This window comes from Vitis riparia, chromosome 6, assembly GCF_004353265.1.
Source record: "Vitis riparia cultivar Riparia Gloire de Montpellier isolate 1030 chromosome 6, EGFV_Vit.rip_1.0, whole genome shotgun sequence".
NCBI classification, from domain to species: domain Eukaryota; kingdom Viridiplantae; phylum Streptophyta; class Magnoliopsida; order Vitales; family Vitaceae; genus Vitis; species Vitis riparia.
In genome coordinates this window covers 20,433,920-20,578,098 of record NC_048436.1, presented here as the reverse complement: position 1 = coordinate 20,578,098, position 144,179 = coordinate 20,433,920, and the positions used below count along the sequence as shown (strand labels likewise).

Below are 144,179 nucleotides of genomic sequence, written 5' to 3'. Positions count from 1 at the left end.
TAAAAAATTAAACTGAAATAATCTCAAATGACAAAAATTAAAAAGATTCTATAGATACGGAAATAAAAGCAATAAAGAAAAATAACACATTGAAATTAAATCCCTTCCAAAAGGGAAAAAGGCAATTGGAGGAAAATGGGTAAACAATGAGTCAAATCCTATTTTTCGAAAACAACCAAATGTTTAGAAAACAATAATAAATAAAATGAAATAAAATAAAATAAATAAGATCTCCTTTAAGACTAAATGATTCCATTGAATTGAGTATGATTGTATGTGTGATAGCATCAATTGTACTAAGAATATCAATGACCTTTTGGCAACCAACCTTCAAAATATAAAGGGGAAAGATGTGCAAAGAAGAATGTAAAAGGAGAAATAGAGAGACACAAAGTAAGATTAGTGGTTAAGGGTTACAAGCATCAACTTGTAAACAACAAATTAGCAATTGCACAATCAAAAAATCCAATTTTATATGTTTGAAACAAGATATCGATACAAAATATCATTTTATTAGAGAGTGCATAATGAAGAAGAAAGTATAATTAAATTTGCAAAATCTCAAGATTAAATTACAAATATTTTCACCAAACCTCTCAAGTTTAAAAATTTTAGAAAGTTAAGTATGTTACTTGGAGTTACAAATAAAGTTTAAGGGGGATATGGAAAGTTAAACTTGATTTAGAAAGTTTCCAAAAATTAGAACTAGATTTAGTCTCCACAATTCAAAGATAATATTTTATTTTCAATGGTTGTTTATATTTGAGTAGTCAAATTCTAGAAGGTTAATTTCTATATTTTGTTATTAGAATTTTCTATTTTGTTAAGTGTAAATATCTATAAATAAGATTTTATGTAATATTTGAATAAGAAAGTGTGAAGATGAATCTCACCTATGGATAATAGCTAGAGGGGGCTAAATAGATGTTTTTTAAGACATCTTAAGAGGGTATTTCACAAATGCTTACAAATCCCTTATTTTTCTCAAATGTTTTGGTTTGTTTTTTTATCTTATTAACAAAAAAAACAAATCATAAGTAATAATGGATGCATCAACACTCTTTCATTAAGTGAGTCAATGCAAATCATGTACAAATGAATCAACACTCCTCAACTATAATGTATAAGACATTATATGCATCAACACAAATCCCATTTTCGCATGTCCCTTGATTTGACATTATATCAAAAACTGAAATATACCATATTCTATCAAAGCTTCAATGGTTTAATTTAAGCTCATATCTCAATTAAACAACAAAATAATTCAATAGAAATATCATAAGCTAATGAAAAACTAATTAAAAGATGAGGTAGAATAGAGAAACAATGGCACCAATATTTTACAATGGAAAACCTACAAAGGGAGAAAAAACCATAGACCTCATGAAGAAAATTAAATAAGTACAAGGATTTACCTAACCCAAACCTTCAATCCTCTCCCGGTCCACTTGCCTAAAATCTTCAAACTTTAGCAACCCACTTTCTTCTTCTAGAACACACTTCAAATACATACCAAATTTGATCTTGACCTCTTCTTAAATCCACATAAGAAGATATTTGAGTTTTTACCCCAAATAAGATGAATACAAGCGTAGAGATGAAACTCACACTGAATCAACCTATTTTGAAAGAAATTTTCTCACTCAAAAATGATTTTCAACTCAAACCCATAAAATTTTCAGTCAAACCAAACACCCCAAAAACAGGTAATAGAATATGAAGCTCAAGGGAGGCCACCTATCTCTCTCAGCCCACCCTTCCTCTTATAGAAATAGAGCTTACATATTAGGGTTTTAAAACCCATTAAACGGCTGAGATTTGTTTGGAAAATAATGAAGATTCGTAGTGTGATCGAAGTCTGATCACAAGACTGAAAAAATCTGGGTTCAACAAAAACTGTTACCCTTCAGTTTTATGTTGTGGTTGAGTACTACTTGATAATAGTGAGTGGTAGCATTTATGGAGGACCATCACATGATGGTCCAAATGAGAAGTAGCTAGATATGATACTAAAAATTGATGTAAGGTAATCAAGTAAAAGTTAGCGAGTTGGATCGAAACAGGTTCTGACTTTCTGTACGTAGCTGCATTTAGAAATGAAGGTTTTACAGGCAAAGATGTTTCAGACACTTCTTCACCAAACCCATGTATAAAAGGAACAGATTGAACCGAAAGCTACTTCATTATGGTTTTGTCGAGAGTTTCTTTTCTTGAGAAGTTCTATATAGGCTTTCTGTTACTTGTGACCTAAGTGCTTCAAATCAATCAATTTGCTTTTCGTGCCAGAATGAAAGCATTGATTATACTAGAAGTTCATGTTCAAGTTTAAAGTAAAGTAATTATGTGAAGACTGCTAAATTGTTTAAGGCATTTTTTTGTTATCAAATCTAATTCCCTTTATTTCCCTCCATTTTTTTTTCTCAGATTCTGAGTTCATGAAATTACAGTTACATGGAATTTGGCCCACAGGAAATCTCTTTTAGAAAATCTTATCTGGTTTACTTCACAATTTTTGTTTAGATGTGAAAATTAAGAACAATTGCATGCTGTTGATCAAGACATCCATGTTTAGCAATTCATCCTCTCATTGAATAAATGTAAATGTTCCATTTATTTAAAAGTTTGCGAATCTTAAGTAGATGGCAAACAGATCAATAAGGTCCAATAACAGAACAAATTAATTGCTAGTATATACTGAAAGAGAACTCAAGGGTATAAAATAAAAACAAAATGATCCAAACTGCAAAGCATCATGGCCATGGCAAGGTCCTTATTGTTGAACTGGCTGTCTTTCTTTGATATTAGTAGTCGTTGTACCCCCAAAAGATCTTCCTGTTCCTTCTGATATCAATTATTCATTCTATCTATCCTATAATCTGCACGGAAAACAGAGGAATGTTAAATACTGTATGAATGATGAAAATGGGAAATGTGGTCTGTATTATATATACTTACATGAAACTAGAAGATGCAATTCATTTAGTAATATGGTGGAGGAGGTGAAGGAGAGGAAGGGGGTGGTGACTTGTGGTAGTAGACTGGTGGTTGGGGTGATGGCGAAGGTAGTGGTGGGGATTTGTAGAGGTATGGTGGAAGAGGAGATGGAGATGGAGGAGGTGAGGACTTGTAATAGGATGGAGAAGGTGGTGGTGGTGATTTGTAGTAGTAAGGAGGAGGTGGGGAAGGAGATGGTAGAGGTGGGGACTTATAGTAATAAGGAGGTTGAGGAGATGTTGATGGAGGAGGAGGTAATTTATAGTCGTAGTGAGGAGGGGGTGATGGTGAAGGTAGTGGTGGTGACTTGTAGTAATACCACGGAGGAAGAGATGGAGATGGAGCCAGAGGTGACAGCGGTGGTAGTGATTTATAGTAATAAGGAGGCAGTGATGATGGAAAAGGTGGGAGCGGTGGCAGTGATTTATAGTAATAAGGAGGTAGTGATGATGGAAAAGGTGGGAGCGGTGGCTGTGATTTATAGTAATAAGGAGGTAGTGATGATGGAAAAGGTGGGGATGCAAAAGTATTAGGATTGTGAGGAGTGTGAGGCTCGTCTTCAGCAGCTACATTAGCAGCAATCAAGCACAAAGCCAAGGCACAAATCAGGCGAGGCCAAAAATTGGCCATTTCCGGAACACCAGACTACAACTCAAGAACTTCTGTTTCTTAGAAATCAGAAGGGATTTTGTGAATGATGCTTCAAGCTAGAGGCTCAGAGTTTATATAGTCATCCTTTCCATAATTCTTTCATTTGTTTAATTAATAGTCGTTGAAGCCTCCAATCTTTAACAAGTCTACAACTAAATGGTATTCCCCTATTTTCTATGTGTTACCTGCACATCTGTCCATGAAAAGTCAAGAAGAATAGTAAGCATATATACAAGAGTGCATTTCAGTTTTGGTAGTTGGGAGCCTAGAAGCTTCCCCATATATTATGTCAAATGTGACTGCCATCTTTAAGAATTTACAATGGAAAACTCAACATAAAATATTACTATGAAGCATAAATATTTTATGATCATTTCATGTCTACCAAGCAAAAAGCTAGGGCTATTAGATCTTCTACCATAACTTCCTGTTTTTCGAAAATTTGTCATACATTGAAACCTTTTTCAAAACAACAAAAAGATTTAATATTACAAATAATTTACGGGTATTAATTAGGAAGGTAATGCACTAATAAACCTAAAAGCAATGCCAATTGTTCTAGAAATGCATCGTTGTCTTTCAATAACTTCTTAAGCTATCTATTTAATATTATAGGATGACTAGGTCCATGAATGAGATCATCATATGCATTTTCAATAACAAGTAATGGACCCTTTTTTTTCCATTGGATCTGAGTAACGATGAAAGTTCTTTAGCAAAAGGAAAGAAACATCATTAATCTCTTAAATTTCTTCTTCATGCATGTTGCTAGATAAAGGATTGATGGGGCATGCAATAAAGGGAGACTATTTAAAGAGATTTTGTAATAACTACTTTGGAATTGGGAGTTGTAGAAAGTGGAAGAGAAAATGTTCAAGGAATAATTCATTCCTCAAATCTTCATCCATTCCTTTGTATAGGGTTTTGCCTTTAAATATCAACAAAACTGCTCAAGGTGTCTTTGATAGTTATTTTAGAAAGTATTTTTAACCTTTATAATACTTAAAATAAAATAAAAACTGTTAAGTGTCAAAAATATTAAAAAACACATTCTAAAATCACTACTAAACGGACTCTTAAAAGTTCATATGAAATTAATCAAATTAGATAAGGACACGTTCTAACCTGTGGACATATATGTAGAACTAAGGTCTTAGAACCGGTGATGATGAGATTGCAATCACAACTCACAACCAAATATCATACATGCTTGAAAGAAACAAATTGGAAGGAAATTTATTTCAATATGAATTATAAAGTGTTTTTGTGGTTAATATAAAAAATAATGACACTACATGCAACTTACATACGTACTTGCTTTATATGCTAACGACATTATTTATATGCTAGATATTAGCTAGACACCATCAATCAGGTTTATATATATATATACCTACATTTTATTTTTTGTGCCCTAGTTTATTTATTTATATCATTATACTTTGATCTCATTTATTTATTTCTTCATTCAACAACATAAATTTCATTATGCACGTTCGATGATCCGGATTTAGAGTTCAATAGATATCACTAGGGTAGCTTAGGATTTTCTTACCTAAAATTACTATAAGAAGTACTCAAAGAAAAAGAAAATGAATGATCTAAAAGTGGATCCCTTGCAACACTTCAAGGAGTCGAGATTTGTACTTGGTTGGGCTTGGAATTCTAATAATCCTAGTTGGCTGGGCACTTGGCTTTCTAATAATTCTAGTTGTCGCATTAACGGAAACTGTATGTAACTCAACAGTATGGACAATTGAAATGTTTATGGAGTATTGTTAATCAAAGCTGCCATGGGAAAATCTTTTGTTTGAAGCCCTTCACTGAAATATTCAATAAATATAGCTAGCGCCACTTTCCTTAGAAATAATTCCCCCCAATACCTTAAATGGTATGCTTAATTTCTTATTCACTTTACACACCTATTCATCTTAATTACGAAATGCACCCACTTTCTTTTTTTATTTTTATTTTTTCTTTTAACTCATTTTTTTTAAATTTTGGTATTAATCAAATATTAATTTTAATTTTTTTTAATTATTTTAAAAAATTATCATATCAGTTAAGGAATTTAATGCATTAGCTCTCACTTGATTTGAAATATGTTTGTCTAATGATAGAACTTGAAAATTATATAGTTATACGCACTTAAAAAAATTGGCCAAGCCATTGTTGACCGGTTTTGTTCCAACAAATTCTAGTATTAATTGGCTTGAATCAAGTTCGAAATGATTTTTAAAATTTATTAAACTTATTAAGGAATCCAATGCATCAAATTGGATTTAGAAGACGATACATCTCAAAGCAAAATAATAGGGAAAGGTATAATAAATCACAAATTCAATGTTATAAATATAAAAAATTAAACTGAAATAATCTCAAATGACAAAAATTAAAAAGATTCTATAGATAAGGAAATAAAAGCAATAATGAAACATAATACATTGAAATTGAAATCCTTTCCAAAAGGGAAAAAGGCAATTGAAGGAAAATGGGTAAACAATGAGTCAAATCCTATTTTCCGAAAACAACCAAAGGTTTAGAAAACAATAATAAATAAATAAATAAAATAAAATAAATAAGATCTCCTTTAAGACTAAATGATTCCATCGAATTGAGTATGATTGTATGTGTGATAGCATCAATTGTACTAAGAATATCAATGGCCTTTTGGCAACCACCTTCAAAATATAAAGGGGAAAAATGTGCAAAGAAGAATGTAAAAGGAGAAATATTAGAGAGACACAAAGCAAGATTAGTGGTTAAGGGTTACAAGCATCAACTTGTAAACAACAAATTAGCAATTGCACAATCAAAAAATCCAATTTTATATGTTTGAAACAAGATATCAATACAAAATATCATTTTATTAGAGAGTGCATAATGAAGAAGAAAGTATAATTAAATTTGCAAAATCTCAAGATTAAATTGCAAATATTTTTACCAAACCTCTCAAGTTTAAAAATTTTAGAAAGTTAAGTATGTTATTTGGAGTTACAAATAAATTTGAAGGGGGATATTGGAAAGTTAAACTTGATTTAGAAAGTTTCCAAAAAATAGAACTAGATTTAGTCTCCACAATTCAAAGATAATATTTTATTTTCAATGGTTGTTTATATTTGAGTAGTCAAGTTCTAGAAGGTTAATTTCTATATTTTGTCATTAGAATTTTCTATTTTGTTAAGTGTAAATATCTATAAATAAGATTTTATGTAATATTTGAATAAGAAAGTGTGAAGATGAATCTCACCTATGGACAACAGCTAAAGGGGGCTAAATAGATGTTTTTTAAAACAACTTAAGATGGTATCTCACAAATGCTTACAAATCCCTTATTTTTCTAAAATGTTTTGGTTTGTTTTTTTAATCTTATTAACAAAAAAACAAATCATAAGTAATAATGGATGCATCAACACTCTCTCAATAAGTGAGTCAATGCAAATCACGTACAAATGAATCAACACTTCTCAGCTATAATGTATAAGACATTATATGCATCAACACAAATCCCATTTTCGTATGTCCCTTTACTTTAATATCAAAAACTGAAATATACCATATTCTATCAAAGCTTCAATGGTTTAATTTAAGCTCATATCTCAATTAAACAACAAAATAATTCAATAGAAATATCATAAGCTAATGAAAAACTAATTAAAAGATAAGGTAGAATAGAGATATAAGGGAAGCAGCCTAAAATCATGCCTATCATTCAATTCTATATTCTGTCATATAGTTGTATATTGTAATAGTAGCATAGATTTAGCCTTACAGTTTCTAAATTTGAATCATATAGTTGTATATTGTAACAGTAGCATCCTTATCGTGTATATGTTTCCTAAACTAGCTTCTCAATCACTCTATAAAACAGAGTTTCCATCAATAAAATGAGTTGGAAATTCTTCATTTAAACTACGACAATATTTGTTTCTCTATATGGTATCAGAGCACTGATATTAAACGAGCCATCGATCCAAGTTATCACCATGCCTTCCTCCTCTGATCAAACTCCAAACTTTAATCTCAATACTCAACCTCCATCTACAGCCGATAAACCCCTAATTGCTCTCAATATCATAACCCAAATCAATGAAAAATTAACTCCTTCCACATTTTCTCAATGGTGTGCTCAATTTGAAGCACTCCTTATTGGTTACGATTTACTCGACTGTGTCGAAGGCACCCTTTTGTGCCCCTCCTCTATTGCTACTCCTACTGATGAGCTGCACAAAACCCACTGGGTCCGACAGGATAAACTTATCTTGAGTGCTATTCTAGCCTCCACATCTTCTTCAATCACACCACTCATTGCTACATCATAGACTTCCCATGAAGCTTGGAAAAAATTAAAAACTCTATATGCTACCTGATCAAGAACACATGTTATGCAGTTAAAGGAGGAACTCACCTTAATCCAGTGAGGAGATCGGTCGATTATAGAATACCTCCATGCTCTGAAGTCTCTGGCTGATGAAATAACCATTATTGATCATTCAATTTCGGATGATGACCTAACCCTTTATGTGTTGAATGGCTTAGATCTAGATTTTTGGGAGATTGTTGTGCCTATTCGAGCTCAAGAATCATCACTGGCTTTTGAGGAGTTGCATGATCTTTTGGTTGGACACAAGGCATACTTACGGTGCATAGGACCTACGATGCAGAACCTGGTTGCTTCTGCAAATTTCACTAAGACGACGAAACAGTCTTAGCAATGAGGGAGTCACCCGTGGTCTTTCAAGCAAACTGGCTCTCACCGTGGGCCTCGAGGTTCTCAACTAGGCCGCAGCTCAAATGGAGCCCAACGTGATGGACGTCGCTCCAACAATAACTCTGGGCGACCCAACAACTCCAATTGGTGTTACCAACCCAAATGTCAAATTTATGACCAATTGGGCCACACTGCAAAGTTCTGTCCTCAACTCTAATCACAGAATGCCTCCATCAATTGTGTTGCAACCTCTACTAGCAAAGACAAAAACTGGTTACTTGATTCAGCCGTTTCTCATAATATCACGGGTGATCTTTCCAACTTATCTATTCACTCCGAATATGATGGAACTGACAAAGTAATTCGTGGTAATGGTTCAGGTTTGGCTGTCTCACACATTGATTTTTTGGATTTGTACTCCCTTCATCGAACTTTTACATTGCATGATACTCTTTGTGTTCCAAATCTTTGCAGAAATTTAATTTCCGTTCATCATCTCACCAAACAAAACAATGTCTTTGTTGAATTTCACCATTTTCATTTTCTTGTGAAGGACAAGATCACGAGGGCGATCTTACTAAGAGAAGCATGTAACAATGGCATCTACACTTTTCCGACATCAATGGTGGCATAAAAAAATATTGCTAATGTGCATGAACACAGATGGATGGCACAAGCGTCTTAGGATTCCTTCTACTAAAATTGCCCATCATCTTGTCAAGAAATTTTCTCTTCCTATGTCCTTGAACAAAAAGTTAATCTTCATTATGTTCTTCATGTTCTATTAATAAAGCACATCAAGAACCATTTTGTGTCACTAGTCTCCAAAGTCATGAGCCACTTGACCTTATTTACACGGATGTGTGGGGTCCCCCTAGTTATACTGGAATTGATGGATCACGATATTACCTTATTTTTGTTGATCATTATACAAAATATATATGATTTTATCCAATGGTCACAAAATCGAATGTTTCTAATATTTTCCCGCATTTCAAAAAGTTTGTTGAAACTCGTTTTTAAAAATCTATTAAAACACTTTACTTCGAAAATGGTGGTGAGTTTATCGCTTTAAAATCTTATTTATTACTTCATGGCATAACTCACTACACCACTGCTCCACACACTCAACAACAAAATGGTGTTTCTGAATGTCGTCACTGTCATCTCGTTGAAATGAACCTTACACTTCTTCATGATACAAATCTTGCTTTCTCATATTGGCCCTATGCTTTTCAAACAGTTTCTTATCTCATAAACAGACAACTAATGCCTCTCCTCCAAGAAAAAAAAAAACCTTTTGAAGCCCTTTTTGGTCAACCACCCAATTACTTGAAATTAAAAAAATTTGGATGCATTTGTTAGCCCATCACACGGGCCTATAATTCAAATAAAATGCAGCCCAAATCCAAAGTCTGCATTTTTCTCGGGTATTCACCAACCCAAAACGCATACAAGTGTTTTGAACCTCAAACAAAAAAATTCTTTCTCTCACGGCATGTGTTATTTGATGAAAATCTAACACATTCTAGTCTATCCCAAACTACACCTTCCATAAGAACCCAACCCACTCGAGAATCTCACAACTTTTTTCCTTTTTTCTTCTTCGATTCTCAGCAGATTGTCGTGTCTCCATCACAGTTTTCCGGTGCACTCATCTCATCGTTGTCTCCGGAAGGTCTGCCTACCATTGTTGCGTCATCCTCAGGTGATTTCAGACCCTCTGCTCATTCTTTGATGATTGCTTGCAAACCCTAGATCACAACACCACCCACTCGAATTTTCCTTTACATGACACTCGGACTGGTTCTTCTTTAAATTTGCAATCACGCTCTCATGATCAGCATCTAGGTCTAGCTAATACTTCCAATTTTCCAACCCCTACCGAAACCAATAATCTTCCCTAACGCACTCATACCATGACCATAAGATCAATGAACCAAATCTTCAAACCCAAACAACTCCACACCGTGTCAAAATATCCTCTCTCCTTGACCATTGAACCAACTAGTGTGAGCCAAGCCATTTCTCAACCTCACTGGCGTGAGGTCATGTCTAATGAGCTTACTGCTCTAATGAAACATGGGACTTGGGACATAGTTTTACCACCTTCAAATTGTAAACCCGTGGGTTGTAAGTGGGTATTTTGAGTAAAACGAAAAGCTGATGGGTCAGTGGACAGATTCAAAGCCTGTCTAATTGCTAAGGGCTATAATCAACGTCTTGGTGTTGATTACAAAGACACTTTTAGTCTTGTCATCAAACCAACAACTATTAGATTTGTCCTATCTATTGTAGTCATGAATGGATGGGTTTTGAGGCAACTGGATATCAACAATGCTTTTCTAAATGGTGAATTATCTGAAACTATGTTTATGGCACAACCCCCAGGGTTCAAAGATTTGTCCAAACCTAATCATGTTTGCAAGTTAAAAAAAAATGCCATCTATGGGCTTAAATAAGCCCCGCGAGCTTGGTACACAACGCTCAAAAACGCCATTCTTCAGTTGGGTTTTCATAATTCCAAAGCGGATTCCTCTCTCTTCATTTACAACCATAGTTCCAATCTTTATTATTTCCTGGTTTATGTTGATGATCTTGTCATTACAGGGAATGATTTCATACTTATGGCCACTATTATTAAGCAGCTGGGTGACATGTTTTCTTTCAAAGATATGGGTTCTCTTCATTTTTTCTTAGGAATTGAAGTAATTCCTACTCGTGCAGGATTATTCCTCTCACAACATAAATATGTTCATGAACTTTTTGCCCACACCAATATGAGTAGTGCAAAAGATGTCTCCATACCTCTCTCTACCACTCAATCTCTTCAACTGGTTGATGGCATTGTTGCTGTGGACAGCTCAGAGTTCCGTAGAATCATTGGCAGCCTTCAATACCTTTCTTTGACGCATCTAGATATCTCATTTATAGTCAACAAACTCTCGCAATTTATGCACAAGCCAACTACAAATCATTAGACAGCAACCAAATGACTCCTTCGATACTTAAAACAAACCATTTTTTTATGGTATTCAGATCAACAGAGCTGGAACTCCAGTATTAAGAACATACTCAGATGTAGATTGGGTTAGAAATGTGGACGACTGCATGTCCACCTTTGCTTATATCAGTTTTTTGGGATCTAACCAAATTTCTTGGAGCTTAAAGAAGCAAAGAGCAGTTGCAAGATCCTCAACAGAAGTTGAATACTGGGACTAGCAACTGCAGCTTCCGAGACAATGTGGATGTCTACTCTCTTCAAATAACTAGCATTTCCAATCAAAGAATCTCCTCAGTTGTTATGTGACAACCTTGGAGCCACACATCTCAATTTTAACTCGGTCAATCATTTGCGCATGAAACACATTCAAATTGACCTTCACTTTGTGCGTGACTTAGTGCAAAAAGGAAGCATCCAAGTCAACCATGTACATACTCAAGACCAATTAGCTTATCTGTTAACAAAGTCGTTGTCCAAACAACACACAGAATTGTTATGCAACAACATTGTCCTTGCCGATGGAAGCCCTATCTTACAGGGACGTATAAGGGAAGCATCCTAAAATCATGCCTATCATTCAATTCTATATTCTGTCATATAGTTGCATATTGTAACAGTAGCATAGATTTAGCCTTACCATTTCTAAATTTGAATCATATAGTTGTATATTGTAACAGTAGCATCCTTACCATGTATAGGTTTCCTAAACTAGCTTCTCAATCACTCTATATAACAGAGTTTCCATCAATAAAATGAGTGGGAAATTCTTCATTGAAACTACGACAATATTTGTTTCTCTATAAGAGAAACGATGACACCAATATTTTAGCATGGAAACCTAAAAAGGGAGAAAAAACCATAGACCTCGAGCAATCAAATCATTCACCATGAAGAAAATTAACTAAGTACAAGGATTTACCAAACCCAAACCTTCAATCCTCTCTTGGTCCACTTGCCTAAAATCTTAAGACTTTAGCAACCCACTTTCTTCTTCTAGAACACACTTCAAATCCATACCAAGTTTGATCTTAACCTCTTCTTAAATCCACATAAGAAGATATTTGAGTTTTTACCCCAAATAAGATGAATATAAGCGTAGAGATGAAACTCACACTGAATCAACCTATTTTGAAAGAAATTTTTTCACTTAAAAATGAATTTCAACTCAAACCCATAAAATTTTCATTCAAACCAAACACCTCAAAAACAAGTAAAAGAATATGAAGCTCAAGAGAGGCCACCTATCTCTTTCAGCCCACCCTTCCTCTTATAGAAATAGAGCTTAAATATTAGGGTTTTAAAACCCATTAAACGGATGAGATTTGTTTGGAAAATAATGAAGATTCATAGGGTGATCGAAACCTGATCACAAGACTGAAAAAATCTGGGTTCAACAAAAACTGTTACCCTTCAGTTTTATGTTGCGGTTATGTTGTGGTTGAGTACTACTCGATAATAGTGAGTGGTATCATTTATGGAGGACCATCACATGATGGTCCAAATGAGAAGTATATATGATACTAAAAATTGATGTGAGGTAATGTCACGTCCCAAGACCCATTCCAAGGGCGTGAAGGTCATTTCACACCTCAAACCCGAAGGCTTAAAGTGTAACCTGACCCAAACAATTACCTTGTAACTGGAAGTTACCAATTACCAAATACCTGTTTAGAGTAGCGGAACAAAATTCTAAAATCTTCAAAACTTAACTTTAAAACTAAGCATCCATCAACCAAAATCCATTTTCCAAATAGATTGCAAACTTAAACAATTCAAGTGCTAACAAAAAATTTCATAATCTCCAAATCTCAACTTCAAACTATCAAAAAAAATTTAAAAGTTCAATATCTAAATAGCTTCCAAAAACCAAATATTTTGAATTTACCTATTTTCAACATATTTATGAAAAGTTCAAAAATTTTCATAATCCCTTAAGCCACATATAACAATATATTTCAATATATTTATTTACTCATTTATTTATTTTTTTTCAAAAAAAATCATTACTTAGATCTATTCATCTAAGAAATTTTGAATTTACCTATTTTCAACAATAGAACAATCTATATTCCTAATTTCAATATTTTGACCTAAAAGTTTTAAATAGGTTAACCCTAGCCTAAATCAAAATCTTCTAGATAATTTTTTTTTTTCTTCAAAAACTTAAGATTTCCCAATTTTTAACAATAAAAACATCAATAATCCTAAATTTCCAATATTTTGATATTAAAATGAATTAAAAAAATAAACAAACCCTAATCTAAATTTAAAAAAATTCAAAGAATAGCTAGCGTGTTCAGAACTAACTAATGAATATAATATATTAATTTAGTTTAGAATCTTACCTAGAAAAAAAAAACCCAAATTTCAACTCTAAATCTCTAACCCTTGAGCCCTACGAACTCCAATTCTCTACTTCTGGTTGATATGGTTTTTTGAATGAAGAAGATAAGAGGAAAAATCCAATTTGAATGAAGAAGATAAGAACCATTTTGTGTCACTAGTCTCCAAAGTCATGAGCCACTTGACCTTATTTACACGGATGTGTGGGGTCCCCCTAGTTATACTGGAATTGATGGATCACGATATTACCTTATTTTTGTTGATCATTATACAAAATATATATGATTTTATCCAATGGTCACAAAATCGAATGTTTCTAATATTTTCCCGCATTTCAAAAAGTTTGTTGAAACTCGTTTTTAAAAATCTATTAAAACACTTTACTTCGAAAATGGTGGTGAGTTTATCGCTTTAAAATCTTATTTATTACTTCATGGCATAACTCACTACACCACTGCTCCACACACTCAACAACAAAATGGTGTCTCTAAACGTCGTCACTGTCATTTCGTTGAAACGAACCTTACACTTCTTCATGATGCAAATCTTGCTTTCTCATATTGGCCCTATGCTTTTCAAACAGCTTCTTATCTCATAAACAAACAACCAATGCCTCTCCTCCAAGAAAAAAAATACCTTTTGAAACCCTTTTTGGTCAACCACCCAATTACTTGCAATTAAAAAAAAAAAAAAATTGGGTGCATTTGTTACCCCCTCACACGGGCCTATAATTTAAATAAAATGCAGCTCAAATCCAAAGTCTGCATTTTTCTCGATTATTCACCAACGCATACAAGTGTTTTGAACCTCAAACAAAAAAATTCTTTCTCTCACGACATGTGTTATTTGATGAAAATCTAACACATTCCAGTCTATCACAAATTACGCCTTCTATAACAACCCAGCCCACTCAAGAATCTCATAGCTCTTTTCATCTTTTCTTCTTCAATGCTCAGCAGATTGTCGTGTCTCCATCGCAGTTGTCCGGCGCACCTATCTCATCGCTGTTTCTGGAAGGTCCACCTACCATTATTGCATCCTCCTTAGGTGATTTCGGACCTTCTGCTCATTTCCTTCATGATTTCTTGCAAACCCTAGATCGCAACACCACTCACTCGAATTTTCCTTTACATGACACTCAGACTGGTTCTTCTTTAAATTTGCAATCACAATCTCATGATTCTTCTCATGATCAACATCTAAGTCTAGCTAATACTCCCAATTTTCCAACCCCTACCGAAACCAATAATCCTCCCCAACGCACTCATACCATAACCACAAGATCAATGAACCAAATCTTTAAACCCAAACAACTCCACACTGTGTCAAAATATCCTCTTTCCTCGACCATTGAACTAACCAATGTGAGCCAAGCCATTTCTCAACCTCACTGGCGTGAGGCCATGTCTAATGAGCTTACTGCTCTAATGAAATATGAGACTTGGGACCTAGTTTTAGCACCTTCAAACTGTAAACTCGTGGGTATTTTGAGTAAAAAGAAAAGTTGATGGGTCAGTGGACAAATTCAAAGCCCGTCTAGTTGCTAAGGGTTATAATCAACATCCTGGTGTTGATTACAAAGACACTTTTAGCCCTGACAGCAAACCAACAACTATTAGAGTTGTCCTATCTATTATAGTCATGAATGGATGGGTTTTGAGGCAACTGGATATCAACAATGCTTTTCTAAATGGTGAATTATCTGAGACTGTGTTTATGGCACAACCCCCAAGGTTCGAAGATTTGTCCAAACCTAATCATGTTTGCAAGTTAAAAAATGCCATCTATGGGCTTAAATAAGCCCTACGAGCTTGGTACACAGCGCTAAAAAATGTCATTCTTCAACTGGGTTTTCACAATTCCAAAGCGGATTCCTCTTTCTTCATTTATAGCCATGGTTCCAATCTTTGTTATTTCCTGGTTTATGTTGATGATCTTGTTATTACAGGGAATAATTCCATACTTATGGCCACTATTATTAAGCAGCTAGGTGATATGTTTTCTCTCAAGGATATGGGTTCTCTTCATTTTTTCTTAGGAATTGAAGTAATTCCTACTCGGGCAGGATTATTCATCTCACAACATAAATATATTCATGAACTTTTAGCCCACACCAGTATGAGTAGTGCAAAAGATGTCTCCACACCTCTCTCTACCACTCAATCTCTTCAACCGATTGATGGCACTACTATTGTGGACAGCTCAGAGTTCTGTATAATCATTGTCATCCTTCAATACCTTTCTTTGACGCATCCAGATATCTCATTTGCAGTCAACAAACTCTCTCAATTTATGCATAAGTCGACTACAAATCACTAGATAGCAACCAAACGACTCATTCGATACTTAAAACAAACCATTTTTTATGGTACTCAGATCAACAAAGTTGGAACTCCAGAATAAGAACATACTCATATGCGGATTGGGCTGGGAATGTGGATGACTGCACGTCCACCTCTGCTTATATCAGTTTTTTGGGATCTAACCCCATTTCTTGGAGCTCAAAGAAGCAAAGAGCAGTTGCAAGATCCTCAACAGAAGTTGAATACTGGGTACTAGCAACTGCGGCTTTCGAGACAATGTGGATGTCTACTCTCTTCAAAGAACTAGCATTTCTAGTCAAAGAATCTCCCCAGTTGTTATGTGACAACCTTGGAGCCACACATCTCAGTTTTAACCCGGTCAATCATTCGGGCATGAAACACATTCAAATTGACCTTCACTTTGTGCGTGACTTAGTGCAAAAAAGAAGCATCCAAGTCGGCCATGTACATACTCAAGACTAATTACATGATCTGTTAATAAAGTCGTTGTCCAAACAACGCACAGAATTGTTACGCAACAACATTGTCCTTGCCGATGGAAGCCCTATCTTGTAGGGGTGTATAAGGAAAGCAACCTAAACTCATGCCTATCATTCAATTCTATATTTTGTCATATAGTTATATATTGTAATAGTAGCATAGATTTAGTTTTACCATTTCTAAATTTGAATCATATAGTTGTAACAGTAGCATCCTTACCGTGTATAAGTTTCCTAAACTAGCTTCTCAATCACTCTATATAACAGAGTTTCCATCAATAAAATGAGTGGGAAATTCTTCATTGAAACTACGGAAATATTTGCTTTTCTATAAGAGAAACGATGACACCAATATTTTAGCATGGAAAACCTACAAAGGGAGAAAAAACCATAGACCTCGAGCGATCAAATCATTCACCATGAAGAAAATTAACTAAGTACAAGGATTTACCTAACCCAAACCTTCAATCCTCTCCCAGTCCACTTGCCTAAAATCTTCAAACTTTAGCAACCCACTTTCTTCTTCTAGAACACACTTCAAATCCATACCAAGTTTGATTTTAACCTCTTCTTAAATCCACATAAGAAGATATTTGAGTTTTTACCCCAAATAAGATGAATACAAGCGTAGAAATGAAACTCACACTGAATCAACCTATTTTGAAAGAAATTTTCTCACTCAAAAATGATTTTCAACTCAAACCCATAAAATTTTCATTCAAACCAAATACCCCAAAAACAGGTAATAGAATATGAAGCTCAAGGGAGGCCACCTATCTCTCTCAACCCACCCTTCCTCTTATAGAAATAGAGCTTAAATATTAGGGTTTTAAAACCCATTAAACAGATGAGATTTGTTTGGAAAATAATGAAGATTCATAGTGTGATCGAAGCCTGATCACAAGACTGAAAAAATCTAGGTTCAACAAAAATTGTTACCCTTCAGTTTTATGTTGTGGTTGAGTACTACTCGATAATAGTGAGTGGTATCATTTATGGAGGACCATCACATGATGGTCCAAATGAGAAGTATATATGATACTAAAAATTGATGTGAGGTAATGTCACGCCCTAAGACCCACTCCAAGGGCATGACGGTCATTTCACACCTCAAACTTGAAAGCTTAAAGTGTAACTTGACCCAAACAATTATCTTGTAACTGGAAGTTACCAATTACCAAATACCTGTTCAGAGTAGCGGAACAAAATTCTAAAATCTTCAAAACTTAACTTTAAAACTAAGCATCCATCAACCAAAATCCATTTTCCAAAAAGATTGTAAACTCAAACAATTCAAGTGCTAACAAAAAATTTCATAATCTCCAAATCTCAACTTCAAACTATCAAAAAAAATTTTAAAGTTCAATATCTAAATAGCTTCCAAAAACCAAATAATCCAAATGAACATAAACTTATAAGCTAACATGTCTAAAAATAACATCCTAAGCAAAATCCTAATGATGACCATTGCCCAACCTAGCCATCACTCCTCGCCCAAACTAAAGGTACCTGAAAATTATCAACAAAAGGGAATGAGCTCAAAGCCCAATAAGGAACATTATTACAGTCCATGGATCAAATATTTCAAGTCACTAGCAAAATAGGAGATATTATAACTAATAATTTTCATAAACCTTTGAGTCAGTTTTGTCAATACATTCAAAACTTTTAATTGTACACTTTAATTTCTTATTTAAACATTTTCATATCAAATTCAGTCAAAACATTCAAATCATTTGTTTACTCTGGTCATCAAACATCAAATGGTGCCCAGTTAGGTGGGACTTTTCAAATAGGTGGCTAGCCTCAAATTGTTCCTTTAAGGTGGACGGAACCAAACACTACTAGTACTATTATATTCCGTTGACAAGGGCCAAACAAACCAGAGTCAAACACTTATTTCAATTATTCAAATTTGCAAAACATAATATCTCCACATTTCTCTGTTGTAAACAAAATATAAAGTTCTAACATACTTTTCGTGCAAAACATATTTGATCCATGCATAAAACGAATAATAACTCAAAAAGTTTTCAAATGATGTATATAAAAATTTGTTTCTATAAAAGAAAAAAAAAAACACAACTACATTAATTTCCCTTACCTCAAAAGAAGTCTTCAAAAACTTGGGAGAAAATAATTCTAGAAAATCTACTCTTCACCTAACAAAGTATAAGAAAAATAACCATTACTATTTATCTAAAATTATAGGTTTGACAATCCTAAAATTTTAGGTATTCAAATTAATGTTTTTAATTATGAAAGATAATTTAATCTATTTCTATTTTAGAAAAATTAATAAATTTCTAATTCATATAAAACTTAAATTTTATTTTCAATTTATTTCTTAGGACACAACATAATTTAATTAAACTACAATTTATTCTACTAATTAAATTTTATGTCACTTATTGACTTACACTCATCATTAGTATAATAATATTGATAACTTCTATTCTTTCACTTTCAATTTTTTTTTTTTCACTAAACATAAACTGTATCCCCAACAATTCTCCATTATTGCTAACATAATAATGTATATATATATATATATATATATATATATATATATATATATATTAACCACCAAACATCATCCATACACATCTTCTTTTATTATTAATATTACTATTTTTTTTTCTTTTCACCATTCTCCATCTTCCACAAGCACACATTCTTCTTTTTTTTTCTTTTCTTTTTTTTTAAATAAAAAAAAAAAAAAAAACTTCCTCCATTGCAAGTGTGTTCTTTTTTTTTCCCTAATATTTTCTAATCCCTTAAGCCACATATAACAATATATTTATTTACTCATTTATTTATTTTTTTTCAAAAAAAATCATTATTTAGATCTATTCATCTAAGAAATTTTGAATTTCCCTATTTTCAACAATAGAACAATCTATATTCCTAATTTCAATATTTTGACCTAAAAGTTTTAAATAGCTTAACCCTAGCCTAAATCAAAATCTTCTAGATAATTTTTTTTTTTCTTCAAAAACTTAAGATTTCCCAATTTTTAACAATAAAAACATCAATAATCCTAAATTTCCAATATTTTGATATTAAAATGAATTAAAAAAATAAACAAACCCTAATCTAAATTTAAAAAAATTCAAAGAATAGCTAGCGTGTTCAGAACTAACTAATGAATATAATATATTAATTTAGGTTTAGAATCTTACCTAGAAAAAAAAAACCCGAATTTCAACTCTGAATCTCTAACCCTTGAGCCCTACGAACTCCAATTCTCTACTTCTGGTTGATAGGGTTTTCTGAATGAAGAAGACAAGAGGAAAAATCCAATTTATGCCTAGGATTTTTAATTGTAAAAAGACTCTTTCACCCTTAATGGATTTAATTAATTAATTACTTAATTACTTTGTAAATTACTAGTTTGCCCCTAGATTAAATTTTGGGGTGTTACAGGTAATCTAGTAAAAGTTAACGAGTTGGATCGAAACAGGTTCTGACTTTCTGTAGCTGCATTTAGAAATGAAGGTTTTACAGGCAAAGATGTTTCAGACACTTCTTCACCAAAACCCATGTATAAAAGGAACAGATTGAACCGAAAGCTACTTCATTATGGTTTTGTGGAGAGTTGCTTTTCTTGAGAAGTTCTATATAGGCTTTCTGTTACGTGTGACCTATTGTGCTTCAAATCAATCAATTTGATTTTCGTGTCAGAATGAAAGCATTGATTATACTAGAAGTTCATGTTCAAGTTTAAAGTAAAGTAAATATGTGAAGACTGTTTTTTGTTATCAAATCTAATTCCCTTTTTTTCATCCATTTTTTTTTCTCAGCTTCTGAGTTCATGAAATTACAGTTACATGGAATTTGGCCCACAGGAAATCTCTTTTAGAAAATCTTATCTGGTTTACTTCACAATTTTTTTTTTAGATGTGAAAATTAAGAACAATTGCATGCTGTTGATCAAGACATCCATGTTTAGCAATTCATCCTCTCATTGAAATAAATGTAAATGTTCCATTTATTTAAAAGTTTGCGAATCTTAAGTAGATGGCAAACAGATCAATAAGGTCCAATAACAGAACAAATTAATTGCTAGTATATACTGAAAGAGAACTCAAGGGTATAAAATAAAAACAAAATGATCCGAACTGCAAAGCATCATGGCCATGGCAAGGTCCTTATTGTTGAACTGGCTGTCTTTCTTTGATGTTAATAGTCGTTGTACCCCCAAAAGATCTTCCTGTTCCTTCTGATATCAATTATTCATTCTATCTATCCTATAATCTGCACGGAAAACAGAGGAATGTTAAATACTGTATAAATGATGAAAATGAGAAATGTGGTCTGTATTATATATACTTACATGAAACTAGAAGAGGCAATTCATTTAGTAATATGGTGGAGGAGGTGAAGGAGAGGAAGGGGGTGGTGACTTGTGGTGGTAGACTGGTGGTTGGGGTGATGGAGAAGGTAGTGGTGGGGACTTATAGTAATAAGGAGGTTGAGGAGATGGTGATGGAGGAGGAGGTAATTTATAGTCGTAGTGAGGAGGGGGTGATGGTGAAGGTAGTGGCGGTGACTTGTAGTAATACCACGGAGGAAGAGATGGAGATGGAGCCAGAGGTGACAGCGGTGGTAGTGATTTATAGTAATAAGGAGGCAGTGATGATGGAAAAGGTGGGAGCGGTGGCAGTGATGATGGAAAAGGTGGGAGCGGTGGCAGTGATTTATAGTAATAAGGAGGTAGTGATGATGGAAAAGGTGGGGATGCAAAAGTATTAGGATTGTAAGGCTCGTCTTCAGCAGCTACATTAGCAGCAATCAAGCACAAAGCCAAGGCACAAATCAGGTGAGGCCAAAAATTGGCCATTTCCAGAACACGAGAAAATTTCACTCCTACAACTCAAGAACTTCTATATCTTAGAACAGAAGGGATTTTGTGAATGATGCTTCAAGGTAGAGGGCTCAGAGTTTATATAGTCATCCTTTCCATAATTCTTTCATTTGTTTAATTAGTAGTCGTTGAAGCCTCCAATCTTTAACAAGTCTACAACTAAATGGTATTCCCCTATTTTCTATGTGTTACCTGCACATCTGTCCATGAAAAGTCAAGAAGAATAGTAAACATAAATACAAGAGTGCATTTCAGTTTTGGTTGTCGGGAGCCTAGAAGCTTCTCCATATATTATGTCAAATGTGACTGCCATTTTTAAGAATTTTCCATGGAAAACTCAACATAAAATATTACTATGAAGCATAAATATTTTATGATCATTTCATGTCTATCAAGCAAAAAGCTAGGGTTATTAGATCTGCTTTCTACCATAACTTCCTGTTTTTCAAAAATTTGTCATACATTGAAACCTTTTTCAAAACAACAAAAAGTTTAAATATTATAAATAATTTACGGGTATTAATTAGGAAGGTAATGCACTAATAAACCTAAAATCAATGCTGATTTTTCTAGAAAGGAATCGTCGTCTTTCGATAACTTCTTAAGCTAGCTATTTAATATTATAGGATGACCAGGTCCATGAATGAGATCATCATATGCATTTTCAATAACAATTCATTTTTTTCCTTCCTTCTCTTGTTGTGAAAGTAATTTCCAAAGAAGAAAATTGTGAGATTAGGTATGAAACATCCAAAGGCATTTGCATTAGTTTAATGCCACTCTGCGTAAATATTTGAATATGCACTTATAATATTATTTTAAGAATATATTGTATTTTTTATGTTAATTTGGATATATAAAAGATTCTTTGCATGTACCACCGGCAAGACAATTGGTATCAATTTGAATACGCTTTTTTTAAAAATAAAAAATAAAGAACTTCTGTATAAAAATATAACATCTTAAACAAAAAAATATAAATTTATTTTACATATTTAAAAAACACTTTTTAAAATTTTAAATAGTAAAAAAATTGTACTATTTTTCTCAAGAAAATCTTTTAGTATTTTCTCTCACATCTTTTTCTTAATATTTCTTTTTACCTCCAAATATTTTTAAACAAAAAAAATCTTTTCCTTAACTTGTTTTTCTTGGTATTTTACTTTTCACTAACCAAACCTAACCTATATGTTATGTGTGGTACAATAATTTCTTTTATTGAAAAGCAAATTTTTATTTTACATGAGTTAAAAAATAAAAATAAATTAAATTAAATTATTTTTCAAAATTAATTATATATATAGTCAAGGTGGGAAAAGCAATACCCAAACCTACCCCAAACCTATCTAGGTTTGAAAAAAGTCTCAAACTTATCTCTAGCCCATTTATTTTAATTACAAACATGTCCCGTTTATAAGGCAAGTATCCAAAAAAGTTCATCTCATTTTCATCCATACTAATATCTAATAACCTATATGGTTTGTGTGTTACGACACTATAAAGCATTGCAAACATATTTTGTTAACTTAATATGTATTAATATTGAAGGAAAAATAAAGTTAAGAAAAATGATGTTCTTATGTTTGGATAGCATAGAAAAAGGTTTGAGATGGAGAAGGTAGTGGTGGTGAGATATAAGGAAGATGGGTGATGGAAATGGAGGAGGCGGGGATTTTTTGAGGTAAGGAGGACACGGTGATGGAGAAGGTAGTGGCGGGGATTTGTAGAGGTATGGTGGAAGAGGAGATGGAGATGGAGGAGGTGAGGACTTGTAATAGGATGGAGAAGGTGGTGGTGGTGATTTGTAGTAGTAAGGAGGAGGTGGGGAAGGAGATGGTAGAGGTGGGGACTTATAGTAATAAGGAGGTTGAGGAGATGGTGATGGAGGAGGAGGTAATTTATAGTCGTAGTGAGGAGGGGGTGATGGTGAAGGTAGTGGTGGTGACTTGTAGTAATACCACGGAGGAAGAGATGGAGATGGAGCCAGAGGTAGTAATAAGGAGGCAGTGGTGATGGAAAAGGTGGGAGCGGTGGCAGTGATTTATAGTAATAAGGAGGTAGTGATGATGGAAAAGGTGGGAGCGGTGGCCGTGATTTATAGTAATAAGGAGGTAGTGATGATGGAAAAGGTGGGAGCGGTGGCCTGTAAGGTGGATATTTATGGTGGTAATAAGGCGGTAGAGGTGGGGATGCGTAAACATTAGGATTGTAAGGAGTGTAAGGCTCGTCCTCAGCAGCTACATTAGCAGCAATCAAGCACAAAGCCAAGGCACAAATCAGGTGAGGCCAAAAATTGGCCATTTCCGGAACACCAGAAAATTTCACTCCTACAACTCAGGAACTTCTATTTCTTAGAAATCGGAAGGGATTTTGTGAATGATGCTTCAAGCTAGAGGCTCAGAGTTTATATAGTCATCCTTTCCATAATTCTTGCATTTGTTTAATTAATAGTCGTTTGAAGCCTCCAATCTTTAACAAGTCTACAACTAAATGGTATTCCCCTATTTTCTATGTGTTACCTGCACATCTGTCCATAAAAAGTCAAGAAGAATAGTAAACATATATACAAGAGTGCATTTCAGTTTTGGTTGTTGGGAGCCTAGAAGCTTCCCGTATATTATGTCAAATGTGACTGCCATCTTTAAGAATTTACCATGGAAAACTCAACATAAAATAATACTAGAAGCATAAATATTTTATGATCATTTCATGTCTTCCAAGCAAAAAGATAGGGCTATTAGATCTCCTTCTACCATAACTTCCTGTTTTTCGAAAATTTGTCATACATTAAAACCTTTTTCAAAACAACAAAAAAATTTAATATTACAAATAATTTACAGGTATTAATTAGAAAGGTAATGCACTAATAAACCTAAAAGCAATGCCAATTTTTCTAGAAAGGCATCGTTGTCTTTCAATAACTTCTTAAGCTAGCTATTTAATATTATAGGATGGCTAGGTCCATGAATGAGATCATCATATGCAGTTTCAATAACAAGTAATGGACCCTTTTTTTTCCATTGGATCTGACTAACGATGAAAGTTCTTTAGCAAAAGGAAAGAAACATCATTAATCTCTTAAATTTCTTCTTCATGCATGTTGCTAGATAAAGGATTGATGGGACAGGCAACAAAGGGAGATTATTTAAAGAGATTTTGTAATAACTACTTTGGAATTGGGAGTTGTAGAAAGTGGAAGAGAAAATGTTCAAGGAATAATTCATTCCTCAAATCTTCATCCATTCCTTTGTATAGGGTTTGCCTTTAAAGATCAACAAAACTGCTCAAAGTGTCTTTCATAGTAATTTTAGAAATTATTTTTAACCTTTGTAATACTTAAAAAAAAATTGTTGAGTGTTAAAAATATTAAAAACACATCCTAAAATCACTACTAAACGGATTTTAAAAGTTCATATGAAATTAATCAAGTTAGATAAGGACAGGTTCTAACATGTGGACATATATGTAGAACTAAGGTCTTAGAACTGGTGATGATGCTAGAGATTGCAATCACAACTCACAACCAAAGATCATACATGCTTGAAAGAAACAAATTGAAAGGAAATCTATTTCGATATGGATTATAAAGTGTTTTTGTGGTTAATATAAAAAATAATGACACTACATGCAACTTACATATGTACTTGCTTTATATGCTAACGACATTATTTATATGCTAGATATTAACTAGACGCTAAAAGGATGTTGGTGCAGCCTGGAGGGATGTAATGCTCATGCACGTTCGATGATCCGGATTTAGAGTTCAATAGATATCACTAGGGTAGCTTAGGATTTTCTTACCTAAAATTACTATAAGAAGTACTCAAAGAAAAAGAAAATGAATGATCTAAAAGTGGATCCCTTGCAGCACTTCAAGGAGTCGAGATTTGTACTTGGTTGGGCTTGGAATTCTAATAATCCTAGTTGGCTGGGCACTTGGCTTTCTAATAATTCTAGTTGTCGCATTAACGGAAACTGTATGTAACTCAACAGTATGGACAATTGAAATGTTTATGGAGTATTGTTAATCAAAGCTGCCATGGGAAAATCTTTTGTTTGAAGCCCCTTCACTGAAATATTCAATAAATATAGCTAGCGCCACTTTCCCTTGGAAATAATTCCCCCCAATACCTTAAATGGTATGCATAATTTCTTATTCACTTTACACACCTATTCATCTTAATTATCAAATGCACCCACTTTCTTTTTTTTTCTTTTTTCTTTTTTTCTTTTAACTCATTAATTTTTTTAAAAAAAATTGGTATTAATCAAATATTAATTTTAAAATTTTTAATTATTTAAAAAAATACCATATCAATTAATGAATTTAATGCATTAGCTCTAACTTGATTTGAAATATGTTTGTCTAATGGTAAAACTTGAAAATTATATAGTTATAGGCACTTGGATCCAACAAATTCTACTATTAATTGGCTTGAATCGAGTTCTAAATGATTTTTAAAATTTATTAAACTTATTAAGGAATCCAATGCATCAAATTGGATTTAGAAGATGACACATCTCAAAGCAAAACAATAGGGAAAGGTATAACAAATCACAAATTCAATGTTATAAATATCAAAAATTAAACTAAAATAATCTCAAATGACAAAAATTAAAAAGATTCTATAGATAGGGAAATAAAAGCAATAAAAAAAAAACAAATTGAAACTTAAATCCCTTCCAAAAGGGAAAAAGGCAATTGGAGGAAAATGGGTAAACAATGAGTCAAATCCTATTTTTCGAAAACAACCAAAGGTTTATAAAAGAATAATAAATAAATAAATAAATAAAATGAAATATAATAAAATAAATAAGATCTCCTTTAAGACTAAATGATTCCATTGAATTGAGTATGATTGTATGTGTGATAGCATCAACAGTACTAAGAATATCAATGACCTTTTGGCAACCAACCTTCAAAATATAAAGGGGAAAGATGTGCAAAGAAGAATGTAAAAGGAGAAATATTAGAGAGACACAAAGTAAGATTAGTGGTTAAGGGTTACAAGCATCAACAAGGCATCAACTTGTAAACAACAAATTAGCAATTGCACTATCAAAAAATCTAATTTTATATGTTTGAAACAAGATATCGATACAAAATATCATTTTATTAGAGAGTGCATAATGAAGAAGAAAGTATAATTAAATTTGCAAAATCTCAAGATTAAATTGCAAATATTTTTACCAAACCTCTCAAGTTTAAAAATTTTAGAAAGTTAATTATGTTACTTGGAGTTACAAATAAAGTTTAAGGGGGATATTGGAAAGTTAAACTTGATTTGGAAAGTTTCCAAAAATTAGAACTAGATTTAGTCTTCACAATTCAAAGATAATATTTTATTTTCAATGGTTGTTTATATTTGAGTAGTCAAGTTCTAGAAGGTTTCTATATTTTGTTATTAGAATTTTCTATTTTGTTAAGTGTAAATATCTATAAATAAGATTTTATGTAATATTTGAATAAGAAAGTGTGAAGATGAATCTCACCTATGGATAACAGCTAGAAGGGGCCAAATAGATGTTTTTTAAAACATCTTAAGATGGTATTTCACAAATGCCTACAAATCCCTTGTTTTTCTCAAATGTTTTGGTTTGTTTTTTTTAACTTATTAACAAAAAAAAAAACAAATCATAAATAATAATGGATGCATCAACACTCTCTCATTAAGTGAGTCAATGTAAATCACGTACAAATGAATCAACACTCCTCAACTATAATGTATAAGACATTATATGCATCAACACAAATGCCATTTTTGCATGTCCCTTGACATTAATATAAAAAACTGAAATATACCATATTCTACCAAAGTTTCAATGGTTTAATTTAAGCTCATATCTCAATTAAACAACAAAATAATTCAATAGAAATATTATAAGCTAATGAAAAACTAATTAAAAGATGAGGTAGAATAAAGATATAAGGGAAGCAGCCTAAAATCATGCCTATTGTTCAATTCTATATTATGTCATATAGTTGTATATTGTAACAATAGCATAGATTTAGCCTTACCATTTCTAAATTTGAATCATATAGCTGTATATTGTAACAGTAGCATCCTTATTGTGTATATGTTTCCTAAACTAGCTTCTCAATCACTCTATATAACAGAGTTTCCATCAATAAAATGAGTGGGAAATTCTTCATTGAAACTACGACAATATTTGTTTCTCTATATGGTATTAGACAATGATCTCAAACGAGCCATTGATCCAAGTTATCACCATGTCTTCCTCCTCTGATCAAACTCTAAACTTTAATCTCAATACTCAATCTCCATCTGCAGCCGATAAACCCCTAATTGCTCTCAATATCACAACCCAAATCAATGAAAAATTAACTCCCTCCACATTTCCTCAATGGCGTGCTCAATTTGAAGCACTCCTTATTGGTTACGATTTACTTGATTATGTCGAAGGCACCATTCGGTGCCCCTGCTCTACTGCTACTCCTACTGATGAGCTGCACAAAACCCACTAGGTTCGATAGGATAAACTTATCTTGAGTGCTATTCTAGCCTCCACATCTCCTTCAATCACACCACTCATTGCTATGACAAAAACCTCCTATGAAGCTTGGAAAAAAATTAAAAACTCTATATGCTAGCCGATCAAGAACATATGCTATGCAATTAAAGGAGGAACTCACCTTAATCCAGCGAAGAGATCGATCGATTATAGAATACCTCCATCCTGTGAAGGCCCTAGCTGATGAAATAACCATTATTGATCATTTAATTTCGGATGATGACCTAACCCTTTATGTGTTGAATGGCTTAGGTCTAGATTTTCGGGAGTTGTTGTGCCTATTCGAGCTCAAGAATCATCACTGGCTTTTGAGGAGTTACATGATCTTTTGGTTGGACACGAGGCATACTTATGGCGCATGGAAGTTACGACACAGAACCTGGTTGCTTCTGCAAATTTCACTAAGACGACAAAGTAGTCTCCGCAATGAGGGAGTCACCTGTGGTCTTTCAAGCAAACTGGCTCTCATCGTGGGCCTCGAGGTTCTCAACTAGGCCACAACTCAAATGGAGCCCAACGTGATAGACGTCGCTCCAACAACAACTTTGGGCGACCCAACAACTCCAATCGGCTTTACTAACCCAAATGTCAAATTTGTGACCAATTGGGCCACACTACAAAGTTATGTCCTCAACTCTATTCACAAAATGCCTCCATCAATTGTGCTGCAACCTCTACTGGCAAGGACAAAAATTGGTTATTTGATTCGACCGTTTCTCATAATATCACGGGTGATCTTTCCAACTTATCTATTCACTCCGAATATAATGGAACTAACAAAGTAAGTCTCGGTGATGGTTCAGGTTTGGCAGTCTCACACATTGGTTTTTTGGCTTTGCACTCCCCTCATCAAACTTTTACATTGCATGATACTCTTTGTGTTCCAAATCTTTGCAGAAATTTAATTTTCGTTCATCGTCTCACCAAACAAAACAATGTCTTTGTTGAATTTCACCCTTTTCATTTTCTTGTGAAGAACAAGATCACGGGGGGGATCCTACTAAGAGGAGCATGTAATAATGGCATCTACACTTTTCCGACATCAATGGTGGCATAAAAAAATATTGCTAATGTGCATGAACACAGATGGATGGCACAAGCATCTTGGGCATCCTTCTACTAAAATTGTCTATCATCTTGTCAAGAAATTTTCTCTTCCTATTTCCTTGAACAAAAAGTTTATCTTCATTATGTTCTTCATGTTCTATTAATAAAGCACATCGACAACCATTTTGTGCCACTAGTCTCCAAAGTCATGAGCCACTTGACCTTATTTGCATGGATGTGTGGGGTCCCGCTAGTTATACTGGAATTGATGGATCACAATATTACCTTATTTTTGTTGATCATTATACAAAATATATATGGTTTTATCCAATGGTCACAAAATCCAATGTTTCTAATATTTTCATGCATTTCAAAAAGTTTGTTGAAACTCGTTTTTAAAAATCTATTAAAACACTTTACTTCGAAAATGGTGGTGAGTTTATCGCTTTAAAATCTTATTTATTACTTCATGGCATAACTCACTACACCACTGCTCCACACACTCAACAACAAAATGGTGTCTCTAAACGTCGTCACTGTCATTTCGTTGAAACGAACCTTACACTTCTTCATGATGCAAATCTTGCTTTCTCATATTGGCCCTATGCTTTTCAAACAGCTTCTTATCTCATAAACAAACAACCAATGCCTCTCCTCCAAGAAAAAAAATACCTTTTGAAACCCTTTTTGGTCAACCACCCAATTACTTGCAATTAAAAAAAAAAAAAAAATTGGGTGCATTTGTTACCCCCTCACACGGGCCTATAATTTAAATAAAATGCAGCTCAAATCCAAAGTCTGCATTTTTCTCGATTATTCACCAACGCATACAAGTGTTTTGAACCTCAAACAAAAAAATTCTTTCTCTCACGACATGTGTTATTTGATGAAAATCTAACACATTCCAGTCTATCACAAATTACGCCTTCTATAACAACCCAGCCCACTCAAGAATCTCATAGCTCTTTTCATCTTTTCTTCTTCAATGCTCAGCAGATTGTCGTGTCTCCATCGCAGTTGTCCGGCGCACCTATCTCATCGCTGTTTCTGGAAGGTCCACCTACCATTATTGCATCCTCCTTAGGTGATTTCGGACCTTCTGCTCATTTCCTTCATGATTTCTTGCAAACCCTAGATCGCAACACCACTCACTCGAATTTTCCTTTACATGACACTCAGACTGGTTCTTCTTTAAATTTGCAATCACAATCTCATGATTCTTCTCATGATCAACATCTAAGTCTAGCTAATACTCCCAATTTTCCAACCCCTACCGAAACCAATAATCCTCCCCAACGCACTCATACCATAACCACAAGATCAATGAACCAAATCTTTAAACCCAAACAACTCCACACTGTGTCAAAATATCCTCTTTCCTCGACCATTGAACTAACCAATGTGAGCCAAGCCATTTCTCAACCTCACTGGCGTGAGGCCATGTCTAATGAGCTTACTGCTCTAATGAAATATGAGACTTGGGACCTAGTTTTAGCACCTTCAAACTGTAAACTCGTGGGTATTTTGAGTAAAAAGAAAAGTTGATGGGTCAGTGGACAAATTCAAAGCCCGTCTAGTTGCTAAGGGTTATAATCAACATCCTGGTGTTGATTACAAAGACACTTTTAGCCCTGACAGCAAACCAACAACTATTAGAGTTGTCCTATCTATTATAGTCATGAATGGATGGGTTTTGAGGCAACTGGATATCAACAATGCTTTTCTAAATGGTGAATTATCTGAGACTGTGTTTATGGCACAACCCCCAAGGTTCGAAGATTTGTCCAAACCTAATCATGTTTGCAAGTTAAAAAATGCCATCTATGGGCTTAAATAAGCCCTACGAGCTTGGTACACAGCGCTAAAAAATGTCATTCTTCAACTGGGTTTTCACAATTCCAAAGCGGATTCCTCTTTCTTCATTTATAGCCATGGTTCCAATCTTTGTTATTTCCTGGTTTATGTTGATGATCTTGTTATTACAGGGAATAATTCCATACTTATGGCCACTATTATTAAGCAGCTAGGTGATATGTTTTCTCTCAAGGATATGGGTTCTCTTCATTTTTTCTTAGGAATTGAAGTAATTCCTACTCGGGCAGGATTATTCATCTCACAACATAAATATATTCATGAACTTTTAGCCCACACCAGTATGAGTAGTGCAAAAGATGTCTCCACACCTCTCTCTACCACTCAATCTCTTCAACCGATTGATGGCACTACTATTGTGGACAGCTCAGAGTTCTGTATAATCATTGTCATCCTTCAATACCTTTCTTTGACGCATCCAGATATCTCATTTGCAGTCAACAAACTCTCTCAATTTATGCATAAGTCGACTACAAATCACTAGATAGCAACCAAACGACTCATTCGATACTTAAAACAAACCATTTTTTATGGTACTCAGATCAACAAAGTTGGAACTCCAGAATAAGAACATACTCATATGCGGATTGGGCTGGGAATGTGGATGACTGCACGTCCACCTCTGCTTATATCAGTTTTTTGGGATCTAACCCCATTTCTTGGAGCTCAAAGAAGCAAAGAGCAGTTGCAAGATCCTCAACAGAAGTTGAATACTGGGTACTAGCAACTGCGGCTTTCGAGACAATGTGGATGTCTACTCTCTTCAAAGAACTAGCATTTCTAGTCAAAGAATCTCCCCAGTTGTTATGTGACAACCTTGGAGCCACACATCTCAGTTTTAACCCGGTCAATCATTCGGGCATGAAACACATTCAAATTGACCTTCACTTTGTGCGTGACTTAGTGCAAAAAAGAAGCATCCAAGTCGGCCATGTACATACTCAAGACTAATTACATGATCTGTTAATAAAGTCGTTGTCCAAACAACGCACAGAATTGTTACGCAACAACATTGTCCTTGCCGATGGAAGCCCTATCTTGTAGGGGTGTATAAGGAAAGCAACCTAAACTCATGCCTATCATTCAATTCTATATTTTGTCATATAGTTATATATTGTAATAGTAGCATAGATTTAGTTTTACCATTTCTAAATTTGAATCATATAGTTGTAACAGTAGCATCCTTACCGTGTATAAGTTTCCTAAACTAGCTTCTCAATCACTCTATATAACAGAGTTTCCATCAATAAAATGAGTGGGAAATTCTTCATTGAAACTACGGAAATATTTGCTTTTCTATAAGAGAAACGATGACACCAATATTTTAGCATGGAAAACCTACAAAGGGAGAAAAAACCATAGACCTCGAGCGATCAAATCATTCACCATGAAGAAAATTAACTAAGTACAAGGATTTACCTAACCCAAACCTTCAATCCTCTCCCAGTCCACTTGCCTAAAATCTTCAAACTTTAGCAACCCACTTTCTTCTTCTAGAACACACTTCAAATCCATACCAAGTTTGATTTTAACCTCTTCTTAAATCCACATAAGAAGATATTTGAGTTTTTACCCCAAATAAGATGAATACAAGCGTAGAAATGAAACTCACACTGAATCAACCTATTTTGAAAGAAATTTTCTCACTCAAAAATGATTTTCAACTCAAACCCATAAAATTTTCATTCAAACCAAATACCCCAAAAACAGGTAATAGAATATGAAGCTCAAGGGAGGCCACCTATCTCTCTCAACCCACCCTTCCTCTTATAGAAATAGAGCTTAAATATTAGGGTTTTAAAACCCATTAAACAGATGAGATTTGTTTGGAAAATAATGAAGATTCATAGTGTGATCGAAGCCTGATCACAAGACTGAAAAAATCTAGGTTCAACAAAAATTGTTACCCTTCAGTTTTATGTTGTGGTTGAGTACTACTCGATAATAGTGAGTGGTATCATTTATGGAGGACCATCACATGATGGTCCAAATGAGAAGTATATATGATACTAAAAATTGATGTGAGGTAATGTCACGCCCTAAGACCCACTCCAAGGGCATGACGGTCATTTCACACCTCAAACTTGAAAGCTTAAAGTGTAACTTGACCCAAACAATTATCTTGTAACTGGAAGTTACCAATTACCAAATACCTGTTCAGAGTAGCGGAACAAAATTCTAAAATCTTCAAAACTTAACTTTAAAACTAAGCATCCATCAACCAAAATCCATTTTCCAAAAAGATTGTAAACTCAAACAATTCAAGTGCTAACAAAAAATTTCATAATCTCCAAATCTCAACTTCAAACTATCAAAAAAAATTTTAAAGTTCAATATCTAAATAGCTTCCAAAAACCAAATAATCCAAATGAACATAAACTTATAAGCTAACATGTCTAAAAATAACATCCTAAGCAAAATCCTAATGATGACCATTGCCCAACCTAGCCATCACTCCTCGCCCAAACTAAAGGTACCTGAAAATTATCAACAAAAGGGAATGAGCTCAAAGCCCAATAAGGAACATTATTACAGTCCATGGATCAAATATTTCAAGTCACTAGCAAAATAGGAGATATTATAACTAATAATTTTCATAAACCTTTGAGTCAGTTTTGTCAATACATTCAAAACTTTTAATTGTACACTTTAATTTCTTATTTAAACATTTTCATATCAAATTCAGTCAAAACATTCAAATCATTTGTTTACTCTGGTCATCAAACATCAAATGGTGCCCAGTTAGGTGGGACTTTTCAAATAGGTGGCTAGCCTCAAATTGTTCCTTTAAGGTGGACGGAACCAAACACTACTAGTACTATTATATTCCGTTGACAAGGGCCAAACAAACCAGAGTCAAACACTTATTTCAATTATTCAAATTTGCAAAACATAATATCTCCACATTTCTCTGTTGTAAACAAAATATAAAGTTCTAACATACTTTTCGTGCAAAACATATTTGATCCATGCATAAAACGAATAATAACTCAAAAAGTTTTCAAATGATGTATATAAAAATTTGTTTCTATAAAAGAAAAAAAAAAACACAACTACATTAATTTCCCTTACCTCAAAAGAAGTCTTCAAAAACTTGGGAGAAAATAATTCTAGAAAATCTACTCTTCACCTAACAAAGTATAAGAAAAATAACCATTACTATTTATCTAAAATTATAGGTTTGACAATCCTAAAATTTTAGGTATTCAAATTAATGTTTTTAATTATGAAAGATAATTTAATCTATTTCTATTTTAGAAAAATTAATAAATTTCTAATTCATATAAAACTTAAATTTTATTTTCAATTTATTTCTTAGGACACAACATAATTTAATTAAACTACAATTTATTCTACTAATTAAATTTTATGTCACTTATTGACTTACACTCATCATTAGTATAATAATATTGATAACTTCTATTCTTTCACTTTCAATTTTTTTTTTTTTCACTAAACATAAACTGTATCCCCAACAATTCTCCATTATTGCTAACATAATAATGTATATATATATATATATATATATATATATATATATTAACCACCAAACATCATCCATACACATCTTCTTTTATTATTAATATTACTATTTTTTTTTTCTTTTCACCATTCTCCATCTTCCACAAGCACACATTCTTCTTTTTTTTTCTTTTCTTTTTTTTTAAATAAAAAAAAAAAAAAAAACTTCCTCCATTGCAAGTGTGTTCTTTTTTTTTCCCTAATATTTTCTAATCCCTTAAGCCACATATAACAATATATTTATTTACTCATTTATTTATTTTTTTTCAAAAAAAATCATTATTTAGATCTATTCATCTAAGAAATTTTGAATTTCCCTATTTTCAACAATAGAACAATCTATATTCCTAATTTCAATATTTTGACCTAAAAGTTTTAAATAGCTTAACCCTAGCCTAAATCAAAATCTTCTAGATAATTTTTTTTTTTCTTCAAAAACTTAAGATTTCCCAATTTTTAACAATAAAAACATCAATAATCCTAAATTTCCAATATTTTGATATTAAAATGAATTAAAAAAATAAACAAACCCTAATCTAAATTTAAAAAAATTCAAAGAATAGCTAGCGTGTTCAGAACTAACTAATGAATATAATATATTAATTTAGGTTTAGAATCTTACCTAGAAAAAAAAACCCGAATTTCAACTCTGAATCTCTAACCCTTGAGCCCTACGAACTCCAATTCTCTACTTCTGGTTGATAGGGTTTTCTGAATGAAGAAGACAAGAGGAAAAATCCAATTTATGCCTAGGATTTTTAATTGTAAAAAGACTCTTTCACCCTTAATGGATTTAATTAATTAATTACTTAATTACTTTGTAAATTACTAGTTTGCCCCTAGATTAAATTTTGGGGTGTTACAGGTAATCTAGTAAAAGTTAACGAGTTGGATCGAAACAGGTTCTGACTTTCTGTAGCTGCATTTAGAAATGAAGGTTTTACAGGCAAAGATGTTTCAGACACTTCTTCACCAAAACCCATGTATAAAAGGAACAGATTGAACCGAAAGCTACTTCATTATGGTTTTGTGGAGAGTTGCTTTTCTTGAGAAGTTCTATATAGGCTTTCTGTTACGTGTGACCTATTGTGCTTCAAATCAATCAATTTGATTTTCGTGTCAGAATGAAAGCATTGATTATACTAGAAGTTCATGTTCAAGTTTAAAGTAAAGTAAATATGTGAAGACTGTTTTTTGTTATCAAATCTAATTCCCTTTTTTTCATCCATTTTTTTTTCTCAGCTTCTGAGTTCATGAAATTACAGTTACATGGAATTTGGCCCACAGGAAATCTCTTTTAGAAAATCTTATCTGGTTTACTTCACAATTTTTTTTTTAGATGTGAAAATTAAGAACAATTGCATGCTGTTGATCAAGACATCCATGTTTAGCAATTCATCCTCTCATTGAAATAAATGTAAATGTTCCATTTATTTAAAAGTTTGCGAATCTTAAGTAGATGGCAAACAGATCAATAAGGTCCAATAACAGAACAAATTAATGGCTAGTATATACTGAAAGAGAACTCAAGGGTATAAAATAAAAACAAAATGATCCGAACTGCAAAGCATCATGGCCATGGCAAGGTCCTTATTGTTGAACTGGCTGTCTTTCTTTGATGTTAATAGTCGTTGTACCCCCAAAAGATCTTCCTGTTCCTTCTGATATCAATTATTCATTCTATCTATCCTATAATCTGCACGGAAAACAGAGGAATGTTAAATACTGTATAAATGATGAAAATGAGAAATGTGGTCTGTATTATATATACTTACATGAAACTAGAAGAGGCAATTCATTTAGTAATATGGTGGAGGAGGTGAAGGAGAGGAAGGGGGTGGTGACTTGTGGTGGTAGACTGGTGGTTGGGGTGATGGAGAAGGTAGTGGTGGGGACTTATAGTAATAAGGAGGTTGAGGAGATGGTGATGGAGGAGGAGGTAATTTATAGTCGTAGTGAGGAGGGGGTGATGGTGAAGGTAGTGGCGGTGACTTGTAGTAATACCACGGAGGAAGAGATGGAGATGGAGCCAGAGGTGACAGCGGTGGTAGTGATTTATAGTAATAAGGAGGCAGTGATGATGGAAAAGGTGGGAGCGGTGGCAGTGATGATGGAAAAGGTGGGAGCGGTGGCAGTGATTTATAGTAATAAGGAGGTAGTGATGATGGAAAAGGTGGGAGCGGTGGCTGTGATTTATAGTAATAAGGAGGTAGTGATGATGGAAAAGGTGGGAGCGGTGGCCGTGATTTATAGTAATAAGGAGGTAGTGATGATGGAAAAGGAGGGGATGCAAAAGTATTAGGATTGTGAGGAGTGTGAGGCTCGTCTTCAGCAGCTACATTAGCAGCAATCAAGCACAAAGCCAAGGCACAAATCAGGTGAGGCCAAAAATTGGCCATTTCCGGAACTCCAGAAAATTTCACTCCTACAACTCAAGAACTTCTATATCTTAGAACAGAAGGGATTTTGTGAATGATGCTTCAAGGTAGAGGGCTCAGAGTTTATATAGTCATCCTTTCCATAATTCTTTCATTTGTTTAATTAGTAGTCGTTGAAGCCTCCAATCTTTAACAAGTCTACAACTAAATGGTATTCCCCTATTTTCTATGTGTTACCTGCACATCTGTCCATGAAAAGTCAAGAAGAATAGTAAACATAAATACAAGAGTGCATTTCAGTTTTGGTTGTCGGGAGCCTAGAAGCTTCTCCATATATTATGTCAAATGTGACTGCCATTTTTAAGAATTTTCCATGGAAAACTCAACATAAAATATTACTATGAAGCATAAATATTTTATGATCATTTCATGTCTATCAAGCAAAAAGCTAGGGTTATTAGATCTGCTTTCTACATAACTTCCTGTTTTTCAAAAATTTGTCATACATTGAAACCTTTTTCAAAACAACAAAACGGTTTAATATTACAAATAATTTACGGGTATTAATTAGGAAGGTAATGCACTAATAAACCTAAATTCAATGCCGATTTTTCTAGAAAGGAATCGTCGTCTTTCAATAACTTCTTAAGCTAGCTATTTAATATTATAGGATGACCAGGTCTATGAATGAGATCATCATATGCATTTTCAATAACAATTCATTTTTTTCCTTCCTTCTCTTGTTGTGAAAGTAATTTTCAAAGAAGAAAATTGTGAGATTAGGTATGAAACATTCAAAGGCATTTGCATTAGTTTAATGCCACTCTGCGTAAATATTTGAATATGCACTTATAATATTATTTTAAGAATATATTGTATTTTTTATGTTAATTTGGATATATAAAAGCTTCTTTGCATGTACCACCGGCAAGACAATTGGTATCAATTTGAATACGACTTTTTAAAAAAATAAAAAATAAAGAACTTCTGTATAAAAATATAACATTTTAAACAAAAAAAATATAAATTTATTTTACATATTTAAAAATCACTTTTTAAAATTTTAAATAGGAAAAAAAATTGTACTATTTTTCTCAAGAAAATCTTTTAGTATTTTCTCTCACATCTTTTTCTTAATATTTCTTTTTACCTCCAAATATTTTTAAACAAAAAAAATCTTTTCCTTAACTTTTTTTTCTTGGTATTTTACTTTTCACTAACCAAACCTAACCTATATGTTATGTGTGGTACAATAATTTATTTTATTGAAAAGCAAATTTTTATTTTACATGAGTTAAAAAATAAAAGAAATTAAATTAAATTATTTTTCAAAATTAATTATATATATATAGTCAAGGTGGGAAAGCAATACCCAAACCTACCCCAAACCTATCTAGGTTTGAAAAAAGTCTCAAACTTATCTCTAACCCATTTATTTTAATTACAAACATGTCCCATTTATAAGGCAAGTACCCAAAAAAGTTCATGTCATTGTCCTCCATACTAATATCTAATAACCTATATGGTTTGTGTGTTACGACACTATAAAGCATTGCAAACATATTTTGTTAACTTAATATGTGTTAATATTGAAGGAAAAATAAAGTTAAGAAAAATGATGTTTTTATGTTTGGATAGCATAGAAAAAGGTTTGAAAGATATATACATGGAGAAAAGAGGGAGAAAATTGCTAAAAGAGTTTCTCTTCATTTTCCTTAAAAACAATGGGGAAAGTTTGAGGATAACATGGTGTCTCAATAATTTAATTTTCTTTCCTCTTGCCTCTATTTCTATGTGGATGCATGTGAACAAGATTTTAAAAATATCTCCTATTTGTAGCATATGATTTTTTGAAGCTTTATAATAGTCGTAACTTTTTAATAATGTCAACTGCAACAAGGTTGTCACAATTTTGATTCATTCAGAAACTATTTCTATTACTACCATTTGGAAGTCTTGAACTTGTTCTATAAAAACCAACTAGTTGTGAAAGGTGAATCTCAATGATAGAACACACCTAGCAAGGAGTGAATAGGTGTTTTTGTCCAATTTAAAGGTCTCCCAACACAAGTTAACTAACCTTAACAATTTTTACAATCTTTCCTTCTCTTTACAAACACTTAAAAACACAAATTAGAAATCACATGCAAATATGAATGCAACAACACTACTCAACAAGAATAAAATGCAATTCACATGTAGATGTTCCAACACTCCCCAAACCAAAACCTTAAAACAATTTTTTGATTAATAACAAGAGTAAAAAAATCTCAAATATGCATATGAACAATATGCAAAAACAATATTAAAAGTAACTCATATCTATTTTTCCTCAACATTCAACCAAAAATTAGATGTCCAAATTATCAAAGATAGCTAAAACTGAAAATGAAATAAAAAGGAGAATGAGAGACAATGAGACAACACCAAAATTTACATGGAAAACCTCCTAGGAGGTAAAAAACTATAGGCCTACAACCGATCAAAAATTCCATTATGAAGAGCAGTCAAGGTGTACAAGGATTTATCTTGCTCAAGATCTCCAATCCCTCATGAACTACTTGACAAGCACCTTCTCATCTCTCAACCCCGCCTTCATCTTCAGGAACATGCTCGGAGTCCTTCCTAAGCTTGAATTCGACCTTCTCCTTGAAGTTCCATTAAGAAGAAAATGGGTTTTCACCCAAACCAAAATGAATGAGAGATGAATGTTCAAAGAACTCAACCCATTTTTCTTTTCAAAAATCCATTAAATTTTATTATTTTTTTTTTTGAAGATTTGAACAAGATTTTCATGAAAAGCAAACAACCTTTAAAAAGGGAAGGGAATGAAGAGCTCATTCACAATTGTTGCTCTCTCTGCTTTCCGGAAATGGGAGAATTTTGATTTTAAAGGGAAATGAAACCCTTAATCTAATGGTTGAAAAAAAATCTCAAAAAGAAATAATTTTGATCAATCTGCCCTTGCACTTGGATGGATCCAGAAACAAGGGAACATAAACCTTTTAGCAAAGATATTTTTCCCATGCTTCTCTAACTCTTTTAAAATGATTCAATACAATCAACATTTTGAAAATGGGGTTGATTCAAATTCATTTAACCACAAACTCGGCTACTTACCTTGGCCTCTTAGCAAATCTAAAGTCTTGATCTTCAAAGTCAAATAGTCCAACAACGGATTTAGAGAACCATAGCTAGTAGACACTTAGGTATATTATTCAAAATTGCCAACCTAACTACAACACTCACAAGTTGCATACTTCTCTGCACTTGCTTCCTCAATATCATATCAATAATGTCAATTGTATTCTCTTTAAGTATATTCAAGCCCTTCTAAGCTTGACAACCTAAGAACTAATGTAGCAGACTTCTCTTGAGTTGTCACCTCCATGATAGAATAGTTCAATGGATTCTCAAATAGCTATCTTATACCAATCTACACAAATGGAAGAGTTCAAAACTACTCTATAAGATAACAATCTTCTTTTGGCAAAAAAGAAACTAAGAAAGAAGAAAGAAGAAAATTAACAAATAAAAAAATATATGATACAGGAGTACTCTACTAACTATAGGTAAGTTATATATGTAAGGATTAAAATATTAGGAAGGAGTTTTATAAATGCATCCACCTAAACGGCTAAACTCTCTTAACATTCAACCTTTTGATGTAATTTTTTAAGACATGAATGTCCCTTGGTGAAATCCCCAAAGTACCCTTTAGTACAAAAAAAAAATGAAACCCATGGCGTATGTCCAATACTCAAGGATCGAACATAGCTGAGATGTTTGGAATTGAAATATTAGACATTTCAGTTATATTTGACCTTCTGGGACTGAACACCATGGGTTTGAATTTTAATTTTTTTTATTTCTTCATTTACATTACAATTTTTCACAATTTCTCACTTCTAAATCATACTCATATTCTTCCTAATTGTTTTTCAACCATTTTTACAAGAAGTTTTTTTGTCAAAAATTATATATAAGTAAGTTTTAAAAGATTTTCATGTTCTATGTTATATGAATTCAAATAAAAACGAAATGAAATGAGTTATGAACATAGCTATGATAATCTTCTGATATCAAATAAACTTCAAACAAGATGATTTGTAACTAGGGTTTCTGGTTGGGAAGAAATGGGTTTAGAAATGAAGGAAGAAGAAAATGGATTTAGGGAGAAAATAATAAGAAGAGTGTTTTTGGTTTTTTAAATTTGTAGGATGGATGTATTTAAAAGTTTTTAAATTTTTAGGTGAATGTATGAATAAGGTGGATGCAAAGAGAGTTTAGACGAATGTATTTATAATTTCTCTATTATGAATTAGAAAAATACGAGGTTGTATTTTACGAAAATATTAAAAATATTGGAGAGGAAAATTTGGAAAAAAAATGATGAAACATAAATAAATTAATCAAAACTCAAAAATGTTAGGGAAAATATACAATGAGGAATATATATACACATATATATAATAAGGGGATTCCAGTAACCTCCATCTACATGACTGACATCCATATATATGTCCAAGAAGAAGTCAAGATGACCAATGCCAGATATGAAGAGAAACCTTCTCATCTATCCATGAAAAGGAATGCTAACTAGGATCTGCTGCCCTTCATTTTAAAATAGGAAGAAGATTAGTTGGAAGCAAAAGTATCAGCGACCGCATTAACAATGAGATTCACTTCATAGTCAATGACCATCAATCCGTTTATTAATTAATTTACTTCAACCAATATGTTTAATTATGTTATTTTGATTAGTTAAGCAATACAATTTGATTATTCCCATTTCCTCCCACTTTTCCTTTTTATATATATTTTCCATAGACTTTTCCATTAATACGAAATAACTTTCTAGAACATCAGCCAATTTTCCTTTTTTATATATTTTCCATAGACTTTCCCATTAACACGAAAAACCTTTCTAGAACATCAGCCAATTACTAGAAGTTCCGTTTTGTCAGTCAATGTTATCGGTACGACCAGTTGGAACTTGAAAAATATGCAATGCAGAACCCAATTTGAACACGTATAGCTTATTATTATATTTTTAGTGAAAAGTCTTGTGATAATGATTTTAAAAAATATTTTTGACTTTTATAACACTTAAAAAATTTTATCTTTTTAGAGTGCATTTAGGAGTGATTTTAGAAAACATTTCTAACATTTTTAACACTTAAATAATAAAAAAATTTAAGTGTTAGAAAGATTAAAAGCATTCTCTAAAATCATTATCAAACTGGTTCTAAGATTTAGAAAAGTTAAAAACGTTTCTTAAAATCAATGACAAACATACTCTTATTTAAAAAAAAAAAATAGTTTTCAAACCAAGACCCAATATATAAATGCCTTTAAAATGTTACTTGTGGAAATGGTGTGGTTAGGTATGTACATTCAAAGACAGAATAGTTTTTCTGTTTTACTTTTGTCCTCTAGGAAGGAATTAAGGCACCATTTTTGTCTTAATAATATAATTCTATTATATGTATATATACACCATACGTCGAGTGACTCAGTCACTCAGCCACACACTATGAGTGAGTTGGGCAACTCGACCTTCAAACATACGAGGATTGTCCAACATCACAACTAGGTCTTCTACCTCAAACTTCCATTCTTAAATAATTGGAAACCTTTGGCCTTCAAACGTATAAGCTAGCTAGACTTTTGTTAATTATAGTATGTAGTTTGTTAGACTACTTATTGTACTACTTCATGAATAAGTTAAAAATTGTTTTCGGAATCTAAAAATTTTCTATAGGAAAGCATTAGTAAGGTTGCTTAGAAATGTTTGCATTTAGGAGTCTGAAATATTGTTATAGGTATGTCATCATTATGTGACTGTAGAGATTAGAAAGATAATATAATTAAATTGAAGGTGTATTTTTCTCTGTATTTTCTTTCAAAGATCTGCATTCCTTTCTTATAAAACAAAAGTGTTGTTTGTTTTTGGAAAGGGAATAATTAATTTTCTTCTCTGTGAGTGTTCAAAAATTGTATATAGAAACAAAACTCAGAACATGCATGCATGTCCCTTCCATTCAGTCTTAAATTCTTAAAAGTATATTCCAGCCAACAATTGTCTATTATTGAATTCATTGATATGATGGTATCTAGCTATTTTGGGAAAGTACCAAACTCATTGAATGAATAAGTAGTCAATCCCTAAAATGAACTATGTAATGTATTTTATCTATTGGATTAAGAGCAGGTATTTTACCAAAGGTTTATATCCCTTGCATGATTTCTATTAAAGCATATACTCAAGAGCTGAGTGCAGAGCAGGACGATCTCAAAGTGGACTCCCCATTCATTAGACAGAGAAAAACACCAAGATTTCATGATCGAAAATCTTGGATCAAATATATATATATGACTGGGAGGTGGAGGGGGTGGAGAGATTACTTCTGACAATCCGGGGTAGGAGGCTTAGTCCTCTTTTGGAAGATAGAATGCTGTGGAAAGAGACTAAAGATGGGATTTTCTCAGTTAAGTCCCTTTATAGTTCGCTAGCTTCAAGAAGAGATGTTCAGTTCCCTTATAGTAATATTTGGAGTATTTGTGTGCCTACCAAAGTGAGCTTCTTTGCTTGAGAAGCTTATTGGGGTAAGGTGCTAACCTTGGATCAACTTAAAAAGAGGGGCCGGTCTCTAGCTAACAGATGCTTCCTTTGCGATATGGAAGAAGAGTCAATTGATCATATTCTTATTCAGTGCTCTAAGGCAAGAGGGTTATGGGAGTTATTGTTTGCTTTGTTTGGTGTTACTTGGGTCTTCCCTTCTTCGGTTAGAGATACTCTTAGTGGTTGGTGTGGCTTTAAGATGGGCAAGAAGCGTAGGAAGGTGTGGAACGCAGCCCCTTTGTGCATTTTTTGGGCGGTTTGGAAGGAAAGAAACATGATAGCTTTTGATAATGAAGAGTTATCAATTCATAGGTTGAAGAATTCTTTTGTTTGTAATCTTTGGCTATGGACTAAATCGGTTGTAAATGAGAGTCATCTTCCTTTTATTAATTTTTTTGATTGGCTAGGCGCTAGTTGAGGGCTGGTATTGTATTTCTATCTCTTTTTGTGCCATTTGGCGCCTCTTGTATACATCCTGTATGCTTGGGTCAGCCTTAAGGCGCCCTTTTCTAATATATTTTTGTTGTGTGTTTGCCTATCAAAAAATAAATAAATTTTATCGGATATAACCCATTTCTCTCTAAATTTGGATGTTGGTTCAATACATTTTATATTTTTTGGTATTAGAAAAACTATTTAAAAAAAATTGAGGACTAATCCCGTTAAATTTTATTGGATTGAACCAAGATAACTGAAAAAATTAATTTGGAGTTGTATCTGGGAAAGTTTTAGCTAAAGAAAGGCACTGAATGCATATGAGCTGGTGAAGGTTAAGAGCTTAAGAAACCTTCCCCACGTTAGACACTCCAATTATAAAAAGAAGCACATTCTAGATTAAGAAGTGTAGTTGGAAAAGGTTACTGAGGAAGGCACTCAAGAGGTGAAAGCGACTGTTTTAAGGAAGAACATCATACTTCTTATTTTAACTATGAGTTACTTGACTCCAAAGAATGAGACGAGAAAGTGAATGAGGATTAAAAGGAAAGTTAACTTCACTAGTATCTATATTAATAATTTTGTTCCTGGATGCTGCTGCTTCATGTCCAAAGTTTGATCATCTCTCTCAAACAACATGCAGTTTCTCTTAATTAATCCGGTCTACATATGCCCATCGAATGGGTTCATTTTATTTCCAAATCTGAGGCAAATGGACGAGTATATGTTCTAACCAACAGTAAACAAATGGAATATTGTAGACATTATGAACATAGAATTGAAAGCACACAAAACAGGCTGCAGGAGAAGCACCATCCCTCCATGTCATGCCCCCTTATTCTTAAACCAGTTGTCTTCTTTGAGGTGAAGTAGCCGAGGATGGGACTCCAGGAAAACAACTGATTCCCCTTTTTGTACCATTTATTCTTTCTAATAAAGCATGAACTGCAAAACAGAATAAGATTGGTTAATCATACAAATGACATTAATGAAAAGTAAATAAGCTGCAATCAGTACAATGTATTTCGTACTTACATACAACTAGTAGAGATAGCGTCTTGTTTAGTAGTATGTGGGAGGAGGTGGTGGTGATGAGTAGTAGTACATTGGAGGTGGAGGTGATGGTGGAGGAGGGGACTTGTAATAATACGGTGGAGGAGGCGATGGGGATGGTGGAGGCGGGGACTTGTAGTAGTAGGGAGGCGGGGGAGCAGGTGATGGAGGTGGTGGTGATTTGTAGTAATAAGGTGGAGGAGGTGATGGAGAAGGGGGAGGGGGTGACTTGTAGATGTAAGGAGGAGGAGGTGGGGATTTGTAGTAATAAGGTGGAGGAGGTGATGGAGAAGGGGGAGGGGGTGACTTGTAGATGTAAGGAGGAGGAGGTGGGGATTTGTAGATATAAGGAGGAGGTGGTGGGGATGTGTAGACATAAGGAGGTGGCGGTGATGGAGAAGGAGGTGGTGGGGATTTGTAAATATATGGAGGAGGCGGAGATGGGGATGGTGGTGGTGGAGATTTGTAAATGTAGGGAGGTGGCGGAGATTTATAGACATATGGAGGAGGTGGAGATGGGGATGGTGGTGGTGGAGATTTGTAAATGTAGGGAGGAGGCGGAGATGGAGATGGTGGAGGTGGGGACTTGTAGATGTATGGTGGAGGAGGAGATGGAGATGGCGGTGGTGGAGACTTGTAAATATAAGGTGGGGGAGGTGGTGACTGGTAGTAGTAAGGAGGCGGAGGTGGGGAAAGGTAGTAATAAGGAGGTGGAGGTGGGGATTTGTAAATATAGGGAGAAGGAGGTGGTGACTGATAGTAGTAAGGAGATGGTGGTGGTGGAGATTTATAATAGTAAGGAGGAGGCGGTGAGGGAGATGGAGGAGGTGGGGATTTGTAATAATATGGAGGAGGTGGTGGTGGTGACTTGTAATACGGGGAAGGAGGTGGTGGAGACTTATAGTAGTAAGGATATGGAGACTTGTAAGCATAAGCTGGAGGTGGCAGGGGAGGAGATGCATAATTGTAAGGCTTGTAAGGTTCATAAGGACTGTCATCATCAGCCACTACATTAGTGGCTACCAAGCAAAATGCCAAGGCATAAACCAAGCACTGTGGCCAAAACTTGGCCATTTCTGGCAACCCTAAAACCAAGTCACCAGAAAACTACACTCCAACTCAAGACTCCCTACTCCTTCAAAGATCTAACAGACACTTTGTGAATGACTGCAATGGAGGGACTCAAAAGCTTATATACTAATCCCATCAGTAAGCCCAACATTTATTTAGTACATAGTTATTGAAGCCTTCCTACCTTCAACAACTCTTATCACTTAAAAAACATATCTACTCTTCTTAACAACTTCGTATGGTATCCCACTAATTTCTTTATGAGCTACACTCTCAGATATCTCCAAGAATGAGTCAAAACACCAATTATTTTAACAGCATTTCAGCGTTTTAGAGGGCAGATATGATCTTGGGGAGTCTGGGAAATGATCCAACTTCCTATCTAGATATTCATAATAAGTGGCACATCATATTCACTCAACAGCTATTTCCCTATTTCCCTTATAAGAATGGACGTTGATCATGTATTACCCGTATTAAGTCAATGAACTTAACATAATGATATTCATTTCATGATTTCCAACGCGCTTATTCTAGAAATGCAAAGCGATTATGTGTCTTCGTCACGGACCTTTTCTTTGTAGAATTTAAAAAAAAAAAATTGCAAACATCAGCAGGTTTTTACCAATTCCATGCAGAAGCCGGAACCAGTTTTACACAAGTTGTCCTTTCACAGCTCTATAGCCTCTTTTTCACATTAAAGATTGACCCAGCAACAGAAGCTACTACAGCTTGTTCATGCCTAATTATGAAAACGCTTGCAAACTAGTAACCATTAAAATAAAGGAAGTAGAAGTCAAAAAGTAAACTATGATGGAAAAAACACCCGATTAGGTACGGAACTTTCAAAAATTTACATTTTTCTTCTTAATCAAACCTGGTTGTCCCGCATTTTCTACATTAATCTAGTCCTGGATCCTCCGGTTGAGCTGGTCAACTAGCTTGCTAGGCATGTTACAATGTTTTAGGCCTTTTCCTGACCTGCACTTCAGTTTCACGGCACATCATTCACTACCATATTCACATCAGACAGCAGCATGACGCTTCATCGAAGACAATAGCTCTGCAACTAACAGACAATTAATAGCTGAGAAAATGGAATCAAATGCAACAACCAATATTGTATTAAATCAGTTCTTGTCAATTCTTACACAATCACCTGTTGCAGCAGCGGTTCTAGTTCTAATGGGTGTAAGAATGTAAAGAAAGTACAGTTTGTGGTACTTGAAATGGGTGAATTCATTATTGACTATTTCACATGTTGCGATATGGTAAGTTGAGCATCAACCCTTTTTGTATAATTACAGATGCAGATTCACTGCGTAAGTACAGCAGCAACCAGTGGATTAAACACTAAGCTTTGGGCGGAAATCAGAGCTGACAAATTGCATGGTAAATTCATCTAGACAAGCCATCCGGACCCGCTCAGGTGTTGCTGGATTATCAAGAGGAAACCAGTCTTTGTTCCCCACTTCTCTTCGTGCAGCCACAATTGCATCTTTGATGGCGAAGAAGACAGAGGAAGCCAGAAAAAATGGAGGCTCACCCACAGCCTTGGATGAATGGATGGCCTTTGGATTTGGAGCACCCTGTCAGATAACATAAAAACGCATGAGCAAGAGAAATCACGATGTAAAATATTTTAGATTTAAATGAACAACTGCAACATTCTGTTTAATATGATTGATCTGCGAAGTAAAACCGTATCAGATGATGAGCCACCATTGATGCTAACATCAGAAAATTTCCAATGTTGATGATCCTTTTCTAAGGCATACATGATGTAATTTTACTGGTTAACTGACTCTTTTTATGATGAAAACACACTGCAATTTATTGTCATTGCTAAACTTTATTTGGTGGGTGGATGTCAATGAGTGGGAAATGTATGTTGGATAGTCAAATCCAACAGAAATAAGTTTACGAAGTTGCTGCAGGTTTTCATAGTGTTTACCACTAGTTTATTGATGGGGAAGAGAACAAACAAGATGCTTGAACATCAAGAATGTTGATGTCCAATTCTTGTTCTCCATGCAGACCTATCCTCTCACATAATGTATCATGTGATTTTATCCCACATGAATCTGAAATTTTCTGCATTCATGTGAAGGTACGCTCATCCCCTAGTGTGTGCCATACAATAATTTCTAAATTGATTCTCAATGCTCACATCAATCAAGTCATTGCCCTATCACACTGCCTGCCTATTGGGTGGATGCCCAAGCACCTCGTACACCCAATGTGCATGTCCACCCTAATGGATGTCTAGGTCTGAAACTACTGCAAGCACATATTTCAACATGCATTTTAGTGACCATGGTGACACTACTGTTTCTACAAAAACAAATGCCATGCGTAACATAATGGAGTACTCTCAGGAGGGTTGTCCAAACACCCATTAAGTATTGATGTGAGATTGGTAGTTTCTCTACCTTCAGAAGTGAAACATCAAATTTTAAGGGGACATCATTGATAGAAGGAATTTTGTAACTTCCAGGCCCACATGTGTACAGGCAACCAGGTGGAATCCATTTGTGAGCTGCATCTCCCCATTTTAGCTCTTCTAAGGCAACCCAACCCAGACCTTGCACAAATGCTCCTTCAATCTGCATTAGAATTAGAATAACACAAGGTCATCAGCAGATAGAACTTTCCCATTGTACTATGTGTGAAGAAGCGGAAAAATCTCTGTAATGCAACACATTGTTTTAAAATTGATTTAACCACCACTCAAAGGACAGGAATTGGCAGTTTAAATTTCAAGTTTGTAGCATCTTTATGTAGGCAAAATCCCATATTTCATAGCTCTTTCCATTATTTTAAATACACAATTACCATCTGAATTTGTGCAATCCAAGATGGTGGAATTTCATGAAGAATAATATTTTCATTGAAACAGCATATAATACAGGTTGAACATTCTAAATAAATTTGAAAACAATGTCCAGAAAAAAGAGTAGAATAGAAAGAAAAAGCACCTGTCCAACATCAATGGCTGGATTTATGGAATGTCCAAGATCCAAGAAAACATTTGCCACCCTAGTGTGAAAATCTCCTGTCAATGTATCAATTTCAACCTCAGCAAATGAAGCTCCATAGGTGAAGTAACTGAATGGGCTCCCTTTGCCAGTCTTCCAATCAAAATGAATATCAGGTGTAATATAAAATCCATGAGCCGAAAGGTCTATTCGCTCCAAATAGCATGCAGTAACCAGCTGAAAATAATTGGGAGAAAAAAAAAAAAAAAACTTTTTACCATAAAGAACACAACATATCTCTCAGCCATCACAAATTTGCAGTACAATGATGCTCATTATAATAGAAGATTCCATCACCAAATTAAGCATATTAAATTACAAGTCAATTAAAATGCTCTGCCATGTGAACTATTATATATCGAAACAATATGATAGTTTTCATCCAATTATACAATTAGGTCAAGTCTTTGTGATTTCGTTCCAAACAAACCAAACCCCCACATAGTCAGGAAGATGCATCCAAAGAATGACCTATCCAAGCATCAAATTTATTAAAACACCATTTGCACAAAAGCTTAAGCTCTTCAGAAATGAGCCAAATGATGCATATCAAACAAATGTGTGCACCTCCCTCAACTTGAGGCCCTCTGATGGGGGAAAACCTTTTAAAGTTTATTCAAGGAGGAAAGGGAAAACCTAAGTAAACTTCAAATAGGATTAATATTAATTAGAATTGAATTAGGATTGGTATTTGTTGGAGTCTAATTACGATTAGCTAGTTGAGTTATAATATAATTAGAATTTGAGTCATGATAGGTTATTAAAGTCCTAGTGGACTTTGGATGTTATAATTAGAATTAGAATTAGAATCCTAATAGATTATTAGAGTCCTAGTAGACTTTGGGTTTCTTAAAGAAGCCTATAAATAGGTTAATCAATGTAAATCAAGGGGATGAATTGACATTAATAATATTGTATTTTCTTTTATTGCAAAGTTGCAACCTTCGATGGTGAGACTCCATTGATTTTCTTCTAGGTGAGACTCCTAGAAGACCTTAGTGAGACTCTAAGGTTTTTCATCTTTTCTTCATTGTTTCTTCTTTTTCTCTATTTCTTATCTTATAAGTTTCTCTACCATAAAATTTATTCCTTGTTCCTCTCCTTACACCCTAAAAATAAAACCCTAGTCCACCTACCCTTGAGTGTAGGCAACCATCCTAAGGTTGTCCTACATCACCCTCAGTTAACAAAAGCATAAGCTTTAGGAAAACATTTATTTATCAAGATTATTTTCAACCATTTCTTGCATAATTGTGCTTGAAAAGCACCTTTATTACCATATTTAAATTTCTCTCATATTTAGCTTTCAGTCTAGAAATTAGTTAATGAGAGTCTACTCTTGGTTAAGGTGGTTGCACTCTACCCTATCCACAAACCTGAGCCCAGCCTATCCAATGGAGCTGAACAGAATGCTTGTCCCATGATCCATCATCTTACGCTATTAATTTTATCAATGACTCTTCCCATAGATCATGAAAAGCTAAATAAAAACTCAGGGATAATGATAGGGAAGAATACTTAAAATACAGGAGTATTCTGATTAAACCTTTATTTATTTGCTCCTAGAAGATTGAGAAGATATGAAGCATTTTTCATCTAAGAAAAGGAAGCATGCATCTCTAGAGTGTATCACTCAAAGGAATAATATGCTACATGTACATGCAGAAACTACAATGAGCACTACCCAGCTCAGCGAAAGAGCTAAAATTACGTTTTGAAGCTATCGGCTCCATCCGTGCTTTTATTTGCTCGCAAGCATCTAAAACTGCAGCTCCATACATATCAGAACTTGCAGAAGCTGCTGTTGGTGTTGAATTAGGAACCTGATTTAGCAAGCAACACAAGTACAAGTAAATACGAGAATCAGTGTCAGCAACTAGGTTCATTAATAATCCACAAAAGGATAGTAAAATAATGAATAATCAGGATTAGCTGATGCGAATTTAAAAATTCAAGACCAATACTAGATTGACAAGAAGAATTGTAGCACATTTTCAATTGATGCAAAAGACTGAAACTGGATTGAAAAGAACTGTAGCACATTTTCTATTGCAGCAATGGTTGACAGATTGTTTGCCTTTTTTTCAATTATATATTTTATCATGAACATCTGATTCCCATGGTTCCCCTGGAAAGACTGGAGAGACACATTGACTGTGAAAACATATTAAGAATCTATTAGAAATGACTCAGAAATTTCTCAAGTATTTCAAGAAAGTGATGTAATGGTTAAATCCCTTGCTTAACCCAAGAGAGGATATCCAAATTAATGTGAAGACATATTGCTGTCCCCCTATCTAAGATGAAACCTGTAATTTTTTGGGTAAAACCACTCTTTCTGATTTTCATTTCCAATCTTCTTAATAGAGGATAAAATGCTCAGTTAGTTCCTATATTCTATTCTTATTATATTTCACATTTAAGCCTATATAGAACTTCTCTCCTAATGTCAGGGCAATTCTTTTAAGGCTTCCTCTGCCTAACAAGTGGAAACCATGACAACACCCCACCAGTGACACTGAGGTGGCTTCTCCAACGAGTTTGTAACAAATTTATCACAGCATATCAATATCTGAGAACCAGAAAGTAGACAAAATAGAGATGTTAATGGGACTCTGACATTGTCCCATTACCTTGTCGGTACTTGTCTCTGATATAAATACAGAACTGAGTGGAATATTGAAGGAAGAAGCAGCAACTTGAGCAACTTTTGTGTGTAAACCTTGCCCCATCTCAACACCCCCATGTGTCACTAAAACAGTGCCATCTGTATAGACATGAACTAAAGCACCTGCCTGCATAAAAAAAATATATAGACAACCAAAATTATTATAAATATAACATGATTAAAAAATAAAGCCTAAATCACAAAGAGAATTCACTCACTCATAGAACAGGAAAAGTGACAACTTGATTATCAGTTCAAGAATAAAGTTAAAATGCATTATCAGGGCAGTATTCAATATAAAATGATATGCTTTATCAAAGTAATTGTTGAACCACTACAACATACAAAATTAATCAGTTAAAGTATTTATGGATTTAGACACACCTCCTCTAGGGAGCTCAAGGGGGCAAGAAATCTAAATTCTTAAAGAAATAAATTAGAGTATTTGAGTTTTAAAAAATATAAAAACAATGTATCTGGCAACACGACCAAGAATTTTATACCAAAAGCTAAGCCTGAATAATCACGATTTAAAGAGGTGACAAATCCTGTTCCTTGATGTCAGGCATCATCTCCACCACCCCAAAGCTAGCAAAAAGCGTTCCCCAAAGAGACACCATGCTCAGCCTTGGAAGATCTGGCTGGTGTATATTATGGTCCTACACTGTAAATTATAAAAGCACCAACCTGACAGTAGAACCAATTGTACCAATAGTTTCAAATATTACCTGGTTCATAAACTTTGTTGTAAAGGAAATGCCAAACTTTGTTGGAACCATAGCAACTCCACGTTTCTTCCACCGATTTTGAAGATTAAACTGGTCAACTTCGCCCCGAGCCTTTAAAAACTCACACGATGACTTCAGTTCATTCCAAACCCGGGGCAGTGTGAAGTGTTGGAGTTGTTGACCATAGTGTGTAACACATCCTTCACTTTGAAAATTAATCTCCTGAGAAAGTGTCATTTCATAAAAGTCAATGATTGAAGAAAAATAAGAGAATGATGAGTAGAAAAATAGAAATGAACATAGGTATGGCAACAACAAAAAGAAAAAAAAATTAACAAGAACATATGGCTTACCCTTATCTCTTCTGGGCTTTTCTTAAGTTCTGTGGCAATTCTTTGAATCCAATTTTCAGTGATGAGCATACCCTGAGGACCACCAAATCCTCGGAAAGCAGTGTGACTAGGAAAATTAGTTAAGCAAACCTTTCCATTGATCCTGACATTTGGTATATCATAAACATTATCTGAATGGAACATAGCACGTTCAAGGACAGCACCAGACAGGTCCAGCGAGTTTCCACCATTGTTGTAGATTTCAAGATCCAAAGCCTGAACCTTCCCATCATTTGTAAATCCGACCTACATCAAGTAACATTGTTTCATGATAATTTCATCCCAAAACATTCAACAGAAAACCTGTAAAAAGAAACATCAAGCTGCTAAGGATATTACCATGAAAAAATTCAAGTAAAGAAAATGTTACCTTGTACTTTCCAAGAAAGGTATGGCGCTGCCCAGATATCATCATGTCTATGTCTCTATCTAATGTGAGTTTCACTGGCCGATTCAACAGATATGATGGAACACAAGCCACAGCAGCAAAGCTAGCTGACCTAGTCTCTTTCCCCCCAAATCCACCACCGATTCGCTTGGTTTTACAAACTACTTTTGACATTGGAAGACCAAGAACATGAGAAACATATTTCTGATGCTTCTGGGGACACTGCACATAAAGATCAAATCTGTCAAAATTCTAAATAAGGCTGTGACCACCAGAGAGCAGTTGAACTGGCATCCATTGCTAATAAATTTCTAGGCAAATAAAATTGCAACACTGGTGAAGGAAAATACTTTAATACACATGCATAGCCAGTACCCAAGGCAATCAGTTTCATTAACCATTCTTATCAATGCATTAGAAAGCATAAATTGAAAAGTCAGTGCACAGGTGATCCCATAGTCCCTTTTGAAGAAGGGTACTAAGCAGGGATATGCAATTAAGCAATGATTATGAACCAAAATGTATAAAATGTCATCAATAACATTCTGCACAAGATTTAGACCTGACAAATATACACAAAAATACAATACAGAAATTCAAACATATAAAGCATGATTCTTTAGTCTCCACACTGTAAGGATGTATACACAGGAAAATGTGGACAGGCACAAATGTGCAGGAAACCAGAGTCCCAAAGCAGCCCAATGGCAAAGTTTCCTGGACCCTTAGTGTTTTCTAAGCTTAGAATATTCTTGGAGAGTTAGCCTGCTGGCATTCCAAAGATGCCATTTTGAATCTTTGTGCTTCATGGATTCAAAACGTTTTCTCTTAATGAGAATTATAACCAGTACCTCATGGGCAATAAATTTTGCATTACCTATAACATGTAAAGGGCTAGGAGTAAATCTATCCGGTCGAATTATCCCCAGGTTCTGAATTTTTTCAAAATTCACTAATACAAAACTTTGTTTCAATAGAAGATAGACAGTAGTGAAGTCTGCAGGTGTGATTCTGATGGGAAATTTTTTCCTTGAACTCCTAGACTTGATGGCCTTGCCCTAAAATTGGTTGAGAGGAGGTTATTTCCCTTTTTGGTGATACTTGAACACTAACTTGTATTAGTGTTTCCGCCTATTTATTAGGCATCTGTTAATATATTATTAATATCATTTGCCTATCAAATATCAAATACTCAAATAAAAATTTTATGAAATGTTTTGTTGGATAACAACTAATTCGTAAAATATCTTATTGTTTCTGTACCAATTTCAGTCTAGCTAGGCCACTTCTTTGGAATTTGAGGGATTCCAACAAACGTAAAGGTTGGATGAGTTCATGAAATAGAGGTCAAATATGTCAAGTTGAAGGGTCTACAGCTTACTTGAGTGGATGATATCATGTGAACCTCATTCCCGCTATCTGTTGTCCACACTAAACTGCTGTTTGTCTCCAAATAGAAGTGTTCCTGGCCTCCTACATGGACTTCACCCTCTAAGATCTTATCACAACAGCCTGATTGAAAACAGAGGTCAACGTCCCCTTTCTCTATATGCCTCTCTGTATTAGGAAGGAAACTTTTAGCTTTGAGGGCATCCTCTATTGATAAGATCACTGGGAGCTCTTCATATTTAACATGAACTTTTCTTGCTGCTAGTTTTGCATTTTCTTGTGTATCAGCAACAACTACTCCTATTACCTGCATAAAATAAACGCACAATACAACAGATTAAAAAGGGAAATTTTAAGCATGCATTTGGAACATGCATGGGAATGAAATCATTGCAATGAGTTGACATAGGATTTTTATTAGTTTGAATTAATTCCTAAAAAAGTTGTATGTGTCTGCTTTCATTGAATTTGTAGGATCAGTTTTAGGATTTTATAAAATAGTCTCAATTTTTTTTCATGATCATATGTTGGATAGGAGCTCCATTTTCTGTGACAACTCCATTCTTGAAGATGGCATATGCCATCAACTGCTGTATAAAACATAATGGAATAATGCCATTCCATAAAATTCCTGAGTGCGGCCAATAATATAAACAGATGAAATAGCTCAAGTTAGAAACTTTTGTACCTGTCCCACAAAAGTGACAAATTCTGAAGCAAATATTTCCTCATCGTTAACAACTGGTCCAATAGTATTACCACCTGGCACATCTTTATGAAAAAATATTCCTGCAAACCCAGGTGAAGACTTCGCTCCTGAATCATCTATTGAAAGGATACGAGCATGAGGCTTTCTACTTAATACTAAAGCAGCATGTAGACCATTTGGAGGCATTGGCATGTCATCAGCATATTCTGCCTCCCCTGTAACCTGAAAGGAGTTACAATTTTTGCACAAGTCATTTAGTTCAGTAGCATTACTCTTAAGAACAACTGCAAGAAACCTTTTAAAAGAAAAGGCACAAACAAATAACATGTTTGAAGGATCCTGATGCGTTATGAACTTGTCTAGGAGTGCCAAATGGAGTTTAAATTACTGACCATAATTTGGAGAATCATAAGTGTTAAAGAGTTATTAGCAATTATTTGGTAAGGAGTAGTTTAGTCATTTGCATATTTTACAAAATTCTATATATATGCTCTGTACTCTTTCCTTGAGAAATAAGACACTCTTTTCTTTCTCTCACTCAACATGGTATCAGAGCAGGTATGATTCGGAACCCTAACCCAAAAAAGAAAAAAAACACTATGATGTTGCTCTACAATATCCACTACAGTGCCATGCTACAGTACCCACTACGATGTTGTGCTACACTAATTACTACAATGCCTGCTACAATGTTTTTGCTACAGTAATCTCCAGTACTGGCACATATGTGATTGATTGTATTCGTGATGCAAGTATGTGTTAGTACTAAAGGTATCATAATATCCCTTTGTTTCCATTTTAAGTGCAATAGTCCCTATTTTAAGTGCAAGTAAGACATCAAGTCATGATCATAAATCTAGAGATGGTGTTAATATTCAAATTACTTCAATATAGCTAAAGGGGCCTAATTATTTATCAAAAGCTAAAGTCATGTGGGTGTATATTGGGGTACTGCCCATATCATCCTTTTAAACTTAATTTTTGTTCTATATGTATCTAAATTTCATATTAATTTATTATCTATTACTCAGCTTACTAAACAATTTAATTGTGTTGCTATTTTTTTTTCCTTTTCATTGTGTTTTTCAAGACCTCCATACAAAGAGGATGATTAGTGAAGGACTTGAGCAAGATGGGCTTTATTATCTTATAGTCAATCTATGTTCCAATCTCATGGTAGAAAGATGTCAAATGTTGTTGCTCTCTCTTTATCTATTACTCTTCTTTCGTGGTATTATAGATTGAGCCATGCTTCTTTTGAGCAATTACATTCCTTAGGATTGTCTCCAAAGTTGTCCAATAAGCCTAAGTGTGAGCCATGTGAACTTGCCAAACATCATAGGAGTCTTGAGTCCTTTTGCTTTAATTCATTCAGACACGAGGTTCGTGTTGCATCCCTAATGCTCAAGTGTTTAGGTACTTTGCTAGTTTTATTGATGATTGTTCTCAAGTCACTTGGATATCTTTGTTGAAAGTAAGGAATCAAGTACCTCATGTATTCAAACCTTTTAATCAAGAAATAAAAAATCGGTTTGGTATTCAAATGGTATTCTTAGATCTAATAATGACTTGAATATAATGATCATTTTCTTTCCTCTGTTTGTACTGAAAATGGAGCTATCCACCAGTTTTTGTGCGTTTATACACCACAACAAAATGGAGTCACTAAAAGGAAAAACCATCACTTATTAGATATTGCTCGTTCTATTATGTTTCGCATGAAAGTCCCAAAATCTTATTAGGGGGATGTTATTCTAATTGCATGTTATTTGATAAATTGGTTACCCTCCTCTTTATTGGATCAAAAGACTCAATATTCTATGTTATTTCCTAATCATCCATTATGTTTTCTCCCTCCTAGAGTTTTTGGATGTATTTGCTTTGTTCATAATTTTTGTCCAAATAATGATAAGCTTGATCCTTGATCAATCAAATGGGTATTTTTTGGATATTCTAAAACTCAAAAAGGATTAAATGTTTTGATCTTGTGTTTCATAAATACTTTATTATTACTAATGTAACATTCTTTGAGACTATTTTTCTTCTTTTTTTTTTAATCATGGTTTACGGTTGGAAAATGACTTATTTCAAATAGATTTTGTTCCTCTTCCTGTTGTTATTGATACTTTTCTATCTAAGATGACAAACCATTACAAGTGAATCAACAGAAAAGACTAGCTAGAGACAAAGAAGCAAATCAAACTCAATCTCTACTTCCTCCATATTCGTCATTAGATGATCCTATACCACCACCTATTTCCGCTCCCTCGATTCCCAATGAGTCCCTTCCTATTGAACTCAAGAATGGAAAATATGGTTATACTCACTATCCTCTTACTCATTATGTATCTTTTGATAACCTTTCCCCCACTTTTCCGTGTTTTGCCTATACCTTGTCTTCTATGTCCATTCTAAGTCTTATCAAGAGGATTTAAATCTTTTTTTTTTTTTTCTAATAGGTCAAGAAGCTCTAAATCATACATACCGCATGGAAGAAATCCATGGAAGAAGAGATGCATGCTCTCCTAGATAAAGGTACATGGGAACTCATTGATTTGCCTTGAGGAAAGAATGTTGTAGGTTGTCACTAAGTTTTCACTATTCAGTATCATCCAAATGGGACTATACAACGGTTGAAGGCTCGATTAGTTGCTAAGGGATATACTAAAACTTATGGTGTGGACTATTTTGAGACTTTCTCCAATTGCTCGTTTTAACTCAATACGTATTTTGATTTCCTTAGCTGTTAATTTTAGGCGGCGTCTAAATCAGTTAGACATGAATAATGCATTCTTATATGGTGACTTGAGCAAGGAAGTCTATATGGAGCAACCACTTGGGTTTGTTACTTAGGGGGACTCAACAATTAGAGTTTACAAACTAAATAAGGTTATTTATGAATTAAAGCAATCTCCTCGAGCTTGTTTTGATAAATTAAGTTCTATTCTCCTATCATTTGGTTCTAGAAAATATTTGACTACTTGGTATTTATTCTCAAGAGGGAAACTAGCATAGTAATACTCATTGTAAATGTGGATGATATTATTGTTTCTGTTAGTAGTGTTATAGGTATTGAAGAAGTGAAAGATTATTTGATTTATTGTGTTACTCCTTGGGCATTGAAGTTGCACATGATAGAGGTAAGATTGTTTTGTCCCAACAAAAGTATGGACTAGATTTGCTAAATGAAACTGGCATGTTAATAGTAAAGCCAGCTGGCACTCCTATGGAGCAACATGTAAAATCTTAAGGGAAATGAGATCCTTGTGATTTTATTTTTTTTTATGATTAGATTGACCTTCAACAACGATCCTTGTGCTTTTAGATAAAAGAAGATTATCGGAGTGTAGTGGACAAACTCATTTATTTAACAGTCACCATACCTTACATTACTTTTCCAGTTATTACAATGAGTTGGTTCATGGAAGCGCCTAAGCAGATTCATTGAGAAGCAGTGTATAGAACCCTAAGGTATCTCATAGGTACTATAAGTATGGGAGTACTCTACAGAAGAAGTTACAACTCCAACCTTGATGTTGTAAGTTTTCGAAGTCAGACTAGACAGGATCTTCAACTGACAGGAGATCCACTGGTGGGTACTGTACCTTTGTTTGTAGTAATCTAAGTACTTGGAGGAGTAAAAAGCATAATAGTAACCAGATCTAGAGTTGAAACACAATATAGGGCTATGGAACACATAGTGTGAGTGCTAATGTGGATTCATAAGTTGTTACAAGAGCTTGGGTTTTCTCTTGAAAAACCTATGATTATGTGCTATGATAATCAAGTTGCTATTCACATTGTCACTAATCTGATGTTTCATGAAAGAACTAAGCATATTGAAGTGGACTATCATTTTATCAGAGAAATTGTCATGAGCAAGAAAGTGATAACTTCTTACATCAAATCTAAAGATCAATTAGGTGATATGTTAACCAAAGCTTTATGGAGAAATATTTTTTTTTTGTTATGTGTTCCAAGCTAGATCTTAGTAATATATATACCTCAACTTGAGGGAAAGTGTTAATTTTTTTTTTGATCAGTAACTTGAGGGAAAGTGTTAAAGAGTTGCTATTAGTCATTTTGTTTGAGGTAGTTTAGTAAAAGTCTATGTATATGCTCTGTACTCTTTCCTTGAGGAATAAGACAGTCTTTTCTCTCTCACTCAACAATAAGTCTTCAAAAGGAAAAAAAAAAAAAGAAAAAATGAAGATACTACACAAGTGCCTTGAGAAACTATGTGGAGGACCTTTCCCAAATCAACATACACCATATTATATAATTATGTCACTGAAAGAAATACCATAGGAAAACAATTAAATTAAAAATCGCCAAGCAAAAAGGAAGCATTTTCCAAGTACTCAAAAATATAAAAACCTATGTCAGTCAGAAAATTATAGAAGCATTATTTTTTTAGAAGTACATACTTGAAGTTTTGATGAAAGATGAATCTCGGGAGACCCCACAGCTGTCCCATGTTTTACAACTTCATAGTCCTGCATTCCTGTAACTGATGGCCGGTGGAATGGCTGTACAGCTGACAGATGTGATATTGGTACAGTTTCCAGGAAGAATCTCTGCCCATCCATTTGATGAGAAACCCATAGGAAAAATTTAAAGAAGAAACTTAGAGTTAAAGATTTTCGAAACTCCACCATCCCACCTGGTGCATCATCCTTGATTAAAATGTTCTTTTGCAAAATTTTCAAAGCATCCTGCAATAGTTCCCGGTTCCAAATCTTACCAATAAGAAAATCTTTTGTTTTTGATGCAGAAAGAGACAGGGGAGCTACCCCTCCATAAGCAATTGATGCATCTGAAACCACCCACTTTTCTTCCTTTTCTTGAAGATAAACCCGCATTCCAGCATTTACAATTGCAATATCGTCATCCCTTCGATGAGCCTGCTTGAATTCTTTCACAAACTCGAAAGGCCGAGTCCATGGTAAAAAAATTGAGAGTAAAATTTCATCATGCGCCAGATCCACCTTACGGTAACCCAGGAAGAAATTTTCTGCCAGGACTGTTCTGATATTCCCTTTACAATTTATCACTCTGAACTTTGCTCCTGCAGCCATCCAGAGCGGATTCAAATCTGAGATTGGACTGGCAGTACAAATATTTCCACCAACTGATGCAACATTTTTTATCTGTGTCCCGGCAAACCATTTTATCTGTTCAATAAAGGCCTTACAAGCTGATGTTTCATAAGCAACACGGTCTGCCAAAACCTTTCTCAAAAGGTTCTGGAGTGCTGACAATCGTACTGCAGCACCAATCTCCAAGCCATCATCCTTCACGCTCAACATATTAAGTTCAGGTATATTTATGACAGAGATCAAAACTCGATACTGGATTCTCTTCAACCTCATTTCAATTCCTACCTCAGAATTACCTACCACTAACTTTGCATCTGAGTATCTTGCTTTTAACTCCAACAAATGTTTTAGTCCTAAGGGCCGATACCACTTAAGCCCACCAAATCCATTCAAATTCAAAGGAGTTAATTTCCTCAATAACAGCTCAGGGGGGAAAATAAGCTCTTTTTCGGTGTATGTGCTTCCCTGTATCTCACTGTAAGAAATGGGTTCATACCTATCAACACAACTCATATTTGATTTGGCAGCATCCTTATCATTTGAACTCCCTGATTTACATGAACAGGGCTTACCAGTTGAAGGGCAAATAAACTCACCTTCTTGAAGGCTCAGTGAAGATCTATCAGTATATAAAACATCATCAGTTTTGGCAAATACTCGAAATGCATCAATAATCGGTCTGTAACCTGTGCATCTACACAAATTTCCTGCAAGGCTTTCTTCGATCTGCTCTTCACTGGGTGGTGTCTGACTTGACCTTAATAACGCATACATGGACATAATGAAACCTGGAGTACAAAATCCGCATTGTGACCCATGAGAGCGGGCCAATGATTCCTGCAGAACATTATGAGATTTCAGACAGCTGAGAATTTTACTACCAGAAAGCTTTCAATAGTAGGGATGACTTTAGGAAAATAAAATCATTGTAGATACCCTTTTTCTTTGTAGGCAAGCAAAAAGTACAAGTAGAAGGTATAATAATTCCACTACAATTTTCACAGAGAGAGAGAAAATCATAATAGTTACTGGAATAAAGCTAAAACAATCTCTAATTCGTAGCACGACAAGGAAGAATTCGATAGCTTTTTAAATTAATTCCTACTGCCAAAGGATTGAAGATTGAAAACATGGCAGTAAGAGAAGAAGCAGTACCAGTTACCAATAAGGACAGTTAACATTATAATCTAAGGAAAAATGTGAAAGTTGGTATAATACCTGAATTGGATGCAATCCATTTCTGCGGTTTCCAATCCCCTCCACTGTAATTACATGCATCCCTTCGACAGAATACAGAGGGGCTAAGCATGCATTGACAGCATAATGCCTAGAAAAAATCATGATTTATAGGATTACATTTTCAATTGATGCCAATAAACAATGGAATGAAGCTCAGATAACTGGTACATGCAAACCATGTAGCAATATTGTAAGAGTAACACATGGAAGATTTGAGTGCTAAAGGACATAGTACGTATAAGACAGCATGGAAACTCCACTTACAAAAGTTAAATGGTAAGAAAAAGTACATGAGTCAAGACCAAATAATTCCAGGTTAAATTTGACCTCAACATAGGTTTAGTTAGCTTGATGTGATAGCCAGAAGGAAATGCTACAAAACACTATGAGCTTACTCTCATAGATGTTTCCATTTTTCTAAAGTCGTGTTCCTTGAACTGTGGCACAACTTTCCTAAGTTCATCAAATGCTATTATGTCAGGTAGTTGATAAGTGCAATGTAAGTTAAGCTGTTCAAATTATATCCATCAATATGACTTATGTGTGTTCTAGAAGAATCAATAGAGAAATGGCAAATAAAGAACTTTAAAGTAAGTTATTTAGACGACACAAGAGTACTCTCCTGGGAGAAAGGTAGGATTATGGAAAATAAAGGACTTTACAGTAAGTTATTTAGACTGCACAAGAGGACTCTCTTGGGAGAAACATAGAATTAAGGGATAAAAAGGATAAGAACATCATCGATGCATAACCAGAATCCTAAGAATGTGATGAAAATGAATGCACTAAAAAAAGGGTTGGGAAACCATCCAATCAAGCAGTTTACCCAATTCATATCATAAGCGCTCATCGTAGTCAAGAATTAACTCTAAACCATTACCTGTGGAGGAACAAGATATAGTTCTTCAAGAAGGGAGGGAGAGAAATGGAGAAAGATACTCACACACATTTCTTCGAATTTTCATCAAAATAAGAAACCATCACAGTGCAAGCCCCACAACCACCTTCGCCACAGCCCAACTTTGTCCCCGTCAGACCTATGTCTTTATTACCAAAAAAGGGAAATGATAATCAGATGCTACCACATGAAGAAAAATAAGAACTAAAAGAACAAAACAATACTAGAAAGAGTTACACAAATAGGCAGTATAAAGAATAACAGAAAAACAACAAATCTCGGAAGACAAAAAACCAAAAGGACCAAAAAAAGAAAATTTTGAATAAACAAACTTGACAAATTCAATCCCATCAGTAGAATATCCCATTTGATTTCCAAGATACTGTAGGAAAATAACAGAAAGAAAAAGTTTGAGGGCTTAACTTTTCACTGTTGCCACTTGATTGACCTAAGACTACTACTCCACTTAGTTGAGGCTAGTTTGTCACCAGGAAACGAAAACACCATAAATATAAGATTTAAAAACCTAAATTTCTTTAATTTTCCCTGGTTTTCTCAGCAACCAAACAAACTTCCCAAGTTCAATCCACTTTGCAAAAAATCAAAAAACAAAAGACATGATTAAACTGCATGTTATTCTTCAAATAATGAAAAGACCATAGAACTCAAAATCCGAAGTATACAACATTAGCCCACTGTTTGTTTGCTTAGAGAATTAGAAAAATAAAAATAAAGTTAATCTTCAAACACCCAAAACTGAGGATAATTCAATTCTAAATAAAATAAATAAATTAATAAATCAAATTTTTCTTTTATTTTCTTTTCTTCTAAAAGCTTCTTTCTTTTCTTTTCTCTTCTCCCAAACGCACCAGCCACCTGGCAATCAAAACTACCTGCAATTCAATATATAGATCAAAGGAATCAAATTTCTGTTTTCTTTCCTTTTCTCCGAAAACAGGTAAAAAAAAACCGATCCAGTTAGCAATCAAAACAAACTGTCACATAAAACATAAAAACCATTTTTTCCTTTGCTTTTCTAAGCATACCCAAAAGTAAAAATGAATTAAAGCGAAGCGGCAATCATAACTGCCTTTTGACATAAAGCAAAAGAATCAAAAATTCTCTATATTTTCTTTTCTTCAAAAGCCAGAAAAGAAAAAAAGAAATCAGCAATCATAACAAGCAGTTATTTAACATAGAACACAAGCATCAAGACTGTTTTCTAATCATTTCTCAGCAAATCCCAAAAAACCCATTCAGCAATCAACATTGCCTGTAATCAGAGAATAGGTATTTAAAATAAATCAGAAGAATCAACAAAACAATCCATGTCAGAATCAAACCAAACTACTAATTCACACAAAACCCAAGTTCTAAAATTTTCATTTCTACAATATTTTCCCACCAACCAAACAAAGCACGTCATCAGAATCATTACCTCTAAGATACTCGAGAAGAGTCAAATGAGCCAACCCATCAGGCAACACCTTGCGAACCCCATTAACATACAAGATTGCTTCCTTTGACCCTTCCTCAACTCCCTCCAATTCCTCTTCATTTTTCAACGACCCCATTCGCCTATTGCTTGATACAACCCCAACTATGACTCCCAGATCGTTCCACAGCTGATAAACCGACACAGGTTCAGTATATCATATATGAAGCCTTGAAGAGCCTCTGCTTGAGGCTGAGTCACAGATAAGTGACAAAGCTCCGAAATTATTTGTCTGTGGAAGGAAATTAAAGGTGAAAAAAAAATGGCAATACTTTGTTCTTTTGTTGTAGCTGCATAGACAAAATCATATAAAATCACATCAGATCTATAATTGGCTGCAAAATTTTTATGAGGGAATATTCATCCGATCTGATCCGACAGAGGGTATTGATTTTTTCTTAATATGAATGAAAACAACGTGGTTTTGATATAAAAAAGTTACAAAAATGGATGATAAAAATGATTAAAAAAAATACTAATTAAATTAATCAGTAATTAATGTTTAATTGGGTATAACAAAATCCAAAAATATGGAACTTGTAAGACTTTGGATAACTAGATTGGTGTTCACTCTTCTTCTTTATAGTTGTAATTTTTCTCTAGATTTTTTAATGTTACTACCATTTTTGCTCTATCCCCCACATTGAATTGAGGTTTTTCATGTCCCTCATCTATTATCTTGCCTCCTGTATAACCCTCCTGTCTCTTAAAGCACTTAGGTGGTGTTTGTTTTTTTGGTTTTTTGCTGAAAGTAATTTAGTTTTAAAATTTAGGTTGTTTGTTTTTCTACTTTTTCATGACTTATTATAAACTTTTTACTAAATAGAAAAAACCAAAATATGTAGCTTTTTCTAAATAGAAAAAATGACATATTGGTTTTTTTTACTTTTTAATACTTAATAGAAATAAAATACTACAAAAACAAACAATTTAATATTTAACACTATTAAACATTAAGGTTCTATTTAGAATTAAGTAAAAAAACAAACACCACATACTTGACTAATTTTGATTTAATTTTGATCGGATTTTATTTTTAAGGATTAAATATTATACCCTACTCATTTTAAAGATGGTATTAGATTTTTGAATTTGCACTATTTAATAAATAAATAAATTTTAAATATACTCAACAGTAATTATCTTTATTTTTATTTAATCATTTTGCTCTTCATAGAAAAGAAAAAAAGAAAAAAAATATCTTAAGGGTTTTCAAAAATAATAAATCTTTAATTTTCTAAAAATAAAAAACTATTGAGAATTAAAAAAAAAAGTTATTTTTTAAGTATTTTAAGAATTTTTTAAGAATTAAAAAATATATATCTTTTAAGAATTTTTATTATTTATGGTATAATAAAGATAATTATATCATTTTATATATTTATATATTATCTTAATCAAATTTAAAATATCTTAAAATTATATACTTTAAATATTTTTTAAACACACTACTTTTTTAATATTATATATATATTATTCTATTAAATTCAAATCTTCCTAATTATCTTTAAAACCTTCATAATTACTTTTGAAATATATCTTTAAAAAGCTCTCCCTTATTGTTACAAGGTTTGTTTATTTGGATTATTTTTTGTTTTTTGTTTTAAAGAAAACAAAAATCAAATTTAAAAATATGTTTGGATGATATTTTTTTCACTTTAAGCTTCTAGAAAACTTGGGCTCAAAAAATGGAAAAAAAAAAAAAAAAAAAAAAAAAAAAAAAAAAAAAGGTAAAAACATCATTTGGTATTTTAAAATTTTTCTTAAAAAAACAAAAAGAAAAAACAAATTCTAAAAAAGTTGAAACCAATATAGAAGTATTTGTGGGACGAATATAAAAAGGAATATATTTTTATATTAAAATATTTAACTTGATTAATTATAAATATATTATAAAATTTTATTTTATTTTAAAATAAAAGAATAATACAAAATGCAATATATAATAATAATAATAATAATAATAATAATAATAATAATAGAATGACTATAATGGATGATAGTTTGCATCTTGATTATTTCTTTTTAAAATTTTAATTATATTAAAATTAAATTAAATTAATTAATAAATAAATATTTTAAATTTGTATAATTTATTTTTTAAAAAAACTAGTTATCCATACTCCCTATTTTATATTTTTAAAATCTAAAAATAATATTAATTTTTATATAAAGTACACACTTACATTAAAAAAAATTTTAAAAATTGACTAAAATTTTATATATTAAACAAATTTTACCACCTCAAGTTTAAAAAAAAAAAATTAGCGATTTTAAAGACATGAGGTAAAATTTTAATTTTTTTTATGAAATATTTTATGTTTATATAAAAGTTTTCGTTTTAAAATATGGAAAATAGGAAAAGAAAAATAAACAAATTATATTATTTTTTATTTAATTATATATATAATCAAGGGACAAAATAAGACATTATGACTTAAAACCCAAATTAGAAAATAATAATAATAATAATAATAATAAAGGAATCAAATAGAAATTATCTCAATAGAATAGTCAATGATGGTGATTATAAGGGTTAGAAAAAGGTTGAAAGAGATGTGATGGAATGCAGTTCATGGCTCCTCTAGCCAATTTTGACTCGCGATCTTCTAATCTTCCGTCCAAACCCCTTTTTGGAAAAAGGCAATTGAAGAGATCAATTTAACTTCTTTATAATAATAATATAATAAGCACATTATTACCAATTTCAACCTTATCTTGTGTGGTTGGTAGGATGGTGACTTAATTTTTAAAATTTTTTAATTATGGTAAAGTAAATATATTTTATAAGTAAATAAATATTTGTATAATTTATTTTGGTGAAAAGTGGTTTTTTATTATTTTTATGTGTTAAAAATATGAATAATTAAATTATAATCGGATAAGACAAGACAAAGTAACATTCGGAATCATCCACGTTTTAAAAGAAATTCTTAAATCCATCTCTAACTTATTTATTTTAATTTTAAACTTATTTCATTAAGGGGGTGTTTGGTACGATTGGAATAGGCGATGGAAATGAATATTTGTTTCCATTCTTATTTCTTAGTGGATAGAAATGAATTTGATGATATCATTTATAACATTTTGATGAACTTAGGAATGCAAGAATTGAATAATTATTTGTTTCCATTTCAATATTTGATAATAATAGAAATGAAAATGAAAAAAAAATTTACAATAATATCCTTCCATATAATTTAAAATATTTTAAAAAAATAAATAAATAAATTTTGAGAGTTTTTTTGTTATTAAATAATAAGACTAAAAATATATATATACTCAATAAATAAAAAATTAACCATAAAAAATCATATAATCCTAATGTACAAATATTCAATTATTATTTTTATTAAAAATTTGAATAATTTGTCATGCTTAAGTAGTTATAAAATTATATTTTACCAAATATATATATATATATATATTATAATATTTAAATTCTCAGAACTAGCAAATGTTTTTCCTATTTCCAAAAGAGGAAATAAAAGAATTCAAATTTCATTCTAATTTTCAACAAGTATGATAAAATCCATAACCTTAAAAAATTTTAAATATTCGTTTTTTTTAATAAAAAAAAATCATGGTCTTGAAATTTTTTTTTCTAAATGTCGTGGAAGGTTTGATTGATTCAATCTAGGAGAATCACTTGTTGCATAGAAGTGGATGATGAATGGGTCTCCAGCTTTGCACAGAAGATAAGCATCGGATTTGAAGAATGAGATAAGATGGTAAAATAGTAAATTTAGGTTATTTTATATTATCAAATGGGTTTAATTAATCAAAATACCACCTACTTTTGATGAATTCAAATCTGACTTATAAGTTGGATTTGATTTCTGTCTGAATAATTTTTTATTCAATTTCTATCTTCTTAACATTTATTCAAATATAGGAATAAGGAAGAAAATAAATGAGATGTTTATTCCTACTCCCTATGTATCAAACACCCTCTAAGTGTCATTGTGTAAGATAAGATACGTACTGGAAAAAGGAAAATATATATTCTTACCATTAAAAAATAATTATTAAAATAAATAAAATAGTAAATTGTTTAAAAAAAACAAGTTGAATAGTATCAAATATAGTTTTTTAAATATCCTCAAATATTATTTTAAATTAAAAAATAATATTTCAAATTGTTAAGACCACTAAATATATTCTTTCAAATCTCTTTAAATATTAATTTTAATAAGAAATAACATTTTTAAGATAATGAAAAACATCATATGAGGACATTTTTTGTATTAAAAATTTTGTTCCTTTTCATTCATTATGATATAGGAACCTTTTTATAAATGGCTTACTTTTTATTAAAGACTTGAGGTTGTCAATCATTCCACCAAACTGTCACAGGTAAATTTGGAAAGGTGTGTTTGAGGCAAGTTAGGGTATGAAAGGATATGAATTCGATCAGTTTTTAAAATTGGTTTAAATAGGTGTTATTTTCACTTTCGATAAAATAGAACCGCTCAAGCATTGGCCAAAGTGCTCGAGGTGCTCGAGCTATGGGTAAGTCCACTTGAGTGGTAGTCCCATTTTTGCCATGTTTTGACAGTGTTTATTTTTTGAAATTCATGATTATTTTTTTAATTAAAAATCTTATTATGGTTCTTTAGGTTTTAAAACCTTTATATACCTTTTCTAAACCCATTTTAGGGTGGGATTCTTCCAAAGGGAAAAAAATATCCTAGCTTACTCCATCATTCCCAAAACTCTCAAGGTTCGTTGATTCAATATTCGAGTTATTGAAAGGACTTGCATCATCTCAGAGGCTGAGGTAAATCCATTAGAGCGAGAAGTGTTGTGTCGTAGATGTGGATCATATATATGCACTAGAGAGCAAGTCTTTAGGATAAACAATAAGATAATTCTATGTATCTCATATAGTGGATTAATAGATTAGAGGTCTTAAACCTAATGGTTTTTTTATCTCCATAGTTGATATGGAGGTCTTTCATGTAAAATCTCATGTGATTGTCTTCTTTTGCTTATTCATTACATCCTATAGGACTAAATTGATTCAATAAGGTTTAATTCTCTCTCTCGGTTATAAATTGGGTTAAAAGTTTATTCAATCCTTTTATTATAATCTTTAAAAGACATTAATTCACCCCCCTCTACGTATTACCTATTAGACATAATTTTTTCAATTGGTATCAGACTCGACTTTTAGTTAAAAATTCTAATTTTTCTCTTGATCCTACTTGTACGACCAAAGGTAAGTGCTTCCATTAATGATTCACCTTATTTTGATGGGAGTAACTATTCCACTAGAAGGTTTGAATGAACTTTTTTTTTTAATTATTATTATTATAATGCAAGGTAAAAATATTTGGAATTCAGTAGCATTTAGATAGGGACCCAATTGAAATTAAATGTCTCATAAAGATTTACGAGGGAACTTAAACTCAAGCTTAAGTGGGACAAATTGGATAAGGTAGTGAGCTAATACTTGGGCCATATATAGCATATTTAAATCGGGTTAGTCTTGATGAGTGCAGAGGATAATCATATGCAAATGTGCTAAAAAGGCCTAAGACATCCTTGAAGTAACCCATGATGGGACTTCAATTGTGAAATTGTCAAAAATCTAAATGCTCACTTCTAGATCTCAAGCCTTAAGAATGTAAGAGGATCTGACCCTATTTGCATTTTATTTTAAGTTTAGTGACATAGTTAATTCTTCATTTAACCTAGGAGAGAGAGGGTTCCATACTCTAAAATTATTATAAAAAAAAATGAGATCTCTCTCTAAAAGGTTTAGACCTAAGGTCACTAATACAGAAGAAGACAAGGATGTCTACTTTATAAGAGTTGATGAACTTGTTAGTTCTCTTCAAACTTATGAGATGACCTTTTCAATCTCTCAAAAGCCTAAAGAATCAGCTTTTAAGGCTTCTAAGAATGAGGGAAAAAAAAATCTGAAAATTCTAAAAAAGTAGGAAAAGAAGAATTTATGCATATGACAAAACTTGTAAAAGAGGCCTTAAATTTCAAAGAAGATCTAATAGAAAACAAAAAGTAGGGAAAAGGAAATTTTTTTGAAAAGTTTGGTAAAGAAAAAGGCAAGAGGTCCTCGAAAGGGAAAAAAATTGAATTTGTCATTGTGAAGGTTTGGGACGTGCTTCTATTGATTATCCTTATCCCAACGATATTAAAAAAATCTATGCAAGCTACTTGGAGGGACACGAACTCCAAAGAAAGTGACTCCATAGCTCGAGAGGATGCTAGGTATGAGTCCACTTTTTTTGTCAAGGGCTTAAAAGATTTCCATGTCCCCAATGTTTAGGTATTTCATTAATAATAATTAATTTTATCAAGTGTGTATCAAACACATATACACTCTGAAACCCACTACTAAGGTGAGCATTAGTGAAGAATATAAATTGTATGCCTAACCACTGGCAATACAACACAACCACTCACAATCTGATTTCCATAATATCAGTTGTTCTACCACTAATTACTACTCCAATACTCTTCAAATCTTGCAATATGATTTCAAGTTAAATACTTGGAATCATGTTTGTTATCCTTTAAGCAAGTATCAGTATCAGTTACAAAGGCAAACCTCCATGTGTAATTCCACTAGAAAAGTCAAACAATGGAAGGTGGAAATTTCTGCATCTCCTTTGGTTTCTTGACAGGGATATGATGCCATTTCCATTCCTAGTAAAACAAAAACTACAAAAGTAAAATGGGATGGAATGTGTAATACAAAGAAACTAGCAATCTTTTCAAAGGCTAAAGGGTCAGGGAAAACAAACATGTCGTTTGGCAACATTTTATGAAGCACCAGAAAACTTAAATGACATTTGACAAAGAAATAGATATCATTCAAACTAGAGATGCACCATTTCTTAGATATCATGGAGGTGTGTAGGCAAGATTTGTGCTATAACTTTTCGCGTCCCTACTATTTTTCATCAAGCCAAAAACATGAGAGTTGTGGTCACTGTCCTATAAAGTTGGATCAAAATATTAGAGTTTGTTTGATAGTTGTTTTCAAAAGTAGTTTTGAAAACTAGTTTTTGATAACAGTTTTTTAAAACTGTTCTTTGATGTTTTGTACAATAAAAGTCTATTCGAAAACCTAAAATATTTTTAACCTATATTTTTAAATATATTTTAAAAATAATTTATATCTAGTATTTTATTTTTAATTATTCTGCATATTTATATAATTATTTTTTAAAACAATCCTTAGATAATAAGTGAAAATAATTAAAAGATATTATCTTAAACCATTTTATTTTTTATTCTTAATAACAAAAAACAGTATTTGATTATTAAACGTGTTTTCCTAGGTTTTTATTTTAACGAACAAAAAATTATTTTTAAAAATAATTACCAAACAAACTCTAGATATCACCTTGGCTAAACATCAAATTTTGTATAGGACTAGATAATAAACTTAAAAATTTTGAAAAAAAGAATCCATTATAGCATCTCATTGAAAAGAACCATGTATGCATTTAGATCATAGTACAATGAACAACTTTAAATACTACAACAATCTAAGGCTTTAGGACTATAATAAAATTATCTCTATTCAAGTTTGATACTTCAAATTTCCATAAACATCTCTCTCTTATTGTAGTTAGGGTTTAAAGAGAAAATGGAAAGACATGAGAGAGAGAGTGAGAACGAAATGGGGGAAGGGAAAAACAAAGATTTGTGCTATAACTTTTCCTGTCCCTATTATTTTTCATCATAGCCAAAACATGAAAGTTTTGGGTCACCATCGATCAAAATATTAGGCTCTATTTAGTAATTATTTTTGAAAATAATTTTAAAAAATAAATTTTTAGAATAAATTTTTGAAAACTGTTTTTTATTTTTTTTAAAATAAAAATTTATTTAAAAACCTAAAATATTTTTAACATATTTTTAAAAATAATTTTTATATCTAATATTTTATTTTAAATTATTTTATATGTTTATATAATTATTTTTTAAAATAATTCTTATAAAATAAGTTAAAATAACATAAAATAATTAAAATATGTTATTTGAAAACATCATATTTTTTGTTCTTTAAAAATATAAAATATAAAACAGTTTTTAGTTATCGATCGTATTTTCCTAGATTGTTAACAATTATCAAATAAACGCGACATCATCACCCTAACTAAACATCAAATTATATATAACACCAGATAATGACTTTAAAAATTTGAAAAAAGAATCCATTATAGCACCTCATCAAAGAGAACCCCATATGCATTCAGATCGTGGTATAATGAACAACTTTCAGTACTGCAATAATCTAAGGCTTTAGTACGACAGTAAAATCATCCCTTATCACGTTTGATACTTCAAATTTCCAAAAACATCTCTCTTATATCTCAGGGAACCAATGCTAGGGTTAGGGTTTATAGAGAAAAAGAGAAGACATAAAAGAAAGTGAGAACGGGAAGAGGAAAGAGGGGAAAATAAAAAATTATTTTTGTTAATGGAAAGAAAAAGTTATATTATGGTGTATGTTAAACCAACTTAATAATTTAAAGTAATTTAATAATTTAATTTAAGTTATTAAATAAAATAAATATATTTGATAATATAATTTAATGGTATGACTTAAAATAAAAACCAACTCCAAAGACATAAGTAAAAATAATTAATTTAATTCACATCTTTATTTTATCTTTTTATTCACATTTGTCCTAATTACCCCTACGATTTTTTATACTACTCCACGATCTTTATTGTTATTCAAACTCATTTGTCTTATTTATAATTTTTGAAGATAAATATGTCAATATGATAATTTAAAATAAATTTTAAATTATTTTTATTAAACAACTTTAATATTTTAAATAAAATTAAATAATAAATTTTAAGTTAATAACGTGAGTATAATTTAATTTAAAATTAATTTAAGTTATTAAATAATAAATATTAAGTTTTACCAAATACCTTATAAATTTCTATTTAATTTTATTTGAGCTAAGGTCTTTTGGCCCGAAAGTCAACATTTTTCATATATTATATAAAAATTATTACTATTTTTTAATTATAAAGCAAGAATTAGAAAGTCTATCCAATTAAATTTTAATTATATATTCCAAAAATAAAAAATGTTTTCAAGAATACATCATGAAGAGACGACAATCTCTCAAACCTATCCTAATATTGTAAATTTAGCAAAAAATAAATAAAAATGAAAATTAAAAAACCCTGTTTGAAATAAATAAAAGAAAAATGTAACACCGGAAACCTATCTTGTATCATAGAAAACGACGTCGTATAAAGCGGAAAATCGAATACTGAAAGACAGCAGGAGAGAGAGGGGAAGGGGAGAAAGAGATGGAAGCACAAGCGCATCAGCAACAGCAATGGATGCATCCCAGCCATGCATCAGCATCAGCGGTGTCATCAATGGCTTCATCTCAGCCGTATACACAACCTACCTCCGTCGAAGAAGTCAGAACCCTCTGGATTGGCGACTTGCAGTACTGGGTCGACGAAAACTACCTCCACTCCTGCTTCGCTCACACCGGCGAGGTCCTCTCTCTGCTTTTCTACCTTTTGTTTTGTTTTTTTTTGAAATTTTGTTGTTTGATATTTGAATTTGGATATGAATGTTGTTGATATGATTATATTTCCTGGTTGCACATTTGATTGGTTTATGTGGTGTTTGGCAATCTTTTGCACTCATCTTTGGGGAATATGGAAGAAAATTGTGTAAAATGGGCGAAAATCATAAATACTTCTCTGACTCTGCTTGTCTAGGTATTTTCCCCCATTTGTTGTTTAACATATGAATTTAGGAATAAGTGTTTTTTTATATAATCTCAATTAGTGCTTTTGTTTTGAAGTTTCAACTTTGATTGGCTTTTGTGTTGTTTTGCTGTAATTTCAATTTATTTTTGGGGAATTTGGAAGAATTTGTGTGGACGTAGTAGAAACTAAAAATGTTTCTCTCTCTGCTTTTCTAGGTTTTTATTTTTTTATTTTTTTATTTTTTTATTTTTTTTATTTTTAAAAAGAATAGTTTTAGTGTTGTGGTTCATAATTGAGGATGTTATCATGGTTTGCCTTCTGTTTTGTAGTTTCACATTTGCTTGGTTTTTGTGATGTTTGGCAATAATTTTGACTTATTTTTGGAAAAATACTGAAGCAGTTTGTACAATGAGTGGAAAATTTAAGAGTACAAGTTGGGCTTTTAGAATTGCGGAGGGATTGTGAGTTGTGAGAAAACAGGAGAGAAAAAAGGAAACGCCTTTAAAAAATTTTGTTTACTTTTGTTTGGTTTGCAAGAAAATGTGGACTCTACTTGTTTCTGTTAAATGTTTGTGCAAGACTTATGTGAGAAGCATTTCTCATGTATTAGGGTTATTTAATAGAAAATGACCTAGAGCTTTGGAAAATGTGAGTAGAAGGATGTCAGAATGATTTGGGTCATGTAAAATACAATTTGGACTAAGTTGACCAGAAAAAGGGGCTTACATATGTCATCAATTACAATCTTTCCTTGGTAAGAAATGCCAACACTACTAGAAAAAATAGGCTTCAATATATGAAAGTTGATGTCATAGAAGTGCAGCACATTTTTTATCTTTTAGATAATGAATCCAGGTTCTGTGTTCAATAATATTATTTTTTTCATAGGTTTTATTTATTTTGTTTTTTTGGGATGCTACTTGGAACCTTTTCATCCCACCGCAATCTCTTGCCATTTGAGGTATGGCTCAAGGGCTTTTATGTGTCCATCAAATTGTTTCCTTTTTGAACTGGGAACCAGCCTTTCTTCAGGATATGCATCTGCAATATACAGTATTATCTCAGTATTTGGAACTTAGTTCCAATGCGATTTTACTTATGTTGGATTCCTTTTGGAGGACAAAAAACTGCTGGTTGTGGACATTGTGAAAATGAGTCACAATCAAGTTATTATTGAATTGTTCTGATTCGTATAATGACATCCTTCTTATAGTGGATCTTAGGTTACTGCCCTCAGTTTATGGGGTTTAAAATTTTGATATGTTGTTCGTGTGTGTGTTCAACTATAACTTCATAGTGGTGATGAGAAGAGGTCATCCAGTTCAAACATTTTGCTTCATTGTTCAATTCCAGATATTGCCCAATTTAAATGGATCTTTCTGTGCTGTGTAGGTGATTTCAATAAAGATAATACGTAACAAGATCACTGGCCAGCCAGAGGGTTATGGGTTTGTGGAGTTTGTATCTCATGCTGCAGCAGAGAGGATTCTGCAGGCATACAATGGGACACAAATGCCTGGAACCGAACAAACCTTCAGGTTGAATTGGGCTTCTTTTGGGATTGGAGAAAGGCGTCCTGATGCTGGGCCAGAGCATTCTATTTTTGTAGGGGATTTGGCACCTGATGTTACAGATTATTTGCTGCAAGAGACATTTCGAGCCCAATATCCATCAGTTAGAGGCGCCAAGGTTGTGACTGATCCAAATACTGGACGCACAAAGGGATATGGGTTTGTTAAGTTCTCTGATGAGATGGAAAGAAACCGTGCTATGACTGAAATGAATGGTGTCTATTGCTCAACCAGACCCATGCGGATTAGTGCAGCAACACCCAAAAAGACCACTGGTTTTCAACAGCAGTATGCTGCAGCAGCAAAAGGTAATATCATTTTCCTTTATGGCAATCAAACTACAAAACTTTTTCAAATTTAGTCTAGACTATATCGTTATTCAGCAGTTCATTGTTATCTCATTTTCCAAATTCCACTATATGATTTTCGTTTTCTAGATGAGCCTATCTTGATTAAATTCAGGGTAAGTATGGAGGAGTCCTGCTTCTTCCTTGTAAGACCAATGGGTTCTGTAGAACTCTTATAGGATCACAAATTTTATCTTTGAAGAACACTTGCAAAGAAGTTTAGATGCCTTTACTCATTCAAAAAGTCTGCTATAGGCCTTTACTATTTTTTTTTTTTTTGGGCAATAAACTCTAGAAAGAAATGACTAATACAAAAAATTCCAATAGTTTGCTACATCATAATAAAGTTAAAATTCCTAAGAAAATTAATAATAAAATTAAAATGTCTCATGTAAATGCACATCAAAAGGCTTTGTTTCTTCAAGAATAATTTTTTACAAACAGAAAATAGAAGATGTTGATAATCCTTACAAATGGCTTTTAATTCATAAGCTAACAACCTAAATTTTATTACTGAAATCTGAATTGCTAGATTTCTTGAAAAGCTCAAAATTTCCATAATATATAAATATGTAAGCAAAGCAAATTGATTGTTACAGAATTCTGTATTTTTCTTTCAAGTTTTAGTTGAGTTGATAATTTTTTTAATAGGTAAATAAATTGACTTGATTATTCAAATTAGAACATTAAATGATAATTTGAAAAGAAACTATCAGGCTCTCTGGTTCCCATCCTAGGAAACAATTGTCAAGAATAGCTTCGCAAAAATAAGGGCATGTTTGGTTAATTGATTCTCAGATAATGGGGTAAATAGGAAACAGTTCAAAAGCTGTCCAGTTAAGTGTTTTTAGGAAGCTGTTCTATTAAGGCACACTTAAAAAATGGGGCATTGAGAACATTAAAAGAGCATGTTTGGTTTTGTTCTCTAATAGCAGGTTTCTAGAATAGGTTTTTCTAAAACAAGGAAATTAATTTATTATAGTCTGCATATTTTCTTGTATTAATGACTTTATAAACAAAGAACATTAGTTTATAGTTCCCTGAGAACTTTCTATCTTATTTTAAATAGTGTTTCCAAATAGCTATTTTCCAAGAACAAATAACCAATGAAATTCTGAATTTAGTACTTGAAGAATAGAAAACTTTTCCCTGAGAACAGTACCAATTAGGTCTAAGTTTTATTTATTTATTTATTTATTTATTTTATGGTCCTATTTTCAAATCTTGAAAACTATTTTCAGAAACAGGAATCTAACAGAGACAAGAAGACAAAATAGCTACAGGGAAATTTTTGCATGTTTGGTTCTGTTCTCAAAGAACAATTTTCTGGGGGGAGAAAAGGGAAAAGGGGTATTTCTTTTGACCTAGGATCCAAATAGGATATACTTTACCCGAAACAGGCCAGAGAGGTGGAAAGCTCTTTCTTTCATTTTGACTTTTCCATTTGCATTTGGAGTAGGGATATAAATTGGGGTTGGGCTACTTAAACCTTTGCACGTGGACAGATGTGTATTTCTTTGTATTATATATATATATATATATATATATATATATATATATATATATATTTATATTGACCATGATAACCCTTTTTCTTTTTAGTAAATTGCCTGCAGATGTGCATCTTGGATTCTTGATAAATCCCAGGTTTAAATACAACTGGAATGTCTAATGCATCACCTCATTTCAGTTTTGCCAATGTAACTAAGTCATACACATGCGCACACATACACCCACATATATATAAATATACATATACATACATACATACACACACACACACACACACTTAACACAATAAGAACACTAGTTCTTACTATTCTTATGATATGAATATACCACACCAATTCATCACATATAGATGATGAGATTCCATTGATATAGAACCAATTGCAATAGAGTTATTGGAGGGTCCCATTGGATTGCATCTAGTGGGAATTGAACCTATGAATTCACCAATTATGAGTTGAACGCTTTAATCCTATACTAATTACACCAGTGACTTTAATGATCCAATTGTTGAATCAAATGGGACCTGTAATAATTCCTATCAGAAAGAGTAGAAGTCTTTCAAAAAACATTGTGTCCTTCATTCACATATTGGATCTCATCAAAGGAAAATGACTCATTTGAAAAATAATTTTTTCTTTTTACAAAAAATCCTTCTGTCCTATCAAAATGTAATGACTAAAAGAGCAATATATGTGTGTGTGTGACTTAGGTTCATTGGCCAAAATGAAATGAGATGATGCATTAGGGCATCCTACTTGTATGTGAACCTGGGATTGATCAAGGTGCCATCTGCAGATAATGTAAGAAAAAAAAAAAAAAAGAAGTTTTATCAATTTCAATATAAGACATGGCTTTGTGTAGCAAATTGACAGATGATGCATAATTGTCATGCTTTAATTTGTTCCCTGGTATTTTTGTTTTGATCAGACTGAATACACTTTTTTGTTTTCTCTGACAGCCTTATATCCAGCTCCTGCTTATACTACGCCACCATTGCAGGCTCTTCCGGCAGATAATGATATAAATAACACAACAGTAAGTCTAATATTTTTACTCATGTTAGGATTTATGTCTTTATCTCTTTTCCTTACTATTTTCTTTTATTGCAGATTTTTGTTGGTAACTTGGATCCTAATGTGACAGAAGAGGAATTGAAGCAAATCTTTTCACAGTTTGGGGAGCTTGTCTATGTCAAGATTCCTGCAGGCAGAGGATGTGGTTTTGTACAGTTTGGAACTAGGTTTGTTCAGCATGTCAAACCTTGATCGTCATAATTATTCAAAATCATTAATAGCTACAATAAAAAGCTACCATGTTTCTTTAGTACTTCTACTGCTAATATTGCTATTATTATTATTACTATAATTTTATTTATTATCTTTTTGGGAGGGTGAGGTTTATAAATATTGTTTCTCAGAATACTGATGGCTGTTTATCTAAAGCATTTAGTAGTTGAGCTAAAAAATGTTGCAAGTCTAGCCTTTTTTCTCCAGAAAATTTATTATATTATATATCTTTGTCAAGTTTTCCTTTTACGTTCTCTTTTTGTGTCGTCAACTAGTTTCTTCTTATCATGTAATTTTATGATCGTCTTTTAGGACATCTGCTGAAGAAGCAATCCAAAGGATGCAGGGAACTGTGATTGGTCAACTAGTAGTCCGGATTTCTTGGGGTCGGAGCCCAACAGCTAAACAGGTGAATTTCAATCTGGATATCTCTTCTTTTTCAAGTACTCAATTTGGGATTATAAGATTGAGAGATTCTCTGTATGGTTCTTTCCTCCTATCTGCCTTTTAAAATGACACAACTACATTTGAAGGCCAGGAAAACCTGGAGGGATAAAGGATATCCCTGATATCACAAAATTGAGGTGGAATGGCATGTCAACTTAGCCAAAGGGATCTTACCTTAATTGTTGGAAGAAATGGAGGGTTCTTAACCAAGAGAACATTAAGGGTCATACTGAGTTTTGGAAACACAATGATTTGCATCATAATGATCTGCATTTTTGTTGCAACTTTTGCGACAGTTCTTCAAAATGATGAAAGAACAAAATTTCCCCAATTCAAAAGCTCAAAATCTGAAATAAAAGAAAGGAGTTTTTCCTCAAGGAAATTCAAATTTGTTGATGAAAGCACATTGAAGTGGGAAAGGAATAGGAAGATGAAATGAGAAGGAAATTCTGCAAAGGAATTTACATTTTGCGTTGAACAAACCTCTTCCATAGATATTCATTTTTTTTATTCATCATAAGGGTCTTAACTGTTATTCACTAAAGAAGTCAATATAAGAACTTTGTAGAATTTTGAAATCTAGTAAAATGAGATTAAGACTCTTCTTGACCAATATAGTAACATTTTTGTACAAATTTTATTGCTAATACTTCCAAAGGATAACATTCTTAAAAATAGGCGTAACAGCCACTAATAATTCTAAACTACTAAAACAAACTAACATTTTTGTCGCGCCTTTGTCGAATAGGATACACCAATCTCCTCTTGTTGGAGAAAAAATGACCTTGAGTTTTTTAATCTGTACAATCGAGAACATGCCATTCAGTGGTCAGTATATCTTCAAAAAATTATTTAACAAAACAAGATCGTTCTGGAAGGTCATATTAATTTTTTATGTCAAATTAATATGAGTACCATGCTTGAAGCACAGAATCTGAAGAGAAAAGAAAGGAAAATAAAAATTCCTCAAAAGGAGTTCAGATGTGGTGTCTGAAGCTCATTAAATGAGCAGGAAGAAGATAGAGGGAAGAAAAAAAAAATTGTCAAATGAATTCAGGTTTTAGAGTTACAGATACATGGAATCTTTATAGAAGAAAGAATACATAGGAGAATGTTTTTTGTTAGTCTTATCACACTGCAGATGCTACTGCTGATATTTTCCAAAGATTTTCAGGCCTGAACTATGTATGCTAGTATTGACAAAATTTTGGTACCCACTCTGTTGTAGGACCTACCTGGTAGCTGGGGTCAGCAAGCAGATCCAAGTCAATGGAGCAGTGCCTATTATGGCTATGGACAAGGCTATGATGCATATCCTTATGGGGCTACTCAAGATCCTTCTTTGTATGCTTATGGTGCATATGCTGGTTACTTACAATACCCTCAACAGGCAAGATATTGTTAACATTAGTTTTGCATAATTACAATAATATTGAAGGATGAACTATTGGAAATGAACAGGAATAAAAAAGCAAATATGATCATGTAATGAACTTCTCCATTATTTTTTTTATATAAATTTACTAATTAAAAAGGCAGTTTCCTGTTAACTGAATTGTGACATCTGAGATATATAAGCCAGCTACTAAAACAATTGTGCTTTTACCTCCTAATAGTTTAGTTTTGTTTAGAAAAAATCTGTGAACAACAGCACCCATATCTTCTGTCAATTTTGTCTTTTCCATTGCCTTTGGTCCTTCCTCAGTTTGGTTCAATCAATATGAATCAAAATACTGGTGCATTTTTTTTTATCATCATTTTATATGGCTAAAGCATCCTTTAGGCAACTTTTTCTCCTAAACCAACTGAACAAGCCCTTATGTGCAACTACTTAGGGACAACCTTTGCTTGATTGGTGCCTCCTCTATCTCTCATGAATGCAGTCTTTTCTTGTTCTTTCTCATATTGTCATTAGTGCATTCATCTTAGACCCTCGTTTTGACTATACCTATTTTCCCAGTTTGTTGTTTATTAACTGTAAAAGATAAATTTTTGTTTGAATTTGGTGTGTTATCCACATGCACACTATCTTGTAGAGACATTTCTCAAAATCTTTGATTCTGCTCTAATTTTATGGGGCAACATCCTCATTCTTTCCCTTGAACACATGTATGAGTCAAGATCAAGTTACACCTAGCATAGAGGTTCTTGTTCTTATAAAGTATGAGCTGAAAAGCATAAGTATATTAATTGTTCTTCACACTTTTCCCACGGCTTTCTTTTACAGTTATATTTTGAAACAAGGAAAATCCTTACTGGGACATGATGACTGCTTAAACTGTTTCTATGTGTCGGTATCTTTTAATGTTGTAGAAGTGACCTTATTATTTGCACTAGGATGCACCCCTAGTGAGCTACAAGAGTTTGGATTTCATAATGTCTCAGCTGCATTGCACTTCCACTTGACACATCCTAAATGATAAACGGCTTGTTCACTGTAACCTTGTGTTGAGTTCTCAGAGCTTAGTTGACATCCATTCTGTTTAAAAAATTTCCCAATTTGGTGACAGCTACTTGAACTTGACTGTAAATTTTGTTCAAATCAGGCTGAGGGTGTTCAAGACATGGCAGCTATGGCAGGTGCAGTTCCAGCCGTTGAACAGAGGGACGAGTTATATGATCCTTTAGCTACACCTGATGTGGACAAGTAATTCTCTCTGTGTTTTTTGAGGCAATGTTTAGGAGCTCTATGTTTTGGTTCATATTAATTGATTGTGGATGATTGATTTGATCACTAGGTTAAATGCTGCTTACCTTGCTGTTCATGGAAGTGCCATTTTGGGCCGGTCTCTATGGCTAAAAACTTCACCATTCTCACAGATGGCCTAGTCTCCTACTGCAGTACCTGGTTTACTTCACCATTCTCACAGATGGCTTAGGCTCCTACTGCAGCACCTGGTTCATACTCTTGGTATAAACTGCAGTCTGCAGTAGAAACAAACAGCATATGTTTCAGTCTAGCCCGGAATCAGAATCTATAGAACTGCAGTCTGTAGAAGAAATTAACAACACATGCTTCAGTCTGTTTTCTTTTTTTGTCTTTTTTTTTTGTTCTTTCTTTTTGTTTCTTTTTTGTCTGATGTTAATTGTCTTTAGTTTTTCTGGGTATGGCTCTCAATACAGGAAGACGATGTAGGTCATTGAATTAGAATCAACATTCTCGCTTGTAGGGCAGGTCCTATCCCTTTATGAAATTTTCAAATCATTTCTCAGATTGTTGCTCCAAAGTTTTGCTAATTGTAGGTTACATGATACTGTCTATTAAAAACAATCCCTTAGAAGTCTCCTAAGACCACACAATCCTAGCAAGCCCCAAGACAAGGTTCTTGCAAAGCCTCCAAAAGAATTCCAAACCCCGCCTCAATTGATAGCCATTTCCAAAATCTAAGGACAAGGGGGCCTCGAAAAATTATTTTTAAAAAGGCCCAAAAAAGAGTGAAAACAATTTCAAATATCTTTTGAAAAAAAACATACCGTTTTAAGAACAATTTTTAAAAACTTGTTTTGGGAATGATTGACAAGTAAACTTGCTTTCATGTTTTTATTTTTCCCTCAAAAACAAGACTGTTCTTGAGAACTTCCAAAATATAGCTAATTGTTCTAAAAAATATCAAAATTCTTTGAAGCATTACCCAACCAACCAATATGTAAAATTGTTTTTGAAAGCATTCCCCAACAGGCCCATATGTTTTTGTTTTTGGATTGTATTTAATTGTTTAAAAATGCGAGAATCAATTTATTTTAATGTGTTTCAATGTCATCCATAATCATGATTGTCCTTGAGGCATGTCGAGGTTATTAAAGGAAGAATCCGTTTAATAATGATTTTAAGAAGTATTTTTAATTTTTTCAACATTCTAAAATAAAATTATTTTCAAATGCTAAAAAGGCAAAAAACATTACTAAAATCACTATTAAATAAACTGTTAGTAAAGTGAATGATGTTGTTCAAAGGGATGAAAAAAAGTATAATTGTATTTAATTAAAAATCTTTAATAATAACACATTTTTCAACTGCACATTAACTTTCACTTGGACTTATACTGATAAAATGCTATAGGCAAAGGCTATCCCACATAAGTTCAAAACAACATATTAAGAGAAGGATGCTGACATGGGGCTCACCCTTCTACCTTACATCACTTAAAATGCTGGGAAGCACTTATGCAAGACCTGTGATTAATTTGTTGTATACCAAGCTGCCAACATCCCATCCAATGCAGAGACTTTTCAATCTCAAATCATTTGAGATGGAAATTTAAGCATTTCATTAGGGATGAGGAGCAAGTTTGGCCGTTAATCAAGTAGCTGGTGAAAAGAGATGGTGATTGTGCAAGACTGGATTGGAGACTGTCCTCTCATCACTCTTCAACCAACATGTGCATCACAGAAAATGAGGCAAGTTCTCTTATAAATTGGTAAAACTCCCTGAAAATGTAAAAATTCTCAATTTCAAGATTAGGATGGACATATGTGTCCATTCTATTTTGAGAAATTCATTTCCAAAATACCATTTTCCATGTAAGAGAAAAAGTTAGAAAGTAGTGACTGATCTCATTAGCATTTTCCTCATAGAACCTTGTCAAGTTTGTCTTCAAGATTGATAGCCAGACGCTTGTGTTTTGTTTCCGGAACACAGAAGCAAAGTCTGATTCAAGTCAGCTAATGCCACAATGTGATGTCAATTCATGTAGCAGCTGTCAGTTTTCTGCCACGTGGTGCCAGGTTTGCTTGTGTTTTTGCTGATGCAGCTCGGGCTGAAAATAAATGAATGAAGGTCAAATTTGATGGTTGATTCTCTTAGTGAGCATTTAGGGATCACAATGAGTTCATTTGTCTACATTTAAGGATACAGGGAAAAGTATTCTGAAATGGGGTAATCACCAGAGAAACAAAAGAAATAGAAATTGATGAATTAAGTAAACAAAATGACATCATCATTTGAAACATTTAAGGTGAATCCAAAGTAACAAGGTTGGCTTCTTCCTGTTGTCCCTTTTTCTTTGAGTAGTAAAGTATCACATATATGTGTAGGGCACCGACGCTAGGTCTGTCCATTTTCTTTGGTTGTCATCTTTATACAAGGCACCTATACGATGGAACTATTCATTAATACATCTGCCTCATTTACCTATTCCTCACATTATGTCAGATATCCAACACCGGTGTCGATGTCCTTGTGGGGCACACAACAAAATAGACATACAACCAACACCGAGTCAAACAAAATAGACATACAACCAACACCAAGTCAACTTAACTGGTATATGGCTGGCAATGAAATAAACATCAAGACACCAGAGGATTTAAAATACCAATGGAAGAGATTTCCAAAAATGGCGCTTCAACATAAGCAAAAGAGATCAGCATCAAGTAGGCAAAATCTAAGGGAAAAGAGTCTCAATGCATGGCATGGCATTTTACGTGGTGAAGCTCTATCGGCTTTAACATATGCAAAACAAAACAAGTATGCCAGTGGTGTACTAAATTCAGGGGAAAAAGGTTCTCCCTTGCCCAAGTGTGCAGTATGGTGCAGGCAGACCACATGGCCAGCACATTAGCAGCCTTGGGAAAAAGGTTTCTCCCTCTTGCCTAAGTGTCCTGTGGGCAAACATGCAGATCACATGGCCCATAAATTGCCAGTGTACAAAAATTCAGAGGAAAAGGTTTCTTTCTCTCTAGCCTAAGAGTGCAGTGTAGCATAGACATGAATACTACGTGACCGGATCATTCCTGTACATGGAGTCATTAAGAAGTCAATAAATTTAAGATAAGAAAGAGAGAAATGAAATGCACTCTGATGTTAAAGAAAGTGAAAATAATGACCCAAAAAAATAACGCTGATTAAATACAATAAAAAAGATCCCTCATCACTGACCTCCATTCTTCACTATTTTTCTTCTACTCCGCCATAAAAGTCGAATTGGTGTACCAGAAAACCCAGCATCAGAACGAAGTTGCTTCTCCATATAACGCCGGTAAGTTTCAGGGAAAAGTTTAGCATCATTAACAAAAAAAACAAATGTAGGTGGCCTAATAGCTGCCTGCAAAAGAAAATTATGTTCACTATTAATACCCACTGCTTTCACCAGAATTATATCCCCAACCATGTAAAACCTGTAACCTCAGTTGGTTTAAGGATGACACATCAAAATGCATTATGTGATTTATGTGTTAAAACACAGAATGGAATCCATAGAGTGAATTTTGTAACACTACATTCCAAAAGTCAGGGCACAAACTGGACCAACTTGACACTATTTAAATCCTGTTTCCCAAGTTTTACCTCTTAATATTACAATCCAAATAAAATATGGATCATATCCAACTTCAAAATTCAAGTTGGATTCAGATGCTTAACAATGGATGGGAGCAATCATTGATAGGGTAAGTTTATAAATATTGTATTTTACTTTGCCTTACAATTAGTAGCTAAATCATTTTTTAAAACAAACAAGGGAAAACTTATACTTTATATTAATTCATAAGCAATCCAATCCAGGTCCAGGCTTCCATCTGGATCTTGGTTAGGATATGAATCTATATCAACAAGCAAATCTTAGCTGGGACAAGACCGCTCTTCAAAGGGAATCTTCTTCCGTCTAGAGGAGATACTTGTTTATTCAATACAGACCATCCTTAGCAGTCACATCAATTCTACCGAGTTGTAGTAATTCTTTTGGATCTAACCTTGTTTGATCTAGATTCAAATATAAAAAGATGGACTGGGATTGAGATCCAAATGAAACCACTCCACATTTCATGCCCAATTCAGTATGGTGTTTAAGCATCTATATATGTGTTCTCTATTAGGAGTGAATTTGATGCCAGTACCTGCCAATTCTTCATAGAACATGACCTCTTCCAAAAGCACATTAAAGAAAACAAACTAGAAAAGAAACAGTTTTAACAACCTAAAGTCACGAGAACCTCAGCTTCATTTCTCTGCTATATCTTTGGGGCAGCTCACATCTCACACAAGTGCTTATTCTCAATTTTCACATTTTCAACAAACAACATTTAGAATGTAAACACATTTTAGATCTCATTTAACAAGAGCATATTAGTAATAATGCACATAAAAAAAAAATGCTCCAAACATTCAATATGACAAGAGATAGACAAGCAGCCTCGTCAAAGAAACACAATTTAACTGGTCTTTTTACAATAAAATATCAAGAACAATGATGCAGTACCTGAGTACAGTAATAAACACATCCTCTCTTACCACCTCTGGTCCTTGGAGGTGATTTAAACGCAAGAGCTTCCTGCACCACTTGATTCAATATGGAAGTACTTAGCCTTCTTGATCTCTCCTTTTCAACTGTACTCGCCGCAACAATGATCCTGAACCCAACACAATAAATGCAATTTGGGTGTAGTCCACCTATAAGTAACATTAAAGAGATATCTATTGGCAAGGTTGTTTGGTTATCACTCATGCAATTCCCCTCATTTAAGTGAGTTTCATATGGAACAGTGATATTTAGACCCCTGGATTGCACATAAGACCAAATTCGTGAGGTCAAATTCTTACCAAGGGCAGTGACAACTGGCAGCTATAGCAGACAGTGACTATCCATTATTTCTCATTTTCAAGTCATCAGGCTAAAGGTTCAAGTGGTTATGTAAAAAGTTTTCAAATGGAATATCCACAAACCCCATTGGAAACGGATATAGTTTCCTTTCTTCTATCTTCACAAGATTTAGTAGATGCTCATCATGCCATAAACTTCAAGGGTAACAATCCCTCATAGATGAGGATAACATATATATAGATAAAGTACCCACCCATTTACCCCATGGGAGCCTAAATCTAAGGTTTCTAACCCAGCCACTAAGTGATTACATCATGGCCATAATATTAGTGAATGACACAAAAAGTAAATTATTATGAAAAAAAACTATCAGGCAAGGGCATACTTATCAACGCTATGACCAGCTATTGCGGTTGAATAGACAATAGGTGCCCAACCTAGAACACGAAGCTTCTCCCTGACATCCTGCTCGTAATATGTTGCAGTCTGTTGGTTTTTATTTGGTATAGTATCCCATTTGTTTACAACAATCAGGCAACCCTTCCCTTCTCTTTCAACCCTCTCAGCAATCCTATAGTCCTACAATTTTCAGCAGTGAAAATCATTTTATCAGCAAATATTTTTTCCCTTCGAGGGGGTACAATAAAAGCAACTCATCTGAAAGCAGTCCATGATGCAGCAGTTTTACATTGGAGAAAAATCAGCAACACAATTTCAATTAGTAACATTTCACCTTTAGATAAATAATCTCAATAATATCATGGCCTAGACTGACTAGAACATGGAAAATCTAAATCCTAGCAGCATCCAAGAGATTTGGAAGAAAAGGGACAAAAACATAAACAGATGGAATACAAGCTAGAGTAAGGCAGGCTCTATAGGGGAAGCAAGGCATCATTCTATCGAATAACATTTTCAGCTGCCAGGTCTGCCATTCTCTTCCTCTTTTCATTTGACTCACTGTACATAACAAGGTACTAACAACAAAGAGACCCAATCTCATACTGCAGTTTCTTGCACCACATTTATTTTTCCTGAGAAATGGTCTGTAAAAAGAAATTAGGGTGCAGTCTTTGTCAGTGCTTACTAGGAAGAAATATAAGTGCTGGGAAAATCCCACCAAGGAAAAAGGGATGGAAGAGACACACGACTGAAGGTGATGAGAGATTACATCACTGGATAATTCCCACACTGTAACTAAAACTTTTCCATGCAAGAATTTGCACCAGCAGTGAAAACCAGACACCATAACTGTGTTATCAAAACCCTATGGACAAAGTACCTGTTCTGTGATACAGGCCATGGCCTCAATCACAAGAGCCACAACATCAGAACGACGAATAGCACGAAATGCTCGATTAACTGATAAAGCCTCTGTTGTGCTACCTGATGAGGCTACGGCTGCCCTTCTTCTGATTCCAGCAGTATCAATAAGCCGGTACTTCTGAACAAGAAGTTACCACTGTATAAAGTTTCTCAGAGAATTTGGAATAAAAAAAGCATACAAATATAAACCATGGAATGCATCTCATTTTTCCATCAACAAGATTATTGTTTTCAGGGGGATTGGAATCCCACTTGAGTGAGCATGAATTGAGAGTATTCTGGTAGTAGTCCATTATTTTCAAAGGCACAAACCAACATGAAGATTTAACAATATCTTTATCTCAACAATTAGTGGAATAGTGAGACAATAAACAGGGAACACACTGAATTCCTCCATCAGACTTTCATTCTCCTGTCACAAATCAATAGCATGTTGAGTCGTTGACAGACATATTCAGTTCCTAATATACCAGTAGTCCCCATACTAAATACTCTTATTCGATATATAACTCAACCGGTGGCAGAGCCAAAAAATCAATCTAAGGGGGGCGGCAACATTTTAAAATTTATTTCAGAGGGGAAAAAACTACGAATCTTCCAGGTATAGCTTGATGGTAACTATGAAAACTTTTTGAAATTGCATGGGAATCAGTTCAACTTCACTTTAGAGGAATAATTTTTAAAATTTTGAGGGGGGCTTTTGCCCCTCCAGGGCCTAAGGTGGCTCGACCACTGTCTCAAACCACCACTGGAGTGGAAAAATGATTAAGGACATCTGATCAAATGCGAACTGGATTGAATCACAGGTCATGAACTAAATCCAGATGTTGAATGTTAATAGGCAACAACCCAGCAAGCTGACCAATAGTGTCAGGTCTAGAGTGAACCTAGGAAGTCTCTTTTTGCTGGTATTAATATTGAAGAGACTAACCTATCAAAAAAAAAAAAATTAATATTGAAGAGACTAGAGTCCAATCCATAGACAACTTCTATGGTTGTCACCATAGTTGATTATCCTCAACTTTGGCTCCCTCCTGAGGATAACCTGTTAATGCTATAGTTTGGGGTCTAATGGTCGAAAAAAGCTGAAAGATGAAGTTGCATATTTTTCTTTGGCTGAGGACTCTGGTGGGGGTGCGCTAGTTGGGTTTTCAAAGTTGGAAACAGGTTTGGAAAGTCCTAGAGATTTCCTGTGGGTTTGGTTGGGAGATGATTAAAAGACCTTGTGGGTTAGAAAGAGCGTACAGTAGCTAACCTGAGGTGTTTTAGGACTTAGGAGTATGATTTCTTGGAATGAAGGACATGTTGCAAAAAGCCATTCGAACTTCCCAAATGAAAATAATAATCAGTGACACGAATTTTTCCAGCAAAAATGGTCTTTATGAGAACAGTTGAGATCCTAATCTAAGGTAAGAGAGTATTGCCACACTCCTTTGCAATCTCTCAACCAGATCCTTTCTCTCTCATATTAGATATATTAGTGTTTCTTTGTTTTATCCACATTTTCCCCTACGTTTTTCCATAACATGTGCCCATATAACTTCTTTTTCTGAAACTGCGGTTCCTTCTCTGGATGGAATTTCTTGGAATGATTGGTGTCATTTTTCTGATTTTTGTCAGACACAACATATATAATTTTACATTGAAGAAGATTTGTTTAAAAATTGTATAAACATCAGGTTTCTGACTGTGCCTGTTTAGATACAAATAAATGTGATAAATCCCATGAACTGTAAAATTAGGTGCTCTGTTTATAAACATATTTGTGTGCAATAAGAATGATTCTCAACAGCCCTTCAGTTCCACTTTAAAGTATCTAATTAGTTCATACACTGCTTTGTTGAACCAATCGGTTTATTAGACTAGGTAAACATTATCCACATCATAGCAAAAAAGGAAATGAACCACAAGTAATTTAAATTAGTTATATGACAAACCTGGCCATCTGGTCCAGTAAATTCAGTATCAATAGCATCACGTGTAGTACCACTAACTGGACTGACAATTGTTCTGTCCTCTCCAACTAATGCATTCAAAATGCTACTTTTACCAACATTTGGTCGTCCAACAATTGCAATTGCAGGAACATAATTTTCTTCTCCATCAAGATTCTCAGGATCCTATATATTATCATGAAAAAATTTATCAAGAACCTAAGTATATAATCCAGATAAATAGGGGAAAATATGGGCATGCTTATGGATGATTGAAATGAAAGAACAAATTATAGATTACACAAAGCACAAAGACCAAAAAAATAAATAAACCAATGAATGCCCCCAATCATCACATTTTGACATAATTAAAGACAAATTCACATATATATCATAATCAAAGATTGTAAATCAAACTAGAAGATAATTGCTTTCAGTATGTGCAGGTGGACCATCATAACAAGAAATGGGAATGGCATAGGAGCATTTATCATGAGTGGTTAAGATCAGTTAGAAAAGCAAATTTAAAGCAAACTTGGCATATGTTATTAATACTTCTAAATTGGATTCTAAAAAAACAAAATAAATAAATCACTTCACTCAACCATACAGATGACCTTCGACCCTGAATTGTAGAACTGAATCAAGAATGAAAAATGAAAAAATTAAAAATTAAAAAATGCAATGTTTTTAAAACTAGACAGACTGACCGGTTCAACCAATCGAACCATCCACCAGACCTTGTCTGATTCGGCTTTTGAGCTGAAAGACATTGAACTAGTCTGCTGGTTCTGATTTTTTTTTTTTTTTTTTCTTTTTTGGGTGGGGGTGGGGGCAAGGGGGCAAAACATTGAGCCCATATCATTGGGTTACTTGATATCATGCACCACAACTCACAATGGTTGAATGTGCATTTTAAACCCCTCTTCATTTCCATATGCTTCCAATGTAGGATGGATAATTTAGAGAAAGGTCCAACATAGTATGCCAAATGGGGGCTTCAGCCTTGGACTCCAAGGTCAAGGAATGATCATGTAACCACAAGATTGTTTATGTTCTTTCGTTAAAAATTTCAAAACAATATATAAAATAACATGGTTTTTTTCAAAAAAAATTATAATAATAAATATGAAAATATTATAAGTAAAATAATGTAAAGTTTTTAAAATTATAAAATAATATGATATGTAATTTTTAATGCAAATAAAATTAAATAATGGAAGGATTATAAAATTAAATAATAGAATAATCCTTCCATTTTGTAATATATATTTTCACATTTAAATTTTTTTTTTTTATAAAATTTAAAATATTAATGTATTTATATTTATTCATGATTTGATTTGATAATATCAAAGATGAAAAAACAAATATTATTGGTTTTTAATTTCTTTATATATTTTTAAATTTTATAATTATTTTTATTTTAGTAAAATATAAATTACATATTTATGATATCACCGGTTTGACTACAGTTTAACCATCAATTCAATCATTGAACCTTGAAGCAATAACTTTTCTAATTTAATAACCAATCTGATTCTAAAAACATTGAAAAATGATATAATTATAATATTGGGGCGAGAGACAATATTCAAATCATTTTAAAATATAGAAAATAAATAAGAATTCCTCTATTTAAAACAAAAGAATCAAGAAAACCCTAAAAAAATGTTGAATGAAAATGACTTCCGCAAATCAACACAAAAAGCGTATCAAAATCCATTCATGTGAAAATAATTTAACAGATTATAATTTTATTAGAAAAGGATAGGTAGTTGCAAGTTTTACTCAAAATGCTTCTTCATTTTATTAGCAAGCGAGTTGATAACAATCTTATAGGATCCCTCCCTCTCACACACATTTTGATAAACTTCAAAGTTCTCATTTGGGATAGCTTCTTTTTTTAAAATTTTTGTTGGAAGTTGAAGCGAAAGTCAGTGTCACAATTTTTAAAGGGCAATAGTGGTATTGTAAAAGTTATATTAAATATGAAATAACTTCTTGCATAAGCCAAAATAGAGCTTCTACAAGAAGCAACATTTTACTAGCTTCCATACTAAGTTCTTTTTCAAGCTACAAGCTCATAGAATAAAAGTAATCAAACAACTATAAAAGCTCTTGTTGATCTTAAAAAAAGAGCTTTTGACTTCTTAGAAGTTGATCCAAACAGAGCAAAACTTTCTTTGAAAAAGGTTCTAAAATTTATCACTTCCCATCAAATATTATTAAGAGGTAGAATACTTAAAAAAATAAAAATAAAATAAAAAATAAAAAATAAATCCCCACTTTCTAAAAAAAAAGGAGCTCTGCACACCCCTCAAAAGAGTCAACTATGTCATGGTATCATGACCCCAATGGATATTAAGTTAGAAAAAGAAATTGCTTTAGGCATGATCCAATTTTTATTCCCTAATAAAAAATAAGTGTGAGGAAAGGAGGGGGAGGGAGAGTCACTTGAGCAACTCTAAAACCAAATACTACCAATGAGTGAATGACTTTTCCATCCACCTAAGGAACACCTTCCAAATTAATCAAAATTGTAGGGTTAGGGCCACCAATGAGGGAAGCCTAGCCATTTTTTTCAGGAGAGGTTTCCCTTTTACATTCTTTTGTGATATATCTTTTTGTACAAATCTCCTTGTATAATGAAGGTTTTTAGTGTCTAGATCAAGTTTGTATTTTTGTGGGAAGGATTCCTCAGCCCTCTCATTAACTCTTTATAAGTAATTAATACATTTCTTGTTTCTGATAAAAATAAAAATTCAATGATAGCCTGATATTGAAATCCTGATATGACCAGATTCCCATAATGAAAAAGGAAGTATGGAATTTACAATACCTCTATTTTTTTTAATCCTGAACAAACAAGATCAAGCAGCTCTCCAGTTCCAGTCCCAGATAGAGCAGATATGGGAAGTGGAGTAAACCTAGTCAATCAACCAAAAAGTTATGCACATAGTTTGTCATAACAATATAAGCAAATAGCTAGGCAATTCTACCATCAACCACATATAATCTCAAAAGTTAATTAATATATAACAGTTTTGTTGACTGCTATAGTGTAACAGTTTAGGAAATCTTAATTGCTATCTACAATCATATATCACAAAGTTTGAACCTTCAAAATGTTCTGGTTGAAGTTTGGATGGATAGTTTTATGATGTTTGAACTTGTCATTGTTCTGTGTCATGTTTTTGGCAGGCTAAGAGAAACTAATTAACTCTAAAACACCTGGAAAATGACAGAGCTTGTAGTCCTAGAAGTATTATTACTATCAGAATATTCACATGTATACATATCAGCATAGCCACACATACATGACTCCCCTTACAAATTCAGCATAACACAATTTTTTATTATAAATAAACATATTAATTACATTGAATGGTATATACAAAGAAGGACAAGAAATCGTTTCATGATATACAATCGCTGATCAGAAAGTAATTTAGTCAGAAAACATATAGACAAAACCATATCCTCTGGTCTGAGTTTTACATAATAATTTAGGCAGACAATTTGTCAAATAAATAGGCATTATTTATTAGATAACTCAAAGAAATCACTAATTTGCAATTTCATTGAAGGACCATGAACTGCAAAGAGAAGATAAAAAAGACTGCTCACCCCAAGGACCAAAATTCTAATGCTTGCATGATTCCTTTCTTTGGAGATTCACACTTGTTCACAGCAAGAACAATATACTTGTTTGAGTAAGTTTTATGTAGCCAGTCTGCTATTTCCATATCAGCTGCTGATAGACCTGCCTGTTCAGTATCTTTTACATTACTGTTTTACTAACACAAGAAGATGTTACTGCTTTACTAACATGAGAAGATATTTGCTTGCTCACTCAAGAAAATAAGAACTACGCAATGTAATCATGAATTCTAATGAATAAAGAAAGTCCAGATAATTGTTTAATTCCAAAAGAACGAAGCATTTACCATCACTTGTCGGATTAAGAATATCTTAAATCCATCCCTGTTCAAGATGGTACACATGAGCAATACATCAACTACAAGACTGCAAATTCAAAAGTACCAAGGCAACAAAATGCAAATTCATAACACCCTTTCCAATATGCCTATTTATTTTATGTCCTTGCTTTGCATTCCAAGAAGAGTCAGATTGAGACTAGAGAAAATCCTAAGGGGAGATTGGAGCAAATCCTAAGGGACTTTCTTTGGGGAGGAGGGCTCTTGAGTCGAGGCCTCGTTTAGTAAGGTGGTCTATAGTCTATTCAAATAGAGGAAAGGGTGGCTTGGGAGTGAGGAATTTGTCGTTACTCAATAAGGCCCTCCTATGTAAATGGAGTCGGCGGTTTGCAATGGAGAGGGAGGCTCTTTGGAAGCAAGTTATTTACGGTAAGTATGGGGAAGAAGAGGGAGGTTGGTGCTCATGTGAAGTGAGAGGAAGTTTTCGGGTAGGTTTGTGGAAAGCCATCAAGAAAGAATGGGATATCTTGGGTGGCAGTATGGCCATTTCTACGGGAAATTAGAGGAGGGTGAAGTTTTGGAAGGATAAATGTTGTGGCGACAATTCGTTGTGTCTCTTTTCCCTTCTTCTTTGTTATAGCATTGTCTAAGGAAGTTTGGGTTGAGGATGTTTGGAACCATTCAAAAGAGGGTATGGGTTCCTAGATTCTCTAGGCGGCTCAACGATTGAGAGGTTGTGATTGTGGAGCACTTTTTTCGAAGACTGCAAGAAAGGAAGGTGTGCAGGGAGGCAGATTATTAGGTGGTTTGGACAAAGTCAAAAGACAGTAAATTTGCGGTCAAATCTCTCTATAAGGCTTTGGAATTGGAAAGTCAAGGCAAATTCCCTACAAATGTAATTTGGAATTCATGGGTGCCACCAAGGGTGGGCTTCTTTGCTTGGGAGGCTACTTGGAATAATGTCTTAACTTTGGATCAGATTCAGAGGAGAGGGTGGCCTTTGGCCAATAGATGTTATTTGTGTCTCTCAGAGCAAGAGACACTTGATCACTTACTATTGCAATGCAATGTGGCTAGGATTCTCTGGCACTTGTTGTTTTCTCTTTTTGGTGTATCGTGGGTGCTTCCTTTCTCAGCTGGAGAGACGTTATTAGGGTGGCATGGCTCTTTTGTGGGTAAGAAAAGGAAAAAAGTGTGGCGAGTTGCTCCTTTATGCCTCTTCTAGACTATTTGGAAGGAAAGAAACAATAGAGCTTTTGAAAACGAGGGTCATCCGGTCCAAGGGTTTAAACTTCCTTTCCTTTACAACCTCTAGGCTTGAGTTAAGGTGTATTTAGTTGTCGAACCTTCTTCCATTGTTGATTTTGTAGATTGGTTTGATTCTATTTAAGGGAGTGTTGTTTTTTGTTTTTCCTTTTTGTCTTTTTTGAGGCGCTCTTAAGCGTCCTTGTATACTTTTTGTGTACTTTGGGACTCCTTTCTAGAGTGTCTTTCTTAATATACTGCATTTTACCCATTAAAAAAAGACAAAAACAAAACAAAATGCAAATTCTCTTGAAACTCAAAATACAGGAGGGAATTTTATTAAAAGGAAAAAAAGTATTGTAAAAGGAAGGTCAAGTATCGTTCAAGAGTCTTAATGATATTCTATGATCTATTGCCTAGGCCATTCTACAAAACAAAGTTCTCAAGGCACTTCAAAAGCAATCTCTTAGGGCCCAACAAGGGATAGGTGAGAACTTCATCTAGAAGCAAAGTCAATATCCAGGAGTTAAGCCCTTGCTTGGTAACTAATTAGGCAGGCTAGTGGCAATAAATCATACACTTGTTCATTAGTGTCTAACAAGAATCTCGCAAGGAAAAGTATGTCAATTAAAACCATACACACAAGTAATCAAGACCTCATGTTTCAATATTCATGAACTAGGGCCCTAGTATGCATGATGGACCACATCAAATCATAGCCTTTGTTAGTCCTCTAGTAAGACCAGAAATATTTTATTTCCACATCACTCTCATCGAATTATTAAGGAAGAGTAAAAGTATATGTTCACCATGCGCTCAGCAAACCACCAGAAGCCCCCACAAGAAGTCACAATTGATTCATCCCCACAACAAACCACTAATGCATGTTCAGCCAAGGGCTCATTCCAATAAAAATATAAAAGATTAAAAAAAATAACAGAAAAAAAAAAAAAAAAAAAACCCTAACACCTAATATTGGCACCACCCACCCACACCTCAATACATTTGACAATTGCTATTATACACAAGGACTTCTGTAGCAGATAGAGATTTTCCTTGATTAGTTATCATGAGATCTCCAAGATAGACTAGTGTTTTGAATGTAAGCTTATACTTCTAAATCTTGAATCTTTTGTACAACAATACCATCTTGTTCCCAAACCTTGGGGAGCCAACATGATCTATTGTTGAACTATCAATTTTCCTAAAAATTTAAGTTTGTAGGATTGGGGCTCAATACGCATATCATGCTCCTTAACACCCTCCCTCACTTGCAATCTCATACCTGCACATGGAGAGATACCATAGAATTACAAATTGGTGGGGAGAGATACCAAATGTGGGAAACAAACATGCAAATTGCAAAGAAGCGGCTTGAACTCATGACTTCCTGCCAAACCAGGCTCTAATACCATGTTGAACTATCAATTTTCCTAAAAGCTTAAGCTTGCAAGATTTGAGCTCAATATGTAAATCATGCTCCTTAACATATAAAATAGATAGATAACAGCAATCAATGTGGTTAGAAGTTGCAGAAAACCCAGTGTATTGTCATAACATGTGTCTCTCACTCCTATCAATAAATCATTAATTGCATATAATATTAAGAAGAGAAGGAAGAAAATAAATGAAACGAAAAGGTTCATTAGAAAGAAATTATTCAGTACTCAAGTAAAGAATAATAGAATGGACTCTACCTGGCCATCGACAAGAAATATAATAACAGACGATTCTTCTATAGCTGCAGTAGCTTGTTTCTCATCATTGTAGGCATCCTTGCAACAGCTGCTTCCCTGGAGGCAAGTGGAATCCCATCCATACCAATGGTTTTTGTAATAGCTAATTCTTCCATAACATTATCTTGTGATTTTGAAATTGTGAGGACACCTCCAGTATCTATCACCATGAATTCATAATCTCCCCAAAAGGCTCTACCATAGAGGCAATCACGAGTAACACCAGGTTCATCCACTACAATTGCCTTGTTACCCTGAGAAAAGATAATAGATAACAGAAAAATTCAACTTTCAGAATGTTGGAATATCGAAGATATGTAATCTAGGAAGTTGGAAAACATGTCTGGGCATTGGAGCAAATAAATGTCAAACATAAAAATTAGAATCCAAAATTGATGATTAAATACCCCAACAAGACGATTGAATAATGCCGATTTACCAACATTTGGCCTCCCAACAATGGTAACCCTAGGAAGAAGATGGTCAGGAATCTGCAGATGGAATTTCAAATGAGTCATAACTCATAAGTGAATATGAATGCAAGATTCTCTCAATCCTCTTCAAAAGTTAAAGAGACACAAAATTGCATTACCAATGGAGAACCAGTTTAATTTCATTAAAAAAAATGCTATTTCAAAAGAGTCATAACTCATAGGCATATATGTATGCAGGCTTTTTTCAATCCTCTTCAAAAGTTAAAGAGACCCAAATTTGCATTACCAATAGATAACCAGTTTAATTTTGTGAAAAAAAAATATACAATCAATTAATTTATTTTTCTAAGGAATATATAAATAAACAACCTCAAGTATATATATGCATTCTAAATTCCTGTTGAACTTCATCATATTTACATAATACTAAAATACCAAAGAGAGCTTCATCATTATAGTCATTCTTCAAATTCATACTTCATATTTAAACCATCAGGTTTCCATGTCTTTCTAAAGAACTGGCTCAAACTCTAAGGTTATATGTGCTATATTTTGAGAACAGAAATTCCTACTGTATATCTGCTTTAATCAGTTCTTGGTAAAGAATAGAAAAGAAAGGGGATATCTAAAATTTCTACAGCACTTTGATTCAAATTGATTGTGGATTGCAGCTCTTACAAATTCCGGGCACTATATTTTAGTGTGTATTTCTTTGTGCAGAGAAGAATCTTGGACTTGGTCATCCTGTGTGCTTACTTTTGCTTACTACTATTATCATCAGAAAGAAAAAATAAAGGGAAAAAAAAAAAAGCAACAATAAAAACTAGCAATCCGGCAACTATAAAAAACAAGAGAAGAAAATGAGACAAGGCCGATGCTTACGACATTTCTAGTCGTACTTTTACTCTTCTTCTGCTTTCCACCCCTTCCCTTGGACTCATTTGCCCCATCCTCCTCCTCTGAGATGATCAAATAATGGATATGCACATTAAGCTACATCACATTTCACAACACCAAACTACAAATGGAAATATCTCTTAGAAAGGATTTCAAATAGAATTCTTCCCCTTATATCTCCATGGATATTTAAACATAAAGCATAGGGAAAATTTGTCAAGAAAAAATTTCCACTCACATTTTGCATTTCATTTCTTTCCCTCACAAAAACATTCAGATACATATAAAGACAAACGCTATCAGACTAGGGATATGGTGTAATTTGTACAAATTAAAACCATTTTTTCATTGCATCTGTTTGGAGAAGCTATCCGGAGTGCATAGCTTTGCAGCTCCAATTGCGTCACCGAAATCCTTGTCCCAAATAATAAAATCTCTACTCACCGATGCTCAATTGGCGTGACAAAAAGCGAGAATACTCTCGAACAGCATGCTTCGCTTCTTCCTCGAGCGCATCGACATCGAGTGAATAACTTCGGTTTGCAACCTCTTCATCATCATCATCATCATCGAACCCATTGTTTGAGTTTAAATTGGAGAAGAAGGTGCTCGGGGCGGAGGTTTACCCCTTGAAGATGATGTGGTTCATGAGATTCTCTAGGTTGTTGTTTGCGATAATGGTGATGACGGTGAGAACATAGCCACTGATGAGGAAGTTAGAGATGAAGCCTCGAACAAGAGCCCGACAAAATTTTCCTCCCCTTTTCCCTGCTCTTTTTCTCTTTTTCTCTTATATTTTCCTCATTATTTTTTAAGAAAAATAGCAGAGAAAATATTACAATATTTTCTTTAATATTTTCCTTCGTATTTTTTTTCCATCATATTTTCCATGTCATCCAAACTAAAGAAAATTATTTTCATTTGGATTTTCTTTCCTTTCCTTAACATTTTCCGGGAACCAAACATAGCCTATCAAATAAACTGTTAGTAAAGTGAATGCTGTTGTTCAAAGGGATGAAAAAAAGTATAGTTGTATTTAATTAAAAATCTTAAATAATAACATATTTTTTAACTGCACATTAACTTTCACTTGGACTTCTACTGATAAAATGCTATAGGCAAAGGCTATCCCACATAAGTTCAAAACAACATATTAAGAGAAGGATGCTGACATGGGGCTCACCCTTCTACCTTACATCACTTAAAATGCTGGGAAGCACTTATGCAAGACCTGTGATTAATTTGTTGTATACCAAGCTGCCAACATCCCATCCAATGCAGAGACTTTTCAATCTCAAATCATCTGAGATGGAAATTTAAGCATTTCATTAGGGATGAGGTGCAAGTTTGGCCGTTAATCAAGTAGCTGGTGAAAAGAGATGGTGATTGTGCAAGAATGGATTGGAGACTGTCCTCTCATCACTCTTCAACCAACATGTGCATCACAGAAAATGAGGCAAGTTCTCTTATGAATTGGTAAAACTCCCTAAAAATGTAAAAATTCTCAATTTCAAGATTAGGATGGACATATGTGTCCATTCTATTTTGAGAAATTCATTTCCAAAATACCATTTTCCATGTAAGAGAAAAAGTTAGAAAGTAGTGACTGATCTCATTAGCATTTTCCTCATATCCAAACCTTAAAGTTCCTTGAATAAGAAATACAGTTTCTGTTTCTCCAGGTGAATATTTCAACAGTTTGAAACCTTAAATAATGAGAATTAATCACGGTAATTCTCTACCAGGAAAATCCAAAAATTAACAAATGTATCATTGATAAGGCAAGACCAAAATTGAAGTCAATATTTTATTGGGAATAAATAATTGAACACCATGGGGGTGGAGTGATGAATCACAGATACTTAGCTAACCAGGGTAGTTCCTTGTCATCTTTGAGTGCAAATGCTACATCATCACTGTCACAAGGCAACATAATTCAGGTTAGTTCTTATAATCCTATAGGCTATGTTTGGTTCCTAGAAAATTAGAGGAAAAATGCAAGGTAAAGAAAATAGAGAGAAAAAGTGAAAAAAAAAAGAAAGATTTAAAGGCAATAAATTATTATGATTATATGCTACTTCAAATTCATTTCACTTATTTTAATTCTTGAATATAAAGATCAAATAATTTGAAATATATAAGTTCCTAACTAATTTTAGTTATATTTGATTTTTCTTTCCTAATTTTTATGGTAAAACTAAATATAAGAAAATCAATTTTCTTACTATTTCTTATCTTTCCAAGAACGAAACATAATCATAGTTCTGACAATATTATAATTTGAGAAATTGTTGACAGTATTGCATGGCTTCTGTAAAGGGCTGAGGAAAAATAGTAGTGAGGATCATTACATTATACAGAACTGCAATACTAGACAAATGAGTTGGGAGCATACAACTTTGGTCAACTTTTTTTTAGTGTGAAATGATCCTGGCTAATTGTTTTCTTTTAACTTTCCCAATAACGTTAATCTAGGATAGGGCTGCCCACTCAACCAGCCAGCCCTGTCTACTTGATCCTTGTAGAAGAAAGTATTACCAGCCTAGGTAGTTCTCCATTCCCTTTTTTTTTTCCTTATTGTCCTCTGTATTTTTGGAAGGATTTCTCAACTGTCACCTTGTACTTAAAAATCTATATCAATGATTTGTTTGTTTTTTGATAAAGAAAAAAAAAAGTACTAACAGTTTGCATAATTCATCAGTTGGATTATTGAGTAACAATTGTGGGTTCACTAAAGGGGACTAACCTTGGAAAATTGAGCTGCAACTTCTGCAACCTATGCTTAGCTCCTGCTTCACATAGAATGATTCTGCATTCACCAAGCTTACAACTGCCCAAAAACCAACAAGATAAGCAGCATTCAGTTTTGTGAAGAAGGTTACAAGAACACATTCTATATAAGCTCCTATTTTAATTTTTGCAATCCTGCAAACTGGCCTTTGAAAACCAAATGAAAAATAAATAATTTTACTTTGTTTTCCATGTCATTTAGCAACACACTGGTATTTGAGTCATCACCAAATGATAACAAGATTATTGCTTGAAATGATACAAATCTGGTTCTTTAAACAGCCAAATGAAGAAATCCATTGTGAATGCAACTGTAAGTGAAGTACCACATATGAAAAGGCAGGTGCCAAAATAATGATAGACTGGAAAGACGGCCATCCCAAATTTCACTCACATAAACAATAAGACAATACTTTAACATGGCTTACCCAACTCTCAAGAGTGTGTCCCATCCAGGGAACTTTTCTCCATTGCTTGTACAGAGGCATGAAACAGTCACTGACAACTGCAATATGGAACAATTTGTTTAGGAGGAAAACCAACATAATACGAAATTATTAACCTAGAAGATTTATCCTTGGCAAAGGCATAAAAGAAGAGAATACAAGTAAACTAAAAACTATTTTTGTTTAGCAGGAAACCAACATACTAGGAAATTATGACCCTATAAGATTCATCCTTGGCAAAGGCATCAAAGAAGGGAATACAAGTAAACTAAAAACTATTGGGGCTTGATTTCTGCTTCTAATGTGCTTCAGTAAGGATGATTAGAATCTCACAGCTAAGATCCATACACCACAGTAGCCTTTCTGGCGAACAAAGGTAATAAAATTATAATAGGATGGTCAAAGTTTCTAATGGAACCTTTACAAAAAGGAAAAGCAAATTCAAAGTATTGAAACTCAAAGCATTCATAACGGCTTCTTGGCTGGTTGTTATCATATGAATGCTTAATGTATGGGCTTCTAGGTTCAATCCATGACATCTACCATTGAGACTTCTAGTTCATGTATTCCACCTTTCCAATTTAACAGGAAAAACAATCTCCAAAGCTTGTTGAATATTTGCAGAGTGGGGTAGAGAAATTTCATACTTGGGAGATGATCAATTGAGTTTCATATGTCATATTTTGTGAACATATTAGCAAGCAATATTGCAGAAGTTTCTTTTTTGGGAAGATTGAGAAGTTGACCTTTTCAAAAGTGGTCTCCGCCATTCCTGTTTGATAGAGTTCATGCACCATTGCTACTAAGAAGATTTTACTCAGCTTTGAGCTACTCTTCATCACCTGGGAACAAAGAAGAATAGGTATTTAAGTATTTTTCATTTTCATGAAATATATTAAGTATTTCCAACAAGTAATGAGAAAACATTGTTGCAATTCTACCAAAGTGTATAATTATGAGTACATAAAATCTGATATTGACTGCAGCTATGGCTACTTTTGTTGATTCTACCCATATCAACCAATAAAATTATCTGGTTTATGCACATTGGAAGCACAAAAATCATGCGATCAATGTCAGTGGCTCAAATTTTTTTCTCCATGATATTCCAGGTCTCATATTTAGTTAGTATGTCATGAATCATGACTAACAGCTTTTGGTGCATGAAAATTTAGTTGTTTATTGTCCAACCCATCAGAGAGGCTTTCTAATTTCTTTGAATCAGTCTTAATTTATCAATAGCCCATTTCAGCATGAGGCTCCATTTGGTATTTAGAAATATTGACCTAAGAAATGGTTTCATAAAACTCAAACTTCCATCATGTTCATCCAGAACAAATTTTTTTTGATAGGCAAATAAGAGGAATGTTAATAAAAGGAGTGCCTGAAAACAATGGTGCACTACACTGAAGAATATTGATGCTTTGTTGACTCCAAATTCTGTAACCATTCATAATTTAAAAAAGAAAAAGAAAGAAACTCCCTCTTCTTTTTTTAGGCTATTTTCCTTTCAACCAATCTGTCCACATTTCATTCATTTCATATTATAACAAAAATACTTCAAGAAAATAGCACACTGGCATAACAATAAAATAAACTCATTCAACAGCAAAGATACCTCCTTTTCCAAGATTCCATTTTCTTTTAGAATGAAATGGAGTTGTATCAAGAACCAGGATTTCTAATTGAGAACATAAAGTGGGCTTTCAACTCACTTGAATTTGAGGTGCCTGGAACATTTCCTGTATGGCTGCTTCTACCTCTGCCATTCCAACAAGGGCTTTTCCTGGAAAGCAGAGAAATATAGATCCATCTAGTGAGGAGACTGTTGCTTTAGGAACAAGCGGATAATACTTCTCAACAAAGTGCAAGCCTGTTTGGGAAGCTAAGAATAATGGTAGTGTTCCATCTAACCAAATATACCACATGCTGCCAGGAAAGAATAAAATGTATGGAGAAAGAGATGTATAGGAACAAAAATACTGAAATTCGTAAAAGGAAAGAAATATACAAAAGGAAATGGATATAGAAAAACTTAATTAAACTATTAATAAGGAAAGTCACCATGAGCGAAAGAACAATTTTTGTGGAACTTCATGCAATGCCTGGATTTTATACTGTGGATGATATCCAGGAGCATAATTTTTGCTTCCAGATTTATTCATCAGGTGGATTTTACAGACTAACAAGAAATATAAAATACAGGAATGATACTTTTTATATATGTTGGGAAAGCAGATTCTAGACCACATGCACATTAGCTATGTTGAAGGGATCATTAACCCCACTGCCTTCTTTCTTATCAAGGCGTGAAAAGCAAAGCCTAGTAAGTCAAATAAGTTATCTACCTTCAGAAGAAGAATCAGGAGGTGAAGCTAGCTTTTTAATATGATAATCTGCAAGTTCTGCTGCACGCCTACATATCTCCAAAGCACGACGTGCATCTCCAGAAATAGCTGCCACCTGATTATACAAACAACATTGTGAACATGAAATTAATGAAAACTTGAATAATATGAATATGGAAATGAGTATCCATTATTGTTCCCTCTTCGAATATGAAAAAGCAGAGAGCCAAAATTTATTAAGAACTTGTTTGGTAGTGATTATAGGAATGCTTAAAAAATAAAAATTTTCAAGTGTTAGAAAGATTAGAATTGCTTCTTAGAATCACTACCAAACAGACTCTAAGTCTCATGAAGAAATAGCGCATGGACTGACCTTTCTTGAAGCAAATTCTATAGCTTGCCTTTCAAATGCATCAATTCCTTTAAGACGACTTGAAATGATTTCTTGTAACTGTTGATAATTATAGGGCCCAAAACAAAGCCTTTGAATACCCATTCGGCTTGAAATACGGGGAAGCAACTTCTCTGGAAGATCCATGGTATTTGCTATCCCTGAATTTAGATTTATAACACAGCATTATAATTGTATTACTACAACTGCTTTTGTTGCAGCAATTTATCACCTGTGCCACTCACAATACCTTATTCTATTAAAGGAAACAACATTACATGGCTATATTTGTCACAAGAGAAGATAAACCTCGTTAAAAAAATAAAGTCCTACCTATCACGATCAATTTGGAATGTGGCTTAGTAGGCCAATCAAGAATGTTGTACAGAACCTGTAATAAGAAGCAAGGATCGTGGACATAAGAGTTTCTAAACTTCACAACACATATAAAAATGTAAATGTAAATGAAAAGCGATTACTAGTATGTTTTATGACAAACAAGTTACCGACTGATTTCTGGTTACGAGAAGATCAAGTTCATCAATAAGTAGAATACAAGGCCGGATCTCCTCTTTGGCAATTTTGCTTTCATCTGCAAATCGCTCATTCAGCAAGTGAAGAGCCTTTTTCCAACCAACCCTATGACCACTTAATGCCTCATATATAACCTGAAAGAAATTATGGACAACATATTATGGGGAAACAAAAGGAATTCAGTAATAAAATATGAAGCAGATAAACTTCATGTAAGCCATTACCCTGTAAATGTTCTCTGGTGATGCCAATTTTAGACCATTAATATCCACAAAACAGTAGGGTTTTATGCTTCCTGCATCAACTTCAGACCTTAGATTCCTCATTACTGAAAGTACACTCATTGTCTGCAGTTTGGAGCGGATAAAGAGTACAAATAAGTAATACTCATTTAAGCAGCGAAAAGATCAAGAAAAAACCTATCGCCTGTTTGAAATAACACAACATCATTTAATTATTTACAGCCAATAGATCTACCTTGCCAGTTCCAGGAACACCATGAATGTACAGGCAACGTCCCAAACATTGATCATTGCAGATGGCACCTTTTATAAATGCAGTTATCTCTTCCATTTCCCTACATAAAAGCCCATGTCCTCTATTAGAAACTAGTGCGCAAAAAAATGGAACCTATAAAAATTCAAGTCTCACATACTTAGTCCTGCAAGGTAGAGACTTGGGCAAAGTTGCCAACAGAAGTGTTGCTTTTGCTCTTTCAAGTTCAGTCTGCTTGTGGCATCTCACATGCCCTGGAATTTTCTTTGTCCCAATTTTGTTTAGCCCAAAGATCCTTCCCTTCCACGAATTCTGCATTGTTTACATAATTAATTAATTCTCTTCTTCAGGCAACCACCAAGCTAAAGGCCACAGATATGAATAAAATGTACAGTGTCCATACTGCAGCAACTGCATGAGCTGGGGATGGTCCACTGGGTAAATTGTTCACATTTTCCTCTTCATATTCCATGTCTTCTTCAGTATCAGAGCCTGAGTCCTTTCCATAATCCCAATCTACATCATTGTCAGCTTCTTCATTGCCCTGACAAATGAGATAGCAAGCCCATAAACTAGAAGAGAACACAATAATCCTCAAAATGCCACTTTGATTGTCTAAAATTCTTACTTCTTCACCATTATCGATCTCTGCAAGACGCTTGAAACTGTGCCAATGTATGTCATATTCATATTCACATAAGAAAATATCATCACCTTCATTATTGGCCTTGGTAAATTCTTTTGGGCTCATTACATAGCAAAGCCTAATGACGGATTCCATCTGCAGCAACAAAACAAACATTAGCACAACTATGGAGTTAAAAGTGAAAAGTTCCACCACTCTTAAAAATGGCATCAGGGCTAAAGACAGTGAAACGAAAGCAGAGAAGGGATCAGAAAGACAAAGTTCTCATGCTAAAGTTAGAGATTAAATCCGAAGGTAAAGGAGAGATCAAAGGAAGATTATGAAGTACAACAAGATACCCAACAAATATATAACCCAAGAGTTATGTAAGTCCTCAAACCCAATCAGATGCTATAGAAACTAAATTCTATTCCAACCCTAACCAGCACCTACTCATAACATAGAAATTTACTTTTATTCCAGGCCTCGTTTATTACATTGTATACTAGGAAATAAAATATCATAGATAAAAAAGGAAAATCACCTCAATGTCAGCAAAATCATTTGTCCTATAAAGCTCCCTTCTTAGATTATGCGACTGTCTTCCAGCTGCAGTCTCTTCAGGGATGATATACCATCGCCCACGAAACCAGTAAGTACCATCCACTTCTTTCCATATACTGCACATCTCCAACATAAAAAAATGATCCATAGTCCACACAATTACTACTACAATAAAATAATAAGAATTCATATCATTTTCTCTTTTTCTTGTCCCTCAGAAGCAGCAGAAAAGAAAAGAAAACAGAATTTCAAGTCCCATGTTTTTGGTCATTTTGCTCCTTAGAAATTAAAAACTCAAATCAANTCTCTTAGGCTTCTACCACATTTATTGTTTTTATATTTATTAGGCATAGATGTACAAATATTGTACAATAGAAACATAATTCTCTTTATAAATTAAAAAATATTTATTTATCATTAGATTAGTAAATTATTCATTTTTTGACATATTAATAACCCCGATAAGATAATAAGTTCTCTTGATCCCAAGAGTATTTCATAAGGGTCTTATGACCCCAAAAAATAAAATTATAATAAGGTTTTGAACCCTTGTCCCCTTATTTAAGGAGAAAACATGTTTTCCACTACACTATATACCATTGTCTCCCTCTATTAATATTTTACCCTCCCTTTGAAATAATTCTTTTATTTATGCCCCTCCTAAAACGCATTCCTAACTCGACCACTAGTTTTAAGTACCTCCAAATTAGGTTAATCTTTTAGAAAAAAGTAATTAAATAGAATAATATAGGACTTGAAGCTTTTAAGACACCAAAATTAGCTTCAATACCATACGTTAAGTGACCAATTATTTCAAAATTTTAAAGGGTTAAGTAACCAACCATGAATAATGTTATATCATATATAACTCAATCTTGGAGGAAAAAGTTGATATAATATATATCAGAGTTCAACATTATCTCTCTATTAATTTTACAATTTGCACATTTTATTGTATGATTGCAATTGGGATACTCCTTATGAAGCTTCCTCACCAAAAAAAGAAAAGGAAAGAAAAAGATAGATGAATCCACTCTCTTTTCTTCCCACCCCAACCATGTCAACTTCAACTGATCAGTTAAAGCTATGAACTGAGATGAAAAGAGAGGAATCCATCACATGTAACTTTACAAGATTTGTTGCAGTAAATTCTATGTTCATTAAGAATTTTTCTTCAAGCCCATGAGGACAAGTAGAAATCCAAAGTAATCGAAGCTGTAAGCTGACTTGGTGAGTGCCAACTTAAAGTCATTCCACGGAGGAAATCTAAACCAGAACTCAGTGAGCAAGCTTCTTCTTAGGATCGCCTTCTCATGTGTGAAGGTGTCAAAGGAGAACTTCCCATGGTACCTCCCAAAACCGGATTCGCCAACGCCTCCAAAAGGGATGGTGTCTGCTGCATACTATATACATATATACATAGATAGCAGCAAAGCAAAAGAACATGTCATTGATCAGCACTATACATACAGTGCTTTAAATGAGGTTTTCCTCCTTCAACTTCTTTGTTTCACATGCCCATGTTGATGATCACCTAGGCTATATGCTTATGGGATACTACAATATGCATAAGAATTTGACATTATTTTTCATTTTAATTCGGTTTTCGCTTCCTTTTCCAAGCATGTTTTTGGGTACTATTGTGTCCCAAAAGGGATGTTTGGTACATATCTCATATCCAAAACCTTGTCATGTTATTCTAATGCGATTTATTACTTCTACATTTAGAGTATGTCCATGCATGCATGAAAGAACTCATGAATTTTCTTTAATATTTGTATACATAAGGGATTAAAGCGAGCGTTATAGTTAGGTTGTTACATATGAAATACCTGAATGATTGCATCGTTGAAGGTCACGCTTCCCGATGATGTCTCGGAGATTATCCTTCTCTTCAAAGTTTCATTTTTGGTGAAGACATAAATGGCTAGTGCTTTAGGCCTTGAGTTTATGAACTCAATGCTGTCTTCAATCTTCTTTAACTGTTAAAACAAGTAAGAAATCACAGTAAACAACAAAAAAAAAACTAATTCTAATCAACCACTAGGGTTTATTTGAAAAAAAAAATGCTAATACTAATAAGCTACTAGGGTTCCTTGAAAATTAGAGAAGTTGCTAATACAATCAACTTCTAGGGTTACTTGGAAAAAAAAAATCTAATACTAATCAGAGACTAGGGTTCCTTGAGGTATGCATATCTTACTGTAATTATAGGAAGCAATGGACCGAAGATTTCGTCGGTCATAATGGAAGCTTTGAGAGGAGGATTCATCAAGATCGTTGGCTCGATGAACCTGCATGGAGATAAATTAATGGCATGCATGCATAATTGAACTATTATCAAAGAGTATTAACTCAAAAAAATGAAACAATATGGGAATAGAATGGATCCATTTAAGTTGAAGAGTTTTAGAAGGAGAACAGTTCATATGCAAGAGAGAGGGAGAAATAGTTACAAGTTGTCTTCATCCACCCCACCGCCATGGACAATACAAGATTGGACTGAGGGATCATCAAGAATGTTCTTCAGTCTTAAGAAATGTTGTTTGTTGATTATCCTTGCCATGCTTTTTGTTTCTCTAGGGTTTTCACCAAACATTTTCTTGGTCATGTTCCTCAGCAATTCTAGCTGAAAAGTTTGAAGGAAAAACAAACTCTTTCTATTAGTTTGAAAACCCGAATTAACAAACAAACAAAAAACAATGTCAAAGAAGAATTCGGTATAGTTAGTAGTAGTACCAAGGTGGGTGCAAATCCTTCTTGGACGAGGATGTAATCGATCGCTATGCATGCTTGACCGGCGCAGGCCCCGAATTTCCCTCCAAGAACTCGTTTTATTACCATCTTGTGATCAAAGTAATAGCATGGAAGGAGTTCAATGAGCAACTTGTCCTAGTACAAGCTAATCACCCACATGATTTTTCAGGATACAAAACATAAACTCATAGATTCTTCCTCATTTTTCTTCGGCTTCTTTATGCCTTGTTTGGATAACAGAAAGTACCACAGAAAAAAAGAAAAAGAAAAAGGAGAGAGATAGAGAGAAAGGGAATGAAAAATAAGTTCAATTACTTCAAAACTTTTATTTTCCCTTATCATTTCTCTTTCATACAGAGAGTGAAGAATTTAAAAAGGAGGCTTCATATCAGGGTTTTCTCAGCATACAACACACCCATTGAAGGAAAAATAATGTAAAGGGTAGCTGAATTTGTGATATTAATATTATATTTATAGCAAGATATATATAGCTACCTCTTTGTCCCAAGAACTTGAAAATGAATCAAATATGGCTGGACATTTTCCACCCAACTCCAATGTAACAGGCGTTAGATGATTAGCAGCTGCAGTCATTACAATACGTCCCACTCGGACATTTCCTAAAAGAAGTTTCATCAAGTTAAGATCATTTACGCATTGTGTTGTATAAAATAAATTTGTTGAATACCTGTGAAGAAGATCTTGTCCCATTTACAGCGGAGGAGATGTTCACCAACAGCGGCCCCGCCCTCAATGACCTTGACAGCTTTTTTGTCTAGGTAAGTAGGGATGGTTTTTGCTAGAAGAGAAGAGCTGGCTGGAGCCAGCTCTGAAGGCTTTAGAACTACTGAGTTTCCTGCTGCTATTGCTCCAATCACTGGTTCCAGGGACAGCCCTACCGCAATCATATATATGTAACCACAATTTATTCATTGAGCGATGCTGTAATAAATTGAGACTCCATGGCTACTGAATCATACATTTAGAGCCCAATTATGAGCCATGACCTGGTGGGTCTAAGCTCAAATGGGAATTGGGCCCCAGCCCAGCTAGATGCAATCAAAGCTTGGCCCAAGCCCAGCCTGGGTTCACACGTTTAATAATTGATTTATCAAACCTCATTCGAACTCATGACCTCCTGTCAAACCAAGTTTCAATATCGTATTGAACTAATAATTTTTCTAAAAGCTTAAGTTTATGGGAGTTGAACTCAATATGTATATCACGCTCTTTAATGCAATAAATAAATAAATTTTAAGTAGTAAACAAATTATGGTAAAATAAAGAAAATTGACTCACCAAAGGGAAAATTCCAAGAAGAGATAATGAGAACAAGGCCAAGAGGCTCTGGAAACACTTCTGCTGTTGAGGGGAATGCAGCTATTGGCAATTTAGCCTGTCAACCGACATCAACATATTCTCATATTGTTTGCTAAATATATTTGGTGCAGTTTATATGAATCTATGCTGCTATTTCTTTGAGAGAGATAATTAATTCTACCTCAGAATTCAAAAAAAAAAATCCACCCATATTAGGAGAAAGTGGAAATTTAAAATCAATCTCAATTATTAAATTTTAACTGCCATATCATGCAAGAAGTTTACAAAAAAATTGAAAGAAAAAGGAAAGAAAATCGACCTTTCTACTTGACATCCAGTCTTTCAAGGAACTCAATGCAAGATTCACAGATTTTGTCAAGGTTCCCACCTGCAAAATAAACATTCATATCCATGTGCATGAGTTAGTCACAAATTATCTAGAAAATATTTAATGTCTTGGTTGACTTTCCACCCATCCCTTTACCTGATCAAAGTACTGACTCTTACTAATGCTTGTACTATATATTATCATCAAAATTTCTGTTATAATCATTTAAGTTCTGTTTCGCAGTCATTTTCTAAAGGTAGATCATAAATTTCAAAAAAAAAAATCCATCTCTCATCCAATTAGTATAGTAACTCTAACAAGTAAAAGATAACAAACCTCATCTCTATAGGACTCGGCATAATGTTTGCCTAGATCTTGCTCAAGGGCCTTAAAGATATCCTTTTCCTGTTCCTTGAGGAGAGTGAGCAAACCCTTGAGTTGTGACTTCCTCCATGAGGCTTCCTTTGTTTTGCCACTCCTGTAGCTCTCCCTCAGCTCCTCCAAATCCGGTTCCAAATTCTCTATTTCAGCCATGAAGGAAAATGGTATTGGCTCTTGCCTAGTTGTCTGCTGAATGCCCTATTTATCATTCTCATATTCAACTAACCTTTTTTTGTTGGTTAGTTGCCTTCATAAAAGCTCCCACCGAGTGAGTTCTTTTTCCATTATTACGTGGGTTATTAGGCTCCCATCTTGACCCTTAAATTCACGTTTTCTGTCTCCTTGGGGCATGCACAAGGACCAATAGCAATAAAGGGCCACAATTTTAGAAATGAAGAATCAAGAATGTGATGTTTGTATTTGGCAAAACGTTAAGGAACTGGACCTTCAAATTTAATTAGAGGTGCCCCACCTCATGCCGACTTCCAAACTAAATCGTCTTTGATAAGATTGTCTACCCGGATTTACGAAGTGCACTTACCATATTAGCTCCAAACGGGATTTACAAAGTCCACTTACCATATTAGCTCCAAAAGGCATCCATTTGCACATGTCTTTTACTTTCATTTATTGCGTAGGGTACATGACAACATGTAAAATTAAAATCAAATGCCATTTTTTTATTTTGAATTTTCCATTGTGGGAAGAAATTTTTTTATTTAATTTAAAATTTTAAAACTATATACAAAATTTCCTTGGCTTTGTTCCAAATACAAAATTTAATCATTTTTTATTATTGAGTAAGATGATGATATTTATTTTTTAGTTGAATAAAAAAAATCAAAAAAAAAAAAAAAATATATATATATATATATATATATATAATATATATATAATATATATTTAATTCAACTAAAAGCCACAAATGATATCAATGAATTCCTTTTAATCGAGTAAACAACACCACCCACTTTTTTGACTTTTCTAAACGCCATTTAGTGCATTGAAATATCTTCACAGGATACTTAGGTGTAATTAAACACGAAGACGTGTCTGAACTAAAAATCCTGTTTAGTCGAATAAGAAGTGATTGCAATTTCCTCACCGCTCAAATCAATCCATTTAGTATGCAGCCAAGTGGGTCAAGATGGTAGGTGTTGGAATTGAACCCCAATTATTGGAAAATGGGTGCCTCATCTTCATGGGAGTTTGATCTTAAGCCAAGTTCTTTTAATTCTAATATAAAGATTACATGACATAAACACCATTACACCTCCTGATTTGCCTGCTACAATATGCGCTTTCGTCTACTTCTCCAGGGATTTTTATATGTCAGATCTGCACACAACAATCAATGGGGCTTAGTTTTTTTATTTATAAAAAAAAATTGGGTCCATAGCCATGGGCTAGGACCAACATGCATATAGTTGAGAGTCTTGGTCCAATCCTCTTGAAACTCCCATCAAGATTCCAGAGGGAGTGATGAACTGTGATCACATGGTATTATGGATAGGGACATTAAATTTATTTATTTTGGTACATCACATTCAATGATTTTATTTATGATGGACAGCACACGTTCGTAAGCCCTCAGTTTCTTCTATCTGCACTAATTTTTCCAACCACCCATACTTAGTAGCATAAACTTTGGACAGTTATACTAAACCATCAATCAACCATTAGGGGACACCATCAAATGCTACAAGCACCAAACATGACGCAGCCATCTTCGGGTTTATTAACACTCGTGCAAGCCCTAAATCAAGGAGTAATGATTCTGTTGAATTTTACCAAAGAGCAGCTTCCCTGGTTAGCCTTTCCCACTAAACCCATAATATAAATAACCCTAGTTTATATTAGACTACAAAACATTAAGTCTATAGAAAAACCAAACCAGTGAAGAGCTTACCCTCTTCATAGAACCTTGCCAAGTTTGTCTTCAAGATTGATAGCCAGACGCTTGTGTTTTGTTTCCGGAACACAGAAGCAAAGTCTGATTCAAGTCAGCTAATGCCACAATGTGATGTCAATTCATGTAGCAGCTGTCAGTTTTCTGCCACGTGGTGCCAGGTTTGCTTGTGTTTTTGCTGATGCAGCTCGGGCTGAAAATAAATGAATGAAGGTCAAATTTGATGCTTGATTCTCTTAGTGAGCATTTAGGGATCACAATGAGTTCATTTGTCTACATTTTAGGATACAGGGAAAAGTATTCTGAAATGGGGTAATCACCAGAGAAACAAAAGAAATAGAAATTGATGAATTAAGTAAACAAAATGACATCATCATTTGAAACATTTAAGGTGAATCCAAAGTAACAAGGTTGGCTTCTTCCTGTTGTCCCTTTTTCTTTGAGTAGTAAAGTATCACATATATGTGTAGGGCACCTACGCTAGGTCTGTCCATTTTCTTTGGTTGTCATCATTTATACAAAGGCACCTATACGATGGAACTATTCATTAATACATCTGCCTCATTTACCTATTCCTCACATTATGTCAGATATCCAACACCGGTGTCGATGTCCTTGTGGGGCACACAACAAAATAGACATACAACCAACACCGAGTCAAACAAAATAGACATACAACCAACACCAAGTCAACTTAACTGGTATATGGCTGGCAATGAAATAAACATCAAGACACCAGAGGATTTAAAATACCAATGGAAGAGATTTCCAAAAATGGCGCTTCAACATAAGCAAAAGAGATCAGCATCAAGTAGGCAAAATCTAAGGGAAAAAAGTCTCAATGCATGGCATGGCATTTTACGTGGTGAAGCTCTATCGGCTTTAACATATGCAAAACAAAACAAGTATGCCAGTGGTGTACTAAATTCAAGGAAAAAAGGTTCTCCCTTGCCCAAGTGTGCAGTATGGTGCAGGCAGACCACATGGCCAGCACATTAGCAGCCTTGGGAAAAAGGTTTCTCCCTCTTGCCTAAGTGTCCTGTGGGCAAACATGCAGATCACATGGCCCATAAATTGCCAGTGTACAAAAATTCAGAGGAAAAGGTTTCTTTCTCTCTAGCCTAAGAGTGCAGTGTAGCATCGACATGAATACTACGTGACCAGATCATTCCTGTACATGGAGTCATTAAGAAGTCAATAAATTTAACATAAGAAAGAGAGAAATGAAATGCACTCTGATGTTAAAGAAAGTGAAAATAATGACCCAAAAAAATAACACTGATTAAATGCAATAAAAAAGAGCCCTCATCACTGACCTCCATTCTTCTCTATTTTTCTTCTACTCCGCCATAAAAGTCGAATTGGTGTACCAGAAAACCCAGCATCTGAACGCAGTTGCTTCTCCATATAACGCCGGTAAGTTTCAGGGAAAAGTTTAGCATCATTAACAAAAAAAACAAATGTAGGTGGCCTAATAGCTGCCTGCAAAAGAAAATTATGTTCACTATTAATACCCACTGCTTTCACCAGAATCATATCCCCAACCATGTAAAACCTGTACTAGGACTTCAGTTGGTTTAAGGATGACACATCAAAATGCATTGTGTGATTTATGTGTTAAAACACAGAATGGAATCCATAGAGTGAATTTTGTAACACTACATTCCAAAAGTCAGGGCACAAACTGGACCAACTTGACACTATTTAAATCCTGTTTCCCAAGTTTTACCTCTTAATATTACAATCCAAATAAAATATGGATCATATCCAACTTCAAAATTCAAGTTGGATTCAGATGCTTAATAATGGATGGGAGCAATCATTGATAGGGTAAGTTTATAAATATTGTATTTTACTTTGCCTTACTGATTAGTAGCTAAATCATTTTTTAAAACAAACAAGGGAAAACTTATACTTTATATTAATTCATAAGCAATCCAATCCAGGTCCAGGCTTCCATCTGGATCTAATCAACAAGCAAATCTTAGCTGGGACAAGACCGCTCTTCAAAGGGAATCTTCTTCCATCTAGAGGAGATACTTGTTTATTCAATACAGACCATCCATAGCAGTCACATCAATTCTACTGAGTTGTAGTAATTCTTTTGGATCTAACCTTGTTTGATCTAGATTCAAATATAAAAAGATGGACTGGGATTGAGATCCAAATGAAACCGCTCCACATTTCATGCCCAATTCAGTATGTGTTTAAGCATCTATATATGTGTTCTCTATTAGGAGTGAATTTGATGCCAGTACCTGCCAATTCTTCATAGAACATGACCTCTTCCAAAAGCACATTAAAGAAAACAAACTAGAAAAGAAACAGTTTTAACAACCTAAAGTCACGAGAACCTCAGCTTCATTTCTCTGCTATATCTTTGGGGCAGCTCACATCTCACACAAGTGCTTATTCTCAATTTTCACATTTTCAACAAACAACATTTAGAATGTAAACACATTTTAGATCTCATTTAACAAGAGCATATTTGTAATAATGCACATAAAAAAAAAAATGCTCCAAACATTCAATATGACAAGAGATAGACAAGCAGCCTCATCAAAGAAACACAATTTAACTGGTCTTTTTACAATAAAATATCAAGACCAATGATGCAGTACCTGAGTACAGTAATAAACACGTCCTCTCTTCCCACCTCTGGTCCTTGGAGGTGATTTAAACGCAAGAGCTTCCTGCACCACTTGATTCAATATGGAAGTACTTAGCCTTCTTGATCTCTCCTTTTCAACTGTACTCGCCGCAACAATGATCCTGAACCCAACACAATAAATGCAATTTGGGTGTAGTACACCTATAGGTAACATTAAAGAGATATCTATTGGCAAGGTTGATTGGTTATTACTCATGCAATTCCCCTCATTTAAGTGAGTTTCATATGGAACAGTGATATTTAGACCCCTGGATTGCACATAAGACCAAATTCGTGAGGTCAAATTCTTACCAAGGGCAGTGACAACTGGCAGCTATAGCAGACAGTGACTATCCATTACTTCTCATTTTCAAGTCATCAGGCTAAGGGTTCAAGTGGTTATGTAAAAAGTTTTCAAATGGAATATCCACAAACCCCATTGGAAACGGATATAGTTTCCTTTTCTTCTATCTTCACAAGATTTAGTAGATGCTCATCATGCCATAAACTTCAAGGGTAACAATCCCTCATAGATGAGGATAACATATATATAGATAAAGTACCCACCCATTTACCCCATGGGAGCCTAAATCTAAGGTTTTCTAACCCAGCCACTAAGTGATTACATCATGGCCATAATATTAGTGAATGACACAAAAAGTAAATTATTATGAAAAAAAACTATCAGGCAAGGGCATACTTATCAACGCTATGACCAGCTATTGCGGTTGAATAGACAATAGGTGCCCAACCTAGAACACGAAGCTTCTCCCTGACATCCTGCTCGTAATATGTTGCAGTCTGTTGGTTTTTATTTGGTATAGTATCCCATTTGTTTACAACAATCAGGCAACCCTTCCCTTCTCTTTCAATCCTCTCAGCAATCCTATAGTCCTACAATTTTCAGCAGTGAAACATCATTTTATCAGCAAATATTTTTTCCCTTCGAGGGGGTACAATAAAGAGCAACTCATCTGAAAGCAGTCCATGATGCAGCAGTTTTACATTGGAGAAAAATCAGCAACACAATTTCAATTAGTAACATTTCACCTTTAGATAAATAATCTCAATAATATCATGGCCTAGACTGACTAGAACATGGAAAATCTAAATCCTAGCAGCATCCAAGAGATTTGGAGGAAAAGGGACAAAAACATAAACAGATGGAATACAAGCTAGAGTAAGGCAGGCTCTATAGGGGAAGCAAGGCATCATTCTATCGAATAACATTTTCAGCTGCCAGGTCTGCCGTTCTCTTCCTCTTTTCATTTGACTCACTGTACATAACAAGGTACTAACAACAAAGAGACCCAATCTCATACTGCAGTTTCTTGCACCACATTTATTTTTCCTGAGAAATGGTCTGTAAAAAGAAATTAGGGTGCAGTCTTTGCCAGTGATTAGTGATTACTAGGAAGAAATATAAGTGCTGGGAAAATCCCACCAAGGAAAAAGGGATGGAAGAGAAGCACAACTGAAGGTGATGAGAGATTACATCACTGGATAATTCCCACACTGTAACTAAAACTTTTCCATGCAAGAATTTGCACCAGCAGTGAAAACCAGACACCATAACTGTGTTATCAAAACCCTATGGACAAAGTACCTGTTCTGTGATACAGGCCATGGCCTCAATCACAAGAGCCACAACATCAGAACGACGAATAGCACGAAATGCTCGATTAACTGATAAAGCCTCTGTTGTGCTACCTGATGAGGCTACGGCTGCCCTTCTTCTGATTCCAGCAGTATCAATAAGCCGGTACTTCTGAACAAGAAGTTACCACTGTATAAAGTTTCTCAGAGAATTTGGAATAAAAAAAGCATACAAATATAAACCATGGAATGCATCTCATTTTTCCATCAACAAGATTATTGTTTTCAGGGGGATTGGAATCCCACTTGAGTGAGCATGAATTGAGAGTATTCTGGTAGTAGTCCATTATTTTCAAAGGCGCAAACCAACATGAAGATTTAACAATATCTTTATCTCAACAATTAGTGGAATAGTGAGACAATAAACAGGGAACACACTGAATTCCTCCATCAGACTTTCATTCTCCTGTCACAAATCAAAAGCATGTTGAGTCGTTGACAGACATATTCAGTTCCTAATATACCAGTAGTCCCCATACTAAATACTCTTATTCGATATATAACTCAACCGGTGGCAGAGCCAAAAAATCAATCTAAGGGGGGCGGCAACATTTTAAAATTTATTTCAGAGGGGAAAAAACTACGAATCTTCCACGTATAGCTTGATGGCAACTATGAAAACTTTTTGAAATTGCATGGGAATGAGTTCAACTTCACTTTAGAGGAATAATTTTTAAAATTTTGAGGGGGGGCTTTTGCCCCTCCAGGGCCTAAGGTGGCTCGACCACTGTCTCAAACCACCACTGGAGTGGAAAAATGATTAAGGACATCTGATCAAATGCGAACTGGATTGAATCACAGGTCATGAACTAAATCCAGATGTTGAATGTTAATAGGCAACAACCCAGCAAGCTGACCAATAGTGTCAGGTCTAGAGTGAACCTAGGAAGTCTCTTTTTGCTGGTATTAATATTGAAGAGACTAACCTATCAAAAAAAAAAAATTAATATTGAAGAGACTAGAGTCCAATCCATAGACAACTTCTATGGTTGTCACCATAGTTGATTATCCTCAACTTTGGCTCCCTCCTGAGGATAACCTGTTAATGCTATAGTTTGGGGTCTAATGGTCGAAAAAAGCTGAAAGATGAAGTTGCATATTTTTCTTTGGCTGAGGACTCTGGTGGGGGTGTGCTAGTTGGGTTTTCAAAGTTGGAAACAGGTTTGGAAAGTCCTAGAGATTTCCTGTGGGTTTGGTTGGGAGATGATTAAAAGACCTTGTGGGTTAGAAAGAGCGTACAGTAGCTAACCTGAGGTGTTTTAGGACTTAGGAGTATGATTTCTTGGAATGAAGGACATGTTGCAAAAAGCCATTCGAACTTCCCAAATGAAAATAATAATCAGTGACACGAATTTTTCCAGCAAAAATGGTCTTTATGAGAACAGTTGAGATCCTAATCTAAGGTAAGAGAGTATTGCCACACTCCTTTGCAATCTCTCAACCAGATCCTTTCTCTCTCATATTAGATATATTAGTGTTTCTTTGTTTTATCCACATTTTCCCCTACGTTTTTCCATAACATGTGCCCATATAACTTCTTTTTCTGAAACTGCGGTTCCTTCTCTGGATGGAATTTCTTGGAATGATTGGTGTCATTTTTCTGATTTTTGTCAGACACAACATATATAATTTTACATTGAAGAAGATTTGTTTAAAAATTGTATAAACATCAGGTTTCTGACTGTGCCTGTTTAGATACAAATAAATGTGATAAATCCCATGAACTGTAAAATTAGGTGCTCTGTTTATAAACATATTTGTGTGCAATAAGAATGATTCTCAACAGCCCTTCAGTTCCACTTTAAAGTATCTAATTAGTTCATACACTGCTTTGTTGAACCAATCGGTTTATTAGACTAGGTAAACATTATCCACATCATAGCAAAAAAGGAAATGAACCACAAGTAATTAAATTAGTTATATGACAAACCTGGCCATCTGGTCCAGTAAATTCAGTATCAATAGCATCACGTGTAGTACCACTAACTGGACTGACAATTGTTCTGTCCTCTCCAACTAATGCATTCAAAATGCTACTTTTACCAACATTTGGTCGTCCAACAATTGCAATTGCAGGAACATAATTTTCTTCTCCATCAAGATTCTCAGGATCCTATATATTAGCATGAAAAAATTTATCAAGAACCTAAGTATATAATCCAGATAAATAGGGGAAAATATGGGCATGCTTATGGATGATTGACATGAAAGAACAAATTATAGATTACACAAAGCACAAAGACCAAAAATATAAATAAACCAATGAATGCCCCCAATCATCACATTTTGACATAATTAAAGACAAATTCACATATATATCATAATCAAAGATTGTAAATCAAACTAGAAGATAATTGCTTTCAGTATGTGCAGGTGGACCATCATAACAAGAAATGGGAATGGCATAGGAGCATTTATCATGAGTGGTTAAGATCAGTTAGAAAAGCAAATTTAAAGCAAACTTGGCATAAGTTATTAATACTTCTAAATTGGATTCTAAAAAAACAAAATAAATAAATCACTTCACTCAACCATACAGATGACCTTCGACCCTGAATTGTAGAACTGAATCAAGAATGAAAAAATGAAAAAATTAAAAATTAAAAAATGCAATGTTTTTTAAACTAGACAGACTGACCAGTTCAACCAATCGAACCATCCACCAGACCTTGTTTGATTCGGCTTTTGAGCTCAAGGACATTGAACTAGTCTGCTGGTTCTGATTTTTTTATTTTTTATTTTTCTTTTTTGGGTGGGGGTGGGGGCAAGGGGGCAAAACATTGAGCCCATATCATTGGGTTACTTGATATCATGCACCACAACTCACAATGGTTGAATGTGCATTTTAAACCCCTCTTCATTTCCATATGCTTCCAATGTAGGATGGATAATTTAGAGAAAGGTCCAACATAGTATGCCAAATGGGGGCTTCAGCCTTGGACTCCAAGGTCAAGGAATGATCATGTAACCACAAGATTGTTTATGTTCTTTCGTTAAAAATTTCAAAACAATATATAAAATAACATGGTTTTTTTCAAAAAAAAATTATAATAATAAATATGTTAATATTATAAGTAAAATAATGTAATGTTTTTAAAATTATAAAATAATATGATATGTAATTTTTAATGCAAATAACATTAAATAATGGAAGGATTATAAAATTAAATAATAGAATAATCCTTCCATTTTGTAATATATATTTTCACATTTAAAATTTTTTTTTTTTATAAAATTTAAAATATTAATGTATTTATATTTATTCATGATTTGATTTGATAATATCAAAGATGAAAAAACAAATATTATTGGTTTTTAATTTCTTTATATATTTTAAAATTTTTATAATTATTTTTATTTTAGTAAAATATAAATTACATATTTATGATATCACCGGTTTGACCACAGTTTAACCATCAATTCAATCATTGAACCTTGAAGCAATAACTTTTCTAATTTAATAACCAATCTGATTCTAAAAACATTGAAAAAATGATATAATTATAATATTGGGGGCGAGAGACAATATTCAAATCATTTTAAAATATAGAAAATAAATAAGAATTCCTCTATTTAAAACAAAAGAATCAAGAAAACCCTAAAAAAATGCTACTTTACACCAAGTTTGTTGTCAAAAGAAAAACAAAGTGCATATAAGAAAAAATGTTGAATGAAAATGACTTCCGCAAATCAACACAAAAAGCGTATCAAAATCCATTCATGTGAAAATAATTTAACAGATTATAATTTTATTAGAAAAGGATAGGTAGTTGCAAGTTTTACTCAAAATGCTTATTCATTTTATTAGCAAGCGAGTTGATAACAATCTTATAGGATCCCTCCCTCTCACACACATTTTGATAAACTTCAAAGTTCCCATTTGGGATAGCTTCTTTTTTTTTTAATTTTTGTTGGAAGTTGAAGCGAAAGTCGGTGTCACAATTTTTAAAGGGCAATAGTGGTATTGTAAAAGTTATATTAAATATGAAATAACTTCTTGCATAAGCCAAAATAGAGCTTCTACAAGAAGCAACATTTTTCTAGCTTCCATACTAAGTTCTTTTTTAAGCTACAAGCTCATAGAATAAAAGTAATCAAACAACTATAAAAGCTCTTGTTGATCTTAAAAAAAGAGCTTTTGACTTCTTAGAAGTTGATCCAAACAGAGCAAAACTTTCTTTGAAAAAGGTTCTAAAATTTATCACTTCCCATCAAATATTATTAAGAGGTAGAATACTTAAAAAAATAAATAAAATAAAAAATAAAAAACAAATCCCACTTTCTAAAAAAAAAATGAGCTCTGCACACCCCTTAAAAGAGTCAACTATGTCATGGTATCATGACCCCAATGGATATTAAGTTAGAAAAAGAAATTGCTTTAGGCATGATCCAATTTTTATTCCCTAATAAAAAATAAGTGTGAGGAAAGGAGGGGGAGGGAGAGTCACTTGAGCAACTCTAAAACCAAATACTACCAATGAGTGACTTACTTTTCCATCCACCTAAGGAACACCTTCCAAATTAATTAAAATTGTAGGGTTAGGGCCACCAATGAGGGAGCCTAGCCATTTTTTTCAGGAGAGGTTTCCCTTGTACATTCTTTTGTGATATATCTTTTTGTACAAATCTCCTTGTATAATGAAGGTTTTTAGTGTCTAGATCAAGTTTGTATTTTTGTGGGAAGGATTCCTCAGCCCTCTCATTAACTCTTTATAAGTAATTAATACATTTCTTGTTTCTGATAAAAATAAAAATTCAATGATAGCCTGATATTGAAATCCTGATATGACCAGATTCCCATAATGAAAAAGGAAGTATGGAATTTACAATACCTCTATTTTTTTTAATCCTGAACAAACAAGATCAAGCAGCTCTCCAGTTCCAGTCCCAGATACAGCAGATATGGGAAGTGGAGTAAACCTAGTCAATCAACCAAAAAGTTATGCACATAGTTTGTCATAACAATATATGCAAATAGCTAGGCAATTCTACCATCGACCACATATAATCTCAAAAGTTAATCAATATATAACAGTTTTGTTGACTGCTATAGTGTAACAGTTTAGGAAATCTTAATTGCTATCTACAATCATATATCACAAAGTTTGAACCTTCAAAATGTTCTGGTTGAAGTTTGGATGGATAGTTTTATGATGTTTGAACTTGTCATTGTTCTGTGTCATGTTTTTGGTGGGCTAAGAGAAACTAATTAACTCTAAAACACCTGGAAAATGACAGAGCTTGTAGTCCTAGAAGTATTATTACTATCAGAATATTCACATGTATACATATCAGCATAGCCACACATACATGACTCCCCTTACAAATTCAGCATAAAACAATTTTTTATTATAAATAAACATATTAATTACATTGAATGGTATATACAAAGAAGGACAAGAAATCGTTTTATGATATACAATCGCTGATCAGAAAGTAATTTAGTCAGAAAACATATAGACAAAACCATATCCTCTGGTCTGAGTTTTACATAATAATTTATGCAGACAATTTGTCCAATAAATAGGCATTATTTATTAGATAACTCACAGAAATCACTAATTCGCAATTTCATTGAAGGACAATGAACTGCAAAGAGAAGATAAAAAAGACTGCTCACCCCAAGGACCAAAATTCTAATGCTTGCATGATTCCTTTCTTTGGAGATTCACACTTGTTCACAGCAAGAACAATACACTTGTTTGAGTAAGTTTTACGTAGCCAGTCTGCTATTTCCACATCAGCTGCTGATAGACCTGCCTGTTCAGTATTTTTTACATTACTGTTTTACTAACACAAGAAGATATTACTGTTTTACTAACATGAGAAGATATTTGCTTGCTCACTCAAGAAAATAAGAACTAGGCAATGTAATCATGAATTCTAAAGAATAAAGAAAGTCCAGATAATTGTTTAATTCCAAAAGAACGAAGCATTTACCATCACTTGTCGGATTAAGAATATCTTAAATCCATCCCTGTTCAAGATGGTACACATGAGCAATACATCAACTACAAGACTGCAAATTCAAAAGTACCAAGGCAACAAAATGCAAATTCATAGCACCCTTTCCAATATGCCTATTTATTTTATGTCCTTGCTTTGCATTCCAAGAAGAGTCAGATTGAGACTAGAGAAAATCCTAAGGGGAGATTGGAGCAAATCCTAAGGGACTTTCTTTGGGGAGGAGGCGCTCTTGAGTCGAGGCCTCGTTTAGTAAGGTGGTCTATAGTCTATTCAAATAGAGGGAAAGGTGGCTTGGGAGTGAGGAATTTGTCGTTACTCAATAAGGCCCTCCTGTGTAAATGGAGTCGGCGGTTTGCAATGGAGAGGGAGGCTCTTTGGAAGCAAGTTATTTGCGGTAAGTATGGGGAAGAAGAGGGAGGTTGGCGCTCATGTGAAGTGAGAGGAAGTTTTGGGGTAGGTTTGTGGAAAGCCATCAAGAAAGAATGGGATATCTTGGGTGGCAGTATGGCCATTTCTACGGGAAATTAGAGGAGGGTGAAGTTTTGGAAGGATAAATGTTGTGGCGACAATTCGTTGTGTCTCTTTTCCCTTCTTATTTGTTATAGCATTGTCTAAGGAAGTTTGGGTTGAGGATGTTTGGAACCATTCAAAAGAGGGTATGGGTTCCTAGATTCTCTAGGCGGCTCAACGATTGAGAGGTTGTGATTGGGGAGCACTTTTTTCAAAGACTGCAAGGAAGGAAGGTGTGCAGGGAGGCAGATTATTAGGTGGCTTGGACAAAGTCAAAAGACGGTAAATTTGCGGTCAAATCTCTCTATAAGGCTTTGGAATTGGAAAGTCAAGGCAGATTCCCTACAAATGTAATTTGGAATTCATGGGTGCCACCAAGGGTGGGCTTCTTTGCTTGGGAGGCTACTTGGAATAAGGTCTTAACTTTGGATCAGATTCAGAGGAGAGGGTGGCCTTTGGCCAATAGATGTTATTTGTGTCTATCAGAGGAAGAGACGCTTGATCACTTACTATTGCAATGCAATGTGGCTAGGATTCTCTGGCACTTGTTGTTTTCTCTTTTTGGTGTATCGTGGGTGCTTCCTTTCTCAACTGGAGAGACGTTATTAGGGTGGCATGGCTCTTTTGTGGGTAAGAAAAGGAAAAAAGTGTGGCGAGTTGCTCCTTTATGCCTCTTCTAGACTATTTGGAAGGAAAGAAACAGTAGAGCTTTTGAAAACGAGGGTCGTACGGTCCAAGGGCTTAAACTTTCTTTCCTTTATAACCTCTAGGCTTGAGTTAAGGTGTATTTAGTTGTCAAACCTTCTTCCATTGTTGATTTTGTAGATTGGTTTGATTCTATTTAAGGGAGTGTTGTTTTTTGTTTTTCCTTTTTGTCTTTTTTGAGGCGCTCTTAAGCGTCCTTTGTATACTTTTTGTGTACTTTGGGATTCTTTTCTAGAGTATCTTTCTTAATATACTGCATTTTACCCATTAAAAAAAAACAAAAAACAAAACAAAATGCAAATTCTCTTGAAACTCAAAATACAGGAGGGAATTTTATTAAAAGGAAAAAAAGTATTGTAAAAGGAAGGTCAGGTATCGTTCAAGAGTCTTAATGATATTCTATAATCTACTGCCTAGGCCATTCTACAAAACAAAGTTCTCAAGGCACTTCAAAAGCAATCTCTTGGGGCCCAACAAGGGATAGGTGAGAACTTCATCTAGAAGCAAAGTCAATATCCAGGAGTTAAGCCCTTGCTTGGTAACTAATCAGGCAGGCTAGTGGCAATAAATCATACACTTGTTCATTAGTGTCTAACAAGAATCTCGCAAGGAAAAGTATGTCAATTAAAACCATACACACGAGTAATCAAGACCTCATGTTTCAATATTCATGAACTAGGGCCCTAGTATGCATGATGGACCACATCAAATCATAGCCTTTGTTAGTCCTCTAGTAAGACCAGAACTATTTTATTTCCACATCACTCTCATTGAATTATTAAGGAAGAGTAAAAGTATATGTTCACCATGCGCTCAGCAAACCACCAGAAGCTCCCACAAGAAGTCACAATTGATTCATCCCCACAACAGACCACTAATGCATGTACAGCCAAGGGTTCATTCCAATAAAAATATAAAATATTAAAAAAAATAACAGAAAAAAAAAAAACTCTAACACCTAATATTGGCACCACCCACCCACACCTCAATACATTTGACAATTGCTATTATACACAAGGACTTCTATAGCAGATAGAGATTTTCCTTGATTAGTTATCATGAGATCTCCAAGAAAGACTAGTGTTTTGAATGTAAGCTTATACTTCTAAATCTTGAATCTTTTGTACAACAATACCATCTTGTTCCCAAACCTTGGGGAGCCAACATGATCTATTGTTGAACTATCAATTTTCCTAAAAATTTAAGTTTGTAAGATTTGGGCTCAATATGCATATCATGCTCCTTAACACCCTCCCTCACTTGCAATCTCATACCTGCACGTGGAGAGATACCATAGAATTACAAATTGGTGGGGAGAGATACCAAATGTGGGAAACAAACATGCAAATTGCAAAGAAGCGGCTTGAACTCATGACTTCCTGCCAAACCAGGCTCTAATACCATGTTGAACTATCAATTTTCCTAAAAGCTTAAGCTTGCAAGATTTGAGTTCAATATGTAAATCATGCTCCTTAACATATAGATAGATAGATAACAGTAATCAATGTGGTTAGAAGTTGCAGAAAACCCAGTGTATTGTCATAACATGTGTCTCTCACTCCTATCAATAAATCATTAATTGCATATAATATTAAGAAGAGAAGGAAGAAAATAAATGAAACGAAAAGGTTTATTAGAAAGAAATTATTCAGTACTCAAGTAAAGAATAATAGAATGGACTCTACCTGGCCATCGACAAGAAATATAATAACAGACGATTCTTCTATAGCTGCAGTAGCTTGTTTCTCAATCATTGTAGGCATCCTTGCAACAGCTGCTTCCCTGGAGGCAAGTGGAATCCCATCCATACCAATGGTTTTTGTAATAGCTAATTCTTCCATAACATTATCTTGTGATTTTGAAATTGTGAGGACACCTCCAGTATCTATCACCATGAATTCATAATCTCCCCAAAAGGCTCTACCATAGAGGCGATCACGAGTAACACCAGGTTCATCCACTACAATTGCCTTGTTACCCTGAGAAAAGATAATAGATAACAGAAAAATTCAACTTTCAGAATGTTGGAATATCGAAGATATGTAATCTAGGAAGTTGGAAAACATGTCTGGGCATTGGAGCAAATAAATGTCAAACATAAAAATTAGAATCCAAAATTGATGATTAAATACCCCAACAAGACGATTGAATAATGCCGATTTACCAACATTTGGCCTCCCAACAATGGTAACCCTCGGAAGAAGATGGTCAGGAATCTGCAGATGGAATTTCAAATGAGTCATAACTCATAAGTGAATATGAATGCAAGATTCTCTCAATCCTCTTCAAAAGTTAAAGAGACACAAAATTGCATTACCAATGGAGAACCAGTTTAATTTCATTAAAAAAAATGCTATTTCAAAAGAGTCATAACTCATAGGCATATATGTATGCAGGCTTTTTTCAATCCTCTTCAAAAGTTAAAGAGACCCAAATTTGCATTACCAATAGATAACCAGTTTAATTTTGTGAAAAAAAAAATACAATCAATTAATTTATTTTTCTAAGGAATATATAAATAAACAACCTTGAGTATATATATGCATTCTAAATTCCTGTTGAACTTCATCATATTTACATAATACTAAAATACCAAAGAGAGCTTCATCATTATAGTCATTCTTCAAATTCATACTTCATATTTAAACCATCAGGTTTCCATGTCTTTCTAAAGAACTGGCTCAAACTCTAAGGTTATTTGTGCTATATTTTGAGAACAGAAATTCCTACTGTATATCTGCTTTAATCAGTTCTTGGTAAAGAATAGAAAAGAAAGGGGATATCTAAAATTTCTACAGCACTTTGATTCAAATTGATTGTGGATTGCAGCTCTTACAAATTCCGGGCACTATATTTTAGTGTGTATTTCTTTGTGCAGAGAATCTTGGACTTGGTCATCCTGTGTGCTTACTTTTGCTTACTACTATTATCATCAGAAAGAAAAAATAAAGGGAAAAAAAAAAAAGCTACAATAAAAACTAGCAATCCGGCAACTATAAAAAACGAGAAGAAAATGAGACAAGGCCGATGCTTACGACATTTCTAGTCGTGCTTTTACTCTTCTTCTGCTTTCCACCCCTTCCCTTGGACTCATTTGCCCCATCCTCCTCCTCTGAGATGATCAAATAATGGATATGCACATTAAGCTACATCACATTTCACAACACCAAACTACAAATGGAAATATCTCTTAGAAAGGATTTTAAATAGAATTCTTCCCCTTATATCTCCATGGATATTTAAACATAAAGCATAGGGAAAATTTGTCAAGAAAAAATTTCCACTCACATTTTGCATTTCATTTCTTTCCCTCACAAAAACATTCAGATACATATAAAGACAAACGCTATCAGACTAGGGATATGGTGTAATTTGTACAAATTAAAACCATTTTTTCATTGCATCTGTTTGGAGAAGCTATCCGGTGTGCATAGCTTTGCAGCTCCAATTGCGTCACCGAAATCCTTGTCCCAAGTAATAAAATCTCTACTCACCGATGCTCAATTGGCGTGACAAAAAGCGAGAATACTCTCGAACAGCATGCTTCGCTTCTTCCTCGAGCGCATCGACATCGAGTGAATAACTTCGGTTTGCAACCTCTTCATCATCATCATCATCATAATCAACGCCACCATCAGAATCATCAGCTTCGTCTTCTTCTTCTTCTTCTTCTTCTAAAAATTCTTCTGATTCTGATCCCCCGGTATCGTTGGAAAACTGTGCATTTGTCTGCCGTGAAATGCATGGAGGAAGAGTCCGCTGACGATGGAGGTGAGGGAGGGTGAGGGCAAGGGAGAGAGAGTGTGAAGAGGAGGTGGCGAAGACAGGCGGAGGAGAGAGGGGAGAGAGAGGAGAGAAAGAAACCCTAGGAATGGGAGGGAGGAGAGAGAATAGGGCTCTCGAGATATCCAGAGTCGCCATTTCTGTGAGTTGTGTGTCCAGTGGAGGTTTCTACGCGGGGATGTTTATTTATTTTATCCCCTCGCAGGAAACAGGGAGTAGCGTGGCGCAGAAACGACGTCGTTTTCAATTGCATTTCCTACAAATATCTGACGCGATCCACCATTCAAGTTCTCCCGTAAGCTACATCCTCCGTTGGCAGAACGAATTCACTGTTACATTGAACTCGTCTCTTAAAAAATGTCGTAAATTTAAAATTATTTTTAAATTCAAAAAATATTGTTAATTTTTCTTTTTTATATATATTACGATTTAAAAAAAATACACTACTCCAACAGAAAACCCTTCGGCTATGTTTGATTCCCGGAAAATTTGAGGGAAAATGCGAGGGAAAGAAAATACAAAGGAAAAGTAGAAGGAAAAAAAAAAGTGAAGGAAAATAAAAAAATAGATTAAAAGTTGATAAATTATTTTTTTTGTTACTTCAAACTCATTTTATTTATTTTAACTCATCAATATAAAGATTAAATAATTTAAAAATACATAAGTTTTTAATTAGTTTTAATTATATTTGATTTTCTTTAATATTTTTCATAGGACAACCAAACATGAAAAAATCATTTTCCTTAACATTTTTTTTCTTTCCTTTGTACTTTCCGGGAACCAAACATAGCCTTCATAATTCCTCCTCCCCCTGTTTATCCCCACCTAATCCCGATGTAGGTCCAATGACCCTCAAGATTTTAAATCAAATCCATATGATTAAAAATATGCATACATATATTTTGCAACAGAAATAATAATAAGCTCAAGTTCGAAAATGTACTTCATATTTGTTATTTGGATAAAAGTCATAAAAAATACATGAGAAATAAATAGAAATTACAGGCAAATAACCTCAAAACAGCCTACCACAAAATCAAATATTTCTCAACACATACAATTCTTTTGTACGTTTATAACATCTGCAGCCACTTTTCTCTAATCTTTTGCAGCCAATTCATGGGGAATCTGGACCTTGCTTCTTCTTCAGATGATCGACTTATTTCATCCGTGACTGCTGCTTGGGAATTGGCCAATTCTCTATCGAGTTTAATGCCATCAATTTGATCAGACCCCTTGGGAGGAGTCTCTGGTCTCACCTTTATTTTAACTGGTTTTCCGAGCTTTGATTTATCTTCCATTCTTGCAATTTCAAGAGCCTTTGCACAAACAGGGAAACCCTGATCATCCCAGGACTCTAAAATCACGCCAGAGCCAATGCAGCTTCTTCCCTGGTAGAAGGCTGTGAACTGCCCAGCTGCCAGGCCTTGATCATCTTCAGATAACTGGACAACCGCAACATCCTCATGCCCATCCTCACCTGGTTCCATTGTAAAACTGCAATTGTAGAAACCCGGGCCATGCCGAACCTGAAAAGAGTTCAGTGATACATGTGAACAAAAAGTTGCAGTGGAGACTTGGACTCAAAGCATTGGGCTATAAAGGCAGTTTTAGTCCAAAGACACGAGGATAAACCAAGCGGTCCACATCTGATCTAGAAAATTTCTTTTCTGGCATTTATGGGGTGACCAGAGGCTTAATGGGATTCTGATGGTGCCAAGGTCTAGTGTTGATTCATGCAACAAGAGACAACCCAAACTAACAGTAGCAGGTAGCATCATAGATGGGCACTACCTCATCAGAAATTCATGAAGACTCCAATCATGGAAATGTTGGAAATCAATGATGGGAATAGGAATTGGAGAATTTCAACCTTGCATTGAAGCTGGCTGATTTGGCCTGGAGGCTCCCTGCTGATCCACTTCAGGGATCCAACACGGAATAATCGCCGCCGTTTGTCTAATGAGAAATAGTTTCTTGATACAAACACTACATTGTTTTTGACATCCTTCTCGACAACATACCTGTACAAGATGCATTTCATGGGAAATGATCAATAATCTTAAGAAATATCGCTTATCACAGGAGCACAGCTAGAATTAACAACAAAGACTGGAACTAAATATCAATAGAGGAATTAAAACAATTAAATGTCCAAATATACAAAATTACTAGAAGTTCAAGAGACCGTTCTGACAAAACAGCTAAGACAGCTTTTGTTTTGTCAGTACTAAAACCAAGAATTAAATTGCAAAAATAACATAGTGCAGACTATTTTATAACTCATTCTAGACATATATATTCAGAGCTCTTACCAGGGTCCTCCAGGAAGACGTAGTCCTTGGCGTTGACCAATAGTGTAGAACCAAAATCCCCGGTGTTTGCCAAGGAGATCTCCTGTCTCAGCTTCCAATATGATACCTTCCTTCTCCCCAATGTGTCTTGCAACAAATTCACTGAACTTTATCTACAATATAACCCAGTTTGAATAAGAAATGTCACTATTTGCAACCTCACTTGAGCAACCAGAACCAATGTTTGAAGTGGATGAAGTTACTGCTACTCGATACAAATTCAGAATGGAGACTGAATATTACCAGGGTAAAATGGCAAGAATAAAATGAATCAAAAACTATTTTTCTGAACCCAATTCATTTAGCCCAGTATCCAAACCAAAAAGACAGCGAAGCACCCAAAGAATAAAGTTACAGTTAGAATTAGAAAGACTATCTGAAACTTAAGGGCCAATATTTATTTACCATTTCCACATACCAAATATGAAGTGAATCTCAGCTTTTCAAACTGTCTTGGCAATAAGAAACTATTTTCTTGTTCTTATGCACAAGAATAAATGCTTTTTAAATTAGATATATGGCAAAATTTCTTCATATGGATAATGATGCACCCTTCCAGGACATACCTTCCCAAGGAAACAAATTCCTTGTGAATCCTTTCTATCTCTGTTAGGCAGATCCAATTTTGTAGCAAGACTGCGGACTTCATCCTGTGGATAATAGCTTGGATTTTAAAAGAAGAAAATATCAAAGAAACAGGCAGAAGATTTTTGGTAGAGTGCTGTTACAATCTTCCTAAAATACCGAGGATGAAAGTTCTAGCACCTATTAGTATTAGTAATTAAAAACCCAATTTATCAAAGACAAAATAGTCAAATTAACAAGAATTGTGAAGAACTATACACTCATCTCCAATGTGGTTAAGCATTATACAAGCAAGTCAACATAGAGATCTCATCTACATTTTTATACAATACCATGCTTCACTTTTTTGTCAACATGAGCATAAGAAACTAGTCCCACCTAACCTTTGGGATACATCCAAGAGGGAAAATAAGTCGTTTAAGCTGGATCTGAGAGAGATGTGAAAGGAAGTAGGTCTGGTCCTTGACCTGAAAAGCCAAAAACTACAGATAAAAAACAAGCTATATATGCAAATAAAAAACTCCCTTAAACATGTAATAAACAACACAATAACACTAATTAAACATAATTTAAAAGCTCCAAATTGTTAAAAACAAGAAGAGGAATTCATGGTGCTAAGAATTTGTGTCTCGAAGGTAGACTTTCCAAGAACTAAAATTTATCAACTCATATCAAAACGGTTCAAAAAAGTGACCTCATGATTTATGTTGGTTGTTAATCACACATATTCTCAGGGAACTAAGAATTGTAAGTTCTCAATTAAAACTAGGGATAAAGCTTGAAAACCTAAAGGTTTTAGGGTAAGCAGAATTAAAAATTAAATATTTGCAATGTAACTCAAGCAAAACTTTTTTTTTTTCATAGGGTGCACCCATAAATATAACTTGAGTAAAACTTGAATTTGAGTTGAGTGAATAATGACAGTTCAGAGATGCCCATGCAAATTCACTACCTTGGCATCATCATTGTAAGAAAGTACTCATGTTGATCATAAATCAAAGCAGGACAACCAAATAACCCTCCTATTCTGTAAATATTCCATTTTAACATGATTTAATTTCCAGTAAAATAAATTCTAAAAAATTAAAAAAAAAAACCGGAAAAAAGGGGGAAAAAACTAAACAAAACTAAATAATCTTAGTAGACAACAATCATATCAAGACAAATTTACAATCTGGGTCAAACTTGATATTTCACTTTAGTCAACAACAACTATAATGGTTTTGATGTGCATGGTCAAATGTAGTGCTCACTTCATGATAAGTAATTAAACCTCCTATGGAGATACTCACACATATCAACTTTGAGAAAATAAAAATAAAATTCCTCAAGCAAAACCTTTTTTTTTTTCATAGGCAAATAGATATTACCGAAAAGTGCCTAACAAAAACGGGGGCGCACCCACGAATGTAAGTCGAGTAAAACTTGAATTTGAGTGGAGTGAATAATGAAAATTCAGAAATGCCCATGCAAATCCACTACCTTGGCCTGATCATTGTAAGAAAGTGCTCATGTTGATCATAAATCAATGCAGGACAACCAAATCAAAACCCTCCTATTCTGTAAATAACATGATTTCATTTATAGTAAAAAAATTAAAATTTTTTTAAAAAAATGGAGAAAAAAGACACTAAAGTAAACTAAATAATCTAAAAGAATAGTAGACAACAATCACATCTGGACAAATTTACATCTAGGTCAAACTTGATATTTCACAACAGCTATAATCATAGTTTTAAAGGCGCAACACAAGGCATGCACCTAAGTGAAGTAAAATGTGACTAGGGATGCATACCAATTTTATAATATATGATTCAAAATCTTAATCCAATCGATAAAAAATTTAAGATTCCAAACACTTAAAAGAGACATTCAATTTTTTAAAAAAAAGTAATGAAATTATATCAATTTCAATATACATTTAGAATTTTATTTTTTTTATAAGTATATACATTTAGAAATTTCAAAATTAAAAATGTTTAAAAAAGAAGAATAAAGTTGACAAGGCACACATCTTCAATAAGGTGCATGTCTTGGCAAACAAGGCACTATAACTAGGGAGTGGTTGCACCATGCGCCTTGCGCTTGGTCCAGTATAGTGCTCACTTCATGCTATGTAATTAAACCTCCTATGGAGATATTCACACATCAACTTCAAGAAAATAGAAATAAAAATAATTTAACTGGTGCATTTTGCTCCATTTTATTTCTAAATTCAGAATATAAAATTATTAAATTTGATCCATCTTTTGGATATATAGAACTTGATCGTTAAAAAACACAACCTTCCACTCAACCTCACTGCATTTGAGCCAAGAGAAAGTGTTTATTGGTATATTCAACGTAAGGTGCATATTGATATCTAAACACTCTTATTTTGTTACCAAAAAATTTATTTTTTAATGTCATATTAGTGTGAAGGCATCAGAAACACGTGTGATGCCTGGAAATATAGAAAATCTACATGTATATAATGAGAAAATTTTAAAATATTAAAAGAAAAAGGAAGGAATCAGAAATTTTGACCCGGGGTTAGGAATAAAAAGAAAGAAAGTTATATTGATGATATATCACAAGTCTTGTATTTTAGAGCATAAAATTCCAAAGGATGCTTCTTTTTTCTTACTTATAGACCACTAATTAATAACAAATCTAAGCATTGATTGAGTGACAGAGGAGTTTAATGGAAAGAACAAAAGAGTCAATATCGGACAACGATCAATAGGATAAATCTCATACAAAGATTATTAAAAAAGAAAGAGGAGTAGAAAGAAAGAGAAAAAGTAATGTGTAAGGAAAAGTCAGAAAATGTGTATCTCACATAGGTACCATATCCTTAGACAGTTCCAGAACAGAGGGTTTATCCATTTGATCTGTAAATGAGTGAACAACATTTGCATAATGTCCAGAAGCGACATAGTCAAATTCCTTACTGCTGATGGCATCCATAAATGCACCTGAAATAACATAACCATAAAGACAAGGAAAAAAATTTGAAATTCGGGTATGACAGCACAATGGCAAAATAATAGATCTCATAAATTCAGCCTATATACCAAATTTTATTCTTGTATTGCAAAGAACATCTGGGTTAGGAGTTCGGCCACATCGATACTCCTCAATAATGTAAGACACCTGAAACATGGACCAGCAATTTTCAAAATTTCATCCAGACAGCAAAATAGAACGCTGCCAAGGAAGGTGACAGACTAAATGATATAAAAACTACACAACATAGACAGTAGACACTGTATGTAACTGACAAGTGACACAACTTTCAATTGACAATATAGCAAGGAGTGTCCATATAACAATCCAAAGAACATTCAGAGGGGACATACACACCACATTTTTCCAGTATTCATCTGTCAAATGCACAACTTCTAATGGTACATCAACCTGAAAGTAAACATCATTCAAATTTAGTTTGAAGGCCTCTCTTATGCATAAAGTATGCCAGGATTATCAAGACAAGCATTTGCCTATCATATACATAGAAAATGTCTTGCCCTGTCATAACTAATAACAATAGCCTTTCATTAAAAAATCATGGATAGAATTCATTCATGAGAATTGACAAAAAAGGATGACTTTGCAAATGAAAATAGAGAAATTTAAGTGATGGAATGAAAATAAGACATCAATTTCATTTGCTTACTAAGCAAAAAACTATAAACTGCAAGTTAGTAGAATCACAAAAACATGAAGATCATCAGATTGATGCTTTATCTGGAAAATTAGATGAAGAGAAAGATGTGCAATTTCCTAAGAAACATGCTCTACTGGGTATCTGCACTGCAACTTAACAGAGGAGCAGCTACCCTCTGCCCAAGGCAGTATATCCATACTGATATGTGAAACACAAATACTCATTGGGTACAGAATGACAGCTTTAGATACATGCCACTTGTATTCCAACTTTCAACTTTTGATTTAAAACTTGGACAAGTTCCAGATATGCATAGGACACAGCTGATAAGTCTAAGATAAGGGTAGGTTTAAAAAGATATTACTTCAGATAAAACAAAACTAAGCTTCTTAATGAATTTTAAAAGTGAGGATCATGTTGCATTAGAAAATGGTCAATTTCAATTACTGGAAGCTATCATTTCTTATGATCTGCAGAGAGAGACTTATGTCAAATTTGATTTTCAGGATTAACAATTGCTACAAGTCAAATATTGTATTTTAGGCAATAATAATAATAACTTATTTTTATCATGGCTCAATTTAATATAATATGTAATATACTCTTGTATAACTATGTCAAATCCTACATCTAAAAGCTTGTTCATATTGCATCATATCCATGTTCAGTATCTGAATCAATGGTAAAAAAGTGACTCTCATCATACCCAGGAAAAAAAAAACAAAACAAAAACAATAATTATAAAACAGAGAAAAAAACTGACCTGATCACAAACAGCTTTTGCATACTTCAAATCATCTTCCCATGGGCACTCACTCCAAAAGTTCTCGAAGTCTTCCTACAAAAAATCAGAACCATATCCAACTAAGAATTTTTCCCATGTGCAGAAAAGCCAATGGGATGAACTTATAAAAGCCAATCTTTTGTGAAAAGGTATTAACTGGCATCACCAAGAAACCACATTGGAAAACAGTACTTATAGAAGATTCATCGCAATAAGGAAAATGACACCAGATTTAAAGACAGAACTCGGTATGAGAGAGTCAACTCAACTTTGCCGTTGCTTGAATGGTGTTCTTTAGTTTTCTTGATCCTGAATAATGAAAAACCTTAATACATTTTATCTTGTTTCCCTACATTTCCTCAGTAACCAGAGGGAAACTTACAGAAATCAATCGTGTGGCCTATGTTCTCTATCCTGGTTTTACGACATCAAAGATAAAACACCTTAATTCCATGAAGACAAATAGTCAGGATGAGTTTTGTAGGGGTGTATTATAGTTCAGAGAATGAAAGCACCAATATTTAGAAATTCCAATTCCTTTTCTTAGGCCTTGCTGGATTTTCTCAGAAGCCAAACAGAAATTAGTAAAACGAGATTCTGGGTCCTACATTTTATGTTCTTGTTTCCCAAAATCAAAAAGAAAAAAGCTTAACTCACCAAAGCTAAACAGTCGCATTGTGGCTTGGGGAATTGCAGTTTAAACAACAAAGACACAAAATTTTCAATAACTTTAATCCATTCTTGTTTCTTTCTCCAATAATTTCTCAGCAACCAAGCAGAAATTCACAGAACCAGATATTGAATCTTCTATCTTACCTTATTATTGTTTCATTGAGACAAAATTTAAAAAATCTCAACTCAAGAAAGCCGAACAGCCACTTGCTAGAGGGCAGTTTAAACAACGAACAAGGTAATATCGTTCAAAATTTGCAATTCATTTTCAAATGTTTTTCCAACATTACTCAGCATCCAAACATGAACCGAAAGCGAACCCACCTGGAACCAAATCTTGAGGTAGAAAGCAGTACAGGAGTGACCAGCGGCATGCAGGAGGCGGAGGGCGACGCTGCTGTCGACGCCGCCGCTGAGCAGAACTGCGATCTTGAGGCGCTTATTGGGCAGAGAGCAAGAGAGATAAGGCTGAAGATCGGCATTGAACAAGTTGCTGGGAGGAGTGGTGATGGTGGTGGTGCCGCTGGCCGCGGCGGAGGTGGCGGCAACGGCGGCGGTGGTGATGGATGGTCTAAGGTTTGGGAGGAAGCAGATAGAGAAGGATTTGGGAGAGAAGAGGGAGATACAGAATCTGAGATTAGGGTTTCGGAGAGAGAGTGAAGTGAGAGATGGAGTTGCCGCCATTCTGAGCATCATGCTTCATTAGTCTCTGTTTGGAGATAACAGAAAACATAGCCGATAAAAGGCAGATTTTTTCCCTTTTCAGACACCAATAACGCGTGTTTTGCACAGATTTAAAAATTATCCTCCAAATTTCTTAAATACAACATTGGAAGGTGTTAGTTTGAATGAATGGAGATATCATGAGCTCCACGAGCTCTGCACGTGACTTATATTTTTATAAGTCCAATAAAAAAAACTATAATATTGGTATTTAAGAAGTTTTGAGAATAATTTGTTCATTTTAAATTTGATAAAGCAATGTCCAAAACACGAAATAGATTAGAAGAGTAAAATGTATTAAACCCTATTATTTATACTAAAAATGTTAATGATATTATTATTATTGCTATTATTACAATTTTTTCCTTTTTTTTTTACACAATCATGAAATTTATATAATATCTAATTTTTTTTAATACATTTATAATCATATAAAAATAATTTTATGTTTTTTATTTTTCTCATTTTTAACTCATACCAGATTTTAAAAAATTATCAATGTTTTCCCACACTAAACAAGTCATCGATTGAAAAAAACTATCGTGAATGCAATATGATAAATATATAATTTATATGTTATTAAATTTTAAAATAATAAAAAAATTATATATGATTAAAAACATTTTAAATATTTCATCATATTTATTATATTTTATATAAAAATTATTACTATTCTATTATTTTTAAAATATAAAATAAGAAATATATTTAAATCATATTTAATCATTTTTAAAATATAAAAATAAACTTTAGTGAAGTAATTGACTTAGAACTAGTATTACCACTTTAGTGTGGATATCAAAAAATATCAAAATATTAAATTTAATTAAAATTAATTATAAATTTATATATTTTAAAATTATTTCATTTTTATATCATAAGTAAAATGAATATAAAGTAAAATATAAAAATAATTTATTAATTTTAAATCTATTTTTTATCTTCATTTTTTATTTCTATTTATTTTTCTTCAAAAATTTTAAGAACAAAAAATAACCTTAATATTTCATATTTTTAGGTTTTATATTTTAGAGTATAAATAGATATCTCATTTTTTCCTTCTACTTTTCCCTCTATTTATTTTCCGTTAAAATTTTCATGAATAAAACATAATTGAATAAATAAATTCATAATTTTCAACAAAGGTTATAGGGTATAACAAATTCATACACATTATATACTGATATCGTTGAACAAGTATTAATGAATTCATAATGCCAATTAAAAAGTCAATCCTAGTGTTCTTTTGCAAGTCCCATCTTCACTAGCACCCAACACACAACATATTAAGATCGAGTTGATAGTACTCGTGAATTGTTGTATCAAAGGTATTAGGTCCTATAATAAATGAATTAAAATTTGCTTAATAAACTTTTTCTATTATGACTTACTTTGATGCATCGGAGGTATACACACCATGAAAAGTGTTTAATTTTTCAGAACACATTTGTTATCATTTCTTTTACTTTTTAATAAATTTATTAGCTTTGAAAATACAAAAACAAAAAGATTAATTTTTTATTTTATCATCATTATAAATTATTTTTTTATTTGTCATGGTTTGAAAGCAACAATTTTATTCTATTTTTGTTAGGATTATGGAAGAGTTGCATGAGGAGAAAGGGGAAGAAAGGTTAAGAGAAGAATAGGTAAATAAAAAGAGATTAGGGCTTATTTGTTTTTCATTTACTTCTCTTCATAAAATATACAGCCTTAAAAAAAAATAGAAAAAAAAGGTTGAGAACTGGTATGATGGGTTTGGGCCAGACTTGTCTTGGGCTGGCCCATTTAAATGGATGTGAAGCCCTTGATGTCGGTCCTAGCTCCTAAGCGCATAAAAACCCTAGCACATCCGAACACTAAAACCCTAATTCTCATCTCTGCAAAGAGAGGAGAAGCGAGAGAGAAGCCACGCCGTCGCCGCCGCAAGATATTGGCGGAGAACCAATCTCCGGAAGCCGCTTTGCTCTATTCCTCCTTTATCCTCTTCGTTTAAGGTAGCAGCGCCATCTCTCTCTGTCCCTCTCTTTTTTTTTTTTCCTCCTGATTTCTATTTTTTAATATTTTCTGATTTGATTTCTGGATTTGATTTGTGTTGTTTGTTTTCACTCTGATATAATGATTACGATTTCGTATTTGGGCATTATGGATGGTGAGTTGATTGAGAATATGTGTTGATTGAGAATATTGGATGAATAGAGTGGTGGATGCAAAATGTTATTTTTCTTTTATTTTTTAGCAAGTGGTGATATGCATGTGGGTTTGTGTTTTGATCTTCATAGATGCTATCCAAAATTTCAAACACTAATTGGGAAATTTGTGCATTTGCGCAGCTCAATTTCTATTGTTTTGATGCTCTGCTACATTTTTCATGAGATTATTTCTGGAAAGGAACGGCTTTGAGAAATTTTCAGTTGAACCCAAGAGCTGAATCAGTTTCTGTGTTGGTTTGGTTTTTGGAAAATTCACATGGGTCTGTTGGTTTTTTTGCTTAAATTAGGCCACTCAACTATTAATGTGGTCTTCGAATGCAGTATGAAAATCAAAACATCAACGCAAAGATAAATAACTTCAATGTATAGTGGTATAGGATTTTCACATTATTAGGATTCTTAATGAAGTATGAAGTCTCGAAAATATAGTCTATAATGCCCCTTGCTATTCAATACTGTATATAATCTTAATGTAAAATGATTGGCTTCTCTCCCTAGTAGGGGTATAGCGACTAACCTGAAAGGTTAGAACTTTGAACATGGTAAATAAACATTGCATGTCAATATGGTTATATAATACAAATAGAAAGCGATACCTGTGCATTATGACTGTCCCTTTTTCAGCATATTGATTTGTGGACTTGTAAGGAACTTCGAGGTTTTAGCGCACTCTCTACTCACTGATTAGATGGAGCTTGGAACAAATAGTTATGGTTAATTGTCTTGAAAGTTTATGAAATTTTGAGGTGACTCTATTTATTAAATATCATATTTTACTGGGGGATTTCATTGAAGGGTCATTTGGTTATGCATGTATGACATTGATTAATACATATTTTTACCTCAATTTTCCATCTTTCCATGGATTTTGTACGTGAAGATGTGTGTGTTCATATGTTTATGTATATGCATTTTTCTTTGTTTAACAATGTGGAGGAAGAAATTTTTTTTGCAATAAATGATAAGGAAAAATAGGAAAGCGATACCTGATCTAATCAACTATGAATCTAACTGATGGAATTCAAGTGAATCTGGCATCTCAGGAATATAGATGTGGGGGAGTGTTGTAGAAGCCTGTGTAAGAAGTGATGTTTTGCTGCAAATTCTCTATTCTAAGGTTTTTGTGTGCTTCTGATATTTGCTGTTTCATAAGTTTTCTATTTTCCCACCACAAACTACACACCCCCTTCTCCAAGGAAAAAAAAACGAAAAAAAAAACTATGATTTGTTGAAGTGAAGGGACGGGTGTTCCTATATTTTTCATTTTGTTGCCTTGGGTGTCTTTTACGTATCACATTGTGGAAAGACTTTGATATGATATCAACATTATCTTCATAGCTGTCAATACCTTATCCAACAAGATTGATATACTTTTGTCTCATGATCACATTTTTGGGAAAGGAAATGGAGTCTTGCTTTTCCCGCTTGATGAATGAAACATAGTCTTGCTGTGATATAAACAGAGGATGAGTGCAGCCTAATTGATATGAATATGCTCATGTTCATCTTTCTTTCAGAATTTACATTTGTGTTTCTCCCTGGAATCTTAAATCTGCTCTATATTTTGTCACAGAGTACACAATATAAGTTAAAAAATGGTGCAATACAATTTCAAGAAGATTACAGTGGTCCCCAATGGGAAAGAATTCATTGACATCATCCTCTCTCGCACCCAGCGTCAAACGCCAACAGTTGTTCACAAGGGTTATTCCATTTCCCGCCTTCGTCAGTTTTACATGCGTAAAGTAAAATATACTCAACAGAACTTTCATGAGAAGCTTTCTACCATCATTGAGGAGTTCCCTCGGCTGGATGATATCCACCCGTTCTATGGTGACCTTCTTCATGTCCTATATAACAAAGACCACTACAAGCTTGCTCTTGGCCAAATCAACACTGCAAGGAACCTTATCAGCAAGATTGCCAAAGATTATGTGAGGTTGTTGAAGTATGGTGATTCGCTCTATCGCTGCAAGTCTCTAAAAGTTGCTGCTCTTGGCCGCATGTGCACTGTGATAAAGCGGATTGCCCCTAGTTTAGCTTACCTTGAGCAGATCAGACAACACATGGCAAGGCTACCCTCAATTGACCCAAATACCCGGACAATCTTGATTTGTGGCTACCCAAATGTTGGGAAGAGTTCATTCATTAATAAGATCACTAGGGCTGATGTGGATGTTCAGCCCTATGCATTTACTACGAAGTCACTCTTTGTAGGTCACACAGACTATAAATACCTAAGATACCAAGTGATAGACACACCGGGGATATTGGACCGGCCATTTGAAGACCGTAACATTATTGAGATGTGCAGTATCACAGCTTTGGCACACCTACGAGCTGCTGTCTTGTTTTTCTTGGACATCTCAGGTTCATGTGGGTACAGCATTGCTGCACAGGCAGCTCTTTTTCACAGCATCAAGTCTTTGTTTATGAACAAACCACTCATCATTGTCTGCAACAAGACTGACTTGCAGCCATTGGAGGGTATATCAGAAGAAGACACTAAGTTGGTCATGGAGATGAAAGCTGAAGCTATGAAGACTGTTATAGGTCAAGGAGGTGATCCTTTGAACGACGAGGGGGTGCTGTTGACCATGAGTACTTTGACTGAGGAGGGGGTGGTTTCAGTGAAAAACGCAGCTTGTGAGAGGTTATTGGATCAGAGGGTGGAACTGAAGATGAAGTCTAAGAAGATGAATGACTGCTTGAATCGGTTTCATGTTGCAGTGCCAAAGCCTCGAGACCAAAAGGAGCGGCCACCCTGTATACCTCAGGCAGTTTTGGAAGGTATGGCAAAGCAGCAAGCAGCTGAAAAGGAAAAGAGGAAGCTTGAAAGGGATTTGGAGGAAGAGAATGGTGGTGCTGGTGTGTACTCTGCTAGTTTGAAGAAGCACTACATTTTGAAAAATGATGACTGGAAGGAAGATATAATGCCAGAAATTCTTGATGGCCACAATGTTTATGACTTCATTGATCCTGATGTCTTACAAAGGCTTGAAGAGTTGGAACAGGAAGAAGGGCTTCGGGAAGAGGAGGAAGATGATGATTTTGAAATGGATGGGAAAGAGTTGACCCTGGAGGAGCAAGAAGCATTGGCTGAGATCAGGAAAAAGAAAAGCTTGCTCATTCAACAGCATAGGATCAAGAAAAGCACTGCAGAGAGCAGGCCAACTGTGCCTAGAAAATTTGACAAGGAGAAGAAGTTCACATCAGAGAGAATGGGGAGGCAGTTATCCGCTTTAGGGCTAGATCCCACTTTAGCCATTAACAGATTCCGCAGCAAGTCAAGGGGCCGTAAGAGAGAGAGATCACTTGGCAGGGGTGGTAATGATGGTGATGATGTTATGGATATGGATGTTGACCAACCTAATAAGAAGTTGCGAGCAAGGTCTAGATCTCTGTCAAGGTCAAGGTCCATGTCACGGCCACCAGGTGAAGTTGTTGCAGGGGAGGGCTTCAAGGACTCTGCTCAAAAGGTCAAGGCTCTAAAACTTGCTAAGAAATCTGTCAAGAAGAGGAACAAGGATGCTCGTCGTGGGGAGGCAGATAGAGTTATTCCTACTCTGAAACCAAAGCATTTGTTCTCAGGGAAGCGGTCCATTGGAAAAACCACTAGACGGTGATGTAGTAAAGGTGTCACAGGCATGCTGAATGTTTTTATCAGTTTGTCATTTAATTTTTGTTCCTTTTCGAGCCATTTCTCTCTTGTGTTCACAGTAGTCTTTGTCGATTTCTGGATGCATTTTCTTTATTTGATTGTTAAACAATGGTCTTAATGTTCTTTCTTCACTTGTTTGGAATGGAGCAGCAGTTTTTTGGTATCCTCTCTCATTTGCAGAATCTCAACTGAAACATGTCAATGGGTCCCCGCAGAATGAACTCCGGGAATGTAGGAACGAAGTAGGAAAGGCGATATGTGTTGAACCCGATGATCAAATCCAAAAAGCCTCGCCTCCTTTTTTTAGTAAAATAAAGAAAAAGTCCCTTTTTCTCTTTTTTTTTTCCTTTTCCTCTGAAGAAATTATTTTTTTAAATACAAAAAGAAAAATATCTTGGTTTGTGAAATGAAGAATGGATACGAGCTTTATTTATTTATTTTTTCGTTATGCATAATAATTTTTTTTGTTTTTTTTTTGTAAAATAAAGTTACTAATATATGCATTCGGAATTTTTCAACGCTTTGTATCCATATTTGTAGAGATTGAAGTTATGTTATATGATTTAAGTCTCTGTCTTTAACCCATTATTAGGAGTTGACATAATTTTTCTAATATATATGAATTTATAAATAAATTATATATGATGTCATTAATTGATAGATTTCATTATAGATTCAAAAAGAACTCTTTGAAATGAATGTATGATGTTGAGTGGATGGGTGCCCCTAGATGATAATTGCAGTAGATGCAATCAAAATTTAGAAAGTTCACATCTTCAATGTACACAATTATTGTGCAGATATTAAATTCTTAAGTCAACCTTTAATGCATGCAACAGAAAGAGTCATGTCATAGGGCAAGTCATAAGAGCGACCCCCCGAGTATTTGTTATTATAAAAACAAATGTGCAAATTAAATTAAATTGAAACTTAATTTATCATCTAAGGTCCAATTATGATATAGACAACCGTACTAGAGGTGTGGTATGAGAGCTAAAAACATCTAATTTCATTCAAAATTTTAAAAATATAATACATACGATGATGTAATATATTGTACTATTAGTGTGATTGTATCATCAGTGTTGGATATTCGTTTTGTATCTCTTTCTATTTCTTATTTTAAACGTTTTAGAAAAACAAACTTTTATAATATTATATTATCATGATTTAATATAATATAGTTAAAGAAAGTAAATATTTCAAAAAAATTAATGATTTATAGATAATTTATTTTTCTTTCTTGTGTTTCTTGCTTTCCCCTTTTTTATGACATTTAGTCCAACCCAATATATTCCATGTAGAAGAAATTTAAGAACCTCTAGCACACATCTCTCACTAAAATTTAGGCTATGTTTGGTTTCGGGAAAGTACAAAGGAAATAAAAAAATGCTAAAAAAAATGATTTTCTCATGTTTGGTTATCCTATAAAAAATATCAAAAAAATAAAATATTATTAAAACTAATTAGAAACTTATGT

The 144,179-nt window shown here is 33.8% G+C and overlaps 10 protein-coding genes, 1 long non-coding RNA gene and 1 other non-coding gene across 20 annotated transcripts; 2 read left to right on the top strand and 10 right to left on the bottom strand.

Moving 5' to 3' along the window:
• Positions 1-2,593: 2,593 nt before the first annotated feature.
• LOC117916370 (extensin-like) lies at positions 2,594-3,676 on the bottom strand. Its single transcript, XM_034832331.1, has 2 exons — positions 2,959-3,676; positions 2,594-2,879 (listed from the first exon to the last, which is right to left on the bottom strand). The coding sequence occupies exon 1, from the start codon at positions 3,625-3,627 to the stop codon at positions 2,983-2,985; it is 645 nt and encodes a 214-aa protein (XP_034688222.1). The 5' UTR covers positions 3,628-3,676; the 3' UTR covers positions 2,594-2,879; positions 2,959-2,982.
• A 16,797-nt stretch (positions 3,677-20,473) lies between these two features.
• LOC117916371 lies at positions 20,474-21,410 on the bottom strand. Its single transcript, XR_004651548.1, has 2 exons — positions 20,846-21,410; positions 20,474-20,766 (listed from the first exon to the last, which is right to left on the bottom strand). It is a non-coding gene; the product is annotated as an uncharacterized LOC117916371 (long non-coding RNA).
• A 22,918-nt stretch (positions 21,411-44,328) lies between these two features.
• LOC117915552 (extensin-2-like) lies at positions 44,329-46,002 on the bottom strand. Of its 3 annotated transcripts, none has more exons than XM_034831133.1 (3): positions 45,102-46,002; positions 44,825-45,023; positions 44,329-44,734 (listed from the first exon to the last, which is right to left on the bottom strand). In XM_034831133.1, the coding sequence occupies exons 1-2, from the start codon at positions 45,914-45,916 to the stop codon at positions 44,852-44,854; spliced, it is 987 nt and encodes a 328-aa protein (XP_034687024.1). In that variant the 5' UTR covers positions 45,917-46,002; the 3' UTR covers positions 44,329-44,734; positions 44,825-44,851. The 3 variants fall into 3 exon arrangements, with proteins under 3 accessions (XP_034687024.1, XP_034687023.1, XP_034687022.1); XM_034831132.1 differs by having other exon boundaries at positions 44,825-45,305; positions 45,381-46,002; XM_034831131.1 differs by having other exon boundaries at positions 44,825-46,001.
• A 1,007-nt stretch (positions 46,003-47,009) lies between these two features.
• On the bottom strand, positions 47,010-64,338 carry LOC117915551 (xanthine dehydrogenase 1-like). Its single transcript, XM_034831129.1, has 14 exons — positions 63,900-64,338; positions 62,507-62,606; positions 61,543-61,651; positions 59,653-61,161; positions 55,205-55,447; positions 54,509-54,823; positions 53,110-53,349; positions 52,701-52,985; positions 52,348-52,569; positions 51,585-51,746; positions 50,636-50,774; positions 48,892-49,124; positions 48,346-48,519; positions 47,010-47,502 (listed from the first exon to the last, which is right to left on the bottom strand). The coding sequence occupies exons 1-14, from the start codon at positions 64,033-64,035 to the stop codon at positions 47,260-47,262; spliced, it is 4,110 nt and encodes a 1,369-aa protein (XP_034687020.1). The 5' UTR covers positions 64,036-64,338; the 3' UTR covers positions 47,010-47,259.
• An 8,891-nt stretch (positions 64,339-73,229) lies between these two features.
• On the top strand, positions 73,230-82,060 carry LOC117916869 (polyadenylate-binding protein RBP47B'). Of its 2 annotated transcripts, XM_034833074.1 has the most exons (9): positions 73,230-73,466; positions 75,078-75,564; positions 78,074-78,150; positions 78,225-78,355; positions 78,714-78,810; positions 80,077-80,238; positions 81,395-81,495; positions 81,587-81,726; positions 81,926-82,060. In XM_034833074.1, exons 1-8 carry the CDS (start codon positions 73,269-73,271, stop codon positions 81,675-81,677), a joined length of 1,344 nt encoding a protein of 447 aa, XP_034688965.1. In that variant the 5' UTR covers positions 73,230-73,268; the 3' UTR covers positions 81,678-81,726; positions 81,926-82,060. The 2 variants fall into 2 exon arrangements, with proteins under 2 accessions (XP_034688965.1, XP_034688963.1); XM_034833072.1 differs by having other exon boundaries at positions 81,587-82,060.
• A 1,168-nt stretch (positions 82,061-83,228) lies between these two features.
• LOC117917096 (GTPase Der-like) lies at positions 83,229-98,521 on the bottom strand (the record flags this gene model as incomplete). Its single annotated transcript, XM_034833323.1, is given in 13 exon segments — positions 83,229-83,605; positions 84,727-84,892; positions 86,045-86,195; positions 86,772-86,965; positions 87,669-87,830; positions 89,650-89,832; positions 92,489-92,576; positions 93,277-93,416; positions 96,530-96,594; positions 96,597-96,822; positions 96,976-97,059; positions 97,885-97,961; positions 98,344-98,521. Coding segments are annotated over 13 exon segments (1,785 nt in total), but the record flags the coding sequence as incomplete, so codon positions are not given.
• A 958-nt stretch (positions 98,522-99,479) lies between these two features.
• Positions 99,480-106,255, bottom strand: LOC117916894 (origin of replication complex subunit 1A-like). Its single transcript, XM_034833110.1, has 15 exons — positions 106,073-106,255; positions 105,532-105,684; positions 105,307-105,447; positions 105,064-105,215; positions 104,886-104,985; positions 104,633-104,755; positions 104,381-104,542; positions 104,208-104,265; positions 103,857-104,035; positions 103,484-103,598; positions 102,851-102,921; positions 101,882-101,977; positions 101,118-101,194; positions 100,646-100,729; positions 99,480-99,815 (listed from the first exon to the last, which is right to left on the bottom strand). The coding sequence occupies exons 1-15, from the start codon at positions 106,238-106,240 to the stop codon at positions 99,752-99,754; spliced, it is 1,743 nt and encodes a 580-aa protein (XP_034689001.1). The 5' UTR covers positions 106,241-106,255; the 3' UTR covers positions 99,480-99,751.
• On the bottom strand, positions 105,547-105,624 carry LOC117917179. The gene has a single exon (XR_004651645.1). It is a non-coding gene; the product is annotated as a small nucleolar RNA snoR28 (small nucleolar RNA).
• A 712-nt stretch (positions 106,256-106,967) lies between the features above and the next one.
• Positions 106,968-111,088, bottom strand: LOC117915712 (aldehyde dehydrogenase family 3 member F1-like). Of its 2 annotated transcripts, none has more exons than XM_034831348.1 (10): positions 110,834-111,088; positions 110,489-110,557; positions 110,149-110,245; positions 109,538-109,726; positions 109,345-109,469; positions 108,832-108,936; positions 108,549-108,721; positions 108,296-108,386; positions 107,925-108,074; positions 106,968-107,495 (listed from the first exon to the last, which is right to left on the bottom strand). In XM_034831348.1, the coding sequence occupies exons 1-10, from the start codon at positions 111,029-111,031 to the stop codon at positions 107,253-107,255; spliced, it is 1,440 nt and encodes a 479-aa protein (XP_034687239.1). In that variant the 5' UTR covers positions 111,032-111,088; the 3' UTR covers positions 106,968-107,252. The 2 variants fall into 2 exon arrangements, with proteins under 2 accessions (XP_034687239.1, XP_034687238.1); XM_034831347.1 differs by having other exon boundaries at positions 109,538-109,744; positions 110,834-111,086.
• A 770-nt stretch (positions 111,089-111,858) lies between these two features.
• Positions 111,859-128,229, bottom strand: LOC117916431 (GTPase Der-like). 4 transcript variants are annotated; one of them, XM_034832440.1, is made up of 13 exons: positions 127,770-128,229; positions 127,314-127,387; positions 126,408-126,491; positions 125,961-126,254; positions 122,714-122,853; positions 121,926-122,013; positions 119,024-119,206; positions 117,044-117,205; positions 116,138-116,331; positions 115,409-115,559; positions 114,104-114,269; positions 112,788-112,980; positions 111,859-112,216 (listed from the first exon to the last, which is right to left on the bottom strand). In XM_034832440.1, the coding sequence occupies exons 1-12, from the start codon at positions 128,194-128,196 to the stop codon at positions 112,910-112,912; spliced, it is 2,034 nt and encodes a 677-aa protein (XP_034688331.1). In that variant the 5' UTR covers positions 128,197-128,229; the 3' UTR covers positions 111,859-112,216; positions 112,788-112,909. The 4 variants fall into 4 exon arrangements, with proteins under 4 accessions (XP_034688331.1, XP_034688329.1, XP_034688332.1 ...); XM_034832438.1 differs by having other exon boundaries at positions 127,311-127,387; positions 127,770-128,228; XM_034832439.1 differs by lacking the exon at positions 111,859-112,216 and adding an exon at positions 112,385-112,655 and having other exon boundaries at positions 127,311-127,387; positions 127,770-128,228.
• A 743-nt stretch (positions 128,230-128,972) lies between these two features.
• Positions 128,973-136,871, bottom strand: LOC117917121 (tRNA-specific 2-thiouridylase MnmA). Of its 2 annotated transcripts, XM_034833346.1 has the most exons (10): positions 136,427-136,871; positions 135,410-135,484; positions 134,343-134,396; positions 134,054-134,132; positions 133,827-133,954; positions 131,381-131,464; positions 130,979-131,062; positions 130,374-130,525; positions 129,932-130,082; positions 128,973-129,587 (listed from the first exon to the last, which is right to left on the bottom strand). In XM_034833346.1, exons 1-10 carry the CDS (start codon positions 136,796-136,798, stop codon positions 129,132-129,134), a joined length of 1,635 nt encoding a protein of 544 aa, XP_034689237.1. In that variant the 5' UTR covers positions 136,799-136,871; the 3' UTR covers positions 128,973-129,131. The 2 variants fall into 2 exon arrangements, with proteins under 2 accessions (XP_034689237.1, XP_034689238.1); XM_034833347.1 differs by lacking the exon at positions 134,343-134,396.
• A 1,826-nt stretch (positions 136,872-138,697) lies between these two features.
• On the top strand, positions 138,698-142,865 carry LOC117916328 (nucleolar GTP-binding protein 1-like). Its single transcript, XM_034832283.1, has 2 exons — positions 138,698-138,822; positions 140,612-142,865. The coding sequence occupies exon 2, from the start codon at positions 140,634-140,636 to the stop codon at positions 142,662-142,664; it is 2,031 nt and encodes a 676-aa protein (XP_034688174.1). The 5' UTR covers positions 138,698-138,822; positions 140,612-140,633; the 3' UTR covers positions 142,665-142,865.
• Positions 142,866-144,179: the final 1,314 nt, after the last annotated feature.

Excerpts from the sequence above, each read along its gene's own strand:
- LOC117916370 (XM_034832331.1), bottom strand. The coding sequence starts at position 3,627 with ATGGCCAATTTTTGGCCTCGCCTGATTTGTGCCTTGGCTTTGTGCTTG.
- LOC117915552 (XM_034831131.1), bottom strand. The coding sequence starts at position 45,916 with ATGGCCAAGTTTTGGCCACAGTGCTTGGTTTATGCCTTGGCATTTTGC.
- LOC117915551 (XM_034831129.1), bottom strand. The coding sequence starts at position 64,035 with ATGGGGTCGTTGAAAAATGAAGAGGAATTGGAGGGAGTTGAGGAAGGG. Across the intron at positions 52,570-52,700 it reads AAAGCCCAGAAGAGATAAGG|GAGATTAATTTTCAAAGTGA; the intron begins GTAAGCCATATG and ends ACACTTTCTCAG. Across the intron at positions 47,503-48,345 it reads TTGATGTTTCACTTCTGAAG|GGTGCTCCAAATCCAAAGGC; the intron begins GTAGAGAAACTA and ends GTTATCTGACAG.
- LOC117916869 (XM_034833074.1), top strand. The coding sequence starts at position 73,269 with ATGGAAGCACAAGCGCATCAGCAACAGCAATGGATGCATCCCAGCCAT. Across the intron at positions 73,467-75,077 it reads GCTTCGCTCACACCGGCGAG|GTGATTTCAATAAAGATAAT; the intron begins GTCCTCTCTCTG and ends TGTGCTGTGTAG. Across the intron at positions 75,565-78,073 it reads GTATGCTGCAGCAGCAAAAG|CCTTATATCCAGCTCCTGCT; the intron begins GTAATATCATTT and ends TTTCTCTGACAG.
- LOC117916894 (XM_034833110.1), bottom strand. The coding sequence starts at position 106,240 with ATGGATCATTTTTTTATGTTGGAGATGTGCAGTATATGGAAAGAAGTG. Across the intron at positions 105,685-106,072 it reads ATGATTTTGCTGACATTGAG|ATGGAATCCGTCATTAGGCT; the intron begins GTGATTTTCCTT and ends TTGTTGCTGCAG. Across the intron at positions 104,986-105,063 it reads TCTCTACCTTGCAGGACTAA|GGAAATGGAAGAGATAACTG; the intron begins GTATGTGAGACT and ends GCTTTTATGTAG.
- LOC117915712 (XM_034831347.1), bottom strand. The coding sequence starts at position 111,031 with ATGGCTGAAATAGAGAATTTGGAACCGGATTTGGAGGAGCTGAGGGAG. Across the intron at positions 109,745-110,148 it reads TTCTTGGAATTTTCCCTTTG|GGCTGTCCCTGGAACCAGTG; the intron begins GTGAGTCAATTT and ends TGATTGCGGTAG. Across the intron at positions 108,387-108,548 it reads GGGGTGGATGAAGACAACTT|GTTCATCGAGCCAACGATCT; the intron begins GTAACTATTTCT and ends ATCTCCATGCAG.
- LOC117916431 (XM_034832438.1), bottom strand. The coding sequence starts at position 128,196 with ATGGCGACTCTGGATATCTCGAGAGCCCTATTCTCTCTCCTCCCTCCC. Across the intron at positions 117,206-119,023 it reads TTACTGGACCAGATGGCCAG|AAGTACCGGCTTATTGATAC; the intron begins GTTTGTCATATA and ends CTTCTTGTTCAG. Across the intron at positions 114,270-115,408 it reads GTGTTTATTACTGTACTCAG|GCAGCTATTAGGCCACCTAC; the intron begins GTACTGCATCAT and ends TTTCTTTTGCAG.
- LOC117917121 (XM_034833346.1), bottom strand. The coding sequence starts at position 136,798 with ATGATGCTCAGAATGGCGGCAACTCCATCTCTCACTTCACTCTCTCTC. Across the intron at positions 133,955-134,053 it reads CAATACAAGAATAAAATTTG|GTGCATTTATGGATGCCATC; the intron begins GTATATAGGCTG and ends ATGTTATTTCAG. Across the intron at positions 131,063-131,380 it reads CTCTTGGATGTATCCCAAAG|GATGAAGTCCGCAGTCTTGC; the intron begins GTTAGGTGGGAC and ends TATTATCCACAG.
- LOC117916328 (XM_034832283.1), top strand. The coding sequence starts at position 140,634 with ATGGTGCAATACAATTTCAAGAAGATTACAGTGGTCCCCAATGGGAAA.